The 144,179-nt window shown below is 37.6% G+C and overlaps 1 protein-coding gene and 1 pseudogene across 2 annotated transcripts; both read right to left on the reverse strand.

Annotated features, from left to right (window-relative positions):
- Positions 1-29,249: 29,249 nt before the first annotated feature.
- Positions 29,250-103,253, reverse strand: LEPR (leptin receptor). Of its 2 annotated transcripts, none has more exons than XM_040232661.1 (18): positions 102,809-103,253; positions 97,942-98,271; positions 95,693-95,816; positions 77,421-77,629; positions 72,844-72,989; positions 67,906-68,050; positions 61,262-61,552; positions 60,985-61,102; positions 57,923-58,122; positions 55,141-55,289; positions 53,894-54,053; positions 53,694-53,776; positions 49,736-49,952; positions 47,817-47,999; positions 46,317-46,412; positions 44,430-44,532; positions 43,504-43,579; positions 29,250-30,838 (listed from the first exon to the last, which is right to left on the reverse strand). In XM_040232661.1, the coding sequence occupies exons 1-18, from the start codon at positions 102,915-102,917 to the stop codon at positions 30,011-30,013; spliced, it is 3,567 nt and encodes a 1,188-aa protein (XP_040088595.1). In that variant the 5' UTR covers positions 102,918-103,253; the 3' UTR covers positions 29,250-30,010. The 2 variants fall into 2 exon arrangements, with proteins under 2 accessions (XP_040088595.1, XP_040088594.1); XM_040232660.1 differs by lacking the exon at positions 29,250-30,838 and adding an exon at positions 32,149-34,361.
- Positions 103,254-110,495: 7,242 nt separating this feature from the next.
- Positions 110,496-110,661, reverse strand: LOC120857156 (annotated as a pseudogene).
- Between the last annotated feature and the right edge of the window lie 33,518 nt (positions 110,662-144,179).

The following is a 144,179-nucleotide window of genomic DNA, read 5'->3' on the forward strand; positions in this document are numbered from 1 at the left end:
CCATGAAATGGAGACATACCCAAAGGTGAACTCCACACAAGCATACTCTAGCAGGTACTTCAGTCTTTTTCCGTTGTTCCTTCAGATACAGTCTGAACTGGTGTGTTAAACACTTGGATTGAAAATAAAGGGCTGAGGAAGGAGAGGTTTGGTGCCTTGGGAAAAGCAGGGACAGGAGCAACAAGGAATCTGGCAGAATGTAGGTGTTTGGTTACCATTGGTTTGTTAAGTGAGATATTTAAAAGTACAGGCTGTTTTCAAATGCTGCTTTATTCTTTTTCTTTCACCAAGACACCACCTGGTAGCCACTCGTTGAGATGACAAATGAAACCAGAATATCACTTTGGCATTATGATTCAAGTCTCCTGGCTAGAGTCCTGTGCAGAACTTTAAACCAATTTTAGCCAAGACAATTCATTTGCACTAGAAACCCAGAGCTTAATGGACTTAATGTCCAGTGAGGTGGATGTTAAGATTCAGAGGTGTGAGAAGGAGATTTGCTCCTTGACGCTCCTTGCGGGAGAGGAGGAGTCTTCTGCTCTAGATTACTTCCACTGGTTGCAGAACCGTTTTGAACTCTGACATTAAAACAGTTTGTCTTTCTGAACCCAGGGCTCTGGCTTCCTTCTGAACCTCCTCTACTTCCTTGAGGAGGAAATGGAGGCTCAGAAAGGGGAAGACAGGGTCACACTTAGAGTGGAAGGCAGCAAAGCTCCAGGACGGAGTAAAATCTCACTTAGAGTGTGCTCTGAGGCCAGTCACTGTTCTGATTCGTCAGGGGTTGGAACGGAATCCATGCTGTCTCCAGGGAAATAGGACCCCCAGTGCTTCTGTGTCCTATAAGGCCGTTTTCTAGCCTTTCGAGGCCCTGAGATCTTACTTTTGAAGAGCCCATCTTTCAAATACCAAGCATATTACAATGCACCCACATCCCATATTACATTTAATATATATGTAAGATTTTTCAGTTCAGTGGTGAACTTTTCTTGAGAAGACATTTAATTATTCATTTATTCATTTTAATTTCGCAGTTTTCTTTGTGTATTTTAAAGTCTGTATGTTTGATTCCTCAGGCCTTGATTATTTTCATAAGCTCTGGGAAAGCTAGACCTTTTGGCTTTAGGACGGTCCTACAAAATTGAACAAAGGTGTCTCCCTCTGGGCAAATGAATTTTTTAAAATGTTCACCCTTTTGGGGTTAAATGAAGGCCTTTTAAATTCCAGCCAGGATTGAGCAGGTGATAGAAGGTAAGCAGAGAGGCTTCAGAGTTAAGAAGCTGCCTTGCTAAGCCAAGGAGAACTGATGTTGGGTCTGAGGTTCTGTGTGGGGTAAGTTTAAAGGTTCAAGATGGGGAGGGCTGTGTTTCTCCCCACCTGGACTCCCAATCTCCTTCAGCAGAGAGTCCCTCCAGAGGATATTCAGGGAGGGCTAAACTCCTCAGCCCAGCCCCAACTTTCTAATTAATAGTGGTTTTTTTCACTGCCTTTGCTGGCTTTGAATAATGAATAAGGTTAAAACCTTTAAGGCTAGACTTTCCACAGGATATGTCCTTGAAAAATCCATAGGCCTGGGGGTTTATTATCTTCATCGTGGGTGTTAAAAGCTTAAAAGTCAATACAATACACTAAAAAAAGGGGTGCAGGGGAGGGGACAGGGAACTCTACTCACTACTCTGTGGTGATCTATATGGGAAAGGAATCTAAAAAGGAGTGGATATAAGTAGATGCATAACTGTTTCATTCTGCTGTACATTAGAAACTAACACATCATTGTAAAGCAACTGTACTCCAATAAAAATTAATTTTAAAAAAGATGAGGGACGGGAGGTAAAGTTGAAGACTCTCCCTAATCTAAAGATGACATTATAACAAGAGATAAAACTTTACACAAGAGATGGAACTTCACATGCTAGCTCAGCAAGGACAGATAAAGACTTTATAGATACAAAAGGAGATGTCACAGAATGCTCCAAGCTCAAATGCTTTTAGGGACCAGGCCTGTAAGGTTAATGTTGGAACCAGCCAACTGTAAAACAACTGGATGTCTGGAGTGTGGATCAGAGAAAAGGGTGTATATCCGAGGTTCAAATGGAAAAAAGCAAATGAATGAACATTTTCTTTCCCTAAATTTTTCACTGAGAGACTCAGGGAAGGGGGAAAATATCATTTATCATGCCCTCTTATTACATATTCAGCAGACATACTTTAGCTTCAAAGAAAGATTAAAGAATTCCTTGTGGAAATTATGACTTAGTAGAATAAATTATTTACCCAAAGGCTTAGATTAGAAACCAACTACATTTGGGAAAACTGAGAATGTTGTGTAGTTGAAGAATAGAGCACCTACCATTTTTCTTCACTTGGTGCACACCTAAATAATAATTGTGCAAAGTGACAGGAAATTTGGCATGGAAACATCTTCAACATTTTCACTCAATATAAATTATTTTTGCTGTTTTTTAAAATCTTATGAAAATTTTAATACAGTCGCAAAAGCAGAGAAAATAATATAAAGAAACCTCGGATGTGCATAAACCAGTTTCAACTAATGTCAACATTTTGCCATTATTATTATTTCACCAATACCTAGGCCCTCCCACAGTACACACACACACACACACACACATTTTTCCTTTTCCCTAAAGCAAATCCCAGATGTTGCATTATTTCACTATAAGTACCTCACTATATTGGAGAAGGAAATGGCAACCCACTCCAGTATTCTTGCCTAGAGAATCCTGTGGACAGAGGAGCCTAGTGGGCTGCTGTCCATAGGGTCACATAGAGTCAGACACAACTGAAGCGACTTAGCAGCAGCAGCAGCAGCAGCAGCCTCACTATATATGCCACATATCAATATCAGACCAGTAAAATTTTTTCAATTCTTCAGCATCATGTAATTCCCAACTTATGTTTGATTTTTCCTGATAATCTGAAAAAATATTTTTTTATAATTGAAGTTCCACATATTGAATTTTATTAACATGTTCTTAGATTTTAATATAGAGAGGTTCTTCCTCTTTTGTTTTCATATCATGTATCTGTTGAAGAAAACACGTCATTTGTTTTGTGAAATTGCTCACATTCTGGATTTGGCTGATGCTGACTTCATGGTACCATTTGACATCTTCCTCTGTGCACTCTCATTTTTGGTTGTATGTGTGTGTGAGTCACTCACTTACTTGAGGTTAAATCTAGTAGCAGAAGTCAGCAAACTGTAGGCCAAAACACAGGCCAGCTGCCCATTTTTGTAAATAACTTTGTTTTTTGGAACACAGCCATGCTTGTCTATTTATGACTTGTCTATGACTGCTACATCAGTAGAGTTAAATAGTTGTCTGCAAAGCTGAAAATGTCTACTATCTGGCCCTGCAGGAAAACTTTTTGTTAATTTCTGATCTAGAGGCTTGAATGAATTCAATGAATTCTCTGAATTCAAACATACTCCTTTGTGCCCACAACCCACTGTGTAGCAGCAATACTAGCCCCTCATGGTGATCAGGATCCACTGTGACAACCAACACAGTAAATCTTTTATTTACTGGATGCGTTATGTGCACAAGGAGCCCAAAGTTGCAAGGTGGCAGCCACAGCCTCCAATTCAGAGAACTGTCATGCACAGGCAAGTCACAGAAGAGGAATCTCCCACTCTTGTGGGAATCGGGACCTCTCCCAGCAGAACTTAAGGTTGGGAGGACAAATGCACCATGACCCACTTGAATCACTGGAAGTAACAAAGTCAAACCTAGTTTCATCCATTGCCATCTGGATCCATCTAGTCAAACTATTGAGGAACCATGAGAGTATGACAGGATAGAAGCCAAGATAATGTAACGTTTAAATGAAGGAAAAGTTATCAACAAAGCCGTAGGCCACCAGGCTCCTCTGTCCATGGGATTCTCCAGGCAAGGATGCTGAAGTGGGCTGCCATGCCCTTCTCCAGGGGAATCTTCCCTTCAGGGACCCAGGGATTGAATCTACATCACTGACGTCTCCTGCATTAGCTGGCTGGTTCTTTACCACTAGCGCAACCCGGGAAGCCCATCAACAGAGTCAAATGCTGCCAAAGACAGAATAAAATAAGGTCTGCATCAAAGAGTCCGTTTTCCACCTAAGTGCCTTCAAAGATCCACTTTTCCCTACAGAGAAATGGTCATAAACATGATATAAAAATGGGACACATGAAGTTTCATAAGGAGCAGGAACTTAGTACCAGGAGTGATCACTCAAGCACTGGCAGACTGAGAGTGTAGAGGGGAACAGGACAATAATCAGAAAGTAAGAAATGCAGGAAGCAAACCACAGTTCCTCCTTGAACTGGGGAACCTATGATGTTTCCAGGACCGGAGAGCTTGCAGGAGGAGTTCTGAGAGCCTGGAATTTAGACTTCTTAGAGGAAGCTCTGCAAAGCTGGCACACAGACCACCAAGGAAGGAGAATCCAGCAGCGGCTTGAACTAATTATCAAGGAATTTCAAGGCTCATCTGATGAAGGACTAGTGGGTCTGGTTAACTCACTGTTAAAGCGGTCACTACCCAGCAGCTGCTGGAACCCAAGGGGCATGGAAAGGCTGGAGCCAACTGCCCATGACTCTTGAGAAACAGGGACAACAGGAGACATCAACTTACCGCTTCTCTCACTCTCCAGCTCTTTCTAGTGCCTCCTACTGGTAAAACCTAGTAGCAAAGCAGCTGGGATTCTAATCGGCTTTAGGTTCTAAACCTGCCATGCACTCTTGCCAGGCCATGCATCTGTGTAGCTGCTGCCTCCGCCTGAAATGTCCACGGATTCCCCAGCCCCTTTACCCACTCCAGCTGAGAAGCTAACTCCATTCCTTACTTGCCCCTAGCCTGATGATGTCCATCCTAGCCTTGGGCATCCCTCTACAAAGCTCATCACACTGCGGCTGCTTCTCTAATGGGACTTGATGCTACTGATGCGGGTTCACTGTGTCTCACTCATGTCCACAGACCCAGTGTCAAGTTGAGTGGCTGGAACATAACCATTAAATTTGGCTGCTAAGTTACAAGTCTCTTGGGCAGCAAGGATATCAAACCAGTCAATCCTAAAGGAAATCAACCCTGAATATTCATTGGAAGGACTGAGGCTGAAGCTGAAGTTCCAATACTTTGTCCACCTGATGCAAAGAGATGACTTATTGGAAAAGAACCTGATTCTGGGAAAGATTGAAAGCAGGAAGAGAATGGGACGATGGTGGATGAGACAGTTGGATGGGATCACCAACTCAATGGACATGAGTTTGAGCAAGCTCTGGGAGACAGTGAAGGACAGGGAAGCATAGCATGCTGCAGTCCATGGGGTTGCAAAGAGTCAGCGACTGAACAACAACAAGGTTACAAGGAGGGAAGTGGAGAGGATAAGCCTGAGATTGAGTTGTGGAGGGACTTCTATGCCCAGCTTTGAAATTCAAATTGTATTTGGTTAGTACTGGGTGTCCACTGGAAAAAAAAATTCACAACCTAAAACTTGAGAATTATATTTTATTTGGCAGACTTCTGAGGACTTAAGTCCAGAAGGCATCCTCTCAGATAGCTCTGAGGGGCTGCTATAAAGAGCTAAGGGAAGAGTCAGAATATAAAGGCGATTTTGCAAAAGTGAAAACACAGGAACATAAAAAGGTTACTGTTAATTAAATAAGGCATCTCAAGTTAATGAATATAGTGCATTTCTATGTGTGGGAGGATGCTAGAGACTGGTCTCAGGCTCACTGAAATTATTCCTTTGAGGTACACCTTTAATAGGGCCAGTATCCTGCCTTCCTTCATCTTTCACCCCCTCAGGGTGCAGTCTGGGGTGTCTGAAGTGGCTGATGGCTTGATGGCCGCAGCATCTTTTGTTTACTGGTGTGGCAGGTGACATTCTTCAGTACTCCTACTTGAGAATGCTTTTGGCTGCATGGTGAAAACTGGCCCTCTTCTTAGTCAGATGGAGTGGACCAGGGCAGACTGGGAGCATGAAAGATTTTCAGAGGCCAGTGCTACAGGGTGAGCAGAGGCTTTGGGATGGAGCAGGGAAACCACAGTGGGCAAGAGGGAAGATACAAACATCCTGGAGACAGAATCTTCAAGACTGAATCCTTGTTTAGATGGGGAAAAGAGGCGAATATAGCCCTCAGATTTTACGTTTAGGTTTCTGGAAGGGTGATGGCCCTGTTTTCAGAAAGAAGAGGAGAACAAAAGATCTCATTATGAGTGAGAAGTTGGGTTTGATTTCATTCATGTGGTGTTCCACTTACTATTAGGGAAAGCCTAGATTTTAGCCCCTCTCAGTTCATGGTAAACTGCATAGGTTATTAAGTCTTAAACTCTGATATTCACAACATCTCCAATGGCAAAAAAAAAAAATGAAGTCCTTGTTGTCCGCCCCCCCCCCGCCTCTCTCCCTTCACTTAATATTGAATGAACAATGCCTGTCTCTAGCCACTTGTTCGTGATCATTTTACCGGACAGTGGAAAGAGGTGTCATAGTGAGGACAGAACGATTCTCACAAGCAGGGAGGGCTAGGAACAGAGGAAGTGGTAGGAAGTCATGGGTGAAGCAGGAATGAAAACAGGTGGTGACACAGAGTAGTGCCAACTTGCTGGATTCCAGAACCAGCAACCTGACATCCAAGCCAAACTGGTGGTACCACAAGAAAGGCTGAATCACAGTCTGCTGTCATCAAACTGCTGATGTGAGTGAGCTGCAATCAGCAAAAAGGGTTGCTTTTTTTTTTTTTTCCTTCCTTTTGGTCGCTGCACTGGTTTGCCAGATCTCACTTCCCAGACCAGGAACTGAACCTGAGCCCTGGCAATCCAGAGAAAGCTCAGAATCCTAACCACTAGGCCACCAAGGAACTCCCCAGAAATGCCTTTTCTTTTCTGCTTTCCCATCTCCTGCCTGGGAGACATGTATCCATCCTACCCACAGCAAAATGTCCAAGGTACCTGGGTGGCTGATTAAAAAGTATTCTTTTTTTTTTTTTTGTAGGTTAAAAAATGTTACACCAGTAATAAATGTTCACCTTAGGGGGGGGAAAAACCTATAAAATACAGTAAGGGAAAATAATAATCTCATCACCTTGTCTTGTCAAATAAGTACTGTTGATCTTTGGTCTTTTATTAGACATGTTACATTCTTTGTATATGTGTGAATATATGCATTCACACATTATTTCATAATGTTTCCCAGATTTAGGTGGAAAAAAATAATAGGCAGTCTTCTAAAGTGACTAATGGATGTTTTTCAGTCCTACTGCACAATCTGGAGTCTGAGTCCCCTGCTGACCTCAACAACCCTCCCAGCTGAAGTCTTGGCATAACCAGGTCAGCTGCCTGCAGACTCTCCGGTAGTGCATGTACCTCAAATGGGGTAAGTCTCTCTTCTCTGACAGATATTTTCAGCCAAGGGAGTCCTACATGCCAACCAGAATGCTCCAAATTCTTGGGTCTATTTCAGGCTCTAAGTGTGCTCTAAATGGGGAGGACTACAAGGGCTATCCATTTCTTTTGTTGGGGGGTGGGAGGGGCAGGGTTAAGAAGGAAGAACTCTTATTTGGGAAATGTCCACTATTTTCCAGTGCGCCAGTCCGACACTGCTGGGTGAAGCATCTTGTATATCAAAGATTCAGGGGACCCAGGGGAGAGGCCTGCACCTTGTTTGAAGACTGGAACATCAGACTTTGGGGAGAGGTCCTTCATTAAGAGGGCTTCCCTGGTGGCTCAGTGGTAAAGAATCCACCCACCAATGCAGGAAACGCAGGTTCAGTCCCTGAGTCAGGAAGATCCCCTGAAAAGGGAAATGGCAACCCACTACAGTATTCTTGCTGGGAAATCCCGTGGACAGAGTAGCCTGGCGGGCTACAGTTCAGAGGGTTGCAGAAGAGTCAGACACGACTTAGGGACTAAACAACAAACCCTTCACTCAGAGTTTTTCAGAAACACCTGGTAAATAGAGACAAGCCAAGGATTTCAAAACCATCCCCTTGAGAACAGCTGCAGGTGACGGTGACGCTGCAGTCACTTTGTAATGCTGGGCTGCTAATGACAGCAGAGCGAGAACCACGTGTGGTTTCCTTCTGCCTTCCCATAGATGAGCAGCAGGTGGCAGCAGAGTACAACTCAAATCAGGAGGGCTGTTGGCAGAATCTGGGAAAGTCAGGAGTTGGAACCATCATATATGTATTTTTTTTATTGTTTGCTACTTTTTTCGCCTCATGGATAACTTGATGAAGCCCACTGCAGTTGTCTTGCCCATGACTGTCTCCTAACTCTTTGGAGATTTGGAGTACGGGGATCCTATGTCCTCATCCATCATTATTCTAGTTTTCGCATTCCAAGACAGATCTTTCCTATGAGAATCACATTATTTGACAGTGTTTTCGATCTTTATATATCTTTAGGTCTGGATTCCTTTTTTTTTTAATTCAACCACTTACTAGTTTTTAATTGGAAAAGTTACATTTATTTTCTCACTGGGGATTTTACCATTACAAGGATTAAAATAAGAACAGAGATAAATCACCAGCACACCAACAGCCCCATGGGAAGTTCTCAGTAAGTACCCTGCTATGATGCTCTAGCCAAGACCACAGAGAGGCACGGTAAGTAAAGAGATTATCTATTACAGGGAGAGGTGTCATTTAAAATAGTTTAAAAGAGTTAGAGAAAATGATTCTAAACCAGTATTTTCCTTGTTAAGTTATTTTTAACCCTGCTGTGTAATGCAAGCATGTCAATACATCAAACTGTCTTGTTCAATGACATCCAATGAGAGTTGGCTTCCCTGGTGGCTCACACAGTAAAGAATCTGCTTACAATGCAGGAGACCCAGGTTCTATCCCTGGCTTTGGAAGATCCCCTGGAGAAGGAAATGGAAACCCACTCCAGTATTCTTGCCTGGAGAATTCCATGGACGGAGGAACCCGACAGGCTACAGTCCATACAGTCCATGACGTCACACAGAGTCAGACGTGGCTGATCAACTAACACTAGCACTAGCAATGAGAGTTGGACCGTAAAGAGAGCTGAGCACTCAAGAACTGATGCTTTTGAACTGTGCTGCTGGAGAAGACTCTTGAGAGTCCCTTGGTCAGCAAAGAGATCAAACCAGTCAATCCTAAATGAAATCAACCCTGGATATTCATTGGAAGAACTGACGCCGTAGCTGAAGCTCCAATACTTTGGCCACCTGACGCTAAGAGCCAAGTAATTGGAAAAGACCCTGATGCTGGGAAAGACTGAAGGCAGGAGGAGAAGGGGACACAGGGGATGAGATGGTTGGATGGCATCATCAACTCAACGGACATGAGTTTGAGCAAACTCCAGGAGATAATGAAGGACAGGGAAGCGTGGCATGCTGCAGTCCATGGGGTAGCAAAGAGTTGGACATGACTGAGTGACTGGACAAGTGACATTCAATGAAAAGTTACCAAAGCCTTCCTGGGTAACACATACTATCATAGACCCTGAAGGTACAAACACAAGACATTTGATTTGTTTCTATCTTCTTGAAGATTTTATGTTGATATTTGGGACTGTAGTTTGTTTTGCTTGCAATGTCTTTTGTTTCAGTATTGGGGCATTTTTATCTTCATAAAAATGAGTCAGCAAATATTGCTTCCTGTTTTTAATTTTGGAAGAGATTGTGCAGAATTGGTATTATATCTGTCTTTAAGTTGGCAGAATTCATCAGTGGAAAACATCTGGGCCTAGAGTTTTCTTTTGGGAACACTTTTAATGAAAAATTCCATTCCTTTAATAGATACAGAATGGGTCAGGTTAACTATTTCTTTTTGACTAATTAAGTAATTTGTGTCTTTCAAGGAACTGGTCAAATTTATGTAAGCTGTTCAGTTCAGTTCAGTCATTCAGTTGTGTCCGACTCTTTGCCACCCCAAGGACTGCAGCACGCCAGGCCTCCCTGTCCATCACCAACTCTCGGAGTTTACTCAAACTCATGTCCATTGAATCGGTGATGCCATCCAACCATCTTATCTTCTGTCATCCCCTTCCCCTGCCTTCAATCTTTCCCAGCATCAGGGTCTTTTCCAGTGAATCAGTTATTCCCATCAGGTGGCTAAAGTATTGGAGTTTCAGCTTCAGCATCAGTCCTTCCAATGAATATTCAGGACTGATTTCCTTCAGAATGGACTGGTTGGGTCTCCTTGCTGTCCAAGGGACTCTTAAGAGTCTTCTCCAACACCACAGTTCAAAAGCATCAATTCTTTGGTGCTCAGCTTTCTTTTTGGTCCAACTCTCAACATCCATACATGACTACTGGAAAAATCATAGCTTTGACTAGACAGACCTTCATTGGCAAAGTAATGTCTCTGCTTTTTAATATGCTGTCTAGGTAGATCAAAACTTTTCTTCCAAGGAGCAAGCGTCTTTTAATTTCATGGCTGCAATCACCATCTGCAGTGATTTGGGAGCCCCCCAAAATAAAGTCTGTCACTGTTTCCACTGTTTCCCCATGTATTTGCCATGAAGTGATAGGACCAGATGCTATGATCTTAGTTTTCATAATGTTGAGTTTTAAGCCAGCTTTTTCACTCTCCTCTATCACTTTCATCAAGAGGCTCTTTAGTTCCTCTTCACTTTCTGCCATAAGGGTGGTGTCATCTGCATATCTGAGGTTATTGATATTTCTCCTGACAAGCTTGATTCCAGCTTGTGCTTCATCCAGTCCAGCATTTCTCATGATATACTCTGCATATAAGTTAAATAAGCAGGGTGACAATATACAGCCTTGATGTACTCCTTTCCTGATTTGGAAACAGTCTACTGTTCCATGTCTGTTTGTAACTGTTTCTTCTTGACCTGCATAGATTTCTCAGGAGGCAGGTCAGGTGGTCTGGTATTCCCATCTCTTTCAGAATTGTCCACAGTTTATTGTGACCCACACAGTCAAAGGGTTTGGCATAGTCAATAAAGCATAAGTAAATGTTTTTCTGGAACTCTCTTTTTTGATGATCCAGTGGATGTTGGCAATTTGTTCTCTGGTTCCTCTGCCTTTTCTAAATTAAGCTTGAACATTTGAAAGTTCATGGTTCACGTATTGTTGAGCCTGACTTGGAGAATTTTGAGCATTACTTTGCTATCATGTAAGATGAGTGCAATTTGTGCAGTAGTTTGAGCATTCTTTGGCACTGCTTTTCTTTGGGATTGGAACAAAAACTAACCTTTTCCAGTCCTGTGGCCACTGCTGAGTTTTCCAAATTTGCTGGTATATTGAGTGCAGCACTTTCACAGCATCATCTTTTAGGATTTGAAATAGCTCAACTGGAATTCCATCACCTCTACTAGCTTTATTCATAGTTACTCTCTAAATTTTTTTTTGAGTTGTGCCACTTTGAGCTATTAAGCAGACACCATGATGGGTAGAAAATAACACCAAGAAAAAGACTGACTTAGAAAAGTGCCTGTCTTGATATCTGATGAGGATTCCAATGATGCTAAAATAATGATTAGGCTTCTAGCAGTTCAATATGTATGTACTGAGGGGGAAAAATGATGGGTGTACATTGTTTCATGCACTGTTTTAGGCGTTTTTTAAAAAAATTCTATACCTGTATCAGCTTGTATTTTAATGAAATATCCAGGTTATAGCAAGTAAGCAAAATAAATATTACTAAAATTTAAAGGATGATTTTATTTTTAAAAAGAAAAATGACTTGAAAAGGCATAGCTTAGTGGTTTGGTTTTGGATGGTCTCTCTGAGGAGAGGAAATCAATCTGAGCAGAGACCTTCCTGAAGTGAGGCAGTGACCCCTGAACAGGGTAGAGCATTTCAGGTTGACAGGTCTTAAGTGAGAACCAGATTGTTGATGTTCTGACAGTGTGCCTCTAATGTGTTCTTACCCAGGTTAATTTATCTGACCTCTCGATCTTGATGTATCTTCTTTATTTGTGTTCTTTAGCTTTCAGTTCAATTCAGTCGCTCAGTCGTGTCCGACTCTTTGCGACCCCATGAATCGAAGCACGCCAGGCCTCCCTGTCCATCATTTTGCCTTTTCATACTGTTCATGGGGTTCTCAAGGCAAGAATACTGAAGTGGTTTGCCATTCCCTTCTCCAGTGGACCACATTCTGTCAGACCTCTCCACCATGACCCGCCCATCTTGGGTTGCCCCATGGGCATGGCTTGGTTTCATTGAGTTAGACAAGGCTGTGGTCCTAGTGTGATTAGATTGACTACATTTCTGTGAGTATGGTTTCAGTTAGGAAGAGCAAAAAATACTAGTGCAGCTTGCTTTAACATTTATACATTATTGCCATGCTGGAAGAAATGTAACCTTTTTCTTCAACAAAGACACTAACTACAAAGATACTTCTTTTCTGAAGAGAAGATATAAACATCTCTCTGCCTTTCCTCATCCATGCTCCCCTCTTGTCCACGCTTCACTTTGCTCCAGAAGGCTGAGATGTAGGACTGCAGCAACAGGGCTCCAAGCTCTCTTTCTCAGGTTGGGTTTGGCTGGTTGAAACTCTTGGAGGAAAGTGGAGGGAGGTAAGGAGAGCAATGTTGAGGTGGCTATTCCCCAGCTCCCTCCCTGATGGAGGCTGCAAGGCCTCAGCTTTCTGTGTCCCTCAGTGACCCCACTCTTCCTCTCAAAGCAGCTAATTCTCTGTTTGTCTGTCTCTCTCACACTCATGGTCTCTGGTGAGAACGCCAACCCCTCAGCTCTTGGGACTCAGGATGGTAACAGTTAGGCTGTTACTTTCTTGACATCCTTTTGAAAAAGGAGACCAGCATCTCAGAGGAATGGACGGGTTGGAATGGATCTATTATGGGGACCTGTTCAGCCATCTCTTGTCATACCCTCCGCAGAGGACTTGAGGGTCCTCAGTACACTAACTGAGTCCTCAGGAGGGGCACCTCATCCTTGAAGCACTCAGTGGCGACTGTACTCTGGGAATGAAAATCACCACGCAGTACGATGCCATGGAATTGGTTTCCTGACTTCAGAATAGATACGGGTGTGGAAGAGACCAGCACTTAATAGGAGGCAGCACTTAATACAAGCGGTTTGTGCGAGCATGTGTACTAAGTCGTTCCCGTCATGTTTGCCTCTTTGTGGCCTTATGGACCATGGCCTGCCAGGCTCCTCTGTCCACGGAGATTCTCTAGGCAAGAATACTGGAGTAGATTGCCATTTCCTCCGCCAGGGGATCTTCATGACCCAGGGTTTCCTGGAGATGCTTGGGAATCTAAGAATGGTCCCATTTTGATGTTTGTCTTTTCTCTCCTATTCTTGGAAGGCTGTTTTCTCATGTGCTTCATAATGCTGGACTGTGAATTCATGTTTGGCTGATTTAAATCTATGTGATCCCGTGGAGTCTGTGTTGAAGATGGTATCTCTTAAGCAGTTTAGAATTGGATTCTGGTGAGAATATTACAGGACCACATGTATATTAGGGGCTTCCCAGGTGGTGCTAGTGGTAAAGAACTTGCCTGCCAATACCGGAGATATAAGAGACGTAATTTGATCCACGGTTCAGGAAGATCCCCTGGGGGAGGGCATGGTAACCCACTTCAGCGCTCTTGTCTGGAGAATCCCATAATCAGGGAAGCCTGACAGGTTACAGTCCATAGGGTCGCAAAGGGTCAGACATGATTGAAGCAAATTAGCATGCACACACATGTATATTATTAACATCTTGACTTGTTGGTTCCAGACCTCGCAAAGGGTGGAAATTTATTTCCCAAATTTGCGCGACGACAGAACTCTGGTTATAAATTGTCAGGGAAGATATCTTTTCCACTCAGATCTCAGGACAAATGGATAAGGTTACAGTTATTCTCCCATTGGTGATAGCAAGATTTTATCTAATAATTTGACTAGAGGTGGAGTCCTTCAAGGAATCTGAACTTAATTCTAAATATATACCTCCCAAAGGCCTGGTTGCTGGGGAAGACTGAAAGCAGGAGGAAAAGGAAGTGACAGGATGAGGTGGTTGGATGCCATCACCGACTTGATGGACATGAGTTTAGGCAAGCTCTGGGAGTTGGTGAGGGACAGGGAAGCCTGGCATGCTGCAGTCCATGGGGTTGCTAAGAGTCAGACATGACTGACGACTGAACTGACTGAATAGAAAGAAAGTGAAGTCGCTCAGTCTTGTCCGACTCTTTGCGACCCCATGGACTGTAGCCTACCAGGTTCCTCCATCCAAGGGATTTTCCAGGCAAGAGTACTGGAATGGGTTGCCATTTCCTTCTCCAGGAGATCTTCCTGATGCAGGGGTTGAAACCAGGTCTCCTGCATTGTAGGCAGACACTTTACCATCTTAACCACCAACTGAATAAAGGCCTGGTATCTCATTTGCCCCTAAGAAAGTACTGAAGCCCAAGCTCCTGTGTTACTTCGACCAGCAAATAGTACAGAGAATCAGCAACAGAAGTTTAGGGGCTTATGGCTCTGGTTTTCAGTTCCTATTTGTTTTAAGCCCATGAAAATATGCTTTCATTTTTGTGGGAATAGTCATACATTTTAAAAGATATTTATCATAGTTAATGAGCATTTCTAGTTTTTTTTTTTTAATAAGAGAAACTTCCAACTTATTTCACCCACCCTAAAGATGAGGCAAGACCTCTTTCTGTATGAATTAGAAAATACTCTCTAATATTAACCCTCTGAGCTATGACTCTTTGCATCTAGCACTTTATCCCCACCAACAAAGCATGATTCTCTTGGATGATGCTCAGCTTCCCAGACTCTGGTGTTGGCCACAGTGTGTAAAAATTTATTTTTTATTTAGAAAAAGTCAAAGTTGAAATGTAACCTCTTCATCTGAGCAATATATATCTTTCTGATTCCCTGGACTAATGAACTTTAGACATAACTTAGTTTAATAAGGACATGGCTGTGGAATAAGGAATTCAGGAAATTACTGGGAAGAGGTATATTAGGTTCACAATATGCTGGCTAATAAGGTTATCAGCCAGCATCTTCTGGCTTTAAAAAGCATCTTCTTTTTAAAATATGTTTCTCTTTCAACATTTTATTATAAAAATTTCAAATAGAAAGTTAAAAGAATGATAAAATGCACACAAATCCACCAGTGCTTCCCTGGTGTCTCAGCAGTAAAAATCTGCCTGCAGTGCAGTAAAAGCAGGTCTGTGGGTTCGATCGCTGGGTTGGGAAGATCCCCTGAAGAAGGAAATGGCAACCCACCCCAATATTCTTGCCTGGGAAATTCCATGGACAGAGAAGCCTGGCAGGCTATAGTCCATGGGGTCACAAGAGTAGGACATGACTGAGCAACTAAACCACCACCACCACCACAAATCCACCACCTAGATTCAATAATTGTTTATATTTTTCTACATTTTAAATGATATGTATGCCTAAGGAGACTATATACATGTATGCATGGTTTTAGAAAAGGCAGAGGAACCAGAGATCAAACTGCCAACATCCGCTGGATCATCAAAAAAGCAAGAGAGTTCCAGAAAAACATCTATTTCTGCTTTATTGACTATGCCAAAGCCTTTGACTGTGTGGATCACAATAAACTGTGGAAAATTCTTCAAGAGATGGGAATACCAGGCCACCTGACCTGCCTCTTGAGAAACCTATATGCAGGTCAGGAAGCAACAGTTAGAACTGGACATGGAACAACAGACTGGTTCCAAATAGGAAAGGAGTACGTCAAGGCTGTATATTGTCACCCTGCTTATTTAACTTATATGCAGAGTACATGAGAAACGCTGGACTGGAAGAAGCACAAGCTGGAATCAAGATTGCCGGGAGAAATATCAGTCACCTCATATATGCAGATGACACCACCCTTATGGCAGAAAGTGAAGAGGAACTCAAAAGCCTCTTGATGAAAGTAAAAGAGGAGAGTGAAAAAGTTGGCTTAAAGCTCAGCATTCAGGAAACTAAGATCATGGCATCTGGTCCCATCACTTCATGGCAAATAGATGGGGAAACAGTGGAAACAGTGTCAGACTTTATTTTTTGGGGCTCCAAAATCACTGCAGATGGTGACTGCAGCCATGAAATTAAAAGACGCTTACTCCTCGGAAGGAAAGTTATGACCAACCTAGATAGCATATTGAAAAGCAGAGAGGCATTACTTTGCTAACTAAGGTCCGTCTAGTCAAGGCTATGGTTTTTCCAGTAGTCATGTATGGATGTGAGAGTTGGACTGTGAAGAAAGCTGAGCACCAAAGAATTGATTTTGAACTGTGGTGTTGGAGAAGACTCTTGAGAGTCCCTTGGACTGCAAGGAGATCCAACCAGTCCATTCTAAAGGAGATCAGTCCTGGGTGTTCATTGGAAGGACTGATGCTAAACTCTAATACTCGGCCACCTCATGCGAAGAGTTGCCTCACTGGAAAAGACCCTGATGCTGGGAGGGATTGGGGGCAGGAGGAGAAGGGGACGACAGAGGATGAGATGGCTGGATGGCATCACCGACTTCATGGACATGAGTTTGAGTGAACTCCTGGAGTTGGTGATGGACAGGGAGGCCTGGCATGCTGTGATTCATGGGGTCGCAAAGAGTCAAACACAACTGAGCAACTGAACTGAACTGAACTGATACATATATACGCAATCATTTGAAAGTAAGTTGTAGTCATTTTGACATTTCATCCTGAAATGTCAATATACCTCTTCTGAAAGTGAAGACATTTTCCTACATAACCTAAGAACACTAAACAATAATTCCCAGATATCATCTAATTTCCAGTCCATTTGTAAATGTCCAGGTGTGTATTATAGCTTTATCTCCACCTTTAACAGTTCTAAGTAGAGAGAACACCCTTGGTTGATATTGGATGTTTTTAGTATAGCAAAGCTTTGGAAGAAAGGAATGAGTACATCATTATTTGACTGCAAAAAACCCTTGGAAAAAAGATATAATCTAAATATTTTACATTTTTCAATATCCCGAGAATATTAAAGCTGCAAGAGTCACTTTATCAACCTCAGTTTTCCAAATCTAATACAAAGCTCCCAAGCTCAACAAATTTGTATATGCTATAATCTTTCCTACTTAGAATTTTAGTTCATCCCAACTGTATGTAAACTTTTTAATCTTTGCAGAATTGGTGTTATTATGCAAAATGAATAGTTATACTTTCCATTAAGGATTTAAAAACTACCCGCACCAGTCACTTTACTTCCAGCCATGAGTCATAATACTCACCTAGTTAGCCAGCTCCTAAGGTAGACACAAGAGGTACAAGTGAGTTGTCTAGAAGCTGATGCATACCCCAGCTGGAATAGAGCAGCAACATGAACCTACAAAAACACCATCTTAGCCTAATTCAGATGAAGTCATTCAGAGCTACACTTTAGCTTCAGCTAACATTTTGCCATTACTATAAAGCTAAAGGCTTCATTTTCCAATTTGCAAATTCCTTGGCATATGCCTCCTGGTGGTTAAGATGAAAGCCTTTTGCTGGGTAAGATTTCAAAAGTAATGATCATAATACATAATACAATGATATACAATACATTAGCTATTTGAAGTAAGATTAACATTACATGTCTGTAAGGAATTTTTAGTTTTAGAAAACTAATTTTCTCCTATGGAATTTTTTAGAATCATTTCTGATGAAGTTAAGGGTAAAATGGCTGACCTGCATTTCTATACTTTCAGGTACTACACGGCATGAATGTCTTCCTTCCAGGCCTGATTATTCTCTCTAAATATTCTCTCTCTTCTGCTATGCTATACTCCCTATAACACCTCTGCTAATGCTCTTATTCTCCAGCAGGCCTGGCCTACACACCTGATGGAGCTGTTCAATCCAGCTGTACATCTCAGCTGGGAGCACTTTCTCTGCTCAGCTTTCATGACCAAAGCATGCAGGGCCGAAAGCCTGTACCAGACAGTGCTGAGCACATGTTGTTGAAGTTACTGAAAGGAGACTATTTAGGGAATTTGAGGCTGTCAATTTGCTGCAAGTACTCTAATGGTCCAGTTGCCCTGGAGAAATTAATGGACAGTTGCCCTGAAGAAATTAATGAACATTTCTCACTTCAAGTGCCCCAGACTGCAGACCCACACCTCCCAACTTAGAAAGAATAACTGCCTGCTGTGCACCTCTCTTCCACTTCACCAAGCTTTCATTTCCTTTCAGCGTTTTCTTCTTTAAATAACCTCATTTGTTAGATAGAGTCATCCTTTCACTTGACGTTGCAATGATATTAGGAAGTGTAAAAGGTGTGATAATGTTATGCATAAGTGGGTAGAGAGCTTTAGTGTGCACAGCATTCAAAGTGACCTTCTACTTTTAAGCCTTGTCCTATCCCTGCCCCAGGGAAAAAGCAACAGTTAATTCTTTTCACACCGATACCCAATGATTGTATCAGTGGTGGACACATAACTAAATGCAAAATGCATACAAGCACATAGGACTGCCTAACAGGACTGCTGGAAACTAGCAAACCAGTCAAACTGTCACCCTGTTATTCAGACAGTGGAATACAGAGAAGAGCGTATTCAGAAAGAGAGGTATCTGAAAGACAACCTGCTCCACTGTTGGGACAAAGATGGTGAAATAAGCATCCCCAGGAGCGGCCTTGTCTCTGACGGGCTCCCAGTTTCAGTGCCAGCACCAGTCTCAAGCAGAAGTAGCTGACTGGATAGGTGCTTGCTCCTGGACCATCGGTGGGAAATAAAAAGAGGCAGGCTTAGAGGCCAGGGACTCAGTCCTCAGGCAGCTAAGAATGTAATTTTTCAAAATTAAATCTAAAGTGTCTCCATTCATTCAAACAACACCAATTTTGCAAAGAGGAAAGATTTTACACGCAGTTGGAGAAAACTAAAGAATACATAGGAAAGATTCTTTCTTTTTTAAATTGGAGGATAATTGCTCTACAATGTTATGTTAGTTTCTGCTGGACAACAACGTGAATCAGCTCTATACTTGAATTTATCTCCTCCCTCATGAGCCTCCCTCCCACTGCCACCATCCCGCCTTTCTAGGTAGCTCCCTGTGCTGTACAGCAACTTCCCATTACCTATCTATTTTATTCATGCTAGTGCAAATATGTCAGTGCTACTCTCTGGATCCATCCCACCTTCTCCTTCCCCTCACCTCATGTCCACAAGTCTGTTTTCCATGTCTGCATCTCTATTTCTGCCCTGAAAATAGGTTCATCAGTATCATTTGTCTAGATTCCATATATGCACTAACATAAAATATTTGTTTTTCTCTTTCTGACTTACTTCACTCTGTATGATGGACTCTAGGCTCATCCACCTCACTACAAATGACTCGGAAAGATTCTTACATATAAAAACTTCTTGAGTATGGGAGATTTACATTAGGTCTGAAATAGTAAGGTTTATAAAGTGATTCTTTTGCAGTTCCATTATTCCCAGAATAATTGGAAAACATGCCATAGAAGATATATCTGGCTAAGGTTATTTCCTTTTAAAATGAATACTTGTCTCCTTAAATTCACATAACTATTTTGAAATCAAAGAGCTTCTCCCACTCAGATATAAAACACTTTAAAGTAATCAGATGGGGTCCAAAACCACATAAAATATTATATAAAGTGGAAGTGGGGATTCTGTTTTGAACAGGAGGGCAGACTAGAGAGTCTCGAACAAAGAGACACTCCGCCACCCACAAGACATCTAATGCTGGACAAAAATTAATGAAATCTTCAAGGTATAAAAGGGTTTCCCAGGTGGCACTAGTGGTAAAAAAACCTGCCTGCCACTGCACGAGACATATACATACACGGGCTTCCCTGGTGGCTCAACTAGTAATAAACACACTTGTCAATGCAGGAGACACAAGTTCGATCCCTGGATCAGGAAGATCCACTGGAGAAGAAAATGGCAATCCACTCCAGTATTCTTGCCTGGAAAATTCCATGGACTCAGGAGCCTAGTGGACTTCAGTCCATGGGGTCACAAAGAGTCAGACACAATTGAGCACACATGTGGACGTGCATGCGCGCGCACACACACACACACCCAAACCCTTACACTGAAAAAGCTCAATGAATACCAACCTGGACAAGGCAAAAAGAAAGCACATCTGGACATATAATAGTCAAACTTCTAAAAACAAAAGATAAAGAGAACAATCTTAAAAGCAAGCAAGCAAACAAAAAGACATATTACTTTAAGAGAAATAACAATTTAAATGATGGCTAACTTCTCAACAACACCCATGCATACCAGAAGACAGCAAAATGACAACTTACAAAGATGGAAAATGCTGCCAACTTAGAATTCAATAGTCAGAAAAAATATCTATTAAAATTGAAGATAAAATATAGACCTTCCCAAACAACGCCTTGTCACAATTGATTCACAGTACAATAAAGTTCTTTAGGATGAAGGAAAATTATCCCAGATGGAAACAGAAAGAAGAAAGTCGCTTCAGTCGTGTTTGACTCTGTGCGACCCCATAGATGGCAGCCCACCAGGCTCCCCTGTCCCTGGGATTCTCCAGGCAAGAACACAGGAACTGCCATTTCCTTCTCCAATGCATGAAAATGAAAAGTGAAAGTGAAGTCGCTCAGTCGTGTCCAACCCTCAGCGACCCCATGGACTGCAGCCTACCAGGCTCCTCCACCTATGGGAATTTCCAGGCAAGAGTACTGGAGTGGGGTGCCATTGCCTTCTCCAAACAAACACTACAAAGAGGAAATTTAAAAGATGAGGTATTGCCTAAGGCATCAGTATAACAATATTTTAGATGTTTATGAAATACACAGAAATAAAATATATGACAAAATAGCAAAAACAGTAGGAGAGGGATTTGTAAATCATTACACATTGCAAACTAAAACCATAAGACACCATTACACAACCATCAGAATGACTAAAATTAAAAACTGATGATATCAATGTTGACTAGGAATTGGTATATGAAGCACCAGAAGAGCAATGTAAATTTTTCCAACCATTATTTGGCAGTGTGTTATCTATTTTACTCAGGTATTTACTCAGGGGAAAATGTGTGAAAATTCATTAAGCTTACAGTGAAGATGTGTATTTTACAGTACATAAATCATATTTCAATTATGAAAATTTAGATCACATATATGAAAAAATGATAAAGCAATAAAATTATAACAATAGAAAATTAGGCAATGAATAGGAAGGTAGAGAAAAACAAATGGCTTATAAACATGAAAATATGCTCAATTTCATTCATCAAGTTAAAATTAAAATAGCAAAAAGGTACTTCAGACAGTTACAGTTGGTTTCTTACACTTGTAACCAAGAGTCTTAACAGTATATTTTAAAAAGTATGCCAACATATAATTATGTATAAGAATGCTCACTTCAAGGACTTCGCTGGTGGTCCAGTGATTGAGAGTCTGCCTTGTAATGCAGGGATGCAGGTTCAATCCCTGGTTGGGGAACTAATATCCCATATGCCATGGAGCAACTAAGACCCCCACACAGACAAATAAATAAATCTTTAAAAAAAAAAAAAAAAAGAATGCTCACTTCAATGTTGCCCCCAAAAGTAAAAGAAACAACCTAAATATTCACCAGTTTTGAACTGTTTACTTAAATAACTGTATTTTGATATAATGGAATACTAAACAAACATCAAAATAATGAAGTATGTTTGTATTTATATGGAAATATCTCCAAGAAATATTAAGGAAAAGGGTAATTTTATAACAACAAGCAGAATATGATCCCAATTATATAAAATTTTAGAAGTATGTGGTATAATAATAACAGGTTATTTTGAGGAATAGAAAATAAAGATTGAGAGTGAAAGGAGACAACACTTTTTATTTTATATTTCTTGGTACTGTTTGAAATTTTTTGTATGTGTTTGTTTTATTTACATTTTAAAATTAAGCAAGAAAGAGAACATATATGAATAGTAGCCCAAATACTAGCCCCAAAACTCAAATTGCCAGAAAGATAAGTGATGAAACTAACATTACAAATCACTGTACATTAAGTTTTTTTAAGGAAATAAAGAGCCAAAGTAAAGAGCTCTTGCTGCTTAAAATGAGTAATTTTTCATGTAAGTAGCTATAATACCAGCAAGAATTTGGTGTAGGGGATATATCAAGAATACAGAGAGAATAACCATAAAGAGAAATGCTTGGATCTGAAATGTTTTCAAATCCCTAAAGGCAAAGCATGTTTATAAGAATTTTAAAAACACAAATGCTAACAATGAATAAAAATAATATATTATCTATTCACATAAACTACAAGGATTATTTCTTCATGTTTTCCAGATTTTGCTGAAAGTAGTAATCATGTAATAGATAAAATAATCCTAAAATAACTTAAATCATGAGAATTCTATTTTCACTTTCCATTTTTCATATTTGATCTCACATCAGTTTCAACACTATGATTCATAGTGATGAAAAATTCACAGTCATCATAATTTACACATCTTTTTTTATGAATTTAGGGACAAAAAGGTGAAACAGGACAATTAAATTGTATAGAACAACTGGTGATGCACATCTCAGCACTTATGTTTATAACATTTATTAACATACCAACTGTGAATAAAGAGAAAGTGTTAACCGCATGCCAAATACATAATGACAAATTTTACAATATCTACAATGTAAGTATTACACTATAAAATTAAATATCTCCCAAATTATTTCTCAGTTCAGACATTTTGAATGGACATGTTATTTAAAATATCTTATCAAAGATCCCAACAAAATTGAATTTAATGCCATACATCTTAAGTATATTTAATTTTTAAAAACAGACATCAGCATCTTTCCACAATAAATATTGATTGATAAACTTTGTATAAAAATAATTCATTCACTATAAAACCCATGGAAACCATTTCTTGATGCTCATACAAATGTATGCAACAATATTTCAGTTTTAACTCAGTCTTTTGTGTTCTAAGCTGCTTGCCCAACATCATAATGAGGTGTAGGAACACTTTTTTGTTTTAAACAACTGTTCAAGAAGGAGTAAATCTACTGACTTACCTAGTTTCCTTTTACAAACAGTTCTTCATATTTTTGGTGACTATGTTTAATTTTTTTCTCCAATGTGCTTCTTCTCATCATAATAGAGTGAACAATTTTAATCTTGTGTTTTAAAATTTGGAGAATGTGTTTTCTCAATAACTATCAAGATGACCCTTGAAAGATGACAAGTAGAGCATGTATCTTTTAAAACCTACAGGGGCTAATCTGGAGAGGTCTTTTTTTTCAGCCATGTCTACGTGACATACGGTTGCAATATGTCTCAATTCATATAGCATGTTGCCAAAGCCCACATGAGCCCTGTGGGCATAACTCTTACTGCCTCATCTCTATACTGTGCAACCAAAATAACTTTGGATCTGGTATCAGTTTGTGGAGGAAGTTTACCTTCCCACTCAACTTTTGAGAAGTTAAAATGGATATTCCTAAGAGAATATGACCATATGTTTGATATTTGGAAAGAGGGAGTTGATTTTATTGGAAATGAGTAAGAGGAGGTAGAAGAATGTCATGCTTACTATCATAAAACATTATTTTCGGTCCAGGATCACCGACTGATTTGGGAATTTTATCCAAGTCTTTTTGCTACTGGAGACTAGGTTTAAAAATAAAAGACCTCTGTTCCTATTTCTCTTGCCACCATGTAACCTCTAAATGGGAACAGAGGGCTCCAATAGGATTGGGGCTTCCCAGGTGGTGATAGTAGTAAAGAACCCGCCTGTCAATGCAGGAGACATAAGAGACACAGGGTTGGGAAGATTCCCTGGTGAAGGAAATGGCAACCCACTCCAGTATTCTTGCCTGGATAATCGCATGGACAAAGGAACCTGGCAGGCTACAGTCCATGGGGTCACACAGAGTCAGACACGACTGAAGTGACTTAGCACTCACTCATACTCATTGGGCTTCCCAGGTGGCGCTAGTGATAAAGAACCTGCCTGTCAATGCAGGAGACTCGGGTTTGATCCCTGGGTCAGAAAGAGCCCCTGGAGAAAGAAATGGCAACCTGCTCCAGTATTCTTGCCCAGAGAATTCCATGGACAGAGGAGCTCGGTGGACTACAGTCCATGGGGTCGCAGAGAGTCAGACATGTCAGCACCTGAGCACAGGCACGATTCACACTTGTAAACATACCTCGTCTTTTTCTCTTCTTTGTTTTTAGGGGTTTTAACCTAGGAGATCTATAATCTTATTAACCCTGACAAATGATTTATCTTCAAACAAAACGGCTTAATCTGTTAGCTCAAATTATTAATTTCTGAGTTTATTTTCCTGAAGTTCAGATTTAGAGATGGATTCACAGCTTGTGTTGAAATTTTAGGCCTTTAAATGAAATACTCAAAATTCGAGATCTATCCTAAGTTTAAAAGTCCAAACCTATACTTCAGCTCCTCTCTCCCTTAAAAATTCTTTTTACAGAATGTTTGCAAAGAAATAGAGAATATCTAATCAAACAAATACAAAACGTTAAAAATTTTCATCTGAGTGATAATTTTCATAAAGACCCAGTAATATACAGTAATATGTAGATTGAAATGAACTTTTGAAAATGAAAATTAGAGCCTTGACAATAAATATGATCTAATCTGTAATCTGGGCTTCCCACGTGGCGCTAAAGCAACTAAAGTGACACAGCACAATCTATAGTCTACATATATATAACAGGTTATACATAGCATATATAACATGCTGGGCTTCAGTCATGTCTGACTTTTTGCAACGCCATGGGCCGTAACCTGCCAGGCTCCTCTGTTCATGGAGTTCTCCAGGCAAGAATACTGGAGTGGGTTGCCAGTTCCTTCTCCAGGAGATCTACCTGACCTGGATCAAATCCTCATCCCTTGCAGATCCTGCATTGGTAAGCAGATTGTTTCCCATATGTAAATATGAGCTAATTTAAATCTATATATAACAATAGGCCAAGCTGCACCCATTCAACACTCTCTATTAAGGAGGCTCCCTTGGAATTTCAGTTTCTAAAGTGCTTTTGTTTGGGGAACTGAAGCTGCATCAGAATGGAATCAGTGATCTCAGGTTAATGTGCTGTCACCAAGTTCCTTTAACTCAGACCTACAGCACTACAGTGGTCCTGGGACTTCTGAATTCACTGCAGCGTATATACACACGTGGCAAAACCACAGGCTGAGAACATTTATCAGTTTCTCTTTCTTATTGTTCTGGAGAGAATGAGAGGATGTCATGTCTCAGTAGACTTGATTGGTATTTAATCTCTACTTACACGTAGAATGGGGCAAAATGTAATTTTTAATATATGTATATTTTATGAGAAGTATTAAAAATAATGGTTAATTTTACCAAAATTACCATACATGTAATAATTCTGTTTCTGAAACAGTAAAATGATTAAAAATCATTGAAAAAAATTTTCTCTCTTTATCTTTGTACCAAATTACTCATTCAGTGAGTTGATATAGGCCCTCTACCTTTCTCTCATAAGAGTCATTGGTTGAGTATCTCAACAGTACTTATGACATGAAACAGCTTTATTGATTACAGGTTGGCAAATGATCATGAAATGTGTGAAAAAATATCAACTGGGGTCTGAGATCTTTGTCACCGTTTAGAACCACTCATTTCATATGGCCACAATCGGAATAGAGAAGGGGGTAGAATTTTATTTTTGGTAATAGTAAATCAGCAGAATCCTCTCTCAGTTTAAGTACGAACTAGTGATGTCTGAAAGTGAAAGTTGCTCAGTTGTGTCTCTTTGTGACCCCGTGGACTATACATGGACTACCAGTGCTTCCCTGGTAGCTCAGCTGGTAAACAATCCACCTGCAATGCAGGAGACCCCAGTTCAATTCCTAGGTTGGGAAGATCCACTGGAAAAGGGATAGGCTACCCACTCCAGTATTCTGGACTGGAGAATTCCATGGACTGTATAGTTTACAGGATTGCAAAGAGTCAGACACAACTGAGTGACTTTCACTTATAGTGATGTTTAACAGCCCATGGGGATATTTTTGAGGACTGAAGTATTTATTTTGATGATACTGATAATCTGGAAATTGTTACTGCCATTGAACAACTGTCTCTGCAGGCTTCTTAGTTTATTGCTCAATATGTTTTCTTTGGGAATTTTTTCTTTTTGCCATACCAAGAACTGGAATAAAAAATAAACATTAAAGTCTTTAAAGGCAAAGACAACATCTGTGTAATTTTCACTTAATTTTTATCCAATATTAACAGTTCAGTTCAGTTCAGTTCAGCTGCTCAGCCATGTCTGACTCTGCAATCCCATGGACTGTACCACGCCAGGCTTCCCTGTCTATCACCAACTCCTGGAGCTTGCTCAGATACATGTCCATCAAGTCAGTGAAGCCATCCAACCATCTCATCCTCTGTTGTCCGCTTCTCCTCCTGCCTTCAATCTTCCCCAGCATCAGGGTCTTTTCCAGTGAGTCAGTTCTTTGCATCAGGTGGCCAAATAATTGGAGTTTCAACTTCAACATCAGTCCTTCCAATGAATATTCAGGACTCACTTCCTTTAGGATTGACTGGTTGGATCTCCTTCCAGTCCAAGGGACTCTCAAGAGTCTTCTGCAACACCACAATTCAAAAGCATCAATTCTTTGGCACTCAGCTTTCTTTACAGTCCAACTCTCACATCCATACATGACTACTGGAAAAACCATAGCTTTGACTAGATGGATCTTTAATGGCAAAGTAATGTCTCTGCTTTTTAATATATTGTCTAGGTTAGTCATAGCTTTTCTTCCAAGGAGTAAGAGTCTTTTAATTTCATGGCTGCAGTCACCATCTGCAGTGATTTTGGAGCCCAAGAAAATAAAGTTTGTCACTGTTTCCACTGTTTCCCCATCTATTTGCCATGGAGTGATGGGACCAGATGTCATGATCTTAGTTTTTTGAATATTGAGTTTTAAGCCAGCTTTTTTACTCTCTTTTTTCACTTTCATCAAGAGGTAAGATCTTTAGTTCCTCTTCACTTTCTGCCTTTCCCTTTCTGATAAGGGTGGTATCATCTGCATATCCAAGGTTATAGATATTTCTTTCAGCAATCTTGATCCCAGATTGTGATTCATTCAGCTGGCATTTCACATGATGTACTCTGTATATAAGTTAAATTAGCAGGGTGACAATATACAGCCTTAACATATTCCTTTCCCAATTTAGAACCAGTCTTTTGTCCCATGTCCAGTTCTAACTATTGCTTCTTGACCTGCATACAGATTTCTCAGGAGGGAGGTCAGATGGTCTGGTATTCCCATCTCTTGAAGAATTTTCCACAGTTTATTGTGATCTACACAGTCAAAGGCTTTGGTGTAATCAATAAAACAAAAGTAGATGTTTTTCTGGAACTCTCTTGCTTTTTCAATGATCCAGCGGATGGTGGCAATTTGATCTCTGGTTCCTCTGCCTTTTCTAAAACCAGCTTGAACATCAGGGAGTTCATGGTTCAAGTATTGCTGAAGCCTGGCTTGGGGAATTTTGAGCATTACTTTGCTAGCATGGGAGATAAGTGCAATTGTGAGACAGTTTGAACATTCTTTGGCATTGCCCTTCTTTGGGATTGGTTGAAAACTGACCTTTTCCAGTCCTGTGGCCACTGCTGAGTTTTCCAAATTTGCTGGCATATTGAGTGCAGCACTTTCATAGCATCATCTTTCAGGATATGAAATAGCTCAACTGGAATTCCATCACCTCCACTAGCTTTGTTTGATGCTTCCCAAGGCCCACTTGACTTTGCATTCGAGGATGTCTGGCTCTAGCTGAGTGATCACACCATTGTGGTTATCTGGGTCATGAAGATCTCTTTTGTATAGTTCTTCTGTGTATTCTTGCCACCTCTTCTTAATATCTTCTGCTTCTGTTAGGTCCATACCATTTCTGTCCTTTATTGAGCCCATCTTGCATGATATGTTCCCTTGGTGTCTCTAATTTTCTTGAAGAGATCTCTAGTCCATTCTATTGTTTCCCTCTACTTCTTTGCATTGATCACTGAGGAAGGCTTTCTTATCTCTCCTTGTTCATTCAAATAGGGATATCTTTCCTTTTCTCCTTTGCCTTTTGCATCTCTTCTTTTCACAGCTATTTGTAAGGTCTTTGCAGAAACCATTTTGCCTTTTTGCATTTGTTTTTCTTTGGGTGGTCTTGATCACTGCCTCCTGTATAATGTCATGAACCTCTATCCATAGTTCTTCAGGCAGTCTGTCTATCAGATCTAATCCCTTGAATCTATTTGTCACTTCCATTGTATAATCATAAGGGATTTGATTTAGGTCATACCTGAATGGTCTAATGGTCTTCCCTACTTTCTTCAATTTAAGTCTGAATTCTACTTAAGAAATTTTATTAGATTACAAGTCAGATCTTTTTTTTTTAATGGATGACAATGTAAGGTATGGGTTAAAAGCATAATCACTAGCTTAAAAAGTTCTGGGTTTATAATTGAATTGCACTACCTGTGATCTTGGGAAAAATTACTTAATCTTCTAATCTTTAAAAGTAATGTAATAGTAGGACATGTTTCATACAATTATTTCAATAATTAATTTACCTAAAGTAAGGAAAGTATTGGGGCTTCCCTGTTAGCTCAGCTGGTAAAGAATCTGCCTGCAATGTGGGAGACCTGGGTTTGACCCCTGGTTTGCGAAGATCCCCTGGTGGAAGGTATGGCAACCAACTCCAGTATTCTTGCCTGGAGAATCCCCATGGACAGAAGAGCCTGGTAGGATGCCTTCCATGGGATCACAAAGAGTTGGACATGACTAAGCAACTAAGCACAGCACAGCAGCAAGGAAAGTATTAGCATAGTGGTTGGTTTATATATAGGGAGAATGCTCAGTAAATGAGAAAAAACTAGTGTATATGCAAGTGGGAATGAAGAAGACAAGGACTCCAGAGTCACATACAGTAATATTTAACTATCTAACTGCATGAGAAAGTGAGCATGTCAACATCTTTATAAAGAGGAGTTAGTGAAGTCAAAGTCACTCAGTCATGTCCAACTCTTTGCGACCCCATGGACTATATAGTCCATGAATTCTCCAGGCCAGAATACTGGAGTGGGTAGCCTTTCCCTTCTCCAGGGGATCTTCCCAACCCAGGGATCAAACCCAGGTCACCCACATTGCAGGCGGATTCTTTACTAGCTGAGCCACAAGGGAAACCCAAAAATACTGGAGTGGGTAGCCTATCCCTTCTCAGTGGATCTTTCCAACCCAGGAATCAAACTGGTCTCCTGCATTGCAGGCAGATTCTTTACCCACCAACCTATCAGGGAAGCCAAAGAAAAGTTAAGGCAGACAGTATATTTTCATAAATATGTGTTGCTATCAAAATATTTGTGGGTATCATCATTCTAATAGGTAGTTTCATTCTGTGGTACAGATCTTAGATTTGATACATAAAGACTGATTTCTTATGTATCTTCACAAGTATATCCCCTAGCCCAGGGCAATATCCTCTATTTATCTACAACATTTAGCTGAGTGTGGATCACAGAGTGAGTGCTCAAGGTAAGTCTGTGAAATAAAAACACTTTCAAATCACACAGTCTAACATCACAAAATACAAATACATTACGTACTTTTAAAATGCACAAGGATGCCTATTGGGTATGATTGTGTGTGTGTGTGTGTGTGTGTGTGTGTGTGTGTAAATGAGCACACAGTAAAGACAACTCAAGGTAAAATAACCACACCTTTGAAAATAGTTACATTTTTCACAAGTGTTAGTGTGAAGTCTTTCAGATGTGAATGTAATTCAGATGATTAGCTCCTTCTACATAGGATCGATGTCCCCAAAAATACTACTGTTGGGTTTATGGCTAGCTAGACAAAAGTCTCTGGAGACTGTCCCACTGTAGCTGACTAGCAAAATCATTAGAAGAGTCAGTCTACATTGTTAGGCTCTTGAAGGCTTTCTCACACCCTTTGTCTGTATTACTTGAGTGAGCATAGCTACCATTAGTTCTGGAACAATCATTTTCAAATTTGACTCTGTTTTCTTTTCTACTCTCCTAACCAATGGTGAAATATATTAACCTTCATATGACTCAATTATATCATAAATCTTAGATGTTTCTGGAGTGAAATTAGGCAGTTAGGTCACACATCTTGTTTTCCATTATTTTCTGAGTCTGAGTGGAACAAGTCTGAAATTGAGGCATGTAAGATACAAAAGTCTTCTGACCAGAAGTTCCTAAGTTGAAGTTATTTTCTACAAGGTGTGAGCAACTGTCCTGGAGGATTCTGATGTCAGTGAATAAACAGTGGGCTGGGAATGGGGACAACACTCTTGACTCATTGGTCAAAAACACATCACTCTCTCTCTTTTTGACTGAAGTGACTCCTAAATAATAGACAAGCCTTTCATTATTATTTTCCTCAGGGAAATTTCCCTCAAGTTTCAAAAGTTCATCCAGGCCTTCTGAGAATGGAAGGTGTGGTGAAATTATATTGGGATGCTGATCTGACAATATAAAAAATGCCTGGGTTTCTATTTCCCATGATCTCTTAGAGGAAGACTCCTTTGGTGGAGAATGGTTGCTCAAGAAGCACTTGCTGGCTGAGCTGTTTATAAGCCCTTGCTCCTCCTCGGCTTCACCTGATTTAGAGCTGCCGAGCAGGGTGGCATATTTAACAGAAGGCTGTCTCCTGCTTCCATCCTCACAGGTGATGTCTGTGCTCTCAGCCTCAGAGAACTGAGCACTGCTGCACTGGTCACTAATACAAACAGAACCCTTTCCAAGATCTGGAGTCGTCAAAAGCAGAGCGTCGGTAGTTGTTCGCACCATCTCATCTTTATTTTTCCATGACGTATCAACACTGATATCTTCTGAAATGGTTTCAGGCTCCAAAAGAAGAGGACCAAAGGTCGCTGATTCTGTATGCTTGATAAAAAGATGCTCAAATGTTTCTGGCTAAAAGAAAAGACACATTTTAATCCTCAATTGTATTGATTTCTGTTTTGTTTTGTTTTGCTTCACTATGATATCATGGAAGAAATGGAAGTGTGAAAGTTAATATGAAAGGACATAAATCAACCATAAACTAATTGATTTTGGACTGAAATAAATAGATCAAAAATCGTAAGGGACAGGTAGTATAAGATACTGTTTAAAACAGGCATGAGAAAGACTTAAATTTGAGTCCTTCCATTTCTATGATCATAGACAAGTACGTTAACCTCTCTGCCTTTCAGTTTCCTCATCTGTAAAATTGTGTTCAATATATACCTTGTAGCTTTGTACAAGAAATACATTAGATAGTATCTGAAAGTGCATAGCTCTCGATGGCTTCCCAGGTGGTGCTGGTGGTAAAGAATATGCCTGCCAATGCAGGAGACACAATAGACATGGGTTCGATTCCTGGGTCAGAAAGATCCCCTGGAGAATGGGATCCAGTATTCTTGCCTGAAAAATCCCATGGACACAGGAGCCTGATGGGCTATAGTCCATGAGGTTTCAAAGAGTCAGATGTGACTGAGAACACTGAAATTCAAAAGTGTTATCTCTAGAAGAATTTCTAATATTGTATAGCAAATTACACTTCCACAAACTGAAATCTCTTAAATCACGTTTAAAAGGTAAATTGATACAAAATCGAATGAGCGGGGCTTCCTTGGTGGTGCAGTGGTAAAGAATCCATGTGCCAATTCAGGAGACACAGGTTCCATCCCTGATCCAGAGAGATCCCACGTGCCGTGGAGCAGCTAAGCCCACGGGCCACAACTAGTGAGCCTGCACTCTAGAGCCCGGGAGCCACAACTACTGCAACCACAGAAGCCCGCTCACCCTAGAGCCGCGTGCTCTGCAGTAAGAGAAGCCTCCGCAACGGGAAACCCTGGCGCCACAACTAGAGAGCAGCCTCTGCTCACCACAACTAGAGAAAATCCACACAACAATGAAGACACAGCATAGACAAAAGTGAATGAACAAATTTTTTAAAAAATCAAAGGAGCAATACAACTTGGCTACAGATAGCTAAAATGACTACTACATGACATAATATATGACATGAATGTAAACTGTATGTGATCTTATCTACCTTACATCATACCAAAAATCTATTTATGACTATCAGAAATAAGAACTAAGAATATCTATTTGTTGAAAACAATTAAGGTGAAAGAGATGATCACAGACTTTTAAATAACCATTCCTTATAAATAACTTCACATAAAAATATAAGCTATAGGACATGTGGAATGAAGACAAAGATGCAAAACAAATGCACATCATATTTTTATAAGAACAGTGGTTACATTACAACAAATCCTGCTAAGCAGCTACAAGCAAGCATCTATGTGCAAAAAAGCTCAACTCATACAATGTAAACATATTGAAAAAATAAATGAAAAATAAACAAAACTGTAGACACAGCAGATTGAAAAATTAACACAACTAAATGAAGTACTATAGAAAACATGTTCAATTTTATGCTATACATATAATTAAAAATTTGAATTTTATAATTCTTAACTAATAGAATGAATTCAGATATATTGCTTGAAATAATGATATAATCAACATTCATAATGGCAAATATATCCCATGTAAAAAGACAAGTCATTTAACATAATGTTGAACTCAATGAAATATATGGGTGATTATAACCATAAAGGAATAAATATACCAAATATAATGGAATAGATTTATACAGAGATTAAAATACTACATAATAACAAATACTGTATTAACACAAAGTTTTCTATTTTTCTATGAACATAATGTGTAAAGAGAAAACTATTCCTCTTCCTGTTTTCTTTCTGAGAGAAATATATAATTAAATTTATATAATTTCCTTCAAAATTTTTTTGCTCATTTTATTTTTTCTTAAGGTTACTACTATATATGTATTGATTTTCTTAAAATTTAAATGAACCAAGAAATTAGAATCTACAAATAAAGGAACTACATACTATTAACATTGAACACAAAAATAAGAATAGCACATAACATGCAAACTCACAGATGTTCTTCAAATGACATGTGTGACATATTTCATGCCCTCTAAAACTTCATAATTGGTAATTAATCTGTTATACCAAATAATTTACTTCTTCAAATGCATTTGATGAAAGAGTTCACTAATAGTGGAAGACAACAACAACAAACACATATCCATATATTATTAAAGTATATTTTATCAATGGGTCACAAATACTTATTAAGAGTATGTTTATTTAAAAAATCATTTCAATTACCATATACATCTAATATTTCAAGATTTTAGAACAGTCTGAGAGCATATTAAATATGTACTCAGCTAGAAGGAATTAATATCCTTTCATATTTTCACGCTTCAATTTTACATTCCAACGACATCTCTTAAAAGTCAATGAAGAGGGGAAAGGACACTTTCTTCCTGATTTTTATTTTTATTTTTTTAACATTCAAATCAAACTGTAAATGAAATCTAAAAGTAAGTGATGCATACGTATACTAAATGTAAATATTATTTGGGTTAATCAAGCAGAGGCTTTGGTTTATTTATAATGTGAGCAGCATAGCGCACAAGGCAATTCATGGCATTAGTGGTGGTCTTTTTTTTCAGGGAGGAAAGTCCTGGGTTTGCTTTGAGCTATTACTAAAAGCTCTAGAGAGCCTCCCTTTTTGCATCACCGCCCACTTCCCTGCCTGCTAGAAGCTTTGGGTGGCTCAGTGTAAATAAATTAAATTTAGTAAAGAATTTCACAAAGATGCCGAATTCGAAGTTGATGTGTTTTCTTATCTGGTCAGCCTGACCTGGATATGTCAGGTCATCCCAAAATGAACTGTAACTTCTACTGGCCTTTGAATAGAACAAACTGTCTTTGAACTGAAATGGAAGTTAGCATTTAGGCCATTTTCAAGGCTAAAATGAAAATTCCCATATGGATCAGAGTTAGATATATATAAGATCTCCAAGACATTATAAAGAATACCCAAATGGTTCAATTTATAGGCTGAAGTGTCTATAAAAGGATATAAAATGGAAATTTTTAGACAGAAAATGTAAACTAAAAATTTTTGCTACAGTTTTATATTTAGAGTCATTGTATTTGCAGTTACAGCATTATCTACTATAAATTTGATGATATCTAATAGATATGTGCTGAGAGCAACAGTCATATTTTTTAATGTTTTATAACCAGACAAAGGACAAATCAAAAGCCAAATATCATAAATACTACTTTTGAGATGACCTGAGAAGTAATCATACATCCAAACTGAACTGGACTGAGATCAATGTCTTGAATTCCAAATTTACTCATCTATTTTAAGTTCTAAATCAACATAATCCACCATATTTTAGTTCTCAATAGTTTCACCAATTTTTTTTTAGATTGTCTCCCCTTCTTCAAAATGTAAAAATCTTCTAATACTCTATAGAATGTTGGGAAGCTGGCAGATTGGATTCATCGGAAGTGACCATGATTAGACTTCAAAGAATGTCCGTTCTCTGTTCAGATAAAATAAAACAAAATAAGGAAGCAAAATAAAAACCACTCCGAAAGCAAAAGATAAAAGAAATCAAAAAGATGTTCTGTCAGGCATGGGTAGTGGATCATAAATTCTTGTGTTAAACTACAGTAATGCATGTTTTTAAGAAAAGATAACATTTTGAACTAAGATGGTCTCTATGATTTTCTTAATGCATGCCTTAATATCTAAGGATAGCCTTAGTGATCCCAGAAAAGAAAATCTATAGAGGAATAATAGAATAAATAAAAGCAAAGAAGAACAAAGAGCTGAGAAAATTAAAAGCAAATGGAAGAAAAAGAGCAAATATTGAGAATTTGAAACAAGAAAGAGTAAAGTAACAGATCTCTGAAAATAATTTTTTCAATTAAAATAGAGAAGACTTGAAATAGTAAAGAAGAATAAAATTATCATGGTTTTTTTAATCTAGAAAAAAGTTCTATCTGGTCCACATTTCTCCCTTTTTTATAGAGGAAGCGATCAAGGCTTAAAGTTGCACAGCTAACCAAAGTAGAATGAGGATTCTGAATGTTTCTCTAATCCAACAATGTCTATAATACAGTGGAAGATGAAAAGATATTTTAAACACAATTAGGGAAGAGAACATGTTCTTTCTTTTGCTTTTTCTATTTACTGTGATAGATTTGACCTGATTAATTTATCACCTCTTCTGGTTCATTATGACCCAAGGGCACATGTATAGATATTAAGAAGGACAAGAAAATAGAGAAAATGGAAATCATGTTTTAGGGGACTACATTAGCTCTTTGACACTTCTGCAAGGCTGTTCTAGTAGTTTCAGGGACAATCTGCCTCAGATCCATGAGAACGGTATTAGGAGTTTATGAGTTACTAAGCTTTTTCTTTTGAGAACTAGAACAGGTGGTGTAATCTAGGATAATCTTTGACTCAAAAGAAAAATAATCCATTTGATTTTAGTTTAAACACTCCAAAGTAATTAGGTGGTTAAGTCGGAGTACACTTCGTGGAAATAGACATAAATGTAGACCACAAAGGAGCAGGGTTAGATCACAGGCAGACACCTCAAATGTAGATGGTTTGGATTTAGAGGAAGAAACTAACAGATTAGACAAAATCCTAAAGAAAGAGGTTAAAAAAAGTTTTGAATTAGAAGCAAAATAAGGCTATTGACTTACTGCAATATGTTTTCCTACAAGAATTTCAACCTTTGTTTAAAATTTTTATTTTTAACCTATTTCAGAACTTTAAAAAAGATTTTGGTTTCATTTATTTTATTGAAGTATAATTGATTGCAATGCTGTTAAAGATTCTGGTTTTTAAAGTATTGTGAGAAATGGTGTAGGAAAGTATTGTGGTTCAAGACGGCAGTCTGAGCAGGCATGTTTCTTTCTTATCTCTGTAGAGGCTCTGTTAGAATGAAAGTGCATGAATAAATCAAATGAGACAATCTGAGAAGGTTAAGAGGGAATGAGATTTCAAATTTCTAATAGATGGAAAACAAGTGGAGGAGCAGAGTAGACCAAAGGAGATGAGCTGCAGGCTGGAATACCTCCAGGGTGGGCTATAGCTGAAGAGAAAGACAGTTTGCCCTGCTGCATATAGTGGAGATGGGGGGAGAGTGAAAAGTGAAAGTGAAAGCGGCTCAGTGGTGTCCGACTCTTTGCAACCTCGTGGACTATACAGTCCATGGAATTCTCCAGGCAGGAATACTGTCGTGGTTAGCCTTTCCCTTCTCCAAGGGATCTTCCCAACCCAGGGATTGAACCCAGGTCTCCCACACTGCAGGCGGATTCTTTACCAGCTGAGCCAGCAGGAAAACCCTAGCTGAAGAGAGAGACAGTTCGCCCTGTTGCATATAGTGGAGATCATATATCAATAAGCTCAGATATGCAGACAACACCACCATTATGGTAGAAAGCAAAGAAGAACTAACAAGCCTCCTCTTGATGAAAGAGAAAGAGGAGAGTGAAAAAGCTGGCTTAAAGCACAACATTCAAAAGAACGAAGATCATGGCATCCGGTCCCATCACTTCATGACAAATAGATGGGGAGACCATGGAAACAGTGACAGACTTCATTTTCTTGGGCTCCAAAATCACTGCAGATGGTGACTGCAGCCATGAAATTAAAAGACACTTGCTTCTTGGAAGAAAAGCTATGCCCAATCTAGATAGCACATTAAAAAGCAAAGACATTACTTTGCCAACAAAGGACCTTCTTGTCAAAGCTATGGTTTTTCCAGTAGTCATGTACGGATGTGAGAGTTGGACCATACAGAAAGCTGAGCGCTGAAGAATTGATGTTTTTGATTTGTGGTGTTGGAGAAGACACTTGAGAGTCCCTTGGACTGCAAGGAGATCCAACCAGTCAATCCTAAAGGAAATGAGTCCTGAGTATTCACTGGAAGGACTGATGTTGAAGCTGAAACTCCAATACTTTGGCCACCTGATGCAAAGAACTGATTCATTGGAAAAGACCCTGATGTTGGGAAGGATTGAAAGCAGGAGGAGAAGGGGGTGACAGAGGATGAGGTGGCTGGATGGCATCACTGACTCGATGGACATGAGTTTGAGCAAGCTCCAGGAGTTGGTGACAGACAGGGAAGCCTGGAGTGCTGCAGTCCATGGGGTCACAAAAAGTTGGACACGACCAAGTGACTGAACCGACTGAACTGATATAGTAGAGATGGGGGGAGGGGTGAAGAAAAAGCAGGTAAAAACACAGGAAGAAATGAGACCTTTGCCTGAAAACAGGAAATTCTTTATATGGAATGGGGCTCTTCTACTCCCTCTTCTACACATGGAAAAGGCTTCATATTCCCCACACTCAAATTGAAGATTTGTTCTTAAAAGTAACTGGAAAATTATCTGAGGAGGAATCTAGCAGCTGAGGAGTATTGGTGTCTATGGGCATGTCTTTCCTCATCTAGCAGAGCCCTTTCTAACCCATTCAGAGCAGCAGTCCCTTTCTTAAATATGAAAGAAAAACAAAGGATTACAACATATGTGTGGAAAGTGTGAGATTTTTTTAAAAAGCCAAGATAAACAGGAGGAGAATATGATCCTAGCAGAAACAGAGAGTTCAAGGAATAAAAGAAAAGAGAATTTTTAAAACAAAGAATGATCCTCTGAGTTGTTATTTTTAGTAAGAAAATATTGCATGCATAAAGTCAGAACAGGATACACTGGAAATGAATAGTTGGAAATTTCCAACTATAAAGAGCAAATGTTCAATAGAGGCACTGAAGGAACAGGGTATGGCAAGGTCTCAAACATTAAAAAAAAAAAAAAGACAAAGAAACAGACATATTAGAGAAGAGATAAGAAGTACAGGTCTATGCAGAGGGTTCAACATCCACCTAATATATATTCTAGAATGAGATCCAAAGAAATAAAAGGAGAGGAAGTTATCAAAAAAAATAATATAATTTCTTAGAATTGACAGGAGATTGGAATCAAAAGTGTCTTCAAACAAGAACAAAGTTAAATGAAAAAGAATCTTCCTAAATAGGTTTAGACTTATCACTAAAATTTTAGAACATCAATAACAGGGATAATATATTAAAAGCAAGAAAACTGCATGATACCAATGAGGAGTAAAAATCAGAGTGGCACTAGACTTCTCAGAAGTGATACCAGATGCTAGAGGATAAGGCAGGAATTGTCTCAAAGTTTTATTGGAAAGGCTTGTCAACCTAGAACTTGCTATTCAACCAAAATATCAATAAAGGAAGGCACAAGAAAAAGAATTTCAGGCTTGGAGAGACTTCAACTTACACAATATTTCCTGGCAGATTATATAAGGAGGTAGTTAATCAAAAAAGAGGAAGAAAAAGTGTTTAGAGAACAGTTTTCCACTAGAAACCAGCTTTCCCTTCTCCAGGGGATCTTCCTGACACCAGAATCAAACCAGGGTCTCCTGCATTGCATCCCTCAACTAGAAACCAGTTAAGGGAAAAATCAGAGGGATGGCTTGTAGTAATGTTAGAAAAGGCCTAATTCAGATCACAGTAGGAGGATAGAGGATTTCCTGGACAGAGTGCCCGGGGAACAGGTCTCCGGCGAAGATGCGCGTACAATAACAGCATACAGAAGGTTAAAAAAAAAATTAAGAAGCAATTAGAAGCTCTACAAAAAGCAGAACAAACACAAAACAAAACAGACAAATTAAAAATGAGGCCAACTAAAATTTGACAAAATTCAGATCAACAGGGTGGAGTGTTTCTAAAATATATTTTTTAACTATTTTGTGTCATTGGAACCACAAAGTGTGGTAATATAATCACATTATATTACTTGGTTCTGCAAGGAACAATATTTATAAACTCATAACAATGAAAATACGGTTTATTGGGTTTTTACTTTTTAAAATTAACTCCAGACAAATTATAGCACAGAACATGCTATCGACCCTGAGTTAAGTGAAAATGTAAAGTTAACAGTTGACAAAGGTTGGGAAGTGGAGAGAGACATGGAGGGAAAGGTAAGAGAGCTAATGTCTTTATTTTAATAAAGGGGGGTGTTCTAAGAAACAGTCTCAATTTCATGGAACAACAAATGGAGTTTTAGAAGACTAGACTGAGATTATAGACTGATTACTGAAGGAACTGAAAAAAAAGTGACTAACAATATGATATGGAAATAGCATGGGGAAAGAAGGGGCAAAGAAGTATGTGTGTAAGTAAGTCTCCACTACAGCCAGAAATCGCTAAATATTTACATCTCATAATGGCATAAGTATCTTATTTTTAGAAATATAAAGGTTGACCTGCCAGAAAAATTAAGAGCAAATGGCTGCACCATTTTAACGTTCATGCTGGCAGTACAGGAAAGTTCCAATTTCTCCACATTCTCACCAACACTTATTACCTGTTGTTTTTATTATACCATCGTAGCTAGCATAAAGTGCTATCTTGTGCTTTTGGTTACATTTCCCTAATCTTTGCCTAATCACATTGAACATATATTCATTTTTCCTTATTGGCTATTTGTACATCTTCTTTGCAGAAATGTCTCTTTGGAGTCTTTGGCAACTTTTTTGTGTTAAGATATACATAAAATGTATTATTTCAGCTATTTTTAAGTGCACAGTTTAGTGGCATTAAGTATATTAAGCAATCCATTGTTAATATGGACTCGATGGGAAGGGTGTCAATGGGAGTACAATGAACCTGAGCTTAACCAAGGTTTTCACACCTACAGGCTGTCTGATCAAGACAAGCTGCTGAACTACTCTGTGCCTCAGTTTTGTAATCAGAAAATATAAAGCTATTCGGTCTATGACCAAATTAAATAAAATAATATGAATATGAAAGTTTGGAGCAGATAGTAAATTGTCTTGTCCTCTTTAGAAATATAATGTGAATTATACTGTATTATTTGTCCCCGCAAAAGTACTTTTAGTTAGGAGATTAAAGTGGAAGGTGAGATTTAAGTTTGGAGCAGATAGTAAATTGTCTTGTCCTCTTTAGAAATATAATGTGAGTTATACTGTATTATTTGTCCCCCCAAAAAGTACTTTTAGTTAGGAGATTAAAGTAGAAGGTGAGATTTTAGGAAGTTATTGAATTTTAGAAGATTAGATTTTTCTTATCAATAAAACCTTTGAAATTGCATTCTTCTTTACTCTTCAGATATTCCTGATACATTCCAAAAACTGATTTATTCCTGAGTACCTGTTAAGCCAAGTAATAAACTGAGTATCTTGAGGGCTAGTTATGCTTAAAGAATACCTTACAAGATTTTAAAGTCTAATATTTGCAAAAGTTAAAAAAAACCTCAGTCTTACAAATACTGTCATTCACCCACCCTACTCAGAGATTCTTCACACTTTCTCAGTTTACCAGGACCTGGGGGCATGTGGGATATTCCTGTCTGCGGCACACGTCTGCCAGGCGATCCGCTGCGGCATGACGCTCCTCTTCAGGGAGCTACATGACACAGCGGGGTAGCGTGCAGGCTAGAGTCACTGACTCAGTCTACATTCTTTTGGGTCCAGCATTTTCTGGAAGGTAGAAAAACTCGATGCAGGGTCAAACTACATTTTGCTGATGTCGGCCGGACCATTTCCGTGCCCTGGTAAACACTTAGAAGCCATTATTCCTGGTGGTCCATAGAGATTTCAGAGCTTACCATTTTGAAGACTGAGTGTTTCAGCTTCTCTGAGACAGTAGGATTGTTATTTCCAGAATTTATATATACTGACACAGTGAAGTATTTACATTTTTAGTTAGCTAAGTACTTTGATTTTTGTTTACAAAATTCCTCTCATATTCAAAGAAGGAAAAAACCTCAATATTTAAGAAAATAGTCTCCTTTTTACTCTTTGTCTTTTAACCTCCCTATTTTCAGTTTGTGAATGTGCTAAGGTCCTTCCTACCACAGGGCTTTGTTTTCACGGGTGGTCTTGCCTGGGCTCTCACGCTCCCCCACAAATCCTACTTGATCACTGTTCATCTTCCAGATCTTAGCTCAACTGTCACTTTCTTACCTTCACACACTCACCACCCCCATCCCACATAACACACTCAGCACACTGGGTCCCTTTATTTCACAACACATTTATCATTATTAGTGTTTGTAATATTATCATATATATATTATATATAACACATATAGTCATTTCAGTTATAAACTGATTAATCTTATCTTTCCCATAGACTGTACACTCCAAGAGTTTTTATTTTCCCATCATTTTAACCCCAGGGGCTAGATGAGTGACTGGCATTAGAATAAATATTCAATAAATATCTCTTGAATAAATGCATGGAATGAATTAATGACTGAATTATAAATGAATAAACAATTTTAGAGAGAGAAAAGAAGACAAGCTCATTCTATACTGCTTTTAACCAGTCATTCCTCTATGACTTCCCCTGTCACTGCCTAGATGGTAAGAACGATATCTTAAAAATTGTTTTCCCAGAGCCTAGCAATATCCTAGACTTACATGTAAATACTCATTCTCATTATGTGCTTGTTGACAAAGGAATGAATGAATGACAAATAAATATACATGGCTGAAATTTCACTATCACTACAATAAATGTCACTGTAAGAACTCATAATGGAAGAGAAAGAAGAGGAATAAATATTTTACTAATTGAAAAAATCACCAGGTCTGTTTTAATGAAAGGAGATTCTGTGGCTTATAGTAAGGGCATAGCGGAGAAGTGTATGGGTGTGGGGCTGGTTAGATCCAGGCAAAGTGAAGTTTCTGTAAAGATAATGTATGCATGTAAGTATGTGAAACTACAGTGCTACCATGTCTGAAGATAAAACACCATCTCTTCTGCTGAAAGATGACAATTTAGTTGCTTGCATTCTTTTGCCCACAATATTACTTATTTTGTTCACTCACTTGTTCATTGGTAAACTGTAGAGCAGTGATTTTGTTATTGCAAATCATATTCATTAGTATGTGAATGAAGTTACAGGGTTGTAACCAGTATTTTTTAAATGAAATAAAATTTTGAAGATAGAGGGCACTGCAAATGCATATTATTTATATCTATACATTTACTAGGTTGCAAGGTAAAGCATATTTCTCATCAAGGGTCATGGTCAAAAAAAAAGGAAAGCCAGAGAGAACAATTACTAATAGAATAGGCTTAAAAATTAGACAAATTAGTAAACTAAGTCAGACTCTAAAACAAGTTACCTAACCAGTATAAGCTTTAGGTTTTTTCCGTCTATAAATGGAGATGCTAATACTTATTCCGTGGGGTAACTGAAAGAATAGCAATGTAAAACATGTAAATATGCAATATAATGATAATTTATTGAGACACTACTATTTGGAAGTATCATCTTCTTTACTCCCTGAAACAACTCAATGAGGTAAGTTCTATTAAACCTCATTTTACAGGAGAGGAAACTAAGATACCAAGAATTGAAATAAAAATCTTAATGAATGTAAGAATATGTATCTCAAAGATCTGCACAAAAGTAAATGGACATATGATAAGATATCAGCATTTTGTTAATTCTTTTGTGAATCTTGACTTGAGTATTTTGCATTTAGAAGGAGGAGCTCAATAATACATGTGGTCTTAAAATACAGCCCTAGAACTCAGAACACACTTCACAATAAATAATGAAATGCTCTGGAAACTTAGAGGGGGCAGAATTTCTTCTGAACTACATTTGTTCACAGAAGGTTTGGGGAAAGAAGAGCTTAGAGCAAACTCTTCACTGACGTAGAGGGGTCTGTAGAGGTGAGAGAAATAGTGTCAGCATGACTAAGGCCCATGGACAGGAAAAATGGAATATATAAGTTGATAACAGATTGTAGAGAGAAGTCATTGAGAACCAGCTGAAAAGGACTATACTTGATCTTGTAGCTAAAAAGAAACCACTGAAGACGTGTAACAGTGACTACAATGACACAATTACTGAGACTGAATAAACTCTATATGATTCTTGTTCAAAACATCATTGAGGTACTTTGCAATGAAAACTGAATTCTATCTTCCCAGTTTTATAGGTAGAAAGCCAACCCTGCTTCAAGGAAAACTTGGGAAAGTAATGATATATTTATTAAATTCTAGAGTTTTCTGAGAAAATCTATTACAGACATAAGTGCAAATTATTAGAGTTGACTAATTGTTTCCTAAGTAGCTTGAAAGGAACCCATAAATGTAAGCTTTACTATGATAATTGCATTTTCAGATTGCGGTCTTTCAGGAAAGGATTATGTAGTTTTTAATTGATTTAAGTAATTATGAAGATAATTACAAGGGTTAAAAATATTGATTCCAGCCTTTTCCAAAGGACAATCAACTTATACCCAAAAAGTATATACAAATATTTGTTCTCCATCAGATCTGACCCTAACATTCTAATAATTGTTTTATGATATTCTATGACACAGAAGAAAGGTATGTATATTGTTAATTCAGATGATAAACTTTCTATTGAATTTTGTTTTGTCCTGGTTTCAAATCCCTGCATCTTCCTATCCATGAAAATAAATAACAAATTAGACAGATTCATATTAAGATGAATTGAATAAAATAAAATTTAAACCTTATCCTTAAAAAAAAGTTTTGAAACTTAAAGATGTTTGAAGTTCTAAAAGATATACAGCATCTAAAATGAAATATTATATACTTGGGGTTAAAAAAAAATTGAAAAAAGGACCTTCTGAAAATTAAGTCCTTGTGCCCAGGAACAGTTCTTGGGGTTTGGAACATCTTCCCAAAACAACTTTTTCATTCTACAAAGGATAAACAAGGCATTAGAATTAGAGAACATTCACATTGAAAATGTTAACAGTTAATAAGTGAACAACTAGAAACTAAGTCTACCAGATTGGTTATGCCACAGTAGGATCAAATTTACTTTCATATGCTATCACAGGAAGATTTCTACCAACTTTATGTCTAGACCAAAGTTAATGATCACTATAATATTAATAAAAAATTAGCTAACATTTATTGAAAACTGTATGCCTAGCCCTGTGCTAAATACTTTGCACAGGCCCCATCAGCTCACTTGATTGGAAGATAAATTCAGATTCTAAAACCACTTTTCCCTCTTCACTGCTAGAAGACAAAAATTTCTGTAGAGATTTGCCACATGGGAAATAACCTCAATGGTCTGGACCTCTCAGCACAGAGTGATGGGGCACATAAAGAACCATTCAAGCAGTTCAAATGAGACAGAATGGAGCCACACAGTGCTAAAATTTAAAAAGCAGAATGCCTACTAGCCATAAGTGAATTGACTGTTTCAAATAAATTTTTGCAACTGAAAGTCCTCAACCTAGATTTACAATTCTGAAAGCCATTCCTGTCACCTCTAAGAATACACTGCCTAGGCTTTTCTGTTATAAGCTTGTTATTTCACGAATGTATATACATTTGTTAAAAATCTAATTTCTTCCCTGAGGCTTATGTGTGCTAGCAAAATGCAGTGTGGATTCCTGAAATAAGGAATCGTTTTTCTTCTTATGCCATCTTATTGTATACTGAATACATATGAAATATTTAGCATATTTTAGTGTTTCTGATTTGGGTTTAAAATGGTTTGAATATGCTCGAGATTTTTAACATCACATACAATACCTTTGATGTGATACTGACAATGTTCCAAGCAATAAGATTGAGGAGGAAATTATTATTGGCACGATTACATACAGATCTGCATCATGCTGGTGTTTTTCATCATCTGAAAAAGAAAAAATTCACACAACTCAGAGTCTTGAGGAAGTAATATCTTTCTGTATCAAAAATCATAACAGACATCTTTTCTGATTTCATCATAAACCTGAATGACCTTTAAAGATACCAAAATCAGAAAGACATAAGCATAGCTTTGATCATAAAATAATTACTATTTTGTTCAGAATTATGCTTCTTGTAATGTAGCAAAACATTTTCTCAAAAGTATTTGCCAGCTCTCTCCATCTGATCACTTTTCAATTATATGAATCAAAGTGTCAATTAAAGTTGTTATGATGGCTCTCTGAGTCAGTCATCTGCTTGTAGAGAAGGCATTCTACAAGACCCATCAACTTCTATCTTGCTCACTTCAGACACATTGATTTCTTTGTTGCTTCTTGGACTACCAAGCATGCTCACTCTTCAGGGTCTTTGCACTTGCTGTCCCCTCACTCAAATGTTCCACTTTGTCCTTGCAGGACTTATCACCTTCTTAGAGAAAAAGACCATCATTTTTGGCCATCATTACTGCTCAGAATAAAGAATATGCCTATAGTGTGGGTAGACCTGGATTCAATTCCTGAACTGGGAAGATCCCTTGGAGAAGGAAATGGCAACCTACTCCAGTATTCTTGCCTGGAAAATTCCATGGACAGAGGAGCCTGGTGGGCTAAAGTCCATGGGGTCACAAAGAGTAGGACATGATTGAGTGACTAACACACACACTAATGCACCATATTTTAACTCTATTCCTTCATTTTACTTTTATTTTAATTTCATATACTTATTTCTATATGACACTATATAATTTGTTTATTGTCTGTCATTTGAGTACTAGAGTTTAAGCTCCATTTAGGGTACAGACTGATGTTCAATATTCAATCCCCAATGCTTAGAACAGTGTTCAATATATATTTGTTGAACAGTACATGAATGAAATTATATATAATTATTTTACTTCTAAAACCAAGTAAAATATTTCTCTCTTGAAACTTCATTATTGGGTCGCTTCAATTTTAAAACAACTTGAAAAATAATAGTAAAATCAAAATCTTCCCACTCCAAGTACAGTAAGATGAATCAGAAATATGATACCCAGTGAACTTTTTTCTATACCTGTCTCTCCAGTTTTATTTTCAGAAAAATTTTCCTTTAGAAGATGATGAAAATTTAGACTCCATAAGTATGTCAAAGCTTATTGTTTGGGTTAGGTGTGTTTATATTAATTGGGCAGCAAATTAATATTTTTTCAATTAACCTTTATGATAATATATTTTGTGGCATAGGTGGGTATTTCCATTTTTGTTTCCATCAACTTTCTGATGTGAAGAGCAGACTCATTAGAAAATACTCTGACACTGGGAAAGATTGACAACAAGAGGAGAAAGGGGTAACAGGATGAGATGATTGGATGGCATCACTGACTCAGTGGACATGAGTTTGAGCAAACTCTGGGAGATAGTGAAGGACAGGGAAGCCTGGCGTGATGCAGACCACGGGGTTGCAAAAGGTTGGAGATAACTTAGTGACCAAACAACAATCAACTTTCTACCCAATTTGAGACTGAAAGTGTTACTTACCAATACAGGAACACAATATCATGCCTGATTATTCTTAATGACACCTTGGAACCATATACCCTTAACACAGTCACCCATGACACCTCTACAGAAGACTCTGGGCTCTTCCATGATTCCATCAGAAAGAGAATAATCAGATGGCAGCATTATTGCTAACTAAGGAAGAAACCACATATCTGTGTGGAAGGAAACTAAAAGTAAAAATTTTTACCTTGAGCAAAACTATTAATTATCTTCGGTTTCCCTACTCCTTCCGTAAATATTGGGTAAAGACTGAACTGATACTTCTCAATGGGGATAAAATGATCTGAGGAGAAAAAATATTTTAAAAAGTCATCCCTACTGAGTTAATATTAATGAGTGAAATCTATATAAAAATTTTAAGTGACTCATATTTTCATGCATATAAAATTGATGATTTATGGATTGACACTGGATTGAAAACTGATGACTGCTATCTATGGGCTGAAATATAACTGAGGAGTTTCAAAAACAATCTGAGCACTCTAAACTCTCCTAGTAACACCAATAATTTTCCAAATAATGTTTTAAAAATCCTACCCAGAGATAGAAAATTTCAGTTTTTCAAAGGCATGTTCCAGTGACAGTCAGTTTGTTCAAGTTTGGGCTGCATGAGCTGCTCCGTTTCCCTCTCCTGGACAATCTGCTCTACCTCTTTTCCCACCAGATCAGAGCCAGCAATAGTCCCTTCCCATGGGACTCAGTTTACTCAGCTTCCATGTTCAAGGGAGTTGGGAGATTAAAGACTTAGGGATCCTATGTAAAAAACTTGGGAATGGGGACCAGAAATCTTTGTACATATCCAGGTGTCTAGATCTATGGAAGATGACCATCTCCATAGCAAAGCTCCAAACGGATCTACTGGTGATCTAGCATTTTCACAAATGATAATGATGCACAAATATTACTCCACAAGAGATAAATCCCTTTGAAGCACAGAGTAACCACCTGGACAATAATAGTAATAATGAACTGAATTTAGTTCTCCATCAGTCATTTGTTTCTCTTTACTCTGACGCTCAATTCTAGGGTCTTTGGAATGAAAAGTATGAGCCTTTGGGATGACATTGTAAATAGTACTATGGCAATCCTTAGCTTCCCTGCTTAAAGCTTACTCAGACTTGGAGATTCTGTACTGTGCACTTACATTTTGTACTTTATTCACCTTACAGGGTAATTGGTCTACTTTTGGGAAATTATTAATCAGACCTTAAGCCTGGCCCTCCCACTCATTGCTAGTGACATCATAAGTTGGTATACAATTTGGGAAAACAATTTGGCAGTAGATATCAAAAGCCATTAAAACTCATTTTTTTAAAAAAAGGTTAAACTGGAAGCAACATAAATGTCCTCAAATAAATAAATGGTTAAGTATATTCTGTAGTAAAATGCTATATAATCATTAACAATGGTTACAGGATTGGGGATAAAATAGAAACATGTTTGTGATATATCAAATGAACCAACCAGAAGAAAAGTTATAAATGATACAATATGATTACAACTATAGATATTTAAGTGAAAAACAAATGAAATAGAATTAAATGTTGGTGACAAGGTGACAGAATTAAAGGTAATAAGATGTATTATCTATATTTTTGAAGTTTTCATTAACTGTGTTATTTGAATTAATAATCTGTAGGGTCATATTAACCCATAGGAAAAACTTATCAAAATACAGTAAGCTTACCATGGACATAATACTTCTTAACAGAGGAAGGGATTCTAAGCCATTTAATTTCACTGTCTTCATTAAGAATTTTCCACTCAAGAATAAAATACATCAGATTGTAATCACTGGGTGACAGCATCCAGGAAAGAATTACACAACTGCTGTTTAAAGGGTAAGCACTGAGTGACTGCACGATATTTACTGAGGGGAAAGAAGGAAATTTATTTTTAACTTCAAAATTAATGAAAATCTCCAAGTTGTCTTTAGAAACAGAAAACTTAGTGAAAAAGGAAGAAGGAAGAGAAAGCAGATATTTACACAAATAAATATAAAACATGGCAATTATTTTTGTATCACAGAAGTCATATAAGCAGAGAGATGTGGAAATATATGCTACTGATAAATAAGATTCTACCTAAAATCCAAAAAAGAGAGTTTTGGATATGGTCAAAAGATGTTCTCTTCTGTAGTAATGTACAAACCTATTAATCATCCTAATTCCCCCCAACTCTTCTCTCCCACTGATGGAATCATGCTTTCAAAGCACAAAACTACTCATTTTAACACCCTCTGCACAGAGTCCCACTTCAAAGCCTCCAGACTTCTCCAAGTGAGAGCAAAATTCTCCTCATGCCTACAATGCCCTAAGGGCCATGTCTCAGCACATCTGTCGGCTTTTCTGCACGCGCGCGCGCGCACACACACGCACACACACACACACACACACACACACACACACACACGTCCCTGATGTCCTTCACGTCCTCTCCTGGACCGCAGGATTTTTGGTCAGACTGTTCCTCTCTCAAGGAGCTCTTCTTCCCACCTTTCATGGAAGTTCAATTTCTATACCACATCCTCAAGAAAACTTCTCTGACCCTCAATACTGGTTTAGGCTCCTATTTTTTTTTTCTTTTATAAAATTATATTCTTTTCCTAGGAACATGCATCTCAGTTTGTAAATAGGCATTAACCTATATGATTACTTGATTAAAGTCTGTCTCATCTATTGAACTTTGTGAGACCATTATAATTTTACCCACATTGGAATTTCTACCACCTAGCATACTACAGCATTAAACAAATATTTCTATTAATAGAACATATTGATTGAGAATATTTTTAGTGTAAAATACAGTGCAAATGCTGTGAAACTTACATAGAGTTTACACTATATGTACGCAAGTAATCACAATACAAGGCAGGATATAAAATACCATAGAAAAGGTAGAAAGTATTCTGAGAACTAAAAAAAAGGATAGGCCACATCTAAGTAAAGCAATAAGCAAATATTTCAGGAAGGTACATGATTAGTAGAGGGAAGTGAAATTTGAATTTTTCATTAAAAATTGTACTTTGAATATACTATACAAGCTACAAGCTCCTATATAAAGTTGTTCTTAATTCCTTGGTTAATCAAATATATAAAAATTAATAAAAGAGGGTTCATCACATATTAAATGAAATACAAGTTATTTTCAAATCTAAGCAATTACTTGTACCTATCTAATGTTATACTATCACATATATATATGTAGTATATATGACGCACACATGTGTATTTTACCTATTAATATATATGTGTGTATATATATATGGACACATTATATGCATATGTATATACGTATATAAAGAGAGAGATTCGTTCACCTACAACCCGCACTGGCCCAGAATTTTAAAGTTTTAGATTTATCAGAACATTCACATTTATTGTAGTACTATTTCAACAATGTTCTACCATGTGAAAACCCAAGGACCACATCACATAATCAGGATATACTCTTACATTATTTTTTAGACAAAACAGAGATAAAAGGTAAAAAAGAGACTGATTCAGAGAATCGTAGGCTTCTTGGAAGATCATTTAGAATGGGAGGGGTTTGCAAAGATTAAATATTAAAAGGAGCACAGGTTTAATACCCTATACCTTTTCTTACCTTTGCTGATAGACGGCGAGAATGTTAAATTAAAATTTGCAGAAGAAGCACCAATTGAATTGATGGCCAGAACCATAACAGAATGTACTTGCTCTGTCCAAAGGAAAGTGAGTTTAGTGTGATTTCCCACATCTTCCAGCCACGTTCCATTGTGGGAAGTATGATGTTTTACCACATATCTTCTTACACTGCACAATGAGTCGTTTTTCATCAGGGGCTACAGTAAACACAAAAGTTGATTAGCCGAAGGGCTACAGTGCTTTTTATACCAGCCGAGCTCCTGGAACTCTGATTAAACATTTCCCATTGGTAGGCAGGGGCCAGACCAGAGCAAGCCCTGATAAATTCAAGGCTGAAGTGTGGGCTGTTCTGACAGTCTCCCCGAAGCTGTCTGGGTGACTATGGAACATGGGAAACTTGTTTTCTCCTTATGGCTTTTGTTTTTTCTTTAAGACTCAGAGAATAAATCACTTGAAGATAATGAAGTTTGGATATAAATAGGATACTTTTCTCCCAGGAAGTTTCACTCTAATTTTAGAGAAAAGAAAGACTAATAGGGAGTTGACAGTCTCTTCATCTAAGAAGCAAAAAAAAGGAATAACCCTCTGTTTCTGTAAAGCAGCAATGAGAAAGAGCTGAAAAGAAACTAATCACCACTTCTATCAGTCTTAGTAAGACTGGTCATTTTTTTCCTTCCCATGACATCCTGATACTACAAGTCACAGAGAGCATCAGGACAGTGTACAAGGCACCCCAGAACGTCTGTCCTGTAGTTAAAAAAATCATACCAGGTCACCAAGATACCAGTGTAAAATAAATTCTTAGTACAATTCTATCCTTCCATCCTACAGAGCATTAACAATACATCCCACTTTGCCCATCACCTTCACCTGTTTCAGGTAAGATTTAAGTGCTACTAATACCTTGTCAACCTTTAGAATGCTTGACACTATACAACAGACTAGAGCAGTGCTTCTGATTTTTTTGTCATTGAGATTCTTCTTCTAAGTCAGAAATTGAGAAACATAAATACAAACACACATAACTATATCCCTGCAGGTCTTGGAAGAACCTGGGTAGGTGGTGAGAAGATATTAGCAGCCACTGCAAGAAATAAGGGCTTCCCTGGTGGCTCAGACGGTAAAGTATCCACCTGCAACATGGGAGGCCTGGGTTCAATCCCTGGGTTGGGAAAGTCTCCTGGAGGAAAGCATGGCAAGCCCCTCCTTGCCTGGAGAATCCCCATGGACAGAGGAGCCTGGCAGGCTAGAGTCCATGGGGTCACAAAGAGTTGGACACCACTGAGCGACTAAGCACAGCACAGCAAGAAATAAATGAAAAATCATACAAAAGTTGCGTTTTGTTTTTAAACAATCTGTCAGTTTTCATATACAAATGTTTACTTTTGTAACCCTCAAACAAAATTGATGATAAACTTCCTTACTTTCTAGTCCTGCAAGTTACTCTAGGCTCATCTTGTATACTTCCTGCCTCAGATCTATTACCAAGCATTTTTTCACAGATCCTTAATTTCTTTATTGAAGAAGAGTATTAGAAACAAATCTGAGAGTGTTGCTTACTACCAGAATATGGCTTTCGCAGTTGACAGATTAAAGAAATGCATATGTGTGTGTACTATATCTATATACACACATACCTATGGAAATTTCTCAATCAATAGCCAGACAAAAGATAAAAGAGAACTAAAATTACAAGCTATAATGGAAACATAATTAACCTAACAATATAAAATAATTACATACAATTTAGGGGGTTAAGTAGAGTGATATGGTAAGTGGAAGTGTATGCATGCATATGTTTTCATCCGCCCAGCCAGTTTGTCTTTTGGTTGGTGCGTTTAATCCATTTACATTAAGGTAATTATTGATATGTATGATCTATTACCATTTTCTTAATTGTTTAGGGTTTATTTTGTGTAGGTCTTTTCCTTCACTTGTAATTCCTGCCTAGAGAACTTCTTTTATCATTCGTTATAAAGCTGACTTGATAGTGCTGAATTCTCTTAACTCTTGCTTGCCTGGAAAGGTTTCGATTTCTCCATCAAATCTGAACAAGAGTCGTGCTGGGTATTCTTGGCTGTAGGTTCTTCCCACTGAAAATTTCTAGGTGAATCTATCTGTATCCATATTAAGCTAAACATGAGTTCATACTCTAATCCATTACCACATGGATCATTCTTTGCTTATCTATAATCAACTAAACAGTAACAAATTTGAGTCCTTCTTACCACCCATCATCCAATACTTAATTGTTCAATTCCAATTTATATATCTAATGATATCAAAACTGTTAACCCATACCTTGTGAGAAAAATGACTTTACCAACTAAAATACAGTGATTATGTACAGTTCTTTTTGACTTTATTCTTAAGAATCTACTCATTAAAAAGGTTGCCTGGGCCTGGACCTTTTTTGCCTAACTCCTTCAGTAAGGTTGTTTCATATACTTGTAGTACAGTTAGATTCTCTTGTTGCAGCCTAAACTCCATGCTAGGATTCTCCAACACCCTAATGATTTATCTTTAATTTGCATACATTAAGGTTTTCTCTTTATGCTATAAGGTTTTATGAATTTTGAGAAATACACAAGGCTGCCGTCTATGGGGTCACACAGAGTCGGACATGACTGAAGCGACTTAGCAGCAGCAGCAGCATGTACTCACTAGGACCATATTATACCAAATAGTTTCACCATCATAAAAAATCCCCTGTTCTTCACCCATTCAAACCTTTCCCCATCAACCAAACACCTGGAAACCATTGATCTTTTTGCTGTCTCTATAGTTACATCTATCTTTTCTTGAATGTCATCTAAGTGGAATCATAATGTAGCCCTTTACACAGGCCACTAGCACTTGGCAACATTCATTTAAGACTCATCCATATCTTTCAGGGCTTTATATTCTTTTTATTACTGAATATTATTCCCAGACAGCACTAGTGGTAAAGAACCCGCCTGCCAATGGTAAGAAATACAGGTTTGATCCCTGGGTCAGGAAGATCCCCTGGAGGAGGGCATGGCAACCCACTCAACTCATTCTTTTCCAGAGAATCCCATGAACAGAGGAGCCTGCTGGGCTACAGCCCATAGTGTTACAAAGAGTCAGACAGGACTGTAGAGACAGCACACACACAGATTATTCCATTATATGAAAGTACTAAAGTTTTTTTATAAGAATCTATCAAACTATATTTCAAAGTGGTTGTACAGTTTTGCATCACCACCAGCAAAGAATAAAAGTTCCTGTTGCTTCACATTCTAGTCAGCAATTATTGTGAGTTTTTTGGATTTTAACCATCCTAAAAAGTATGTAGTGTATCTCATTGTTGTTCTAGTATGGATTTCCCTAATGACAAATGATGTTTGTAAGGACTGAATGTTTGTATCCCCTGAAAATTCTAACCAAAAAAATACATTCACTTGGGACAGAAATCAATTCATTTGGGAGAAAGAATGCTTTCAAAATTGCTAAGTTCTATACGCATTGTTTTTAGAAATATCTGTTGTATATTTGCCATCATACAGAAAGAACAATCTCAATGTCCTTGAGGTATGTAGGGAAGGCCATGTTTACTCTGGTTAGGATTAAACACTAATGGAATTTTTTGGACTTGAAGGAATACTAGATATTATCCAGTCCAATCTTATGTTGATAGAGATAAGGAAACTGAGGGTGAAAGGTCTAAGTGACTGTCAAAATAACACTGATTAACTACACCATGTCAAGCCAAAAACAGAATTAAAGTCTCCAAACTCCAGGCCAGTGCTTCCTCCACTCTACATGTCGGCTCTCTGTAATCAACATCTTCAAACGGAAATAAATTTGGGATTGCAGAGTTTACGAAAGATGGTATTATTGAGTAAATCTTTTTACAATGAAGTAAATCTTTCAGGATATAGAAGTAAAATTTTAAATAACATAAAAATCAGGAATACCTTCCAAAGCAAAGTGACATTTCTCTCTTTTTTAGTGGTGTCTTCACTAATTATTCTCCAAAATTCAGGTCCTCTGATAGGAACTGCAAAATAACAAGAAGCCCAAGTTGTACCTATGATCTTAGAAGGATTATCTTTCAGTCATATTTGAAGCACGTGCTTAGGCATTTTTAAGACACATTCACAAAACCTCTACAGACCTTTCACATCCACGACAACTGTGTGGGCTGGAATACTCCAATTACTCCAATATCCCAGTCCATCTAGCCTCTTACAGCGCACCTGGACAGTATAGACTGCACACAGGTCTGGCACTGGGAGACTGGCAGATTTTAATTTTGCATCATATACCTCAAACATCTGTAAAATAAGTCAAATCATTAGATTGATCATTACTAACACATATAGAGCTAAAAGACCCTGAGGTGCATTTTATTTTAAACTCTAACACTATTCCAAAACAAAGAGAGAACTGACTTTGTGTTTTCTGACTTTAGAAATTTACTAGGCTCACAATGTGAGTTCCTTCAAGTTAAGGATTGCCTTAGCCATCCTGTAATTTCCATCTCATGACAAGACTAGGACAAGAGTACTCTTGCAACCTCACTTCCCATTCACCCTCTTACCCTAGTGCTAACCTCTGTCCACAGACTTTTAATAATTTTAACCTAGTGGTTAAAATAGGGCCGACTCTATAGGGCCTGTCTGATACTCAGTCTCTTCGATAAGTAGGTAAACTGTCACATTCAGCTGAAATCACTGTAATTTAGACATAATGGGAGCTCCTGCTATTTCTAGGTTTTGCAGGCTGCTTTCAGAAAGCCAAAACAAAAAGGTATCATATATTCACTTGCCACTGTGGGTGTCATTCTGGTTGTTTGATAAAAGCAGTTTCCAAAATGTGTCCCATCGAATACGTGTGTTAGAGGAAAAAAGATTCCTTGGTAAAATGAGTTTGAGAAACAGGATGAAATAAAGTCACACATGTTTCTTAAATTCAGGACTTCTCCAGACCTTTAACATGCAAAGTATCATGATGCTACACTAGGGACATATAGTGATGCAAGGTTTCCTAAACTTTATTTAATGTGATCTTTGTTCAAGAAACATTTTATGGGATCAATGTTCTATAAAACACACCTTGGGAAATGATCAATCACAGGACATTTCATTCCTTGAAAGGGTTAGCAGCTCAATGGATAGAACTTAGGCAAACTCCAAGAGATAATAGAAGACAGGGAAGCCTGTTGTGCTGCAGTCAGTGGGATCGCAAAGAGTTGGACATGACTGAGCGACTAAACAACAACAAAAATTTAACAAAAAAGAACTACAGAATACAGGAGGATGTATTCTTATGCCAGTAAAATAAATCTTATGCAATTCTTAAACAGTTATAAGAAATAATATTTAGTGAGGCAAGCTGAAAAATTTTCCAGGAAAAAAATACCTTCCATTGTACTTGTTTTCCACTTAAACCATAGCGAATCTGGAACTGAAGATTATTCTCTGGAAAGACTGGCTTTTCCCAAGATATTTTCAATAATCCAATTTTTACAGTAATTTCTGCTTTCACACTGGATGGAGGCAGTGGTTTCACTAGAAAAAAATTTAAAGCATTATATAACAGTAATTAAAACAGTAACAATGTTTTTAAATGTTATTACGATTTTATAATCTTCCATTGCGGTTCCCAGGAGGCTCAGTGGTAAAGAATCCACCTGCCAAGCAGGAGATGCAAGTTCAATCTCTGGGTCAGGAAGATACTCTGGAGAAGGAAATGGCAACCCACTTCAGTATCTTGCCTGGGAAATGCCATGGACAGAGGAGCCTGGCAGGTTATAGTCCATATGGTTATAAAGAGTCAGATACAACTTAGCAACAATAATCTTCCATACCTTGTATTTATAAAGCAACATTTCTTTCTCAGAATTTTCTCATTCATTGTCTCATTTTATTCCCTACAACTTTATGTGATACATAAGAAAAAGATTATGTCTATTTTGCAAATAGAGCTATTGATTGAAAAAAGGTCAATTCATTGTCCATGTCACTCTGCAAATTAATAGTAAGACCTGATTAGAAATGGAGCTATTGTCTCTGCATGCAAAAGACACCATACTGAACACATAAGAAATTTAATAGCAAACTCTTCTATATAGAACTTTAATTAAAAGCAAAAAATATACAGTGCATCCATTTCCACACATGTGGTTTCAAACTTTTCTACTGTTTGTTAAAAGGTATTTCTAGGTTAAGGTCAGAGGTAGTCTTGCAGAGTAAAGCCTTGGTTCTCTACAGTCTGAGGAAAATAAGTTTTTTAAAGGTAGAAACAAAGGCAAAGAGAACCAGACAGCAAGAGCTTTTTAAAAAAATAGTAAAAGACATTACTCAAACTCAATGTATTTGGGGACTAATATCTCAAAGCATAATCACAATAGTGTGAACATCTGAAGCTCCAGACTTCATCAACAATACTTCTTCAGACTGTGGATAACCAAAACTCCTAAGCTTTTTTTTTTATTATTACTCAGCATCTCATGCTTATTCAGTTCCTCATATTCCAAGGAGACATTCTTCACCAACCAGTGAAGTCACTCAGTCATGTCCGACTCTTTGCGACCCCATGGACTGTGGCCTACCAGGCTCCTCCCTCCATGGGATTCTCCAGGCAAGAGTACTGGAGTGGGTTGCCATTTCCTTCTCCAGGGGATCTTCCCGACCCAGAGATCGAACCTGGGTCTCCCGCATTGCAGGCAGACGCTTTAACCTCTGAGCCACCAGGGAGGCCCAACCAGTATGATGACATATTTTTCACCTTTTGAAAAGGTATTAATAATTCCTCCTCAAGAAAAGTATGAGCTTCCAAAAGATCCTAAGGCATTAAATCTGTGATTGCACTTGACCGAATCCTGTGGACATCACATCTATATATCCCATGAATGCCTAGTTTGTACAAGGAATGATCTGAAGTACAATAGTTCATGTGATCCCCAGAATACCGACCTTAGGGAAGTAGGAGTTTTCTACATTTTATAGGTGATTAAATAGTCTCGGAGCATTTAAGCAACTAGCCCAAGTTAACAAAGCTAGTGAAATGAGGAGCTGTCATTCCCAAAGTTGAATTTTCAGTGTCTTCTAGCATATAGTAGGCAATATAAGTCCAACTTGAATGCCTTATATTAGTACTGAAAAGAGCAACATCAAAAATCGTTCAGATATCAAACTGAATCCATGTTGCAGTTGTCACATAATAGGTGCGAGGGTATATCTGTGCCTGTTTGTGGGGAGGGGTGTAGAAGAAGTCTTTGCTACCCTAGGATATTTAGTATCAGAGAAGTACTCCTTACAATAAAATCACTTAAAATAGAACCAAGCTAGTGGGGGACCTGAAGAGGGCAGATCAATTCATTGGGACTTCATATTGAAAGAAAACTTTTTTGATTATGACAGTTTCATTCTATATCTAATAAAATTTAGATTTGAAGTCAGATATGTATTAATTATCTGAAAATACAATGGACCAATATTAATTTTTGATATAATTTCCCAACAAAATAGTATACAGCATCAAAAGATACTCTTCTGTCTTTGCCAGACAACCATAAATGGGCTGTTTTTCAAAGATTTCACAGTGATACTGGGAGCAATATACCAAAATTTCCAAGGGTTCTCTTTGTCCTTTGAAATCAAAATATCTTTTAAAAATACTATGATGGATGTCATCGTCTTGATTATTTTCTCTTTATTTCACTTGAGTTATTTTGAATCCTTCTGCTTCCTACCCAGCCTTACAAATTTAAGCTTTGAGTGATGACTACTCAGATTTCAAAAACCATCAGAATATCCAAATTAAACTTTTATATTAAAAACATCAGATGTTGCCATATGTATATTGAGAAAAAAACATAAAATAGTGTATTATTTAGAATAATATTAGTACCAAATTTTAAACCCAGTAACCAATATAACTCAGCAAATTATGTGCTAAACATATTCCTATTGTTAAAAAATTGTACTATAAGTAAAATAAAAATTGTAAAATTGTCTAAGGCTGATTTTTTTTCAATCCCACTGCAAATAGGAAAATAATTTTTTAATTTAGTGTGATCGGAAAATAATTTTTTAATCTAGTGTGATCAGAAAATAGCAAAATTCAACTGTTACCCTGAATCAGTCTGAATCCAAATCTGCTAATAAAAATGAAGACATACATATAGTTTTTGACGTACCCACAGAATCAGGAATGACACAAACTGGTGGAGAGTCCAGTGATCCCAACGTATGATTAATTCTAATCCACATTGTATAGCCAGATAATAGAAAGATTGGCTGAAATATGCATTCATAAAAACCATCTCTCTGCAAGTGGCAATCTTTGGGTTCAGATACAGGATGAATAGATGGAACATCAGAACAGTACAGGCTGCTCCTTAAAAGATACAAAAACAATCAATAAGTATACAGCAATGATGAAAGCAATAAGATATCTGAGAAGACTTTTTGTTGTTTAAAATAGACAGTTTTTGCTCCATCTAAAAGTAGCTGTTCTTATTGAAAAGGCATTTCTGAATTCCCAGCTATATTACAATCTTTCCATAAAAACAGAAAACACTTATGAAATATTTCACTTGACAGTAAGTGAGTATGCAATTGAAGTAAATGACAATTTTCTAATAAGGAGAGAAGGATCCAATTAGAGATAGGACTTAAATCACTTTGGAAGCTATGCTAATATAGCTCAGTGATCGATTTTTAAAATAAAGATCATAAATGGTAATGGGACATTCCTGAGATGGAAAGGAAGGTAAATTCCTTGCACATTAAATTCTACCACAAATTGAAAACATAATTGATAGTAAATTATCTTAATTGACATTGCCCTAATATATTCTAGTTCAAAGCAATATAATTAAAATAATACCAATTCTTGACTTATATATGGATCATATAGTCAGGTGAGCTTCCCAAGTGACCCAGTGGTAAAGAATTCACCTGGCCATGCAGAGGAGACATGGGTTCAACCCCTGAGTTGGGAAGATACCCTGGAGAAGGAAATGGCACCAACTCCAGTATTCTTGCCTAAAGAATCCCATGGATAGAGGAGCCTGATGGGCTATAGTCCATGAGGTTGCAAAGAGTTGGACACGACTGAGCATGCAGGCATATAGTCAGGTATATCACTTATTTTCTCAGAGAAGAAAATTAAGAAAATATTTTTATCACCACATTCCAATCAACACCATACATTAGAAAATATAAAGCATTTCACCTCTTCTTTCAAATAACTCTTCTGCCATTATTTGCTTTAAATATAGTAGTTAAGTGCTAAAAGTAGCAGTTACTATTTCCTTAGGAATGGGAGTAAGGAGGTTACATGAAAATGGAAAATCTACATTTTTCTGTCCCTTATTTTCCATTTTTTGTGACACCTTTTTCTTCCTATTTCCCCAAAATTACAACCATGTGTGAGTTTATGTATGTGTGTGAGTATGTGAAAGACTGTGATGGGTGAGGTTAGATGAGAAAAGTGGGATGAGGAGTCATCATCTTGTACAAAAGCACATTAACAGTCCACTTGGAACTCAAAGATTAGCATCATTATCATCATGATAGATACAAACATTTATTGAATGTTTACCAGAAGAAATCATATCACTTAATTATAATTAAATATTATTAATTCTCACAGAAATCCTTCAAGTCCTATTATTTGTTCCATTGTACAGATAAGGAAAATGAAGCTTAAAGAGATTAAAAATCTTGACCAAGCATGCAGCTAGTTTCACGGTTCTTCTGAAAATACTAGGAAGATAAATGACTCAAAATGCTTAGAGAACAGTCATCCACAAACACCACTGAAAATGTCATGGAAAGAAAGTAAAGAGATTACAAAAGTAATGTGGTATACAGTGAACATTCTATTCATTTATTTTTAATTTAAATTTATTTATTTTAATTGGAGGCTAATTACTTTACAATATTGTATTGGTTTTGCCATACATCAACATGAATCCACCATGGGTGTACACGTGTTCCCAATCCCGAACCCCGCTCCCACCTCCCTCCCTGTACCATTTTAAAGTACTCATATCAGGTAAGATGAAGACAGCTATTATTCCCACATGAGAGATGAAGAAATTGCCCCGTTTTTTCTAATACTATGTAAGAATAGATTGTTAGCAGTAGGAATAGATCAGAACACATTATTTGAGAAAATGGATTTGTTTTTCAAGTAGAAACTTTAGATTTTAAGAATAAATGAGCACAGGATATAAAATGAAAGTCCTGATACAAATGGAGACAGAGTGTTTAAGAGTAGTACACATTCATGAAAATTACTAAAGAGTATGATAAAAATTAAAATATGTCTATCTTGTCCTAAAACACATTTTAGATAAAAGCATTTATAGAGAGAAGGAGAATACTATAGGAAGATAATAAACTTAAATTCTTTTTAAAACAGAGAAGGGTAAAAAACAAATGAAATTACTCTACTAGAATAGTTTAATCATTGTGAAGTAAACAAAGTTATGGTTACCAAAGGGGAAAGGAAGGAAGAAATAAATAATTTAGGAGTTTGGGATTAACAGATACATACTACTATTTATAAAACATATAAACAACAAGGATTTACTATATAGCACAGAGAACTATATTCAGTATCTGATAATAACCTATAATGAAAAGAATCTGAAAGAATCTGAAAAAGAATAGATATACACACACACACACATATATATACACACATAACTGAATCATTTTGCAGCACACCTGAAAACTCGCACAACATTGTAAATCAACTATAGTTCAATTTAAAAAATAATCTGACCTATATATAAAAACCATTCATATTGTCTCTCACAATCTCTGTGCCACTACCTCTAATTTTTTTCTAAAATCTTAAACTTCAGCAAATGATATGAGGCTTCTATAATCCTTCATAGTTTCCTCTAGTCAATTCTCCAAGTCAAATTAAAAATGTATAGACATTAGTTTTGGGGATTTCATTAACTACATATTAATTGTTTCTCCACATTAAATGCAACTGTGGAGAATTAACTGATCATCAGAAAAAAATAATCTGACATAAAAACAAATTACAACTTTTTGGGTGTGAATTTTTTCAAGGATCACCAATTTATTTAACTCCTCAAAAACTTCCTAATTAAGTATATTCTACTTTCCTCTTTCAGGAATAAACCTACAAGAGTATCACTATCATGACATTTTCGTAAGAAATGTTTATCTCACCATATCCACAGAAAAATAAAATAACAAAAATAATACATACCTATGATACCTCAGCTGCAAATTGCTTCCTGCAAGTGATTGGATTGCATTGGGTGACCATCTGCAAGTCATTTTAGTTAAGTACCCATCAGTTTCACATGATATATTGATATTGACATCTATTTAAAACACATTAAAATATTACTATAAAGCAAAAACACCAAAACATTTTTTAATGAAAATAAAATTTCCTTAGCATCTTCAATGGGACTCTAAGATGGAGTCCATAATAAAAACGTATCTCATGGGAAAAAAGAAGACAAGCCTGGGATTCTTACCAATCACGTATAACTCAGCATAGCGATGGTGGCACTCTTGCTCATTGCAGCAGTACACTGCATCATAGGTGAACTTTCCTCGGGGTTTGGTTGCATTCAAGTTGGGAAATGTAACTTTGCTAATATGGTCATCCACAACATCATACTGGCTTTGAGGAATTTTCTCAGCTAAATTCAACCACCAAACAATCTTTTTTGAGGAAACAATCTTCTTTTCATTTTTATAGATACAGTGAAAAGAAATGTTAGACCCAACTGCTGTCAGAATTTTAGGTGGAAAATATATGACATCTGTAATGGGGGAAGAAAGATATGATATAAGATCAAGAAAGAAAACATCACGTAAGTAATTGATACCACGTAAAAAGGATTCACCAGCATTCAGGATTATACTGCCCCAGATAAAATGAGTGTGCTGAGACTGCAGAACTGTAGCTGTCCATTCATGTATAGTTAGTAAGCATCCCAAGCATTCTCTTTCTCAAATGACTTGAGTGTCCATAAATGTCTTCAGAATTTTCTAAGAACAGAGATTTATTCATATAAAATATGTTTTAGTGAATAACTGCCACTTGCTGATAGGCAGAAAATTAGTGAAAATGAAATATAGGCTAATTCTACCATGGCATGTCTTCTATCAGACTCCTTTCAGAATCAGCGAACCTTAGGCAGGTTCTCAAATCAAATCCCTACAAAGCAAAATCCTGAAATGGTGATAGCCCTTCTCTGATTTGAATACATGAAAATTTCAAGGAAGCAAGTAGAGAAATAAGCTTTAAATAAGAAAACCTGTTAGGAAATGTAAAATCAATGATGCGCCAGTAAACGAGGCAGGCCAAACTGCAAATACTGTTCTGTAACATCATTTTAAGCTATTTAGTGCCAGTGTCGTCTGGCTGAGGACAAGGGGAATCAATATTTCTCCAAAATATCATTCTTGACACCTGTACACTATTCTGTAGTACTATCTCTGTCTCCCATTATTGGAAACATTTTCTTTTTCTTTGTGTACTCAGTCATCTCCGACTCTGTGACCCAGTGGACTGTTGCAGGCTCCTTTATCCAGGGAATTCTCCAGCCAAGAGAACTGGTGTGGGTTGCCACTTATATTCCCGATCCAGGAATCAAACCCATGTCTCCTGCATTGGCAGGTGGATTCTTTACCATTGCGCCACCTGGGAAGTCATACTTAAGTCTCTATTTTTTTTTATTAGAAACAGAATAAAAGCAAATGAATGTTTACACAGAAACAAATTATTTCTGCCATAGTGCATTACGAAAACAGGATATTTCAGTTGTAAAATGTAAGGTAAGCTGTTTTCTGCTGATGGAATATGAATATCTATTTCCATATATATCCTTTGAATTACCCTCAAAACAAATCCAAAAACTTTGATTAGTTCTTATTATTTTTCTCTTTTCTGTAGCATGCTAAACTCCAGTGTCTTAACATTTACAATCCATAGAAGATATTTGCATTTGCTATGTCTACACTCAAGTATAAACAGGAAAAAACTTCATAGCATGAAATTACTGGACAGAAGTTAGCCCTTATATTTATGAATCTCACCTAGGGCGGCACTCAGGTAATTACTTACCACACACCTCATTACCAACTGCCTCAAAAGTCTCAATTCAGTTTTTTTAAAAAAGAGTACAAATAAGATTTCCAAAATTAAATTGAAGCTTTAATTTGAAAGATAATAAAAAGCTCAAAGCATTTCACTTTGAAATTGAAGCCTAAGACTTAATTGAAAAACAGGATTAAAGTCACAGCATTTTCATGTAATTAAATGCTAAAATAGCTTAAAAAACAAGTTATTAAAAACCTGATCTATAAAATTTACATTTAACAAATGTATTGAAATTGATATGTGCTATTTAATTTTCAAAATAATATAAATATATCTATTTTTTATTCTCATGTGAGATACTACTATACAACAGTTTGTAAATTAAGACAACAATAATGATTTTCTTCCCATGACCAAATATCAATACCTTTACAGGATCTGCATTAATGAATTCTATTTAAAAAGGAAATTCTATTGCCAAATATTAGTAAATTACTCAAAAGAACATAAATCATGAATCAAACATTTTAGATAAATTATTTTTAAAATGTGTGTCTTTATCATAGCTCCATTAAACAGATTTTTAAATTCTTGGAGCAGATTACCTATTTTTCTTTAAGAAAAAAGTATTTTCTCTAACCTGGTATAAGAGCTGCACAAGAAATGTAGATATTATCTAACATCTGTTTCTCCTCTTTTTTCACAGCAACAAGAATGCAGTTAATAAAGTTACTACAGGAATTTAGCACTTCTAAAATTGCTTTTAGTATGTAAATTGCAATATTCATAAGTTCTGGGAAGGTCCTGGGTTTTCCTTGAAAAGCATCTCCCAGCAGCTATAGAGAAAGAACCTATTAAATTCACTTTAAAAGGATCAATAAGAATTCCTTGACTAGGAATAGTCAGTGCTTCATTAACTATGGGTACAGCTTAAATGCATTAATGAATAAAATGTAGCAGTTACAAAGGTCCTGAGAATTAGTATTCTGTCTGCAGCAATATTTACATCAAGTAACCTTTGATTTAAGTGTTTGGAAATAATAAAACAGGTGTGATAACACATTCTAAACAAATTAACGCCTCAATCTCATGGAATATTTCTGTTTGCTGGACAGTGAACAATGGTTGTGAACCTAATCCTATTAAGTAACTAGAGTTAAGGGAGAAGGATTCGAATCTCTTCACAGAGGAATAGGAAGTCCCCGAGTTTGGAGACATCCTTTGCTGTTGCACAGCTTTCAGGAAATGAGCCTCACGTATGGTCAGCACTATAGAGTGTAGACATTGGAGCCAGCATAACTCTGCAAACCTAAACCAAGAAACCTAAGCAATGCTAAAACCTCATTTACCAGGAATCATGAAGCAAATGAGGTATTCCAATAAAATGCTCTATATAATTAAATTTACTGCTTACTAGCTTTGAGGGTCAATTTTTAGGGCTACCAGAAATCTTGTATAATTATAAATTATGCACTTAATTGCCTTACTAGTGGTTATAAACATGAACTTTGGAGTTAGGCTATTTTGTAATTACATCAACTGTTACAAGTACTTAACCCTATCTAATTCTCAATTTCTTTGTTTATAAAAGAGGGATAACAGTACTTATCCCACAGGTCATTGAAAGGATAAAATGCTAGTATGTGCAAAGCACACAGTGCCTGAAACACGAGAAGCACCCTATAATTGTCAATATTATTATTATTCAAGGAGTTCTCAATCTACTTCTACCCTTTATTTGTGATTTAATACATATTACATCATTACAGCAGATAATACTGGAATAGAAAAATGTGCTTGGGAGATGCTAAAGTGTATAAGGTCTCCTCCCCTCTACTGGTGTCCTAACCTACTTTCTATTTGACAAGTTTCTGTCTTTCCCTTGATAATCAAATGGTATCACTCATAGCATCTGAACTATCCAAGTTTGTTACATTAGTAAGCTCATACTCACTGCTACATCAACAAATCCTGGCCTTTGAGGTAGCTGTTTACTCACTGTCTGCATTCACTCCTCATTTTCAGATTTTTCTGTTTGGAATGTCTACAGTCACTAAAGGGACACATCTGTGTTGAATAACTAAAAGGCTAGCTATTAATGGTAATATTGTTTTTTGGTCTCCAAAATCACTGCGGATGGTGAATGCAACCAAGAAATTAAAAGACACTTGACTTGGTCCTTGGAAGGTAAACTATGACAACCTAGACGGCATATTAAAAAGCAAAGACATCACTTTGCCGACAAAGGTCCATATAGTCAAAGCTATAATTTTTCCATAGTCACGTACGGATGTGAGAGTTGGACCATCAAGAAGGCTGAGCACCAAAGAATTGATGTTTTTGAACTGTGGTGCTGGAGAAGACTCTTGAGAGTCCCTTGGACAGGAAGAAGATAAAACCAGTAAATCCTTAAGGAAATCACTTAACTCTGAATATGCATTGGAAGGACTGATGTTGAAGTTGAAGCCCCAATACTTTGGGTACCTGATGAGAATAGCTGATTCACTGGAAAAGATGCTGGGAAAGAATGAAAGCAAAAGAAGCGGGTGGCAGAGGATGAGAGGATTGGATAGTATCACTAATTCAATGAACATGAATTTTACCAAACCCTGGGAGATAGTAAAGGACAGGGAAGCCTGGATTGCTGCAGTCCCTGGAGTCACAAAGAGTTGGACATGACTTAGTGATTCAAAGTGAGTCACGCAGCACAAAGTGATTTTGCTCAGTTGTGTCTGACTCTTTGCGATCCCATGGACTGTAGCCTACCAGGCTCCTCTGTCCATGGAATTTTCCAGGCAAGAGTACAGGAGTGGGTTGCCATTTCCTTCTCAAGAGGATCTTCCCGACCCAGGAATCAAACCCAGGTCTCCTACATTGCAGGCAGACGCTTTAACATCTGAGCCACCAGGGAATTTCTTCAGTGACTGAAGAACAACAATTATTGGATACTGCACAAGCAAATAAATTAGCAATGCTTCTTTTCAATAAAACATACCTTTATTACCTTCATGTAAACAAAACACATAATATTTGCCTTTGGAAGGGCATATACATGTGTATGTATGTGTTTTATAGTGTATATTAAAATATCTGGTTTATTATAAAAGCATAAAAATATGATACAACTATTAGTAAACCAAGCAAATATAATCCTACAGATACTGATATGAACTAGGAAAGAAACAGAAGTATAAAAGGGTTTTGCATAAAGCAAAATAAAACTAAAAATATGTCCATCGGAAGGTCTAAGAACCTAAGTTGAACAACCCAAAATAAAATCTTATATGAAATGTAATACAAGTAGTTATTATATTATTCTGGATCAAAGATTTCATTTAATCCAACTGAGTACATAACATTGCTAAGAATCATTATACTAGGAAGGTACAAACGTATAACTTAAACATCAGAAAACTTTAAAACAATCGTGATTCTTTTAGAATTTCCCTTTTCTTCAGCAAGGGTAGGTTCTCAGATCTTATTAAGAAGAAAAACTGCAAAGAATGAAGCCATTTTCTTGTGGAAGAGAAACATTTCACCAGACAGCAAAATAAAGGTACAAGTTATCGGCCATTCAGAATGGGAGCAGGGGCTGCTGCCTCCACCTCCCTTGTCAACTTCCCTACCCCACCACCCAGTTCACCCAGTTGCACTGTATAAAAACCTCCACGGGACATTCATTGAAATTTGATGCTGTTAATTCATTCCACTCTCTGTATTTCACAGCTGGCCATTAAGACCTATTAATCAAAGATATATAGTTCAAGATAGAACAAAAGTTGAATTTTCAGCATCCTATTACACACATTGTGATACTAAATAATTATTTGAGGAATAGAGATGAGAAATTCCTATCTTCTAAGTCTGTTCACTCACAGTTCTTGACTTTTCAAGTGAGAATTAATCCCTTCTAATGTTTAGCACTTACTTTAGCTCTTCTCATAGTGTTATTTTTGCTAAGCAATTAGATATGTATCACATCTGCCTCTAAATTTCATTAGACGCTGAGATTCTGAATATTGAGTTTGTCAATTTACAAGCTTGATATTTATAAACTATGATCCACTATTTCACAAGTGTTTACTAAGAGTCAGGCACTGCAGTAAGCACTTTATGGGCATCATTTCATTCTATCCATATAAAAATACCTTATTCTATAGAGAAGGAAATTGAGGTATAGGGAGGTTAAGAAACTTTCCAAATAAGGAGGGTGGGCAGGACTCCTACAAAATTCTGTCAGACTCCAAAGTCAGTGCTTTTAAACTACTACTGATACTTACTTTTTAACAATCAATGCTTTGTAAATAGTACGCAATTAATAAATAAGCCTGTTTAGTGTTTTACATGTTTCACACGTTTACATGGTTTAGTGTTTTACACGGTACTTGCTTTCCCCATATATCTACTATCAACCAGAGGGAGTTTGAGTGGGAATAATTTTGCACATTTGATAGATTGAAAACTAGTCAAAGAACTATGAACTGCCTTCCTGCATTCACAGCCTGGCTTGTGCCAGGGGTACCACCATTAGACTCCTAGGACTCTATGTAAAACATTGCACCTCAACTCCATGAGGAAGCTGTGAATAAACTGCAGTTTTTCTGATGTTAAAGATTATTTTTAAAACATGAAAACTGAAAAGTAAAAGCTTTGAAAAGCAAGCATCTGGAGTGAAAAGAATTGCTTAATTATATAACATATATAAATTCAAATAAAACTTTAATATTCAAAAAGTATGCCAAATAAATATATCTGATTTTCAAGTGTAAATTCAGGAAACATCAGTACAAGCAGTGTTCTAAATTTGTAAATTTGGAACTTTTATAGCAACTTTGTCTTTTGAGTAAAAAAGAGTAATTCAGCAAGATATTGCTATGGCTGCACATAAATGAGGGTGCTCTCAGACAACTTTTCACTAAAGGATTACCTTGCTTGAAGTTTAAATTAGAAGTTAATACGGTGTTCCTCCTTCTGAATTACCACCACAAAATTTAAGACAAGTATAATATGCCAAAGGCAATTCAGGAATCATACGCCCCTGTGAACAGAAGTGACTCTTACAAAACCTACCTTGTGTAGTAAAGGTAAGAAGAGAGCTCCAGTCACTCCAGATTCCTAGGCCATCCAATCTCTTGCTCCTCACCTGCACATCATATGAAGACCCAGGAAGCACACTGTCTACTAGCAGAGATGTAGCTGAGACAATCTCATCAGCCTGTTAAATATCATTTGAAAACATCAGAGCATCAGGTTGATGTGAAACCTTTAGCAAAATTGATTACAAGCAGGTCTCTACAAATTTCAAAGAATTAAAATCTTACAGAGGAGTTAGCTGGCCACAGTGGAATTTAAGAGAGATCAATAACCCAGTAACAAATGTTTGACTGACATTAGTCAATAGTATTTTTAAAAGCCTGTAAATTCAAGGGAAAAAAATCACAGTGATAATCAGCATATATTTTTAACTGAATGATAATGAATACTGACTTTTCAAACTTTGAGGAACAGCTAAAATCAGTGGGAAGCTTCAAGCCTTTGCTGACATCAATAACATACAAGATATTAATAGACTACAATGCACGGAGGGACATCCTTGATCATCCAGTGGTTAAGAACCTGCCTGCAATGTAGGGGACACAGGTCTGATCCTTGGTGGGGGAACTAAGATCCCACATTCTATGGAGCAACTAAACCCACACAGCACAATGAAAGATCCTGCTGGGAGCCAGCGAGAGGAACTCCGCCCATGGCAAAGGTCATGAGGAAGGAGGCTTCGGCATATGCAAAGGTGAGATCGAGCCTCAGGAAACCCCCTGTTCCCGAGCATCTACCCCCCAAACCAGAGTCTACCTACTTTACTGTTTTATGCTCTCACCTACACCTCTGACTTTACGGGGGGCTGACCCCCACCACCTCTCTAGGAGAAGGAGTTAACTTGCAGCTCCAGTTAATAAAAATTCCTGGGCATGACAAGAGTGTTTCAACTTACAAACTCCTCTGAATGTTCTCTAGCCTGCCTGAGCAGGTTCATCCGGCCACATGTGATTGTTTGCAGCCTCCCAACTGTGATAGGCACGAGATGCTTTAAAACTTTCTAAATACAGACTCTTTTGAGAAGTTACAAAATTATTGGTATAGTATTAGTGGGTTGATTAGAAATTATATTGGTGAAGGGTTTTTCATTTGTTGAGCCAATATTTGCTGCTAAATCTCCATATTCCCTGCCCTTATAATGAATATAACTAGCATATAGGAGAAATAAGTATTAACCTTTAAGATTAATCATGTTAAACCTTAGGCTAAGTAAATTCCTTTCTTGATTGTAACCCACTACACTCTCACCCTACAGAAATGCAACTTTATTTGGAGGGTGGCGCTTGGTTTAAGAAAAAATCACCCCTGGAAAAAATAAGTTTTCTGGTTCACTGACCGTTATCAGAAAGGGCCATAAAATGTCAGCAGGCCTCATAGCCAGAAGATGATGTAAAACCCATAAGACCTTTGTATACATTTATATGAAGCACCTGATTTTGACAAGGGTCAGGTCTGCTGACCCCCACGTAACCTCTGTATACATCCCTATGTATAACAAAAAGTATATAAGCAAACCTGAAAAATAAAGAAATGGGATCAGTTTCTGGAAAGACTGATTCCCCCGTGTCATTCTTTCTTTTCCCTTCTGTCTGAATTCCCATCTGGAATGTGGGTACTCACCAAGCCTGCTAATTTTGCCTGGGCTTCTAAGATCAGACTGGGGAGGCCTCAGTGCCTCCTCTCCTTCGGGAGAATAGAAAGATGTCTGTGGCCTATGTAGGTGATGATTGGTATTCCATGTAAACCAAATTATTCACCCTCTTTTTCTCCACTAATCTTCCTACTACACTATTCCTTTCTAATCTCTCTTTATATCTGTAATTAAATAAGTTTTTTCCTAGGACATCGATTCCGTCTCCCCTTTGAATTACCCTGGATCCACCGGGGCTGGACCCCAGCAAGATCCCATGTGACGCAGCAAAGATCCTGTGTGCTACAGTTAAGACCTGATGCAGCCAAATAAATTAAGTAAATATTTTTAAAACAGATGATGCACAGGGTAGGCACAGAGCTATAAACCTTCCTAGAGCAATGGGTCACAAAAGGAGGGCATGAATAATTTTAAGAACCCTGGTCTGATGATCAGCTGTGTGGGTTAATTGCTCAGTCGTGTCTGACTCTTCACAACTCCATGGCCTGGAGCCTGCCAGGCTCCTCTGTCCATGGAATTCTCTAGGCAAGAATACTGGAGTGGGTTGCCATTTCCTTCTCCATGATGATCAGCTACAGTCAAACAAAATACAGTTTACAAACCAGAGTGAAAACATCTAAAAGATGTAACTTCATAAAACAACCAATGAGGTATTCCAAAATTATTGAACTTCCTGGCCCATTTGACTGTGGGGCAACACAGACTAAAAATGGCAAAAAGCCTCAGCAATACATTAAACAATATCAGATTGCCTATATTTAAAATCCTGAAGTCAAGTGGCATTAGGAAGCATCACTATGAACAAACCTAGTGGAAGTGATGGAATTCTAGTTGAGCTGTTTCAGATCCTAAAAGATGATGCTGTGAAAGTGCTACATTCAATATGCCAGCAAATTTGGAAAACTCAGCAGTGGCCACTGCTGGAAAAGGACTGGAAAAGGTCAATTTTCATTCCAATCCTAAAGAAGGGCAATGCCAAGAATGTTCAAACTATTGTACAACTGCACTCATCTCACACGCTAGCAAAGTAATGCTCAAAATTCTCCAAGCCAGGCTTCAACAGTATGTGAACCGTGAACTCCCAGATGTTCAAGCTGGATTCAGAAAGAGCAGAGGAACCAGTGATCAAATTGCCAACATCTGCTGGATCATCAAAAAAGCAAGAGAGTTTCAAAAAAAAATCTACTTCTGTTTTATTGACTATGCCAGAGCCTTTGACTCTGTGGATCACAACAAACTGTGGAAATTTCTTCAAGAGATGGGAATACCAGGCCACCCTACCTGCCTCCTGAGAAATCTGTATGCAGGTCAAGAAGCAGCAGTTAGAAATGGACATGGGACAACAGACTGGTTCCAAATAGGGCAAAGAGTACGTCAAGGCTGTATACTGTCACACTGCTTATTTAACTTATGTGCAGAGTGCATCATGCAAAATGCAGTGCTGGAAGAAGCACAAGCTGGAATCAAGATGGCCAGGAGAAATATCAATAACCTCAGATATGCAGAGGACACTACCCTTATGGCAGAAGGTGAAGAGAAACTAACAAGCCTCTTGATGAAAGTGAAAGAGAAGAGTGAAACAACGTTGAGAAAACTAAGATCATGACATCTGGTCCCATCACTTCATGGCAAATAGATGGGGAAACAATGGAAACAGTAAGAGACTTTATTTTGGGGGGCTCCAAATCACTGCAGATGGTGACTACAGCCATGAACTTAAAAGACAGCTGCTCCCTGGAAGAAAAGCTATGACCAACCTAGACAGCATATTGAAAAGGAGAGACATTACATTGCAGACGAACGTCCATCTAGTCAAACCTTTGTTTTTCCAGTAGTCATATATGGATGTGAGAGTTGGACTATAAAGAAAGCTAGGTGCTGAAGAATTGATGCTTTTGAACTGTGGTGTTGGAGGAGACTCTTGAGAGTCCCTTGGACTGCAAGGAGATCCAGCCAGTCAATCCTAAAGAAAATCAGTCCTGAATATTCATTGGAAGGACTGATGCTGAAGCTGAAACTCCAATACTTTGGCCACCTGATGCAAAGAACTGACTCACTGGAAAAGACCCTGATGCTGGGAAAGATTGAAGGCAGGAGGAGACAAGGATGACAGAGTATGAGACGGTTGGATGGCACCACCGACTTGATGGACATGTATTTGATCAAGCTCCAGGAGTTGATGATGGACAGGGAGGCCTGGTATGCTGTAGCCCATGGGGTCGCAAAGAGTCAGACACAACTGAGCAACTAAATTGCAAGTCTTAGAAAATTAGCTCAGATATAAAAAGATAAGTTTTAAACTCTAAGTTATAAAATAATTAGTTTTACAAATTAAAATGCCAAAGTTATGACCCATGAGGCTCTTCACGACTCCTCCTTCTCTCCTACCCCTCCACTACTACTCTTAACCTCATTCAACTTCCCATCCAGCTAAGGTCCTCTAAATTGCTATCTCCTCTATTTAGACCCTAATTTCCCTGCATCACCACCTCCTTCAAATCCCTGCTCAAATATCACTTTCTTAAGGAGATCTTCCCCTCCCTCTAATTAATAATACAACCCATCCTCTACCACTTGGTTCTACTAGTGTATCCTGAGTTCTTGGCATCTACTGGGTGCAAAATACTTTCTGAAAAAAAGATCTGACAGACTATACTGTATAAATGCATGGCCTGCATATAAACAAATATATTGAGTAATAAGAAAAAATAAGGATGGCATGTAAAATCAAAAGCCAGAAAAGGTCTTTAAGTGAAAATACTATGATTATGAATTCAATAGTTCTGTATCTGGACTTCTTGTAGTCATTAGTCATGTGTGTGTGTGTGTGTGTGTGTGTGTGTGTCTGTGTCTGTGTCTGTGTCTGTGTCTGTGTGTCTGTGTTAATGAGATGGAGAAGGAGAGTAAGGGGGAGAAAAAAGAGAATTAATCTAATATACTTAGCTTTTGGAAAAAGAACTTTAATTCTAGGAGACATGCGTCATGCTCATCAAAATATAACACAGATCCACATGTAAGAGATATTTAGTAACACTGAACAACTTTTCTAAAATCATTTTATAGAAGATGCAGAAATTTTGCATACATACTCATTTCTTTTGCTGATCTTGAATGAAAGCTTGAATGTATGATATGACCTAATCTCCTCAAAAACAGTATACACACTTGATAGGCAGAGGCATTCTCTATGGGACTTGGAAGGCATCTCACCTTTTCTTTAATTGCTTCTCAACTTTTCTTCTTATTTACTAAAATATACTTACTTTTCTCATATTTTTTGTAGAATTTTCTGAATATTTCACTTGATATTGAAGTTGAAATGGTACCAATGTTGGGCTGGACCAGGAAATCTTTAAACTACCAGTGTCTGTGATTTCCATATGCAAACCTAATGGTGGATCAGGCTTCACTTAAGGAAAAAAAGAGAATACTTTTAAGTCAAGTTATTTTCATGATAATCATAAAATGAAGTCAAAATGAATTTTTAGCATATCTTATTTTTTAAACTAAGGAGTCCTTATCCAAAGGCTAATTACAGAACCAAAATATTCTACTACTATACCTTACCATAGCAATCCATGTATTTTCGTTTCCTTCTCCCTACTTGGTAAAAACTATAAATCAGAAAATGATGTTATTTTGACAAATGTGAATTCCTGCTATAAAAAAAACCCTGCTTAACTTTATTGAACCTAGCTTTTCCCACACTTATTTGAAGCCTCCCTTGATGAAACCCACTGTTTTAGTGAATGACAAGGAGAAAAAACATTTTGCAGAGCACTACTGGAAAATGCATATAAATTTTGTATGCAAAAATCAATGCATATAAGCATGCAGATTCATGTAAATCTGTATATAAAACAGTAAGCATTATTTTTCAAATTCAACAAATCAAGACATACCCACTCAAATAACCCATAGCATATACAATTTACATGCAGTAAACACAATATTAGCAGGACTTGGCTTGTCACCAGAAATGCAGATAGAGTTCGTATCCTAATGGTGTATTTAAACTAAGGAGCATCTATTTCTGAGTTTGTCTATGTGTCTTATGTATGCATATGCATTTATGTATATACATATGTGGAGATTTATGTCTGTGGAGTTTAAAACATACAACAAACTTTAACTCATCTGTAGAAACAACGCAAACATCTTACAATAAAGAACTGATTGAACAAATAATAGTTCATACCCTTAAAAGTAATCTATAGTCATTAAAATCATATTAGAGAAGAATGTTGAAAAAGTTTAATATTGCTAGTTTTGAAAGTTTATTAAGCAATGTGAAAGTGAAAGAGTCGCTCAGTTGTGTCCAACTCTTTGTGACCCCATGGACTATATAGTCCCTGAAATTCTCCAGGCCAGAATACTGGAGTGGGTAGCCATTCCCTGCTCCGTGGGATCTTCCCAACCCAGGGATCGAACCAGGTCTCCCTACACTGCAGATTCTTTACCATTTGAGCCATCTTAATGGGCTTAAAGGGAAGCCCATTAAGCAACGTATTTACTTGAATTCATTAAGATTTGAACAAATAAAAGGATATGTATAAATATACATTAAAATAGAAAAAAATGGCAAAATAGTAGAAAATAAATGATACATTTTTCTTCTGTGTGCATATCTATGCTTTCAAGATTTTTACGATTAACAAGAATTACTCATAAACATAGAAATCATTACACTGAAATATTTACTGACATGTATTTTATTTTCAAAAAATAATGCCACATTAATATTTTCCACATTTCATAATTTCAAGAATTCAGTCATAGTTTTTTCCTTTTCCTCAAGTCAAAATGAATGAAGTTTTACTCTCTGCAACATACTACAACTTTTAGTTACTTTAAAGCAGGAATGGCTAAACTCTAAAGTCTAGAAGTAACAGGTGAAATTCATGACCAAAAAGATAGAAAACTAAACAGACACCAAACAGAAGTGAAATCATAAAATTATAAACTATTTTACATTTCTTATATGCATTCACATATCCCTTTGTATTAGAAATCTAAAAATAAATCTTTCCCTGGATCCCTTAGGTACTCAGTCCCAGACCACACATACTGGCTTCTTTCAGGGGAAAATTCCTCCAAAGAGCTGGCATTACTTACTCTCCATTTTGCATCCCATTTTCCTAACCAATCTATCCTGATCAGGTCTTCCTTCTTGCTAGACCACTGAAACTACTCTTACCAAGGTTACTACTCTTTGCTGAATCCAGTGTCAACTATCTGATTCATTTTGCTCCATCTCTCATTAGTGTCCCAACTGCTTATTCTGTGAGTAGCGGACAAGTAGAAATACTTTGTCCACCTGGTTTCCAGCCATCACATTCCTTTACTCCTCTTCTCTCTAATTGCCTCTCAGTCTTTCTCACTGGACTCTAAAATGCGTGACCTCATACAATCCCATAAACATCTGATGCTAGAGACTCCCAAATATATATCTCCCCTGAACTTTAGAATCACATATCTAACTACCTACTCAACATCTCTTTGATTTCTAATAAGCATCTCAAATATAATTTGTCACACACCTAATTATCTCCAATATCCCCATCTGGTAACACTATTCTGCTACTAACCAGGTCCAACCCTAAGTGTCACCCTTGACTCCTCTCTGTCCTTCACACTCCATACCCAATCCACTTCAGTCTGCACCATCTCCTGAAAAGTGAAAGTCACTCAGTCGTGTCCGACTCTTTGAAACCTCATGGATTATACAGTCCATGGAATTCTCCAGACCACAATATTGGAGTGGCTAGCCTTTCCCTTCTCCAGGGGATCTTCCCAACCCAGGGACTGAACCCAGGTCTCCAGCATTGCAGGCAGATCCTTCACCAGCTGAGCTACAAGGGAAGCCCAAGAACACTGGAGTGGGTAGCCTCTCCCTTCTCCAGTGGATCTTCCCAACCCAGGAATTGAACTGGGGTCTCCTGCATTGCAGGCAGATTCTTTACCAACTGAGTATAAGGGAAGCACCATCTCCTAATAGATCCCAAGCCTGAACATTTCTTTACTTCTCCACTATAACAACCCCAAGCCAACTGGACAACTCTAGCAGCTGCCTATCCGACTCCTCCCATTCTTGCAAGTATCCTTTTCCCTTCCCCATAAGTCTACTTCTTCAATAGAGCATACATTTTAAACATGTGCATGAGCATGTATGTGTGCTTGCGTGTGCCCACACACACACACATACTCACGTCTGATCACATCACTCTCCTGGTACAAAAGCTTACACTGCAATTAGAATAAAATCCAACCTTTGTAACCATAGCCTGTGGTATGACCTGGATACAGATGACTCTCTAACCACATCTCTGAATGTTCTCCTACCTTAATTACTCCAAGCAAAAGGCTCTTTCTTGTCCTTGGTTCTTCCAAATTCTGAGCTCATTCTCTCCCAGGAATTTTGCGAGTACTGTTCTTCCTGCTCAGAGCACCTTTTGTTCTGAATTTTTTGCATAGTTATCTCTTTTTCTTTCAGTTTAAATGCTATTTCCTAAAAGAGGACTTCCATAGCTGAAATAATAGACCCCTACACCTGAAATTCTCTATCATACAATTTATTTTATTTCTTTCAATTTTGAGATCTTAATCACATATACCCAAATACCAAAAAAAGAGACTTTTTTCCCAAAAATTATCTGAAATAAGACAAAATTTTTAAAGTTTCTTATAAAGTCCATCACAGCACCTTGTCTTAACTACTTTATTTTTAAAAACAATTTAATTCTATGTTGTCTCTAAATACTTCTAAAAAATCACTTGATAGAACTGGTTTTAAAAAGAGAAGATGATGACATGTTATAGATTTTTTTGTTTTTTCCTTATGGTATAACATCATGACTGAATTTCTTGGATATCATAGTAATCACGTGGAAATCACAAATATATCCCTAAAAGACAAGTTATTTAAAAGTCCTAATGTTAAATATGATATCATATGTAGATTCAAAAAATGCTATACCCTTAGTACTTAAAAAGAAGTGAGGATGAAGTTGTAAGGAATATGGTGTCAGATATCTGAAAAAGTGGTTCCAGTGATGGCAGAAACAATGATGCAGAGAAGCACATAAAGAATTCGCAATAATTATTTCAGGAAATGTAAAACAGTAACACTATTAAATTATGTATCATATGTAACATATAATTTAACACATACACACACAACTGAGTTAATAAATTAATAATTTAACATTCATCTATATTATTCACATTAAATAATATAACTGAATACACTGAATATTTATAATTATATATTCAAGTTGATCAAAGAAATCTGGGGAATCTTTGCACTAATAATGTGGGGACTTGTCTATTATATAAGTTTTTCTTCTGATCAGATTTGTACAGCCAATTAGTTTGCTTATGTTTTTATTGTTTTTCTCTGCCCAATATTGTCTGCCCCTGCTCTGAGAGGCAGGAACTTTGTCTCACTCACCATTGTTTCCCCCAGCTCCTAGATCAGTGACAAGTCTCTAAAAATTATTTATTGAAGGCATAAAGACAGGTAAAAAAGGGCTTTTAATTATTTTCAGAAATAGTTATCTGAGATGTGAAAAAGTCATAACCAAACAAAACATATCCATTAGACTGACCTAGGATTTAAAGAAATCAAACTGTTTTCAAAATGAACTTGTTACAATTGCAGAAATATCTATGCTGTTGTTAAATCATTCTAGAAGCTGCTTTTAATACCCCTTAGGACTACATTTATCATCCTTACAGTGTCAGTCAAAGTGAGATAAGCTAATGAAACATCTTGTAAACAATTTTCAGCCTGTTTGAATGACTGATGTTTAAAGATATTATCTTCTTAGGCACAACTTACCAACATTAATGGGCTGAGCTGACATTGGAGGTGAGTGAAAAATTACTCCACCAGATGTGATTTTCAAATACATAAGAAGGGTGTTATTGAGTTTGGCTGTTGGCACAGGCACACGACATTCACAACATTCATGAACACTGCAGTTGCACTGAACAATCCGAAAACTGCCTTTCTCAGGGAGCAGAGGTGACTCTTCTAATAGGTCAAGCCTATATGAGGAAAGAAAAGCTAAGTATTAACATAGATGTGAAAGCACTAGATATGTTTAAAATGTAGGACACAAAATCCAAATTGAGGTAAACTGTTCTGCACACCCAGCTTAAAGAGCTTCTGAGGGAAAAAAGCTACATTATAGCAGAGACACAAAGATAAGTGTTAAAGCAAGTTAGCAATCAATATAAGTTAGAATCAATAAAGCAAGTTAGAAATAATACAAGCAAGAAGACAATGAAGCAACAGTGAAGTACTGAAAGAAAAATTGTGATTTTTAAATCCTATATTCAGTAAAAATAACTTTCAAAATAAACATGTAATAAGGGCTGTTTACAGACACACCAAAATAGAAAGAATTTATCATCAATCAAACCTGCAAAAACTTCCTTTAGAAAAAAAAGCGCGGAAGGAAGTCCTTCAGACAAAAAGAAAATGATAGCAAATAGAAGTCTGGTTCCACACAAAGAAATGAAATTTAACTTAAAGAATAAATATTTATTGACTAATTAAAGCAAAAATAATAACCATAAAGTGTGGGGTTTATAACACAGGTAGAAATAAAACGTATGACATTAATACCAAACTTGGGGAAAGGAGAGATGTGTACATATACAACTATAAATTTCTTCCACTATACATGTAGTGGTGAAATGTCAGTTGCAGGTATAACATCAGTTCAGCTATATTAAGTTAAAGACCTATATTCTAAATCCTAAAGCCACCGCTAAATAATAAAACAAGAAGTCACAGCTAATAAGCTACAATAATCAAGCCAAAGGAGTATGAATGTAAAGAGAAAAAAATAGATTAATGGAACAGAAGAAACCAACACCTATATGGACAATCAATTTTCTACAAAGGTGCAAAAGCAATTCTGTGGAGAAAGTAATCTTTTCAATAAATTGTGCTGAAACAGTGGGATATCTATACACCCCCCTCCACACAAAAATACAACTTTAATCCACACATCACATAAGATTCAAATATTAATTCAAAACAGATCATTAATCTAAATGCAGAATTTAAAGCTATGAATCAGAAGAAAATGTGGGAAAAAAATTTATGACCTTGTTTTAAATAATAATTTCTTAGATGCAACACAAAAGCACGAGTCACAAAAATGACAAATTGATAATTTGATTTTTATCAATATTAAAAACTTCTGTTCTTCAAAAGATACTATGAAAGATAAAAAGATAACAAATGGGTCAATCAAAAAATGGGCAGAAGATCCAGACAGACATTTCTCCAATGAAGACAACACATGGCCAAAAAACACATAAAAAGGTGTTCAACATCATTAATTATTAGAGAAATGCAATGTATTTGATTTAGATATTGGTTACATAGGTGAACATACTTCTCAAAATTCATCAACCTTATATTTAAGGTGCATTTTATTATATGCAAACTTTACCTTAAAATAAACATACTGTGCCAAAAAAAGTGTTTTTGAAAACTTCAAAATGCTATACACTCATAAAATTCCATTTTGAATTGAAGGTAGAATGACTTAGCACTTTCAGTGTCACCTAAACCTTTAAACAATTCCAACAAAATGTGATTTTTAAAAATATCACACCATGGCTTTTATGTGTTTTTCAAATATTAAAATAAAAGCTTTTATCAAAAAAGTATGGAACAAATTAAATTGCAGTATTTTATGTCAGAAATATGCTTGCAGCTTGTATTATGCTTTAACTGAAAAAATTCCAAAATTTTAAGGCAAAAAAGAACTGAACAGAAAACATATTTCCCACTAATAATTTTTAAGAGGAAATTCTGGTGATTTTTTTCTTTTTTAAAACAAAAAGAAAAGTTAGAATTATACTCTTACTTTAGATGGTCTCACCAATGCCATTTTTTTCTAAATACAGTGGATATTTATAGAATAGGGCTGATTCCCAAACAGATTAACTCTGTGGTTTCTCTACCACTTCACTTCTGTGTTCTATTTAATCAATCTCATTTTCATTTACTTTATCATTTCAGTATACACAAAAATATGCATAGTATATATTCATAATAATGATATATAATTATTATGTGTTATAGAATACATGTACTATACAATATGTATCATAGTATTTCATAATTTGTAGGGTTTTTAGTAAAAATCTCCACAAAGTAATTTCCCAAATCACTCCAACAGATAACCCCTTCATGAAACTCAGGAGTGAGGAAACTGTATCCCACAAGCCAAATACAATTGCTTTTGTACAACCTATGAGCTAAGAATTATTTCTTACATTATCTACTGGTTTAAAAAAAGAAGGAAGAATGTCCCACAATCATGGAAATTATATAAAATTCACATTTCAGTGTCCATAAACACAGTCATGCTCATTCATTTACTAATTCATTCATTAGTAACTATGACTACAAGGTTGTGATACAAAGAGAATGGAGAGTAAAGCCTACAATATTTATTATCTTCACCTTTAAAAAAAAGATTTTCTATCCCAGCTACAGGCCAAAAACATTTCGTACTCCCTACTGCTAACTACCAGTATACCAGACCACCTGACCTGCCTCTTGAGAAATCTGTATGCAGGTCAGGAAGCAACAGTTAGAACTGGACATGGAACAACAGACTGGTTCCAAATAGGAAAAGGAGCACGTCAAGGATGTACATCGTCACCCTGCTTATTTAACTTATATGCAGAGTACATCATGAGACACGCTGGGCTGGATGAAGCACAAGCTGGAATCAAGACTGCCAGGAGAAATATCAATAACCTCAGATACACAGATGACACCACCCTTATGGCAGAAAGTGAAGAAGAACTAAAAAGCCTCTTGAGGAAAGTGGAAGAGGAGAGTAAAAAAATTGGCTTAAAGCTCAACATTGAGAAAACTAAGATCATGGCATCTGGTCCGACCACATCATGGCAAATAGATGGGGAAACAGTGGAAACAGTGATAGACTTTATTTTGGGGGCTCCAAAATCACTGCAGATGGTGACTACAGCCATGAAGTTAAAAGATGCTTACTCCTTGGAAGAAAAGTTTTGTCCTACCTAGACAGCATCTTAAAAAGCAGAGACATTACTTTGCCAATAAAGGTCTGTTTAGTCAAGGCTATGGTTTTTCCAGTGGTCATGTATGGATGTGAGAATTTGACTATAAAGAAAGCTGAGTGCTGAAGAATGGATGCTTTTGAACTGTGGTGTTGGAGGAGACTCTTGCGAGTCCCTTGGACTGCAAGGAGATCCAACCAGTCCATCCTGAAGGAGATCAGTCCTGAATATTCATTGGAAGGACTGATGTTGAAGCTCCAATACTTTGACCACCTGATTCATTGGAAAAGACCCTGATGCTGGAAAAGATTGGAGGTGTGAGGAGAAGGGGACGACAGAGAATGAGATGGTTGGATGGCATCACCGACTCAATGGGCATGAGTTTGAGTAAACTCCGGCACCTGGTGATGGACAGGGAGGCCTAGTGTGCTGCAGTCCATGGGGTCACAAAGAGTCAGACTTGACTGGGCGACTAAACTGAACTGGTGACTACTTGATGAAAAAAGGACACAAAATATAGAAACCACATTAAATATACCATCAAATTCCACTATTTAGCATATCTATAATGCACACAAGACACCTTGAGGGTAACTATCTGCTTCAATTTTTCAAACCACTTGATGAGGGAACTAATATCACCTATTTTACAAGCAAAAAACTGAGGCTCAGGAAGAACATGGAGTGGAATTCATCTTAAGTCTCACGCTTCCATGTTCAGTACTCAATTCATTACATCCATTATCATTTTACTTAAGGGATTAGTAAAGATTCTAATGGCCACAACTAAAGGATAATTATAATCTGAATTGTTAACATTTCAAAAATTCAGCAAGTTAGAAAATTACAGAATTATTTTGAATTGTTTTTTCCTTGAGGAAAACACTAGATATTTCTCACATTTATCAGAGCAGAAGTTTTTCCAAGTCTGTGTGAAACCTGGACTATACAGCCTTGTTACTTGTCAAAGTAACATAAGAACTTCTTTTACCTTCCAAAAGATTTTTTAAAGTTTTAAGTATTTACATATATCAAATGATACTTCAAGGACTTCCCTGGTAGTCCAGTGGTTAAGAATACAGCTGCCAGTGTAGGGGACGGGTTCAATCCCCAATCTGGGAAGATTCTACATCCCATGGGGCAACTAAGCCCATGTGCTCTAGAGCCCATGATCTACAACAAGAGAGGCCTTCATCACCAGAACTAGAGAAAGCCCACACATCGCAACGGAGACCCAGTACCACCAAAAATAAAATAAATAAAAACCACAACTAGAGAAAGCCCACACATCACAGCGGAGACCCAGTACAGCCAAAAGTAAAATAAATAAATAAATAAAATTATTTCAAAGAAGAAAACCGAGTTTAAAAGGTACTTTAAAATTTTGATAATACTTTTAAATTATCAAAATTTCAAAATAGTGTAAATCAAAATGGTGATCAAATTTTTAAAATAAGAAAGCGATACATTGGCTTAAAATAACCCAAACTTAAGAATTTCTGACATTCTTGAAAAATGTTTATTCAGCAAAATATTTTATGCATTGCCAGTACTCACACACGTAAATTTAGTGCCACTATTTACTTAATCCCTCTATATATGAGTAAACTATACTTGCAAGTGAAAATAATTTTTAAAAAGTTGTCAAATAATTTAAAATTTGATTTCTTTGCAAATTTCACAATTTGGGCAATATTTCTACTCAGAAGCTAGATATATAATTAGTACTAAAATGTCATCTTTTAGTCACAGTGGTTTATAGAAAGCACATTCTATCCTCTGACCTTTGGTCATGTTACTTATTCCCCCAAAAAAATGTTCTATCAATATTTTAAAACTTCTCTAAGAAAGATCTCTATTAAATTATTATAGGAGTAACACCAAATGAGTGCTCTTTACTGTGACATAAACTGAGAGCAAAACATATTTGGTGAACCATTAAATGAACTGGAAAATTTAGCATTATTTCTGTGAATAAATTAATCAAGTCATATTTTAAATCTCAGACTGGTAACCTAAACAAATGTTACTCCCAAAAATCTACTTTACCCATCAAAAGGAATTTTAAAAAACAGGTTAGCATCCCAGGCTAGTTTCATCATAAAAATCAACTGGAGCCTTGTTAAAACTAGATTCCTGGACCCTCCACGGAATTCAGTATATCTGGGGCCAAGGAATCTGTTTTTACTAGGTGTCATAGATCAGAGGTTCTCATAGTATGGTTCCCAAGCCAATAATATCAGTATCATCTGGAACCTGATAGAAATGCAAACCCAGCCCAGACCTCATGAATTAGGTCCAGGTGAGAAGCTGACAAATTTCATCAAGGAGACAAATTTAAGAAGCATTCTGTATAACACAAAGTACTTGTCAGTTGTATGATATTACCAAACAAATGGAAAATCAACAAGGATGAGATGAAGGAAGAAAAAAACAAAAAATGAATACAAACAAAAGCAAAGGGACCTAAATATATATCAACTTAACAACATAATCACATGAAGTGGAAGGGGAGGGGATATCCTAGTTAACTACACAGTATTTGGATCATGCAACCTTTAGCATTAGCAAAGACAAAATGAGTCAACACAAACACTGTACCCTAGCTACCCTCTTTGTTTCCTACAGTAGTATAGCTTAGCTATTCCAAAATTACTTTGTGTGTATTTTAGGACTAAGCAACTAGGTAATATATTGTTGGAAAGGGAAGTAAAATTTCTCACTTCTAGAAAAACTTGTTTGTTGTTGTTCAGTCACTAAGTCATGTCCAGCTCTTTGTGACCCCATGGACTGCAGCACACCAGGCTCCTCTGTCCTTCACTATCTCCTGGAGTTTGTTCAGACTCATGTGCATTAAGTCGGTGATGCCATCCAACCAGCTCATCTTCTGTTGCCCGCCTTCTCTGCCTGCCCTCAATCTTTTCCAGCCTAAGAGTCTTTTCCAATGAGTTGGCTCTTTACATCAGATGGCCAAAGTATTGGAGTTTCAGTTTCAGCATCAGTCCTTTCAGTGAGTATTCAGGGTTGATTTCCTTTAGGATTGACTCATTTGATCTCCTTGCTGTCCAAGGGACTCTCAAGAGATTCTCCAGCAACACAATTCAAAGACATCAATTCTTCAGCACTCAGCCTTGTTTATGGTCCAGCTCTCACATCCATCCATGATTACTGGAAAAATCATAGCTTTGACTACCTGGACCTTTATTGGCAAAGTGATGTCTTTGTTTTTTAATAGGCTGTTTAGGTTTGTCGTGGCTTTCCTTCCAAGGAGCAAGTGTCTTTAATTTCATGGCTGAAGTCACTATTGTTACAAGAAAAGAAAAGCACTGCTAGAATAGATTCTGCAGTTTTGAACTAGAACAAGAGATATCAGTATGAACACACGCTTTTTTGTTATGTATATACAGAGAGATACAAAAATACAGATTTCTGAGTATTACGTGTATTATGCACATTGTGTGTGTACTGTGAGTATGCATACATGTAAGAAACTCTGTAGCTAAGGGGGCCTAGAAACAATGCCACTCAAGTAACAGTGAGCCTCTAGCCCCCAGATACCACTTTGTGAACATCATTCTCCAACAAAATGGAATCAGGGCTCCTTGGAGAAATGGCTGATTCCAGTGTCAGAGCAGGAAAAGCATAAAATCAACCTGAAATTTCTTGTCGTGTTAGAAAGTAAGGAGTCCTATTAAAAAAAAAAAAAAGATAGATGGAAAACATCAAAAGGACACAGAAGCCAGTTTAAATAAGCCCCAACTTGGTAAATGTTGGACAGTGTGAGCAAAAAAATAAATAATAATAGTAACTGAATAGCTCATCAAATAAAATAATAATCTGTGAGTCCATCTTGATGGGAAAGAAGGAAGGAAAAAGGGAAGGGGAAGGAAAGGAAAAAAGGTAAGAGCAAAAGAATGGAAAGTACTTCTCACAGAGCCTAGCATTGTGGCTTGCATACAGCTTCTTGATTAAATAACGCTATGTCTAAAGTTTCTCAATTAACATTGAGCACACTTGTTTACAAATAACACATCTTTCTTCTCTCAAAATTTTAGTTGGTTCTTTTTTATACTGTCAATTTCTCTCATTATATTCATATTTTCTTTGTATCCTTGAGTACATGGAGGATATTAATACTAACCATCTGCTGGTTCTATCATCTTGGCCATTTCTGGATCTGCATCTATTGTCTATTTTTTCTTTTTCTCTGGGTTAGGGTTTACTTTTTCCTGTCCTTCATATATGTAGATTTTTCACAGGATGCCAGACATGGTGAATATTACATTTTTGAGTATTGGATCATGCTGTTTTTTCCTTAGAGAATGTTGAATTTTGTTCTGGAAATTGGTTAAGTTATTTGGGTGACTTAAGTGTGAACTTTTTAAGCTCTTTAGGGGAAAGTGTAGATCAGCCTTGACTCTAGGGCTAATCTGGCCACATTTTTTTTTTTAACTTTTTATTTTGGGTATTGGGGGATAGCCTGTTAATAATGTTGTGATAGTTTCAGATGAATAGTGAAGGGACTCAGTCATACAAAGACGTGTATAAATTCTCCCCCAAATTGGTTTCTCATCCAGGCTGGCTGGACCCATTTTAAACTGTGGATATAATGGGGTTTCTGCTGGTATTCAACAGTTCAGTTCAGTCACTCCGTCATGTCCAACTCTTTGCAAACCTCATGGACTTCATCATGCCAGGCTTCCCTGTCCATTACCAACTCCCTTGAACTTGTTCAAACTCATGTCCATCGAGTCGGTGATGCCATCCAACCATCTCATCCTCTGTCATCCCTTTCTCCTCCTGCCTTCAATCTTTCCCAGCATCAGGGTCTTTTCTAGTGAGTCAGTCCTTCGCATCAGGTGGCCAAAGTATTAGTGTTTCAGCTTCAGCTTCAGTTTTTCCAACGAATATTCAGGACTGATTTCCGTTAGGGTTTTCTGGTTTGATCTTGCAGTCCAAGAGACTCTCAAGAGTCTTCTCCAACATCACAGTTCAAAAGCATCAATTCTTCAGCACTCAGCTTTCTTTATGGTCCAGATCTCACATCCATGCATGACTACTGGAAAAACCATAGCTTTGACTAGACAGACCTTTGTCAGCAAAGTAATGTCTCTCCTTTTTAATATGCTGTCTAGGTTGGTCATAGCTTTTCTTCCAAGGAGAAAGCATCTTTTAATTTCATGGCTGCAGTCACCATCTGCAGTGATTTTGGAGCCCAAGAAAATAAAGTTTGTTTGATGAGGAAGTTTCCATTGCTTCCCCATCAATTTGCTGTGAAGTAATGGCAGCCAGATGCCATGACTTTGGTTTTCTGAATGTTGAGCTTTAAATCAGCTTTTTCACTCTCTTCTTTCACTTTCATCAAGAGGTTCTTTAGTTCTTCTTCACTTTCTGCCATAAGGGTGGTGTCATCTATGTATCTGAGGTTACTGATATTTCTCCTAGCAATCTTGATTCCAGCTTGTGCTTCATCCAGCCTGGCATTTCTCATGATGTACTCTGCATATGAGGTAAATAAGGAGGGTGACAATATACAGCCTTTACATACTCCTTTCCAAATTTGGAACCAGTCTGTTCTTCCATGTTCAGGCCTAACTGTTACTTCTTGACCTGCATACAGATTTCTCAGGAGACAGGTAAGGTGGTCTGGTATTCCCATCTTTTGAAGAATTTGCCACTTTGCTGTGATTAACACAAAGACTTTGGTGTAATCAATGAAGCAGAAATCGATATTTTTCTGGAACTCTCTTGCTTTTTCGATGATCCAATGGATATTGGCAATTTGATCTCTGGTTCCTCTACCTTTTCTAAAACCAGCTTGAACATGTGGAAGTTCATGGTCCACATACTGTTGAAGCCTGGCTTGGAGAATTTTGAGCATTACTTTACTAGCATGTAAGATGAGTACAATTGTGCGGTAGTTTTAACATTCTTTGGCATTGCCCTTTTTTGGGATTGGAATGAAAACTGATCTTTTCCAGTCCTGTGGCCACTGCTGAGTTTTCCAAATTGGCTGACATGTTAAGTGCATCACTTTCACAGCATCATCTTTTAGGATTTGAAACAGCTCAACTGGAATTTCATCACCTCCACTAGCTTTGTGCATAGTGATTCTTCCTAAGGCCCACTTGACTTCACATTCCAGGATGTCTGGCTCGAAATGAGTGATCACGCCATCATGGTTATCTGGGTTATGAAGATCTTTTTTGTATAGTTCTTCTGTGTATTCTTGCCACCTCTTCTTAATATCTTCTGCTTCTGTTAGATTCATACAATTTCTGTTCTTTATTGTACCCATCTTTGCATGAAATGTTCCCTTGGTATCTCTAATTTTCTGGAAGAAATCTCTAGTCTTTCCCATTCTATCATTTTCCTCTATTTCTTTTCATTGATCACTGAGGTAGGCTTTCTTATTTCTCCTTGCTATTCTTTGAAACTCTGCATTCAAGGGGGTATATCTTTCCTTTTCTCCTTTGCCTTTCAATAAGGACTCTCCAAATATCTTTATAAGAAACTAATTATTCCTGGCCCTGTGTGATTTTTGGGAATTTCTTAGCTTACAGTTCTAGTAACTTGTTTTTCAAGAAGTTTTCTTTCCAAAAATCATGGATGGACTGGTATTTAGCCAAAGAATCAAGGCAACCCTAATGCTAATTCCCAAAAAAAGGCAATCCCAAAGAATGCTCAAACTACCACACAATTGCACTTATATCACATGCTAGTAAAGTAATGCTCAAAATTCTTCAAGCCAAGCTTCAACAATATGTGAACCATGAACTTCCAGATGTTCAAGTTGGTTTTAGAAAAGGCAGAGGAACCAGAGATCAAATTGCCAACACCCGTTGGATTATCGAAAAAGCAAGAGAGTTCCAGAGAAACATCTATTTCTGCTTTATTGACTATGCCAAAGCCTTTGACTGTGTGGATCATCACAAACTGTGGGAAATTCTGAAAGAGATGAGCATACCAGATCAGCTGACCTGCTTCTTGAGAAACCTGTATGCAGGTCAGGAAGAAACAGTTAGAACCGGACATAGAACAGCAGACTGGTTCCAAACAGGGAAAGGAGTACATCAAGGCTGTATATTGTCACCCTGCTTAATTAACATAAATGAAGAGTACATCATGAGAAACGTTGGGCTGGATGAAGCACAAGCTGGAATCAAGATTGCCAGGAGAAATATCAATAACCTCAGATATGCAGATGACACCATTCTTATGGCAGAAAGTGAAGAAGAACTAAAGAGCCTCTTGATGAAAGTGAAAGAGGAGAGTGAATAAGTTGGCTTAAAGCTCAACATTCAGAAAATTAAGATCATGGCATCCAGTCCCATGGGGAAACAGTGAGAGACTTTTTTAGGTTCCAAAATCACTGCAGATGGTGACTACAGCCATGAAGTTTTTTGTTTTTTTTTTTAATTTATTAATTTATTTATTTTTTATTTTACTTTACAATTCTGTATTGGCTTACTCCTTGGAAGAAAGGTTATGAGCAACCTAGACAGCATAATAAAAAGCAGAGGCATTACTTTGCCAACAAAGGTCTGTCTAGTCAAGGTTATGGTTTTTCCAGTGGTCATGTATGGATGTGAGAGTTGGACTATAAAGAAAGCTGAGTTATGAAGAATTGATCCTTTTGAACTTGGTGTTGGAGAAGACTCTTGAGACTCCCTTGGACTGCAAGGAGATCCAAACAGTCCATCCTAAAGGAAATCAGTCCTGAATGTTCATTGGAAGGACTGATGTTGAACCTGAAACTCTAATACTTAGGCCACCTAATGTGAAGAACTGACTCATTTAAAAAGACTCTGATGCTGGGAAAGATTGAAGGCAGGAGGAGAAGGGGCTGACAGAAGATGAAATGGTTGAATGGCATCACCAGCTAAATGGAAATGAGTTTGAGTAAACTCTGGGAGTTGGTGATGGACAAGGAGGCCTGGCGTGCTGCAGTCCATGGTTTGCAAAGAGTTAGAGTTGACTGAGCAACTGAACTGAACTGAATGCTAATTCCTCTGTACCTCTCTGCTTTGAGTATTCTGCTCCATTAATCAAGCCCCATTTTACTCTGAACTCTTCACTCTTGTCTCCTCAGTTCAGCAATATTGTAGGGTTCTGTTTGAGTTCCCCCACCTTGTATCATGTCCTGGAAGTTGTCTCTACCCCAGAAAACGTTAATAATATATAACTTGCTTTGTTTCCTTCTCTCAGGAATCACTGTTCTGTTTTGACTTTGTCCATTATCTGAAAACAGATGTTTCTTCTTTTATCAAGTTTTCTAACTGTTTATAGTAGTGGAGTAATTCCAGAATATATTATTCCCTTATGGCCAGAAGCCATTTTTGTTGACCTTTTTATATTAACTTCTGAAGGCTGTATTCATATAGTTCAAAACTTGGTTTTCTTTAAAGGCAGTAGTGAAACTGGGTAATTACTTGGTGGAAATTTCTGATCAAGGAAATCTATGTTTTAAATAGGGGTTATTGATTTGGTGTATATTTCACTTGAATTTTGCTCAGCCATAAAAAGGAATGAAATTGAGTCATTTGATGATTTAGATGATGCTAGAGTCTGTCACTGGAGAAGGAAATGGCAACCCACTCCAGTGTTTTTGCCTGGAGAATCCCAGGGACGGGGGAGCCTGGTGGGCTGCCGTCTATGGGGTCGCACAGAGTCAGACAGACTAAAGCGACTTAGCAGCAGCAGCAGCAGAGTCTGTCATACAGAGTGAAGTATGTCAGAAACAGAAAAATAAATATTGTATATTGTTGCATATGTATGGAATCTAGAAAAATGGTACTGATGAACTTATTTGTAGGGCAGGAATAGAGACAGACATAGAGAATGGACTTGTCGACACAGGAGGGGAAAGAGAGGGAGGGATGAATTGAGAGAACAACATTGACTGAAATACACTATCATGTGTAAAAGAGATAGCTAGTGTAAAGCTTCTATATAGCAGGGAGCTCAGCTCAGTGCTCTGTTACGACCCAAAGGGGTGAGATGGGGAGGTGGGAGGAAGGCTTAAGAGGGAGGAGGTACATTTATAATTAGAGCTTATTCACATCGCTGTAGAGCAGAAACTAACAAAACATTGTAAAGTGATTATACTCCAATTAAAACATAAATTCAAAAGTAAATGAGAGTTATTGCAGCATATGTATTGGCTGAGAGGAAAACTTGACGATGCAGGAACGAGAGGAAATAATTGCAAGAACAAATTCCTTGAGTGACAACAGGGGATGGGACTCAAAACACAGAAGAAAGGGTTCATTTTATATGGGAACATATTAGCAGTTAAAGATGACAAGGAAAACTGCACAGGCACAGATATCAGCAGGCTGATAGATTTTGGTGAGAAAAGCAAAAACATGAACTCATACCCCCCACTCCTATTTTCCCAGTGAAAACCGAAAGCAAGATCATCAGTGAGTTTCTCAGGCTCTCTCTAAGGAAAGCCAGCTGCCATATTGTGATGTGCTCTATGGAGAACCCATGAAACAAAGAACTGAGGGAGGCCTCCTGTCAAAGATAGGGAGAGACAAAGGCTTTCTGACCAGTGGTCAATAAAGAACTTGGAAGCCGAGGGAGTGAGCTTGCAAACAGATCCTCCTAAAATTGAACCTTAAAATAATTGCAGTTCTAGCTGACATCTGCATGGCAGCCTTGTGAAAGACATTGAGGCAGATGTCTCCAGATGTTGGAGCTGGGTTCTGGACCCATAGAAGCTATGAAATGATGAATGATTTTTTGTTTTAGGTCACTAAATTTGGGGTAATTTATTATATGGCATAGATAGCCAAGAAAGATACCAGTACCTGGAAGTGGGGTGCTGCTATAATACCTAAAAATGTGGGTGTGGCTTTCGAACTAGGTGATGGAAGGAAGTATTTGGAGATGCATGTGGAGAAAGCCTGAAATACCTTGAATAGACTGTTGGCAGATATCTACATTTTAAGGACACTGCCAGTGAGGACATGAAAGGAAGTGGGGAACATGTGGTTGGTGACTGGAGGAAATGGGATCTTCCTTATGTTGTGGCTGAAAGCTACGTAACACATCTGCGGTTCCGTGGACAGCATAGAAGGTGCCTACTGAACTGGTGATCTCTCTCCAGGCTATTTCCAAACAAGTGTTGAAAGTGCCTCTTGTTTCTTCTTGCTGCAAGAGGAGAGATATTCCTTGAGAAAGGGCTGTTAGACAAAAGAACTTTTAATAGTACTTGAGAGTTGTGAAATTCTCAGCCTTTCCAGCTGGCAAACAATGTTAGAACTAAGAAATGGCTTCTGAGCAAAAATCAAAGGGAAGGCAGGGAAGAGCTTATTTCTAAGAGCTCTATGGGCTTTAATCTAATGGAGTGAACCCTAGTAAGATTCCCAGACAGCTGTGTGATCTTGTGAGAGAATTATAGTAGAAACACTTTGGCTTAGACTGAAGGAGACTGAGGTAATAAAGGGAGTAGGCCTAATATGAGGGGTTGGTGGAGAGATGGTCAAAAAGTAGGATCCTTCAAACTGAAATTATAAAAAAGATCCAGCTTATCAGCAGTGGCAAGATCCATGAGAATCGGTGAACTAGATGTAGTGAAAACAAGAAGAGTCAAAATAAAGCTTTCAAGAAATTGAAGACCATCCAGGTGGGTGCTGAAATCACTAAGAATGCTGACAGAGTGATTCTGAAGAGACAAAGTAAACGAGGTGTTAGCAGTTACAAAAGTCCAAACTCCCTCGTGAGCCTTGCCTATTTATCCACCTTGATTTCTCATCATTCCCCAGTGTCCCAACCACATATTTGGGAATTTCAAGTTCTCAAATGTCTTTATTTGACTCTGTTTTATTGCAAATGCTCTTCACTCTCTCTGGTTCATTCTTCTCTCCCCTCTTAGAATCTAAACAGATACTTCTAGCATAAGTTTCTGCAAGTCCCCATATGTATTATATCAACAGCATTTTCCAACTTTATGTTCTGTATCTTTACTATTAGGTCCAAGAGGGCAAGGGTTGAGTCTGAATTGCTTAACGCTGTTCCCTATACTCAGTTCCGTGTCTGATGTACTCATAGGCACTTCACAAAGGAAGAAGAGGATTTCTTTCCTAGGTTTAAGAGAAAATTTCAAAATAGCAAATATCTGTGGTAGCTCTACTTTGGATTCTCTGACAAACATTAATATCTGCGTTCAAACAATGCTTTCCCATAAGGGATTTATTTATAAGGCTTTAAATTCCTTTTAAACAATAGATTTTAGTTCCCTTTAAACTTATTTACACACGGAAGAATTTGAAAGAGTTCTCTTGTGAATTCTCTAATGCCTTGGGGAGGTGCTTTTGATGAAAAACTTTTCTACAGTAATCATCATTATAGAGTTCCTATTCCATAGAGGTTTCATCTGTTATATTGGCCAGTTCTTCCTCCTGAGCTGAAGAGTCTTATTTAAATTATTTGGAGATGTATTGTCCAAAGATGTTCACAAAAATAGCATTCAAGACAGAAACAGCATGTGAGAGTTGGTAAAATGGACATATTAACCAAATTATACAGTGAAGAGTACAAATAAAGTGGCAAATGGGAATTCCCTGGCAACCCAGTGGTTAAGACTCCGCACGTTCAGTGCAGGGGACGAGGGTTCAATCCTCAGCTGGCGAATAAAGATCCCACACACCACATGGTATGGCCAAAAATAATAAAAATTATTTCTTTTAATAAGTGGAAAGAAAGAAAACCAAGACATTTCTCAAATGGTATGCAATTAGGACAGGTTTTCCTATATTGATATTTTTAGAAACCTGAGTTCAAAATAAAAGAAGGTTGAAAGAATCTACTAAAGTCATCATATGAGCAAGTTGAAAAATCTATTTAATATTATAATTTTCTCATTTTTCTGGGTCCATTTAGATGAACAGACCAATGACCACTTAGCTGACTAAAGTTCAAATTCTCAGCTATTGCTAATTTACTCTGCAATTTTGAAATGTTCTGATATATTCATATATAATATCCTTCTCATAGAATGCAGACCTCCAGACATAACTATGGCCCACACATTATGAAATATAAATCGTTACACATGGTCATAGAGCTATCAAACTGCGCACATTACCCTACCTCACTGATAATATTTGAAATTCTCTCGAATGGCACCTAGTGAGATTTTGATCACCACCAAAGTACTCAGATCATCACAAAAATGTACTTCATTGTAAAGGAATTAGTTTCTCTGAGCTAAAATGTCTTTTGGTTAAATAAAGCAGGAAACTTTATGCCCCAGAGGTCAAATATATCTTCATCAACCACAATGCTTCCTTTCTTCGCTCAAGACCCAGAAGTTGCGGTGAGTCTCCTTTGCTCTAAGACCAACGCTTCATCTGTGCTCTTTTTCTGGAACCTGCCTATTCAACTATTCACTCTCTGTCACAAATATTCAGTGTGTCCCCTTCTACCATATCTTCAATTTTTCTCTCTCTGGATCATCTTCTATAAACTAGAAGCAAGCTCATTCTGTCCCTTCCTTCAGATGTTCGCCTTTGGCTGTGCATTGCCTGTTACTCCTCCACCTTCCCCATTTCACTACTCAGCTAAGCTTCTTGGGCCTCTTGAGATTTGCAACCCAGTCATTTCTGTTGTGGACATTTACCTACTAGCTGCCCCCAGCATCTGCCTGGAAAAACTACTCTTCTGTTCGACTGAAACACTGGCAGATAGATATAGCACATTCTCACCAATCAGACACTCCCGTTCAAGACACTGGCCCTAATGAGAACTGCACTTATTAAAGCAGCAGGGATTTGCAGGGACTTCTAGACTTATCTAGAGACCAGCATCACAGGTGAAAATTATCACACGCAATGTCCAGATGAGACAGCAGGGGGTGTCTTATCTGTCCTGCTCCTAGGGTGACTTTAAAAATTAGTTCAGGGAATCCCCTGGCAGTCCAGTGGTTAGAGACCAGCACTTCCACTGCAGAGGGCACTGGTCTGATCCCTGGGCAGGGAACTAAGATCCTGCAAGCCACGTGGCAGGACCAAAAGAAAAAGTCAGTCCAGCAGTTTAACGTAAGTTGTAAATATTAACTGCTGCTACTGCTAAGTCTCTTCAGTAGTGTCTGACTCTCTGCGACCCCATAGATGGCAGCCCATCAGGCTCCCCCGTCCCTGGGATTCTCCAGGCAAGAACACTGGAGTGGGTTGCCATTTCCTTCTCCAATGCATGAAAGTGAAAAGTGAAAGTGAAGTCGCTCAGTCCTGTCCGACTCTTAGCAACCCCATGGACCGTAGCCTACCAGGCTCCTCCGTCCATGGGATTTTCCAGGCAAGAGTACTAGAGTGGGGTGCCATTGCCTTCTCCAAAATATTAACTACAGTCTGATAATCAGTAGAAAAATAAGGATGATAGTAGCTTTGCTTCTTCTAAAATTTGTCATTTACCTTTACACAAGAAATCTTTCATATTTTGGTTATTAGCTCACTCATCCTTGAAATCTCAACTCGGCTGTCTCCCTCCTAGGGAAACCTCCTCTCCTCTCTTTTCCCACCAGTACGCTAGACTTCCCCACCTGATGCTCTCACATCAGTCTTGTGCTCCCGCATCAGTAATCACTAAAACTCAAACCCTATTTTGAGACATATTTGTACATATCTGTCCAAATCACTAACCTATGAATGGCTCAAGAGCAGAGACTATAACTATCCTTCTAAAATATAAGACAAAATACATTTTCCAAATTAAAAGCATGAGGCAAAAACCAAGAATGATGTTGTATCAGGTTAATGAGAAAGTATATCAAGAAGATGTTACAGATATGAACATAGATCTACCCAACAATAGAGTCTACAAATACATAGGACAACATATGGCAAAATAGTGAGAAGAAATATATAAACCAACCATTCCAGTTATTTTAAAAAGTTGAAGTAAAACACACATTTAGCAAAGTATCTGAATACATCCTTTTTTTGACATCTGTGTTCTTTAAATTTTTTTACTATGGTAAAATGTACACAATATATACCATTTTAAGTGTACAAAATTCAGTGACACTAAGTACATTCACACTGTTGGGTAACCATCCTTACCATTCAACTTCAGAACTTTTGTCATCTTCCCAAACTGAAACTCTATACCCATTTAAACAAGAATTCTTTATTACCCCTCCTCTAGTCCCCGGCAGCCATCATTCTGCTTTCTGTCTCTATTCATCTTTATATGGACAGTTTCTAGCACATTGTCCCTTTTTTTTTTTTTTTTTAGAATGCACCATTCTGTTTTCTGATCAGGGCTCAAACCCATGCTGCCTGTACTGGGAGCACAGAGTCTTAACTACTAGACCACCAGGGAGGTCCCAATTTACCCCTTATTTATAGCACCTCAGTAACAGCAGAACTGAGGGAGGTGAGTAACAACAGATGAGAAAGAATTTTAAAGAGTTAAAATTCAAGGACTTTCCTGGATGTCCAGTGGTTAAGACTCCATGCTTCCACTGCATGGGCTGAAGGTGCAGTCCCTGGTTGCGGACCTAAGATCCCACATGCCATTCAGCACAGCCAAATAATTTTATTTTAATTCAAATAGGAGTGGTAGGTATTATCACTGGAATTATTAGAAAAACTTGAATGACCTATTTACTGTAAGAATTGTAAGTATGGCTGTTTGAAACCACTGTTGTGGCTCTCTACCGAGCACAAACATATATTAAGCACATACATTTTCAAGACAATAAAAAGATCTATGTGAGAGAAAAATCTACCAGAAAAATAAATATAAACTTTCCCCCTTTCTTCAGTCAAATACCTAAGACTCCTGAATTTGAGTTTACACTTCTTTGCAAATATATGCCCATCCACATCTACAATGTCTTGCTACCTGAACCAATATGAGGAGAAAAGAGAAAACCTAATAGAGAAAGTCATACAAAAAATACAGAAATGTACACTGATATAAAAGGAACTATAGGGATAGGAGAGCTTTCATAATCTACTTCTGTATATGGAAGCTCTTGTATTTCAGAAGTGTCATGGGAATGTCTAAATTTATTTATTTGGTACTTACAGAACATATAAAAGATGGACCTTAAGGTCATAATTCTTGAAAGGATTCTTAAATAATGACTCAATATAACAGATGAATAATTTCAAGTCCTCTTTCATCCAGCACTGTATGTTCCAGTGTGCACCTGAATTAAAAATAAACTAAATTAAATCTGAAAAAAAAAAAAAACCATTCGGAACAGCCCAATGAAAGGGAAGGGCTAAATTAAATTTACCAGTGTTCTGATACAACTACCACTGTCCATTCTGAGAGAAAAAGAACAAGCTCTAATTCGTCATATGTCTGTGCCCATTTAGACCCTTTGGCCTTCAGCTTCCTTCTTCATAAAGTAAGAGAATTAAATTTAATTATTGTTTCTCAAACTTTCTTAAATCTTGAACCACTTCTGTAGGACAGAAAACCCCAAAACTCACCTAGTTCTGTTCATCCCCACTTTCCAAGAGACAAGAGAACATGAGCTATCAAAGTACAGCAAATTTAGTGTAGCGTGTCTGTGTCTGCTTTAGCACTAAAGCATGGTGATTCACACTGGCATCACCAATAAGATGCATATCCTAAATTTTTGTTATTACAATACTATAGGCCCCACATACAAATAATGAGAGTATATTTCACTGTATACTGAAAAATTCACCTGCTAATGATAAACTATTGGTGATTTGTAATTTAGAAAGCAGGCACAGCAACAGCTAAAAATTATGACTAATTTAATACAACACCAAAAGTATCTTAAGCAATACTCACATGTTTCCCCAATTGGAGAATTTCTAGCTAGTAGTGACTTTGCATAGGTTGAGCCTTATGAAGTAAATTGCCCATGTGGCAGAAAATTACATGGAAATCCTCAGTAACCACCACTTAACCTAGTAACTTTAGTTACACAAAGTTAAACTCACTAAACTAACTAGTTAATAGCCCTTATTTATACATAAAATCTGCAGCATCATAATCACTTCACTTGATAACTAAAAAAGTGCTAACATTTTTTGATCATTTCAAGGCTAGTCACAAGGACCTTCACATTTTAAGTCCATTCTTAATATATCCAACAATCATTGGAATGGTAAAGTCAAGCTCCCTTACAAATTAAAAAAAGTGCTTCATTTAAAATTAAATCCCTAAAGACAGAGACACTAGGAAGTATTACTTCTAACTTGTTTTAAAACTCTGATCTTATTGCACAGTTACGCTTTATCCTTACTCCTAACCTGATCTCAACAAACAAACTATTTCTTCCATCTAATCAGTGGTGCTTTGGCACTACAAGGGACATGTGGCAAAGTCTGGAGATCCGTTTTGATTGTCACAGCTGCTGAGTGAGTGTTACAGGCATCAGCTGCGTAGAAGCCAGGGATGCTTCTAAACATCCTGTGCTTGAGCTTAGCAGCTCGGTTATGCCCGACTCTTTGCGACCCCATGGCCTGTAGCCCGCCAGGCTCCTCCATCCATGGGATTCTCCAGGCAAGAACACTGGAGTGGGTTGCCATTTCCTTCTCCAGGGCATCTTCCCCACCCAGGGATCAAATCCACGGCTCCTGTGTCTCCTGCATTGCAGGCGGATTCTTTACCACTGAGTCACTGGTATAACGCACAAACCAGTCCCCATAACCAAGAATTACCTGGCCCACAATGTCAAAAATTTTGAGGTTGAGAAATTATGATGAACCCTACCCAGGAGTACTATATTGATATATGCCTTTATTTTCATATGACAGATGTTTATGGTGCTAAGTCAATTGTCTCTGTTCTGTTTAGCTCTTCCAGAAGGCTTGGAGATTATTTTGTTGTTTATATTTCCAGATGCAAATTAATTACACTAGATACATTCAGTATGCATTACACTTAAACAACAACAAAAAAAGTGATTTAAAATATATGCATTGGCTACTGAGATTCCTTGTTTTAGAATTTAATTAATTCAACAGGATTATCTGCCATTTGATATTTTATCTATTTAAAAAGAATAAGATATACTTTTTTATTTTAAAGCAAATTTAGAAGACTATAAAAATATATTTTAAGGTTAAAAAATTCCCTCATTAAAATTTTTATTTTCATGGGACATAAAATAATTGGGGACTTATTAGTTTGGTCATATGATAATCCTAATTTTATCACTAATATAAAATGGTAATATTTGCTCAGAATCACATCCAGAGACATCTATTTCACACAAGTTTCAGAGAATGAAAATATTTTATCCAATATAGTTAAGTAACAACTAATGCTTGGAATATTAAAATACTTACCTGTTTGTTGAAAAACTAAAGAATTTACTGTTGTAACAAATGCCTTCCCTTCAATGTCATCTGCATATACAGAGCAGTTTTTATCTTCCTCGCTCCAAAAGCAACAGTGGAAAGTTGTTCTTGATGATAAGTTAGATAAGTAGTTACCACTTGAATTAAGCTTAGTTTCAACAACTGCCTCATAACGTCCATTCAAATTTGAAGTGTTCTTTGAGATTCCAGGAGGAAAGAGGAAGTTATATGTTGTATTTGATGGCATGCAAGACAACTTAAATTTCCAGGGAGTAATTGGATATGCCAAGTTAAATGCAGTTGTTACATAAATAAATTCTGTTAGGACATTCAAAAGACACAGAAAAAAGCAATTAATCATTTTGATTAAGATATCAATAGGAAGTATCTAAGATTAAATGATGTAATACTCAATAGTTATTATTAAACTTTCTAAGTGCTCAATCAGTGCCTAATGCATAACTCTGTGCTTCCATTGAACAATGTGTTATACTTAAGAGGATACATTTATTTACGGAGATAACTTAACTCTTTAGCAACCCTTTTTGGAAATTCACACTTAATTTACCCCATTAATCTAACAACTCATAATTATATTTTAATGAAAGTAAATTACAGCTAAATTAAATTTCCTTTTCCAAAAATAAATAAATAAATAAATTACTCTAATGGACTTCCACCATAATGGCATCTGGATGTGCAATTATATAAGCAAATATTAAAGTGATGTTTTAATATTTCTTAAGGAGAATAATGCCAAAATGTTAACACTACTTTCAGTGAACGATTTTAGAAAGGGTTTGTCTTCAACATCAGAACAGCTGGATGGTTTCCTGAATATGTCCATGATTCTCCAGATATACAATATCATATAAGATATGTCCTTAGTATCCTCCAATAATTGATGAACAATTACAGACTTCTTACAGGAAACATTCACTGCTGATTAAAGATAATGTATCACTCACCCATAAAATTAAGAACAATTTTATAAACCTGTACCCTTCCAGAAAACCTTAAAAGTGATACTTGTTTTTTAAATAATTGTTTGAAATAAAATAATTAATTCTCCATAATTCTTTCTTTTACAAGTTATTCTAATCATCCAACAATTGTGTTGCCTCATATACAAAGCAATGCAGAATGAGAATTCTAAGAATTCTGCATGGAGTCTATAGAGTGAGACCTTTGAAGGATTATGGTAAATGTTAAAATGTAAGAAAACAGAAATTATTAAAATCAGTTCACAAAAGTGCTATTCTAAATTACAAAAGTAATACATGTAAAAATATTTAAATACACAAGTAATGATTCTTACTTTGGTTTCTAGAGCATTCTATAAATATTAATAGAAATATGTATCAGATATAAAAATTAAGGCAAAATTGACTATCATGAACTAATTTTATTTTTCCCACACTGAACAATTAGGTATCGTAACATCATCAACAGACTGGTTCCAAATATGAAAAAGAGTACATCAAAGCTGTATATTGTCACCCTGCTTATTTAACTTATATGCAGACTACATCATGAGAAACACTGGGCTGGAAGAAGCATAAGCTAGAATCAAGATTGCCAGGAGAAATATCAATAACTTCAGACACACAGATGACACCACCCTTATGGCAGAAAGTGAAGAAGAACTAAAGAGCCTCTTGATGAAAGTGAAAGAGGAGAGTGAAAAAGTTGGCTTAAAGCTCAACATTCAGAAAACGAAGATCATGGCATGTGGTCCCACCACATCATGGCAAATAGATGGGGAAACAGTGGAAATAGTGTCAGACTTTATTTTGGGGGGCTCTAATCACTGCAGATGGTGACTGCAGCCATGAAATTAAAAGACACTTACTCCTTGGAAGAAAACTTATGACCAACCTAGACAGCATATTGAAAAGCAGAGACATTACTTTGCCAACAAAGGTCCATCTAGTCAAGGCTATGGTTTTTCCAGTAGTCATGTATGGACGTGAGAGTTGGACTGTCAAGAAGGCTGAGCACTGAAGAATTGATGCTTTTGAACTGTGGTGTTGGAGAAGACTCTTGAGAGTCCCTTGGACTGCAAGGAGATCCAACCAGTCCATTCTGAAGGAGATAAACCCTGGGATTTCTTTGGAAGGAATGATGCTAAAGCTGAAACTCCAGTACTTTGGCCACCTCATGCGAAGAGTTGACTCATTGGAAAAAACTCTGATGCTGGGAGGGATTGGAGGCAGGAGGAGAAGGGGACAATAGAGGATGAGATGGCTGGATGGCATCATGGACTCGATGGAAGTGAGTCTGAGTGAGCTCCAGGAGTTGGTGATGAACAGGGAGGCCTGGCGTGCTGTGATTCATGGGGTCGCAAAGAGTCAGACACAACTGAGTGACTGAACTGAACTGAACTGAACTGAACATCATCAAAAGTGAATCGTCACTGCAATTGTGATGCTTTGGACTCAATCCTTCTAAAACGTGTTTTTGAAATTAGAACTTCTCACTTAAAAGAAATTAGGGTGTTTCTTTCATTTTACAAAACAATAAATACTAATTAAAAACATTATATTCTCTAGCTGCACATGGAAGATTCAGTTGACTAAACTGAAATTAGCCTAAAAACCTCAAAGTATTTGAAAATTAAAATGTAATAATGATTGTCACATGGTAACTACTGAATCAGCTTAATTAAAAGATGATTCTATTTTGTTTACATGCTTCCTTTGCAAATGATATTTCTTTCCCCAAAAATGAACCCTAAATGGCAAGGAGTCCAGAATATTCATCTGAAGGCATAAGTTTATGTTATCATATGATATGTATTGTCATATGTTATACATTAAGGCCCCAGACACCTTCTGATTCACAAAACTTGACCAAACCACAAACCTTTTGAAAAACCAATGTAAAACATTACCATGGAACCTAATAAAAATTAGAAAATATAAGAGAGGGTGTTATCTTTCTTTGATAGTCCCTTGTGGTCCAGTCTTTCTGAATTCTGTAACACTGGAATTATCCTGGATATTTTCTGTAGCTATATAGATGAGCTACAATGACAAAAATAGTAATGTGCAAGATAGAAGAGTCATAAGAAAGCTTCTCAGGTTACCTTTAAAGACTAGAGTAACCAAAGAGATGCTCAGAACCAGCTGATACACAGGTAATGGTTGCTAGGGGGAAAAAAGGGGGTTTTCTTAAAGACAGCCTGACTTTAATTTCAAAGACTTGGAACACAATCTAAATTAGATTATTTGAGTTTTAAAAAAATCAAAATATTTCTAGAATGCTGTAAGAAACCATTGAGAATAGTATAATGCACGGGTTCAGGCCATTGACCCTCTAAGCAGTGGAAAATTTGCATATAACTTGTAGTTGTCCCTCCCTATACACAGTTCCTCTGTATACACAACTTCTCTGCATCTGCAGATTCAACTGACCTTGGACCATGCAGTACCATGGTATTCATTGTTTTTAAAAAATCCAAGTATAAGTGGACCTGAGAAAACCATATCTATATACTCAAAAGTTACTGGCATTGTTTGACTACTTTCAAACAGAAGCCTGTTATGCTTCACAGAAAGTCAAAACACAAGATCTTAAAAAAATGCTTTCTGTCCAGGATATTCCTTAATAAGTAAGAGGAAGACTAGTATACATTTAATTTTTGAATATAATCTTCACGTGGTAGTCAAGGTGGGGATTCCCAAGGCATACACAATCCCTTGATAATATCCCCTTATAACAATATCTTGTCATTGTTTACCAGAATCATAATGGGGAATACCATTTAAACGACATTTCTTTTTCATTTTAGAATAAATCTGTTATTCTATATGATAGCCATTTATTTTAAATATTATCAAGTAAACCCGTCCTAGATAGAGAGAATTAAAGTTTTGACGATCATCTGATATATACATATTTGTAATTTAATAATGCTACATTTGCTAAATAAAATCAAAATATTTAAATGTCATTATACCTTATCTCCAAGTAAAGGAATGATAATGCGTATCTTTGGCAGGAATGCAATCAAATGTGTGTTAATCAGTCATGTCCGACTCTGTGACCCCATGGACTGTGGCCCACCAGGCTCCTCTGTCCATGGAATTCCCCAGGCAAAAATATTGGAGTGGGTAGCCATGCCCTTCTCCAGGGATCTTCGCAACCCAGGGATCGAACCTGGGCCTTCTGCATTGCAGGCAGATTCTTTACTGACTGAGCTACCACTTACATACTCATGTTGGACTGCAAAAGGCAAAGAGCTTGGAGGAGATTTCACAGTACCTATCAAATTCAAACTTGTGTTTACTACTCAACATAGAAATTTCCTCTTCAGAAATTAATCTATAGAAATACTCTCCCAAATACACAAAGATGTATGTATATGAATTTCAATGTATCATAATTTATTACAGAAAAAGAAATGTCTAACAACAGGAATTGTTCAAATAAGTTTATAACATAAGATACATTCATAAAGTTTATTGTTATGCAATCATTAAATAAATAAGTATATTAATGAACACTAACAAGAAAAGTTATGAGGATAAACTGGAAAACTGTTAAGCAGGAAAAAGAAAAATACAGAATAGACAGACCAATTCTATTTTTGTGACTGGAGATATGAGTGTGTGTGTTTGTGTGTGGTTGGGGGAGGGTATGTTTCTGGAAGGATACCCATCATATTGTTTCCAGGAGGTTGGGAAGAGTTTTCATTTTCACACTTCCATTTTTGTTTGGTTTGCATTTTTAATCAAGGGCAAGAGAATTCCTAACTGGAAATGGGAAATTTAGTCATCCAATAAATGCAACAACATCTCTAAGGGTAAAATCTCTACCTCATATATGGACATTTTAAAAGCAAATAACTTACCCCAATGTAACAAAGCCACACAGAATTTTTGACAAATCATCTTCAGAGAAGTACACCTAAAAAACAGTAAATCTAAAACCAGTACACACACAAATTTAAAAAATGACATATACACAAGCCATCTATGGGAAAATATAAAAGGAAAAGGATTAAAATTAAGAATTCTTTAAATTGTAATCTGATAATAATACTCTGGATCAGTATCAGCATTTAACATGAATGTAAAACAGTAAGTTACAGATTCATTCTTATGTACATGCTATTTTACAGTTAAAACATAAGCAATACATTCATATATGGCTTAATCAAAAAAATGGCAATGTTCCTTCATGACATGACAAACCAGGACAGGTATCATAGATGAGACTGAATTTTTAACTAAACCAAAAAAGTTTACAATGCCAATTAAATATGTACAGCTGACCTAACATCATAAATATCACACTCTTCATTTGTGTGTGTGTGTGTGTATGTGTGCTCAATTCTTAAATTCCTTTCATTTCCTAAAGTCTTTATCTTTATTATGATACCACAAAGTTGAATGATTACAGCATAGGTAATGAACTGCATATTTATTTCCAATGAAGAGAAATTTTTGCAATATGGTTTTGGAAACCCCTGTTGCAGAGTTGGGCACAACTGAAGTGACTTAGCTCACACACAATATTCACATTAGCAAGATATCGGTAATTGAAGGAGAGTTTGATGGCTTCATATATGCAGATGATAGGGATGATTTCACAGACAGACTTTCCCATGAATTCTATCCAATTTGAAATATACCACGAATACTACTATGTCATGAAATCGAATGAGAGTATAATTTAAACATATTTAGCTTAGATTTATAAGGAAACATTAAAGGCTTTTGGAGTTCCAGTCTTTTTTATTATCTCATATTTGGAATTCAGTTCACTACATGAAAATTAATCTGAGGTAAAAAGCCCTGAATTAGGTATCAGAAGTCTTGGATGCCAATTGAGGCTCTTTTGATTAATCAGGTGTAAGACTTGGGACGTCAGTATTCTTGATCTCAGCTTCCTCATCAGACTGAAGGACCATCCCTACAATCCCTTTCAGAGCTGCTTATGATTCTGAGAGGCTTTAGTTTAAAACAGAAATCACAGCTTGATCACAAAGAATATTAAAAGTATTAAGTGAGAAACATGTCTTATAAGCTGTATCTGAGAACTGGTAGCATGTGACAAGCAAACAGACAAACATGCTTGTTTAGTTCACAACTTAAATGACTCTTAGGAAAAAGATGGGTAAGTATGACCATTTTGTAGTCTGGTAAATCTGTTTGTCAGACTCTGAGTTTTTCACCAGAATTTTGGTTCTTTACACACTTGATCCCACAATGTATCTTAAGGATTTCTAGAAACCAATTCAGTGTGGCATCTTTATTATCTAATGGTATTAAATGTGTGCAAAGTCCTCCCAGCTTTTTTTATGCTACCTCTTTCTGATACAACATTGTCTCACAGAATAAACATAAAGGAAATTTCATAATCAGGGTATGTTGCAAATACACATATCACTAGACTAAGTGTTTTGAGTGAGCTGACTAGTGACTAAGTAATTCAGTCCAATAATTGATTTGACTCACTTTAATTCAACTGATTCAGTGAGTTAAGTGACCAAACAGATCATATTGTTCTTCCTTACATAAGACAGCCATTCTTTTATTTAAACACATTTGCATAATTAATTCCTCCCCAAGGTGGGGAGTGGGGAATAAGATCAAGTGATTCATAACCAACCAATAGCATTTCCAGAAAAACAGACTAAAGAGAAAATAAAAAGTGAAATAATATAAGAAAATTTCCCAGAACTGATATGGGACTTAAGTCTTCAAACTAGAAAAAAAAAAAAAATCTAGCAAATTCCAAGGAAAAAGAATGGAAAACAAACATCCATTCCTAAACATATCATTTGAAAATTGCAGAAGAGAAAAGAAGAGTTTCCAGAGAAGAAAATAATAACCAAAGCAATGAGAACCTAATTAAAACAAATGTTGCATCTCAAAACACTGAATTACAGAAAGCTATCTAGTAATGACTAATGTAAAATTATTTGCAGTTTAAAATTCTATTAGCCAATCAAGATAGTATACAAACAAAACAAATAAATTTTAAATAACACAATGACTTAGAAAATTTACATCCTGTGAATCTCTTTCTCAGAAGTAACTTTATGATGTTTGCCAACAAAATGAGGAGTAAACCAGGAAAGGACTGGGGATTCGGGATCCTGAAAAGCTTGACTACAAGCCAGCTGATGGCTCTGCAGTTTTGAGAATGACCTGTCCAGATAGCAGATGGAGTACAGGTGACCCCTGAAAGGAAAAGGCCAGTATAAAGGAAGGCAACTCAAAACATACTATGATTCTGAAGCTGCAAAAATTTGAAAATAAAACAAGAAATCAGAATTACATAAGGGAAAAAAGAAAGTCATAGTCTAAAATTGAAGCCACTAGTCCAAATAAGAATATGAGTTCAAAATAGACTTCAAAATGAGAATGGAATAGATTCCAAAAAATAAACAGAATGAGTAAAACACTGAAAATCAAGAATTAATAAATAAGACTCATAAATCTTCTAGAAGAAAAAATAAGTTAGCTGGAAAAAAGCTTTATTAAAAGTCCTGATCTAAATATGAACTGAAATAAAATATGGCACAGTTTTAAGCAAATGCTGGAATTAATCCATTTGAAAGAAGGAAGATCCCTTTAACCTTGATTCTAGGAATATTCTCCATTGGGTGGCTTAGGAGTCATACTGAGCAAAATATGATTCTAGGACTCTTCTTGGTTCTGTGATGAATAATATTTACAAAGTTCTAAAAGCATTAATGCTGCTATTTATTGATTTTTCAACTTTTTGGCCTAATCAATAGACACAAATGAAAGACTTAATTTCAAATATTAAACATAAATATCATCAATATTCTCACTGTACAGTTGTCAAAATTGGAGTAGTATAAAAAAATTGGGGTGGTATAATTATAAAAGGAGAGATGGTGAGAAGGCAAATGGTGGAAATAGCCCAACCTCTTGAAGTAAGGAGTCAAGAGAAACTATCTATAGTGAATGAAACAAGAAAAGGTTGTGGAATTTAAATATAACCAATAAAAGATGTCAGAAAATTAATATAATGGAGGAGAGAGAAAGGTGAAATTCTTAAGATAAATAACTTTCTACCATGGAATTATATTCTTTGCCGCCAAAGATGGAGAAGCTCTAAACAGTCAACAAAATCAAGACCAGGAGCCGACTATGGCTCAGATCATGAACTCCTTCAATTCAGACTTAAATCGAAGAAAGTAGGGAAAACCGCTAGACCATTCAAGTATGAACTAAATCAAATCCCTTATGATTATACAGTGGAAGTGAGAAATAGATTTAAGGGCCTAGATCTGATAGATAGAGTGCCTGATGAACTATGGAATGCGGTTCGTGACATTGTACAAGTGACAGGGATCAAGACCATCTCCATGGAAAAGAAATGCAAAAAAGCAAAATGGCTGTCTGGGGAGGCCTTACAAATAGCTGTGAAAAGAAGAGAAGCAAAAAGCAAAGGAGAAAAGGAAAGATATAAGCATTTGAAGGCAGAGTTCCAAAGAATAGCAAGAAGAGATAAGAAAGCCTTCTTTAGCGATCAATGCAAAGAAATAGAGGAAAAGAACAGAATGGGAAAGACTAGAGATCTCTTCAAGAAAATTAGACATACCAAGGGAACATTTCATGCAAAGATGGGCTCGATAAAGGACAGAAATGGTATGGACCTAAGAGAAGCAGAAGATATTAAGAAGAGGTGGCAAGAATACATGGAAGAACTGTACAAAACAGATCTTCATGACCAAGATAATCACGATGGTGTGACCAATCACCTAGAGGCAGACATCCTGGAATGTGAAGTCAAGTGGGCCTTAGAAAGCATCACTATGAACAAAGCTAGTGGAGGTGATGGAATTCCAGTGAAGCTTTTTCAAATCCTGAAAGATGATGCTGTGAAAATGCTGCACTCAATATGCCAGCAAATGTGGAAAACTCAGCAGTGGCCACAGGACTGGAAAAGGTCAGTTTTCATTCCAATTCCAAAGAAAGGCAATGCCAAAGAATGCTCAAACTACTGCACAATTGCACTCATCTCACATGCTAGTAAAGTAATGCTCAAAATGCTCCAAGCCAGACTTCAGCAATACATGAACCGTGAACTTCCTTATGTTCAAGCTGGTTTTAGAAAAGGCAGAGGAACCAGAGATCAAATTGCCACCATCTGCTGGATCATGGAAAAAGCAAGAGAGTTCCAGAAAAACATCTATTTCTGCTTTATTGACTATGCCAAAGCTTTTGACTGTGTGGATCACAATAAACTGTGGAAAATTATGAAAGAGATGGGAATACCAGACCACCTGACCTGCCTCTTGAGCAACCTGTATGCAGGTCAAGAAGCAACAGTTAGAACTGGACACAGAACAACAGACTGGTTCCAAATAGGAAAAGGAGTACGTCAAGGCTGTATATTGTCACCCTGCTTATTTAACTTCTATGCAGAGTACATCATGAGAAACACTGCACTGGAAGAAACACAAGTTGGATTCAAGATTGCCAGAAGAAATATCAATAACCTCAGATATGCAGATGACACCACCCTTATGGCAGAAAGTGAAGAGGAAATAAAAAGCCTCTTGATGAAAGTGAAAGTGGAGAGTGAAAATGTTGGCTTAAAGCTCAACATTCAGAAAATGAAGATCATGGCATCTGGTCCTATCACTTCATGGAAATAGATGGGGAAACAGTGGAAACAGTGTCAGACTTTATTTTGGGGGCTCCAAAATCACTACAGATGGTGATTGCAGCCATGAAATTAAAAGACGCTTACTCCTTAGAAGAAAAGTTACAACCAATCTAGATAGCATATTCAAAAGCAGAGACATTACTTTGCCGACTAAGGTCCATCTAGTCAAGGTTATGGTTTTTCCAGTAGTCATGTATGGATGCGAGAGTTGGACTGTCAAGAAGGCTGAGCGCCGAAGAATTGATGCTTTTGAACTGTGGTGTTGGAGAAGACTCTTGAGAGTCCCTTGGACTGCAAGGAGTTCCAACCAGTCCATTCTGAAGGAGATCAACCCTGGGTGTTCTTTGGAAGGAGTGATGCTAAAGCTGAAACTCCAGTACTTTGGCCATCTCATGCGAAGAGTTGACTCATTGGAAAAGACTCTGATGCTGGGAGGGATTGGGGGCAGGAGGAGAAGGGGACAACAGAGGATGAGATGGCTGGATGGCATCACAGACTCGATGGACGTTAGTCTGAGTGAACTCCAGGAGTTGGTGATGGACAGGGAGGCCTGGCGTGCTGCGATTCTCGTATCGCAAAGAGTCAGACACGACTGAGCAACTGAACTGAACTGAACCATGGTATCTATTTAAAGGTTATTAATGAAAAGAAAAAAAGTCAGTATAAGCATATTATTTAGCCTTACAGAGTTAGTCAAAGGAAAAGATAAAACCAAAAATGGTTCAAGTGAGTTGTTCTCGAAACAAGGAATAACAAAGTCAAGGGAGTGGGGTAAGAGAATGCTGTGCTTTATTACAGTAAGTTTCTGTAACTGTGTGCATGGATTATTTTCATGCAAACTTATTATTTTGTCTTTTTAATTAAATTAAAAGGTGCTATTGGATTTCAAATAAAATAGCTACTAACAAAGTCCTAGGAGCTAATTAAAGGTTCACAGAAGTGGAATATTAGTTGAATTCCAAGAAATACAAAGGGAAAGAGTAGTGTCATATTTCTTGTAAGATTCACAATATTTTAATACCTCTGACAGCAGGATCTTTGCTAAAATCAATGTCATCTTAAAACCACTTATGGCTTGGTAGCAGTTGTGATCTAGTTGTCACTGACTGCATACATACAAACTGGAGCACTTTCCTAATGACAGACTAGACAATTTTTAGCCATCAATATTTCAGTCAACAGACTATTTAAAAACCTTTTGAGGAAGTAAGGAATATGAGCCCTGAGTATTGTCTGAAAACCTTTTGTGGTCATCTTTTACTAGGAGTCAGCATAAAATTTTCAAATGGACAAAGAGAAAATGTCAGAAACCATGGTGAATCACTTTTATGAAGTTCAACATCACAAATAGTCTTGATAATCCAGGAAATGGTACCATTTAAGAAAATATTGACATCAACAACACTGAGTTGAAAAGCGACTCAGAAAAACAAGATTCTGAATATGAAAAAGAATTCTTTAATGGATTTCTTTGACTTTTATTTTCCTTATGAAAGTGGTATGCTATAAACAAAATCTTTATCTAAATAATTGTAAATGAGTTCTTTCAATAGGTATAAAACTAAAATTCTAAATGATAAGAAAGCATTGTAAAATAAATAGGCAGAGTTTTTCCTTTCTTAGCTGTACAAAAATGGTGGTATATCTTAAAAATCCACGATGTCTTAGATTTAAAGAATTACAACCAGAAAGAGTGGTCATTAGTAGAAACTGAAGATTACTCTTAATTGGATAAATCATAACAGATTCCAGAGAGGAGTGAGGATTTAACTGCCCTTTGAAGAATGAGGAGACATATGAAGCATATCATAAGTATCATTTTTTAAAAAGGTTTTCCTATAGAACCTTTGAAAAGTTAAAACAAAGGTCAGCCAAAGGTATGGGTAAGAGACAGTAGGAACTCTTGTGTAAGAACGGATTTGCAAGTTCAGAATAGTATTAGTCAAAAGACCAAGAAACCATTTTCCCAGATGACTACTTTTTATAGAAAGAACATTTTTACATACTGTTTGTCCTGTGTGAAAAGCTTTTCTTCCCCAGAGCAGACCTCTAACCAACAGTGTTACTGTAAAATACAGTCACTAGAGAAATACTCAACTACCTCCTGGGTAGTCATAATCCTAACAGATAACATCTTAACAATATAACTGGGCTTTCCAGGTGGTGCTAGTGCTAAAGAACCCATCTGTCAACGCAGGGATGTGGGTTTGATCCCTGGGTCGAGAAGATACCCTGGAGGAGGACACAGCAGCCCACTCCTAACAGCAACTACAATTATCAGGTGCTTATTATGTATGTGCTTATTATGCTTATTATGTATCAGTATGTCTTCTCTATGTGTTTATGCATAAACACATACACACACGTGTGTGTGTACTATTTTTTCTCTTTCATCTCCTTCATGCTGAAACCAGTTTGGTTCAGAAATATTGTTGGTGCATACAGAAATCCAATTGTTTGATTATCTTCTAGGGTGAGACACCCAAATAACAGCTGCTAGTTAAAGTAAAATGAAAAAGCATAATTCTGAGAAAAACTACGTTGTCCTATGCCTTCACTAAACAGCTATTTGGTAACAGCTGTTCTTAAACATGAGTTCACATTTTTAAAGCCTATTATAATACTATTATAGATGCTCCTGAGAATCTGTACTTGGCTCACATCTTTAGCTATTATCTAGCATAAACAGAGCACTTATATATTTCCATAAACTTTATAGAAATTATTAGCTCAAGAGTAGAGTCAGTCACTCTTTTTCTCTTTCTCTTCTCTTCATTCCCTCCCCTCCTCCTTTTCTCTGTATCTGTCTCACTCACTATTATATATATACACACACACACATATATATATATACAGATTATTAAGTCTGTGCTATTTCTGGATTTTCTAATTGGCAAAGACTAAAATTAATATCAGTGCCACAATGCCCCTTTAGAGTGTCTCCAGCTGGGTCATTTTTATTTACTAGTCCATATTACCCTAGTTTGAATTAAAGAGGTCCATAGGTACCAGATACTACACTTGATCTTAGCCAAAAGGCCAAGAAGCAATCCAGTAGTCATGTATGGATGTAACAGTTGGACTATAAAGAAAGCTGAGTGCCCAAGAATGGATGCTTTTGAACTGTGGTATTGGAGGAGACTCTTGAGAGTCCCTTGGACTGCAAGGAGATCAAACCAGTCCATCCTAAAGGAAATCAGTCCTGAAAATTCATTGAAAGGACTGATGCTGAAGCTGAAATTCCAATACTTTGGCCACCTGATGTGAAGAACTGACTCTTTGGAAAAGACCTTGATGCTGGGAAAGATTGAAGGCAGGAGGAGATGAGGATGAGATGGTTGGATGGCATCACCAACTCGATGGACATGAGTTTGGGCAAGCTCTGGGGGTTGGTGACAGACAGGGAAGCCTGACGTGCTGCAGTCCATGGGGCTGAAAGGAGTCGGACATGACTGAGAGACTGAAGTGATAGGTACCAGAAGGGGTTTCCCTGGTGGCTCAGCGGTAAAGAATCTGCCTGCAATGCAGGAGATGTGGGTTTGATCCCTGGGTCAGGAAGATGCCCTGGAGAAAGAAACAGCAACACATTCCAGTATTCTTGCCTGGGAAATCCCATGGACAGAGAAGGCTGGTGGGCTACAGTTCATGGGGTCACAAAAGAGTCAGACATGACTTAGAGACTAAAACCATCACCACCATAGGTACTAGGAATTTTCACTAAAATAGTTCTCACATGTGTGACTCTCTCCTTAAAGACCATCCATGGCCCACAGACAATGGTTTCCATAACTCTATTCTCTCCTCAGCAAGTTTCCATGCTATGCTAAGCAGAGTCGTAGCTTTAACCCAGTCAACTAGACCTCCTAAAGACACCAAAGCCAAGCAAATACTGTCCCACACTAACTCACAGTGGCCTGTATTCACTTTGAAAGACATTTTATTGGTACCATAAAATTGTATAAGTGGGGTGAATCTGGGCTTCTCTGGTGGCTCAGACGGTAAAGCGTCTGCCTGCAATGCGGGAGACCCGGGTTCGATTCCTGGGTCAGGAAGATCCCCTGGAGAAGGAAATGGCAATCCACCCCAGCACTCTTGCCTGGAAAATCCTATGGATGGAGGAGCCTGATAGGCTACAGTCCATGGGGTCGCAGAGTTGGACACGACTGAGCGACTTCAGTTGGGGTGAATCTAGCCTAGCAGTTCTATGAAATAACAAGTGACTTTCATTCAGTGAGAATCAACATCCACAAAAATTTCACATAGCCTACCTTAGACATATTGAGCATTTGCATTCTGGAAGATTTTAAACTTATGAGCTCATAGCACTTAAATTTGACAGTGATGTTTTACTACAGATTCAGCATTTCTGAGTCTGATATTTCTTACAAACACGAAATCTCACTTTAAAATATTACAATGGCATTAATCACATGTTTAACCTCAGAAATATGGATTTGAGAGTTACAAGAGTGGATATTTCTGGTTTTCATTTTAAAGCCAACAGGAAGCATGAGGATAATCATAAGTCAGAACTACTGAAAAAGGTTGTTAAACACATAAATATGTATTTTAAAACATCTCCTTAATAACACCTTATAGAAACAGAAATATAACTGAAGAGAATCACTCCAAATTAATGAAAGTTTCCATTCAGCAGGAATATATAATAATTTTAAATGCATACATATAGTATAACTTCAAAATAACATATGCTTATTACAATGTAGCTTCAAAGTACATTGATATATGGTGAAAACTCAGAGTACCACAAGGAAAACAACAGATATCCACACATATGGTAGAAATTTTTAATACTTTCTCCTCAAAGAATGAATAGATGGGAAATGAAATGGCAATCCACTCCAGTATTCTTACCTGGGAAATCTTATGTACAGAGGAGTCTGGCAGGCTACAGTCCATGGGGTCACAAAAGACTCAGACAAGACTTAGCGACTAAACAATAAAATGATTGTGTGCTAAAGTTAAGTTTTTAAGTGCATGCATTTGAACTGATAAAACAAATTTATATCAACTGATACATAGAAACAAAAAAATAGAACAGAAAACATAAATACGCGAGGATATTTAAGACTGAAATAGTATTAACAAATGACACTGGAACAAAACATTAACAAATTTGACATACATTGAACTCAGCTCCTCCAAACTGTAGATGGCACATTATTTTTAATTACCAGTGGGGTGTTTACAAAAACTGACCACATACAAAGACATAAGGCAAGTTACAAACAAATCCAAAGACTAAAATCATACAGATACAGACCATATTCTCTGTCCACAGTGTTTTTAAAGGCAGGAAAAAAATAACAAAAATATAACTACACAAAGGCCATATATTAGGACAATAAAAATTGTTTTTGGTAATCTACAGGGCAAAGAAAGATATAATCAAATTTTAAACTTATGATAATGAAAAAACATCTCAAAACTTAATTTCACGCAGATAAAGCAGTATTGAGAGGAAAATTCAATGTCAGAAAGAAACATCATTCTTAATGTGAAATGATTTATTCTGTGAGCACTTCAAAACAACATTATATCTGAGGTCCTAGACAAGGCACAAAGAGAAGTAGGAAAAGATTAAGGATTATAAAGAAAGAAACAAAATTGCCATTATTCAAGAATGACAATAAAAATGGACAATCCCAAAGTATCTATATGTAAGTTGTTAAACTTAGTTACAAAATTTAGCAAGATAGCTGGTGAAAAACATAATACTAAGTATTTTAAACACTTCCCAACTTCTTATATGAGGCCGCTCTGACAACAAAACTAGACAAAGACATCACAATAAAAGAAACTACAGACCAATATCTCTTATGAATATAGATGTAAAAAATACTAGCAAACCAAACCCTCCAATGTATAAAAAGGATTATACACTGTAATCAAATATGATTTACCTCAGGAATGCAAGTTTCATTTAAAATATGAAAATCAATGTTCAATTAATCATAATAATAGAATAAAAGACATGACAAGTCAATAGCAAAAGCATTTGACAAATTCCAATGCTATTTCATGACAAAAACATTCAACAGGGCATAAAACTTCTCCAGCTTGATAAAGCTGCGTATGAATAACCCATAGTTAACATCATTATTGTTGCTGTTGCTTAGTAACTAAGTCATGTTCAACTCTTTGCAACCCAAAGGCTCTTCTGTCCACGGAACTTCCCAGGCAAGAATACTGGAGTGGGTTCCCATTTCTTTCTCTAACGGATCTTCCTGACCCAGGGATAGAATCCACTTCTCCTGCTTGGCAGGCAGATTCTTTACCACTCAACCACCAAGGAAGCCCCGGCTAACATACTTAATGGTAAAAGATTGGTTGCTTCCCTGCTAAGTGAACAGGATCAAATAACGTTATTCGCCTGCACTTTCTATTCAATTCAAGGTTTCAGCTAGGGCAATTGAGCAAGAAAAAGAAATAGAAAACATCTAAATTAGAAAGAGAGAATAAAACTATCTTTATTCTCAAAAGACATGATCTTGTACATAGAAAATACTAAGGAATTCACACAGAAAAAAATATTTCTGTTGTTCAGTCATTAAGTCATGTCTGACTATTTGCAACCCCAGGAATTACAGCATTCTAGGCTTCTTGTCCTTCACTATCTCCTAGAGTTTGTTCAAACTTATGTCCATTGAGTCATCAAACCAACTCATCCTTTGTCGCCCCTTCACCTCCTGCCCTCAATCTATCCCAGCATCAGCGTCTTTTCCAATGAGTTGGCTCTTGGCATCAGGTGGCCAAAGTCCTGCAGCTTCAGAACCAGTCCTTCCAATGAATATTCAGGGTTGATTCCCTTTAGGATTGACTGGTTTGATCTAGCTCCTGTCCAAGGAACTCTCAAGAGTCTTCTCCAGCACCATAATTCAAAAGCATCAATTCTTCAGCGCTCAGTCTTCTTTATGGTCCAACTCTCACATCCATACATGACTACTGGAAAAACCATAGCTTTGACTAGATGGATCTTTGTTAAAAAGTAATGTCTATGCTTATAGTATACTGTCTAGATTTGTCATACCTTTTCTTCCAAAGAGCAACTGTCTTTTAATTTCATAGCTGCAGTTACCATTTGCAGTGATTTTGGAGCCCAAGAAAATAAAATCTGTCACTGAATCTCCTTTTTTTGCCACCTATTTGCCATGAAGTGATGGGACCAGATGCCACAATCCTAGTATTTTGAATGTAGAGTTCCAATACAGAATTGTAAAGTAAAAATAAATAAATAAATAAATAAATTTTTAAAAAATAAATAAATAAATAAACCAGCTTTTTCACTCTCCTCTTTCACCCTCAAGAGGATCTTTAGTTCCTCTTCACTTTCTGCCATTAGAATGGTATCATTTGCATACCTGAGACTGTCACTAGTTCTCCTTCAATCCTAATTTCAGTTTGTGATTCATCCAGCCCAGCATTTCATATGAGGTATTCTTCATATAAGTTAAATAAGCAGGGTGACAATATGCAGCCTTGACATATACCTTTCCCAATTTTGAACCAGTCCATTTTTCCATGTCCAGTTCTGTTTCTTCTTGACCTGCATACAGATTTCTCAGGAGGCAGGTCAGGTGGTGTGGTATTCCCATCCCTTTCAGAATTATCCAGTTTGTTGTGATCCACAGAGTCAAAGGCTATAAGGTAGTTCATGAAGTAGATATAGATGTTTTTCTGGAATTCCCTGGCTTTTTCTATAATCCAACAGATGTTGGCAATTTGATCTCTGGTTCCTTTGTCTTTTCTAAATCCAGCTTGTACATCTGTAAGTTCTTGGTTCATGTACTGCTGAAGCTTAGCTTGAAAGATTTTGAGCATTACCTTGCTAGCATGTGAAATGAGTGCAATTGTGCAACAGTTTGAACATTCTTTGGCATTGCCCTTCTTTGAGACTAGAATGAAAACTGACTTTTTCCAGTTCTGTGGTCTCTGCTAAGTTTTCCAATTTATTAACATACTGAGTGTAGCATTCTAACAGCATCATCTTTTAGAATTTTAAATAGCCCATTTAGAATTCCATCACTTCCACTAGCTTTGTTCACAGTAATGCTTCCTAATGTGCACTTGACTTCAGACTCCAGGATATCTGGTTCTAGGTGAGTGACTACACCATCATGTTGTTCAGATCATTAGGACCTTTTCTGTGTAGTTCTTCTGTGTATTCTTGCCACCTTTTCTTAACTTCTTCTGCTTCCGTTAGATCCTTGCTATTTCTGGATATGTTCAGCAAGGTTGCAGAATACAAAATCAATACACAAAAATCATTTCTATTTTCATGCATTAGCAATGAACAATCTGAGATAAAATTAAAAGACAATTTCATTTCCTATAGCATCAGAAAAAATTAAATACTTAAGAACATTTTCAACAAAAAGAAGTGCAATTATTTATACAATGAATACTATAAAACATCACTGAAATAAATTAAAGAATACCTAAATAAATGAAAAAACACCCCATGTTCATAGACTGAATGGCAATACTTCTGAATTTGATTCAGTATAATCCCTTCAAATTTATAGTGACATTTTGTATCGACATTGACAAGCTGATTCTAAAATCCATACGTATTCACAAATGAATAGCTAAAACAATATTGAAAAAAAAGAATAAAGTTGGAGGATTCACTTCTGATTTCAAAATTTGCTTCAAAGCTACAGTAATCAAGACAATCAAACTAAGATCATGGCATCTGGTCCCACCACTTCATGGCAAATAGATGGGGAAACCATGAAAACAGTGACAGACTTTATATTCCTGGGCTCCAAAATCACTGCAGACAGTGACTGCAGCCACTAAATTTAAAGACCCTTGTTCCTTGAAAGAAAAGCTATGACTAACCTAGATAGCACATAAAAAGCAGAGACATTACTTTGCTGACAAAGATCTGTCTAGTCAAAGCTATGGTTTTTCCAGTAGTCATGTATGGATGTGAGAGTTGGAATATAAGGAAAGCTGAGTGCCGAAGAACTGATGCTCTTTAACTGTGGTGTTGGAGAAGACTCTTGAGAGTCCCTTGGACTGCAAGAAGATCCAACCAGTCCATCCTAAAGGAGATCAGTCCTGAATATTCATTGGAAGGACTGATTCTGAGGCTAAAACTCCAATTCTTTGGCCACCTGATGTGAAGAACTGACTCATTGGAAAAGACCCTGATGCTGGGAAAGATTGAAGGCAGGAGGAGAAGGGGATGACAGAGGATGAGATGGTTGGATGGCATCACTGACTCAATGGACATGAGTTTGAACAAGCTCCAAGAGTTGATGATGAACAGGGAATCCTGGCGTGCTGCAGTCCATGGGGTCACAAAGAGTTGGACACAACTGAGCGACTAAACTGAACTGAACTCAACTGAATCAAGACAATGTGGTACCTCTTAAAAGGACAGAAATAGAGCAATGGAATAAAGCTGAGAGTCCAGAAATAAACCTTTAAAATGGTTTTTAACAAGACATCTAGATATGAGGAAAGAATGGTCTTTCAATAAATGGTGCTGTGACAAGTAGATATCCAGATGCAAAAGAAAGAAATTGGTCCTTTCCTTCATTCTATATATTCAAAGTAATCAAAAACTAAAATATAAAAGCTAAAACTATAATATTCTTATATGTAAAACACAGAAGTAAAACTCTTCAACCCTGAAATAGGTAATGGCTTTTTAGATATGACACCAAAACTAAGTATAAAAATAGATTAACTAGACTTAATTAAAATTTAAAACTTTGGGGCTTCAAAGAATACCTTCAAATAAGTGAAAAATCCACAAGATGGGAGAAAATATTTGAAATTTTGTATCTTAAAAGAGATCATACACTATATAAAGAACTCTCATACCAACCACAAAAATAGACAAGCAATCCAATTAATAAACAAGTAAAGAACATTTCTCAAAAAAGATATATAAATGTCTTTTCATGACCAACAAGCACATGAAAAAAAAATGCTCAAGATCATCAGTCATCAGAAAATGCAACTCAAAACCATAATGAGTATCACTTCACATTCACTATGATATCTTAAAGTTTTGGATGGTAACAAGTGTTGACAAGGAGATGGAGAAACTGAAACCCCTGTTAATACTTTGCTGGTGGGAATATAAAATGTTGAAAACTGCTTTGGAAAACAGGCAGATTTTCAAATGTTAAACATAATGTTGCCATATGACTGAGCAATTCTACCCCTAGGTATACACCCAAGAGATGAAAACATATGTTCACACAAAAACTTATATGCAAATATTAGTAACAGCACTATTCATAATAGTCAAAAAGCGGAAACTACCCAAACACTCATCAACTGATGAGTGAATGAACAAAATGTGGTGTATCCATACAATAAAATATTATTTGGCCATAAGAAGAATGAAGTATTTCCATGGAATCATGTTTTCAATGTACACCCCAAGAAAATGTTCTTTTATGATTAAAAAGAAGAATGAAGTACTGATCCATGATGCAGCATGGATAAATCTTAAAAATAGCATGCTAAGTGAAAGAATCTGTTCACCAAAGCCCCTATGATTTTATTAATATAAAATGTCCAGAATGGGCAACCCATAGACACAGAAAGTAAATCAATAATTTCCAGAGATCAGAGAAGGGAACTTAGGGAGTGACTGCTAAGGGGTATGGGGTCGCTTTTGGGAGTGGTAATAATCCTTTAAAATTCAATAATGGTAATGGTTACATAACTGTGTTCATGTACTGAAAACCAGTGATTTGTACACGATAAAAGGAAAATTTTGTGATATATGAATTATAGTCCAATAAAGCTATTGTTTTAAAAATACTTTTAGAGGTCAAGTTTATTTCTCTATGACAGTAGCAAAACCACAATGAATTTTTTGAAAAGATGTCATTTAAGATAATTTCAAAAACATGCAACTTCTGTAAATAAATAGAACAAATGTTCAAGGACTCCTAAGAGAAAAATTATACTATTACAACATTATTAGAATATTGTCATGTTAGAGAGGATCTAAATATATTGAGAGACAGTCATGTATTCTAAAACTGAATATTTACAGAGTATCAATTTCCTTTTGTTTATAGACTCAAAACAATCTCAATGGAATCTCCATTAAATTCCTAACAAACTTTTTAGAACTTGATAAGCCAATTTGAAAAACATGTATGGAAAGATAAAGGGCCAAAGAATGCTATAGAGCTCCTGAAAAAACTGGACAAAGAGGGAAGATTTACTCCCCCATTTACCAGATAGCAAGACCATTTAAACCTGCGGTAATTACAGAAAGAGACATAAAGAAGAAATACAAAGCTCAGAAACGGACCCACACATATGTTAACACTTCATATTTGAATATATCGATAATAAGTATTTATTGTTTTAAGCCACTAAATTTGGGGGTATCTTATTAACACAAAAATAGATAACCAGTATTCACCTTTATTTTTCCTTTTAGCACACAGGATTAACCTTCCCTGTTTCCTTGAAGTTAGGATTTCTTTTGCATCTAAAATGTGAGTGCAAATCATTCATGTCACTTCTAGATGGAGGCATTTAAAGTTAGTTCACAATTATCCATAATTTTCTCCATACTACATCAAATGGGAAAGTCCTGTGTTCCAGGTTGTACAGAATGATAACAGTTTCCTGAATTTAGACTTCTAAATTTCTGAAAATAATTATGCTGGAGAGATGTCCTAAACCAGAGGAAACTTTACTTGAATGAAAAATAAGTCTTTATTAAATTAAGTCAATGAGATTTGGGGATAATTTGTTACCAAAGCATAACGTAGCCTATTTTTACAGATACTAGGCTCCATCTCACCAGTAATTAAAGAAACAAACGGCAATGAGATAATACATACCCACCAGATGGGCAAAAATTAAAGTTTCTGATAACACTAAATTTTGGCAGAAATGTAGAGGGATGAAAGTAGGAATATAAATGGGTAGAAACACGCTGGAAAAGCATGGCATTGTCTAATAAAGCTGATATCTGCAAACCCTGTGATCTAGAAATTTGACTATGCTCTAAAGTTTTATGCTCTAAAGACACAGAGGACAAGATGGTTGGATGATATCACCAACTCAATGGACATGAATTTGAGCAAACTCCAGGAGATAGTGAAGGACAGGGAAGCCTGGCATGCTGCAGTCCATGGTGTCACAAAGAGTCACTGAGCAACTGAATAACAAAAAAAAATTCCTACATCTAAGCACCATGACATTTGTAGAAGAAGAATCATCAGTGGTTTATTTATGACAGTAAAAGAAAGGAAAGGAGGAAAGGAGAGAGGGAGAAGAGAGGAGGAAGGGGGAGAGAGGGGGAGGGGAGGAAGGACATAGGAGGGAGGAAGGGAGGAAAGAAGGAAAGAAAAAAGAGAGAGAGGGAAGGAGAGGGTAGAAATGATCCAAATACCCTTAATCACAATGAGTAAAAAATAAAATTATTGTTTTCATAAAATAAAATATATCCAATAATAAAAATGAACAAACAGTCACTGTCAGCAACAGCATTCAATCAACAACAACAAAAATGTTACTAAGCTCCCCTTACATGCTTGGCTCTGTTTCAGGTACTAGGGATACAACAGTGAATAAAACAGAAAAAAAAAAAATCCACTATCATGGAGTCTGCATTCTAATAAAAATAAGACAGGAAAAAAAATGATTAATAATAAGTCAGTAAGTATTTTTAAATGTGGTAAGAACATGAGGAAAAGCTAAGGAAGGGGAAAGTGTTTTGCAAGGTAAGATGTGCAATTTAAAATATGATGACCAGAGTAGACCTCATTGAAAAGGAGACAAGTGAACAAAAATTTGAAAGAAGTGAAAGTAATAGATTAAGTCATGTGGATATCTGGGAGAAGAGCATCCCAGTCAGAGCAGAGATGGTCTCTGATATACTCAAAGAATAGCAAGGAGACCAGTGTGGCTGGAGCTGAGTGAATAAGAGAAACAGCAAAGAAAATGAGATCAGAAAGATAAAGGGGAGAGGAAAAATTAGGTAGCACTTTGTAGGCAATTCTAACGAACAACTGAGATTGGAGATTCTGGAGGGAAAAAAGTGACATGATCTGCTACGTGTTGTAAGCAGAGCTCTGATTACAATTTGAGACTGGATTATGGAGGGCAAAGGATGAAAGCAGGGAGCCCAGTTAGGAGGTCCTTACAATAATCCATGTGGGACATGATGGCAGCTCAGGTTTGGATGGCAGCCATGGAGGTGATAAGAGCAACTATATTCAGGAATAATCTTGAAGATAGATCAAAGAGGACTTCCTGACATATTACATCTAAGATATGAGGGAATGGGAGATATCAAAGATGACTCCCAGGTTTTGGCCTGGACAACATGAAGGATGAAGATAGGGAAGGCTGCAGAGAGGGCTTGGGTGAGATGAAGACTCCATTCGGAGCAAGTTGAACTGGAGATCTCTGCTAGACATCCCAGTGGAAATGTTGAGCAAGCAGGTCTTTAGACACAGACGTCTAACGTTCAGGGAGATACCTCAAAGTTTCACCTATCATTTTGGAGTCATCAGTGCACAAATATAGAGATTGCATGAAATCATTAGAGTGTAGACAGAAAAGAACTCCCAAGGACTAGAGCCGAAGACAATCTAAGGTTATAAACCTCTGAGAGCAGAAGAGAGACCAGCAAAGGGGACAGAAAGTAATGGCTAGTGAAGAAGCAGGAAAAATCAAGAATACATGGTATCCTGGAGCCCAGCAAAGTATCACAGAGAGCAAAGGGTGATAACTGACAGTGCTACCAACAGGTGACGTAAGATCAAAGGTGACAACTGACCATTGAATTTGGGAAAGGTGATGTCACCGGTGACAGTGGGCAGAGTACTGGAAATAAGAGTGACAGAAGTAGGTTTAAGAGAGAATGTGAAAAAGGAATCAAATGATAGGGAATATAGACATTTCTTTTTAAAAGTTAATGTTTTAAAAGGGAGAGGAAATGGCTTAGTCTCATAAACATAATGTTAAGCAAGAGAATCTATGAAAGGATGCCTCCTGTGTGCATATAATTTTTTAAATAAAAGGAAAACTGTGATAAGGAAGGAACAATAAAAATGTTTCTGGGTATTGGCATGTTCTCTTATTTGTATGGTGAATAATGAGTATTTGCCTTGAATTACCTGTTACAATTACAAAACAGTTACAATTACAAACCAGTCTATCCTTAAGGAAATCAGTCAATCCTAAAGGAAATCAATCCTGAATAGTCATTGGAAGGACTCATGTTGAAGCTGAAACTCCAATACTTTCGCCACCTGATGCGAAGAACTGACTCACTGGAAAAGACCCTCATGCTGGGAAAAATGGAAGGCAAGAAGAGAAGGGGATGACAGAGGATGAGATGGCTGGATGGCATCACCAACTCAATGGACATGAGTTTGAGCAGGCTCCAGGAGTTGGTGATGGACAGGGAAGCCTGGAGTGCTGCAGTTCATGGGGTCACAAAGAGACACAACTGAGCAACTGAACTCATCGGTTACAGTGATTTGCTATATTATTTGTAAACCAGTACCAACATTTGTTTTATGTACTCTTCTCCCTGTGTATATCATAGTTCAAAATATTTACAGATTAATAAGATCATATGTGTGAAAAGACAACAAGTAATATCACTATGGAGTTACAGAAGTTTTTAAAAATACTTGAGAAGGAATACTTCAAATTATAACCAGACCAAATTTGAATTGAAATGCCAAAAGGTTATATGTACTAGGTCTGTCCAGGAGGTGAACATTTGTAATTTAATTAAAACTGGAATTTGTAAATAACATAAAAATCTTAAAAGAATTAGAGCAGACTATAAGCCCTTTTCTTCATTTTTAACTCCACAGGACATATTTTTTAGTATGCATTTGGCTCTCAGTATGAAAAATGCAGTACAGTATCTGCCAAGGCAATTATTTTCTTTCTCTGGATATTTTTTAAGTTCTAAGACCCTCCTTGGGATACTGCCCTTCACAAACACAAACCTTTTAGTTATATGACAGTGATCTAACTGAAGACATGGCTGTTTTCTCTCGGTAATTTCATTACAAAAGAGAAGTAGAGCTTCTGCCAACTAGAATGGCCCTCCCAAACCATGAATGAGTTGGACGGTGAGCAGATCCATCCACTGTTTTCAATTGACTAGAAAGCCAGGATATTTGAGTTCTTCTACTCTCTGTTCATTCAACAACCAATTTCCTTAACTCTTTGGGTATCTCTTTCAAAGGCGATGAGCATTTACTTCACCAGAGACGATGATGGAAGACAAATGCCTGAATAATTGATGGCACTTCCAGTCCAAAGGTGAAAAGGCAAGGAAAATAAATTTAAATGTGTTTATAAAAGAGTGGGTACATACTAAATCACTTCAGTCAAATCGGACTCTTTGTGAGTCTATGAACTATAGCCCACCAGGCTCCTCTGTCCATGGGATTTTCCAGGCAAGAATAGTGGAGTAGGTTGTCATGCCCCGCTTCAGGGGATCTTCCTGACCGGGGGAACTTCCCATCATCTCATGTCTCTTGCAGTAAAGCAGGTTCTTTACTGCTAGAGCCAGCTGGGAAGCTCTCATAAAAGACGCTTCCAATTTATTCCACTCTCCCAAACAGAATAAAGAGCATGTGCAGGGTGTGAGTACATTATTTTATTTTAGATCAACACCACCAAAAAGAGGCACAATTTATAAACCTATCCTAACTACTGATGACTAAGTCTCAGATAATTTTGAATTACAAGTAACAACCAAGGCTATCCTAACATTCTGTCTGCTAAAACAAGTCAACAGTTGGTTGGTGTCTGCTTTTTATCAAAAGGAAATAAAAATATCAGTGACACTTTATAGTACACACTCCCTGTACAACTTTGAGTGTGTATGTCAATTCCTAATTTCTAGCTTATCTGTTTAGTTAACCTCTGCTATTTTTCTGGGATTCATTCCAAGACAACTAAAATACATTACTAAAATTGGCATCTATGCTATTGAGCTTAATTTCAGACAGGCTCTAAAGTGTTCTGAAGTCAATTTTTAATATTCTGCACACAATATCATGCTAAAAAGTAACACTGTTCAAGAACAGAAATTGACAGGAAAGGTGCAATTTTTGTTTTCCTCCAAAACAATTTTTATTTCCTCCAAATATACCATACTGAAAGTGAACACGTACTATACTAAAGGCACATGTTTTTGTTACAGTGTTGCAAATATTAACTTCAAGTTGAATGTGATTCTTTAAGCTAGACCGAAAGATGATCTAAATATTTACATATAAACTATATATTTCTAAGCTAAAAGAGTGTTTCTCTCTTCAAATTTTGGTTGAAAAGCCTTAAATGCATAAACCATAAGTGCATATTACCAAAAAAAATGCCAAGATCAATACAGATTTTTTTTAATTTCATGAAATTATAAACCTAGTAATGTTTGTTAAAAAGTCAAAGAATTATAAATTTTTAAGCTGGGAAACATCTTAGATATTATCAAGAGGCCCTCAGAATTGTAAACCAACCCTCTAACTTGACAGATGAGGAAACGGAGACCCAAAGAGGTTAAATGAACCACAGCTGTCACGGTAAATACAAATCATATCAAAAGCCAGATTTTCTGACTCCCAGTCCAGAGCTCTGAAAGAGCATTTGTCTCAACATACTTTAATACTTGAGGAAATGAAGGTTAACAGAAGACACTCAGGCAGCCCCTCAATATAATGAACCCCCTCAGGCTTAAAAGAGCCAGTCTCCTCTTGTCCTTGCAAACCCACGTTCTAGAAATAGCACCCCAAATATCGACTTTCTCAAATGGCCTCATCTACCTGGGGTTTCCAAAGTGATTCCTCAGCTAGGTCTCTTTTTCTCACACCTACAATTTCCTTTAAATAAGTGCTTTGGTTGGGATTGGGTTTTGTTGTTTTGTTTTGCTCTATTGATACGCTTGGGGAGAGCTTAGATGGTGGAAACAGAAGCTAAACCACCCCTACAGCACATTTGTTTTTCTTTTATCATCCAAACCAACAAATCTTTCCTCCTCCGGGCCCCAGGGCTTACTGGTTTCCGTCGCAGTCCCTTCAGTTTCCAAAGTAGCGAGGAGACCTGGAAAAGAAGTTGGCCGGATGGCAAGTCCTTTCGGGGGCGCCGGGCAGGGTCGCGCCCAGGCTGGGCCGAATGCCCTCGGCCGCGCGCCCCGATGCTCCTCGCCCAGGGTTACCCCGGAGCGCCTGCCCCGGGGGAACGAGAGTGCCCGCCGACCCTGCGGTGACGCCGCCGGACTCGCCCCGGCCTCCTGGACCCCAGGTGGCTGGCGGGCTCCAGCCGCCCGCGCGCGCCCGAGCGCCTGCCTCCTCGCCTGGCCAGGTGCAGGAGGAGGAGCGGTAGGGGTGGCGGAGAGAGAGTTGGATCCCACCTCGAGGCCCAGGTCCCACCCAGGCGGAGGCGAAGACGACGGCGGCGCGGGGGCTCGGACACCTGCGTCGCTCGCGCTCGGACGGCCTTGGGCTCTGCGGTGGGGCGGCTCCAAACTCGTCGCGGAAGGTGCCGGGAAGCTCTCCAGAGAGAGGAGGCAGCGGAGTGTGGAAGGAGGGGCCGAGGGGGAGCGGAGGGAGAGACGGGAGTCGGAAGAGAGAGGTCGGGGCAGAGCCGGGTGGCCGCCTGCGCGCCCAGCGCCCTCCGCCACCGCTTCCCGGGCCCGAGGAGCGGCCCCCGAGCCGCCAGGGCGGCCGCGTAGGTGACGGGGGTGGCAGCGGGGAGGCGGCTGCCCCTGGTGGCGGGCACGAGGAGGAAAAGCGAGGAGTTTGGAAAGAAGGACCCCCTGCCCGCAGGGAAGCCTAGAGTCCAGGCAAACCCACGAGAAAGGTGGCACCGCTACTTTACCCAACAGTCAGCTACGGTGCCCACACTGAACCGCGGCTCTCAGACCCTGGGCTAGGCATTGGGATTCCCTCTGTCCCGCCTACTTCCAGACTTCAGGCCTTTGTGCATCAGGTGTGCAAAATGCTACAGTGAAGATCTCCATAACTGAAGGGAGTGGGAAAGAAAAGCGAAATGGAAAGATCGGAAGTGGTGAGGTAGTGAGTTTCCCGTCACCAAGAGTGATTCAACCAAGCACTTTGGTCATGCTTGTCAGGAAGGCGTGATTCTTTTCAATCTTGAAATTCAATGGCGTATGACGTAGTAAGTTTAAAAAAATCCGTCCTTGACCAGTCTGATTCTAACCCCAAAGTAATAAGCACTTTTTTGTTCTCCACTCAGAGTGTTCACTCACTGATTTGTTTGTTTATTAATACATTTTTTGTTGAGCCCCTACAGAGTGACGCACAACATGCTAAGTGCGGTTACTATGTTCCTTGAACTTGAAGCTATGACAAGCAAGTATTCATCTAATTACCAATTGTGATGAGTACATGAAGGAAACCAACAGAGTGTGGAAGAAAGAATAAAAGGGAGTACACTACTCTAGACTGAGTGAATGGCTCATTTTCAAAGGTCTCTAGAAATGAACTTGCCTACCACCCTTCCAGGTTAAGGCATCAGAGACACAGAGACAAAGCCCAGAGACGGTAGAGCCAGGAGCAATGCCTCCCTGCTCCCCGACCCAGCCTCTTACTTGGCCAACGCCAGGAGCTTTGTAAATGGAACTTTCCCCAGAGAGGAATATCCTCCTGGGACCAGTGTCACTTTAATGGAGACAAACATTTTCATTGGATGAAAACAAGAATTAGAGTAGAGATACTGACTTCCCCAAATTGTTGCAAAATAAAACAATACAAGAGAATCCTAAATTATTTGATATGAACTAGCATTTTAGTTTTCTAGGATTGCCTTAAATGACCATAGACTCAATGCTTAATATACCAGAAATGTATTCATTCACTGTTCTGGAGGCCAGAAGTCCAAAGTCAGGGTGTTATTAGGTCCATACTCCTCCCCAAGCTTAGGAGAGAATCCTTCCTTTGCTCATTCAGCTTCTGGTGGCTCCAGAACTTTATTGGCTCACAGCTAAATCTTTCCAGTCTCTGTCCATTTTCACATGGCCTTCTCCTCTGTATCTGTGTCTTCTTTTCTGTCTCCTGTAAAGACATTTGTCTTTGGATATGGAAACCATCCAAATGATCAGGATGATCTCAACTCATCTTCAGTTGAGACTTCCCTGGCAATTCAGTGATTAAGAAGCCGCCTTCCAATGCAGGGGATGTGAGTTCCATCCCTGGTCCAGGAACTAAGATCCCACATGTCTCAGAGCAACGAAGCCCTCTTGCAGCAACGAGAAGACCCAGCATAGTCATGCATACACACACACACAAACAAACAAAAGTGTTTACCTATTTGCTCAGCAAAGACCCTTTTCCAAATAAGGTCACATTCACAGGTACTGGAGTTTAGGATGTGGACATATGTTAGGGAGAAGTCACCACTCAACACACTAAAACTAGTTAACTAATAGGTACCAAAATTATTGTCTACCGTGGTATCACAGTGTCATTCCAGGACCACCGTTTAAAATTCTATCAATACTACGTATAATGAATTATTTTACTGTGAAATGCTAAAAATAAGTGTCATTAAGCCTGGGTTCATGAGGAATAACTGTTGTAAGGAAAAGAAGTTCAAAGGCCCAAGCCTTTATTTCGTGTTTGAGTCACAGGCAATATTTGAAGGCCAAGCATAGATTCCCCATTGTTAAATTAATATATAAATACATCCCACATCCATATGTATGGATTTCTGATACTGTGATCCAATACTGAATGTCTACAAGGCAGCAAGCTGAGTCATGAGCTCCTATGGAGCTTACAGTCTAGGTTAGGGGACACGTTTGAATTTCATTTCCTCTGGCACCATGTCTGATGCATATCTGAAGCTTGATAAAGAGTTGTTGAATAAATAGATGAGTAAAAATAAATCACTACCCATCAACTAAGCAATTATCACCACAGTGAAAAACATCTCCATAATAAAAAGATAGGATTACTATTGCAAAACAGATTAACACCCTGACTCATTCAGTATTTTTCTAAGTGAAGGAAAAAAATCCCTAAAAAGAAATCTTTGATTTAAAAAGAACATAATGAGCTCACCTATCTCCTCTTTTCAAAAAAAAAAAAAAAATCATTATACGACTATTTACACAGATACAAATCCTGCTGGGAACAATCATAACTGAAGTCATAGTTAAAATGAATACAATACGTTGTCCAAGTATCTTGGTTGATAGTTTCAACTATTAATTTCATTATACTGATGCATCACTTCCTTTTTTTTTCTTTTTTGATAATATACATGTTTCAATGCCATTCTCCAGAATCATCACACCCTCGCTCTCTCCCACAGAGTCCAAAAGACTGTTCTATACATCTGTGTCTCTTTTGCTGTCACTTCTTGAAACTCTTTACAAACAATGATTTCAATGATGCCACTCTCTCCTGGTTCACCTCGTCCCTCTTTAGGTTTCCTTCTTATTCTTCTATTCTTACAATTATAAACCATCAATCAATGTATTAATATCTGCCAAACTGAGTCTCATTCATGGATTTATGTGGGTCGCAAGCCCATATCTGAACCAGTCATAGTGGCCAATGACTTGGAATATGATGACCAGGTGTGAGTCACCTATGCACTCCTGGAAAACAGGAAATGGGAAGAGGATTGATTTCACCCTAACCAAATAACTTAAGAGTATTCATGCTATTCCATACTGAATATTCTTCCTCCATTCTATATCACCTTTCCCTCAACCATTACCTACTGTCATCATCTGCTGGTTGAAATCTTAACCATACACCAAGATCAACTGACCAATACACCAACTTAATTGACCCATCTTGGGTCAGTTAACTGACCCCCAAATTGGAACTCATCTATTTCTGTCATCTATTTCATTTGGGAATTTATTTTGTCTCTTTTATAATGAAGCACTCTCTGATTTATCACATTATTTTGGATGTAGAAATTACTCAATTAATATGCATTAGACTGAAGAATAAGAAGCAAATCTTGTAGTTTTCCATTTGCATAATTAAAAGAACAAAAACAAAAAAATGCTTGTTTATGAATAAGTACACATATGAATAATATGAATAATTTATGAATAATATCACAATGATATTTACCTATTGCACTGTTTAAAATTCATATACCAAATAGAATTTTTTTCTAACTTTCTATGGCATATATATTATAGGAGTTAAATACATAACACAATCTCAGTGGATTTTAAATTATAGAGGCACAGGAAAAAAGATGAGAAATATACAAAAATGTTTCCAGTAGCTATCTCTAGATTATCTAATTTAGGAGATTGTTTTGTTGGCTATTTGTCCCTTTCTAAGGAATATGTCAAGGCTGTATATTGTCACCCTGCTTATTTAACTTCTATGCAGAGTACATCATGAGAAACACTGAGCTGGAAGAAGCACAAGTTGGAATCAAGATTGCTGGGAGAAATATCAATAACCTCAGATATGCAGATTTTACCACCCTTATGGCAGAAAGTGAAGAGGAACTAAAAAGCCTCTTGATGAAAGTGAAAGTGGAGAGCGAAAAAGTTGGCTTAAAGCTCAACATTCAAGAAACTAAGATCATGACATCTGATCCATCACTTCATGGGAAATAGATGGGGAAACAGTGTCAGACTTTATTCTGGGGGGCTCCAAAATCACTGCAGATGGTGACTGCAGCCATGAAATTAAAAGACGCTTACTCCTTGGAAGAAAAGTTACGACCAACCTAGATAGCATATTCAAAAGCAGAGACTTTACTTTGCTGACTAAGGTCTGTCTAGTCAAGGCTATGGTTTTTCCAGTAGTCATGTATGGATGTGAGAGTTGGACTGTGAAGAAGGCTGAGCAGCGAAGAACTGATGCTTTTGGACTGTGGTGTTGGAGAAGACTCTTGAGAGTCCCTTGGACTGCAAGGAGATCCAACCAGTCCATTCTGAAGGAGATCAGCCCTGGGATTTCTTTGGAAGGAATGATACTAAAGCTAAAACTCCAGTACTTTGGCCACCTCGTGCCAAGAGTTGACTCATTGGAAAAGACCCTGATGCTGGGAGGGATTGGAGGCAGGAGGAGAAGGGGACGACAGAGGATGAGATGGCTGGATGGCATCACTGACTCGATGGACGTGAGTCTGAGTGAACTCCGGGAGTTGATGATGGACAGGGAGGCCTGGCGTGCTGCAATTCATGGGGTTGCAAAGAGTCGGACACAACTGAGCGACTGAACTGAACTGAAGTTATCTAAAATGATCATATGTTACTTTCATAGAGCAAAAAGTTATTAGAAAATATCTATGTAAGATCATCCATTCTTTGAAATCTATTCCTGGAAACTAGAATCATTCAGACCCTCCTTAAGGCCTGCGGCAACCCAGGTACTGTCAGGTACTGTTCATGGCCAGCAGGCCCTGCCTGTAACTCATCTAAATGAGCTCCTAATCTATTGGAACATCTTTTTTTTCCCTCTCTCTCTTTAGAATGCTGCCAACATAAATAAGGGAAAATTGCATTACTCCTGACTGCCTAAAAAGGTATATAATACCAATGGAAGTCATAGCAGCTATTTGGTCTTATTATTTTTTTTTACACAATTTTGAAAGGGTACTTTCCGCTTACAGTTATTACACAATATTGGCTATATTCTCCATGCTGTATAATACATTCTTGAGCCTATCTAAACACCCAGTAGTTTCACAGCAGCCATTTTTGTTTGTTTGTTTTCTGGCCATGAAGTATGGCATGAAGGGTCTTAGTGCACTGGAAGCATGGTATCCTAATCCCTGGACCAGCAAGGAATTTCCTCTCAGTGGCTTTTGAACTATGACCAAGAATCTAATTCTAGTTGAAAGGTAAATCAGTCTGATTATTTGCTTACAATTTACTACCAAGAATAAAACTTCTTTCATTCCAATCTTAAAATATGTAGCAGAACCTGGACTAAAATGTGACTTTTCCTCAAGGAATTTATCTTTTATTGCATTAGTTCAGTATTTCATGCTATATCTTCATATTTATTAGCTATTTACCTCTTTACCAAAAGTGAGCATCAAGGTGTAAGAGAAATTACAAAGTTCTTCAAATATCATGCTTAATCCAAAGTAATTATTATTTCCTTTAAAAAAATTTTTTTTGTTTTTATTTTGTTTTTATTTGTTATTATTATTTTTTTTACTTTACAATATTATATTGGTTTTGCCACACATCAACATGAATCCACCACGGGTGTACACGTGTTCCCAATCCTGAATCCCCCTCCTACCTCCCCCCCACCACACCATCCCTCTGGGTCATCCCAGTGCACCAACCCCAAGCATCCTGCACCCTGCATAGAACCTGGACTGGCGATTTGTTTCTTATATGATATTATACATGTTTCAATGCTTTATGACCCAGCAATCCCACTGCTGGGCATACACACCGAGGAAACCAGAATTGAAAGAGACACGTGTACCCCAATGTTCATTGCAGCTGTTTATAATAGCCAGGACATGGAAGCAACCTAGATGTCCATCAGCAGATGAATGGATAAGAAAGCTATGGTACATATACACAATGGAGTATTACTCAGCCATTAAAAAGATAACATTTGAATCAGTTCTAATGAGGTGGATGAAACTGGAGCCGATTATACAGAGTGAAGTAAGCCAGAAAGAAAAACACCAATACAGTATACTGGCACATATATATGGAATTTAGAAAGATGGTAACGATAACCCTGTATGCGAGACAGCAAAAGAGACACAGATGTATAGAACAGTCTTTTGGACTCTGTGGGAGAGGGAGAAGGTGGGATGATTTGGGAGAATGGCATTGAAACATGTATAATATCAAAGTAATTATTATTTCTTTGATCTGAAAGACTACAAGTAAATTAAGAGAATAAATGTCTGGAAATTACTGCCAGACAGTTGCCTGAAAATGCTGCTCTGAATGAACTAGAATCATTTCAGAATCATGCAGCTGAGTGAAATTTTCATAGAAATGCTTTTCAGATTTAAGTTCCTATGGGTCTTAAGTGGTCAGTATCTCTGATAATCCTGACGATCAGTACAAGCATGTGTGCTCAGCCGCTCAGTCGTATCCGACTCTGCTACCCTGTGAACTGCAGCACACCAGGCTCCTCTGTCCATGGGATTTTTTCCAGGCAAGAATACTGGAGTGGGTTGCCACTTCCTCCTCCAGGGCAATCTTCCTGACCCACGATCAAACCCACATTCCCCTGTGTCCATTGGCAGCCAGGTGCTTTAACACTGAGCCACCTGGGAAGCCTGGTGATTGGTACACATGTGCTACGATTTTCACATAGCACAAAGCACTTTGTTCTCTGCATGAGGGTAATGGGATTTGAGAGCAAAAAGCACCAGGGACTGTTCGCTGGCCTATAAACCAACTCTCATAGTTAAACTGATGCAAAATTTACAAATTTATGATGAAAAGACTAAGTGTTGTGGGAGGTTTTGTCTTTTTTTTTTTTTTTCAGAGACCTGGTTCTAACACTAAACTATTAGGCTGTAAATGATGAAGTATCCTGTTCATTATTTTAGTTACTTTCCTTGATCATACCAATGTGGCATTAAGGAAACCTTTATTAGCATTGTCCTACCAGATTAATAGGGCTTTCCGGGTAGCTCAGTGTTAAAGAAGTCAATGCAGGTGACACAGAGGACATGGGTTCAAACCCTGGGTCGGGAAGATACCCCTGGAGGAGGAAATGGCAACCCACTCCAGTATTCTTACCTGAAAAACCCCATGGACAGAGGAGCCTAGCAGGCTGCAGACCATAGGGTTACAAAGAGTCAGACATATCTGAGCACAGAGCACGCACAGACACAAAACTGGTACCCAAAACAAACAAATTATAGAGGACATGCACTATTTCATCAGCCACCTCCCCTTCTCCTCTTCTTGTCAGAGTCTCCTGTTGGCAGAGGAACGGCTCCTCCCTGACTCCAGGCACGTGGATCCTGTTGGGGCTGCCAGTTACAGCAAACTGGCTTCCAAGGCTACAGAAGCATGTCTTCCAAGCTGGATCTATGGTAGAATCTTACACTCCTGGCTCTCTAATTGGTCACTGAGGTAAGACCATGACTAGAGGATGGCCAGTCACAGTTGTCCTCCTGAGGCTTTGCCAATAAAAGCTGGAATGGGTCCCTGGGGTGGAAGTCGAAGGGAAGATGAAGTGCTTTTTCCTCTCAGATATGACTCTGTGTGGTTGTAAGCTGCACTTGCCAGCAGCCAGACTCTCTACCACAGGAATAAGCACAGTCTGCAGTAGAATACAGAATTTGAATTGCAAGCCATATAAGCAGGTATAGAGAAAGTATGTCAAATTTTTTTTATGCCAATAAGCTTAACTTTTTCAGTGAAATCCTGTTTTACCAATTGATAGAAACTAAACCTCAGTGAATGCCAGGTTCTATTTCTTTTTCTTAACTTCCAGGCAGGGGACAGTGGAGGGGAAGGGAAAGCAGGGCCCAGGATAAACGAAGGTACTGCTTCTTGTCATCTGTTGAACTTGGCATCTGACTCCGTCTTGTCTGTTTTTCAGAAGCTGATCTGCATGGGTTCATGCCAAAGGTCACTTCGGGATTAATGACTCTCCTTATTGGCCCCTGAAGCTTTTCTGCAGTATGCTGAGGTGTTCACCAACAGCTCTCTGGGCTACAGGCACCTTGGTGAGGCTTTCCAGGGCCCAGAACCATGTATATGCTACTCTCAGGAATTATCCTACTGCTCCAATACCTTAAGGGAGTCGAGTTGGAACTTTACAAGGCTGCTGTAGGTTTGACTTCCTTCATCACACAGCCATTCCTATGTACTGTCCCATGCTGCCTCAAGTTGCCAATAGCTCTAGGGCCTTCTCTCCATCCTGATCTCTACCTGGGTGTTAAAGACAGTGGCTATTCCTACTCTGTGATTCTCTCAACTCTTGGAGTTTCCCCTAGATTCATTGGGAGTGTCTGTTACCACTCCCCCATAGGATGATAGAAACTTCACAGGATACTTCAAAATTTTTGTTTCAATTATAGATTGGCTGTACTTGATAGGATGAAAAATATTCAATTAAAATACCAATACACACAAATCATCACTGTGTGCTGCTTAGTGATGGAATCATCTATGGGTGCAGGGCCTCTTTCTCTGTGGGCCTCTCTCTTTCTCTTGCTTCCCTCTGGGCATTCTTCTTCTCTCCCTAACTTGGGAATCAAGATTGCTGGGAGAAATATCAATAACTTCAGATATGCAGATGACACCACCCTTATGGCAGAAAGTGAAGAAGAACTAAAGAGACTCTTGATGAAAGTGAAAGAAGAGAGTGAAAAAGTTGGCTTAAAGCTCAAGATTCAGAAAACTAAGATCATGGCATCCAGTCCCATCACTTCATGGCAAATAGATGGGGAAACAGTGGAAACAGTGGCTGACTTTATTTTGGGGGGGCTCCAAAATCATTGCAGATGGTGATTGCAGCCATGAAATTAAAAGACGCTTATTCCTTGGAAGGAAAATTATGACCAACCTAGACAGCATATTAAAAAGGAGAGACATTACTTTGCCAACAAAGGTCCATCTAGTCAAGGCTATGGTTTTTCCAGTAGTCGTGTATGGATGTGAGAGTTGGACTATAAAGAAATCTGAGCACCAAAGAATTGATGCTTTTGAACTGTGGTGTTGGAGAAGACTCTTGAGAGTCCCTTGGACTGCAAGGAGATCCAACCAGTCCATCCTAAAGGAGATCAGTCCTGGGTATTCATTGGGAGGACTGATGCTGAAGCTGAAACTCCAATACTTTGGCCACCTGATGCAAAGAATTAACTCATTTGAAACGACCCTGATGCTGGGAAAGATTGAGGGCAGGAGGAGAAGGGGACAACAGAGGATGAGATGATTCGATGGCATCACTCAATGGACATGAGTTTAGGTAGACTCTGGCAGTTGGTGATGGACAGAGAGGCCTGGCATGCTGCAGTTTGTGGGGTTGCAAAGAGCTGGACATGACTGAGCAACTGATCTGAACTGAACTTGGAAAAGCTTTCCTAATGCTCAGAACTTGAATTGGCTCCTGGTCTCTGTTTCTTAGACTCAAACACAGTCTGCTATAACATCTCCTTCTGTGACAATGGACATAACAATGTCCATGAATGGAAGAGGGTTAAGGGGTAAATACTGGGGAGAAAACATAGCAGGTAATATATCAAATGATTCCTCCACAGATGCCACATGAGGGAAAAGTGAGTCTTGATGATGGTCCTAGGCTCTGAGTGCCTGCATAAGTGCCTACTCTCATCTTCCGGAAGCCCTACTGATCAATTTTCTAAGTCTGGAGCTACCTTGGGATCTTTCCTTAAGTCCCTCTTTTTACTTGAGCTAATTCAGTTGTAATTAGCTAACCCAACATAATAGCCAAAAGGAGGGATTTTTATTTCACAGAATCAGATAAAATTGAATGGTCAAGTAACGGGAAGAGCAGACACGTTGCTAGTCTTCAAGAGCCCTAAAACCATCAGTAACTTCTCAGTCCCCTCTCTGCTTCCCAGCATGGGTGGGCTTCATTCCCTCTCACCAGCTGCATCTCTCCGCAAGGTAGAAAACATAGTGACTGACATAAGCAGACTTTTCATCAACCAGTCTTTACCACCAGATAAAGGAGAAAATATACTAAGGTTTAAAGTTTCTATATTAATTTGTTTCAGTAGTAGAAATGTAAAGAGAAAGAAAATCCTTGAGTTTACCAATTCTTGTTTCATGCTCTGTAAATAATAGATTATGTTTGGATTCTAGCTGTGTGAGAAAAAAAAAAAAATTTCCTCTCTATGACAAAGCTATTTGACCTTTCTAAAACTCCATTGTCAAAGTATGTAAAGGAAAGAATGAATTTTAAAAGATTGTTTTGTGTCTTTCTTGTGTTAAAAAGAAAGTAATGAGTATAAAAACAAAACCTACAGCTAATTCACGCTGATGTTTGACAGAAAACAACAAAATTCTGTAAAGCAATTATCCTTCAATTAAAAAATAAATTAAAATAAAATTAAAATTCTATTAAAAGAAAAAAAGAATGATTTCAAAAGATGAAAACAAACAAACAAACAAAAAAACCCAAACATGTCAGTGCCTTCGCAGTCCAAATCAAATGTGATAAAAAAAAGCAGAGAAGGATATCTCATAGAATAATAACAGAATAATTTTAAAGTCAAGGAGACTGAACTGTGATAAATATATACCCTATTTCCTCTACGAAGAACAGGGCACTTCAGAGATTTTGTTTCCATTATAAATTGACTGTTCTTAACATTATGAAACACATTTCATTTGAAACACCAGTAAACACAAATGTCTAATGACAGTTATGTGTTGCCTAGCAATGGAGTCATCTATAAATGAGCCTCTGTAATTATTTATAATAAAAAAAGAATTTGAATAGTTCAAATCAGATGTTTCTGGATCTGTGAATTTAGAAGTTCTAGGTCACTCTCACCAAGACTCCACAAATGATGGAAGAGTCTTTTCAACTTCTTGCTAAAACTTCCAGATGCACCCATATCTTTTCCTCTAGCCCTTCCTCAATCAGATCTCCGATGACATGCAATCCTGAAAGATGCAGAAGATAACCGCTTCAATTTTTATAGTTCCTTCTGTTTTCCCCTGATACTAGTTCCCTCTTCACCAGGAGTGAGACCATCAGTTATACAAACAACTGAACCCCAGAACTTGAGTGCCTGCCATGACAACTTTCACATTGGCGTCTTTCGCTAGATTTGTAAGATTCTTGTGGTAAAATGAGTTAACAGCTGAATTCCCTGAACGTTTCAAAGTCAAATACTCATCTAGATCAATGGTTCCCACAGTCTGGATTTCAAAAGTGAAATTTCAAAAATGTGTGGTGAACCAGCGTATGTTCGCCAACTTTTTCTTTGCCAAGTAAAGATTTAGGGCAATAATGTACTCTCCTAGCCACATCCCTTCACAAAATAGAGGACAGTTTAAGGCCAATGGAGTAGGCAGATCATTATCTCAACTTTTTTTTTTTAAAGGGAGTGGTCATCATTTCCAAGTACCCAGAGTAGACAATGATATACTGATTGTTTCCATCATAATTCTGACAGAGAACAGATGGCACTTTCTAAGGGTGAAACTAAAAATATTTCGGCAAAGAGACTATTTATAGAGGTGCAGGCAAATTTTTAAAAATCCAAAAAAAAAAATGGTGAGTTACCCAGAGACTAGCCACAGCAGGAAGCCATTACTTCCTTGGGGCCTGAAAGGCTAAGGAAAGGGAACAGTGTCTCCAGAGTTAAGTGAGAGCTGGAGATGACAGGAACTGGACTGACGACAAATGCAGCCACTGCTAGAACTATGATGAGGAAGGGAAAGAATGGGGCACACAGTACCCTATCCATCTCCTCCATCCTGCATGAACCCAGCTGTAAGTCAGAGGGCAGGGGACCCTGCATATTGCAATTCAGAGAGTCAGCCCCAGGGAGCACAGACTAGGTCAAAAAGGGGTGGGAAATGGATCCACTAGAACATCATGATATACTCTGGTGAGAGGGACTGAGACAAATAGAGGAAGGAGTACACACGTGAATTTTTTTTAATTTCAATTTCAGGAAAATTACAAGAGAAATTTTATTTTAAGATATAATATTGTTTGTAATTATATGCTTGATACATTTGTCAATTAGTGGCTCCATGGTCAATGGTGTAGCATCAAGTGGTGCTCAAATGGGCAACTTGTTCCAGTACTTTATTTTTATCACATTCATTATTAAAAACTCAGCCTCGCAAAACTATAAAATAGAAAGAACACTTTCATTTAGTTTGGATCATTTTAAATGAACTGAGGAATGCCAAAATATAGGCTCCATGCCTAGAGGTTCCCAAACTATGCTGCGTATCGTTATCACTTGGGATCTTAAAAAAATGAAATACCAATGCCTCGCTCACACCCCAGATATTCTGATTTAACACTGTAGGGTGAAACTTGGAATGGGAATTTTTAAATAAATGTTCTCTTTTGGTTTTAGATTTAAAGAAAAGTTATAAAGATAGTAGAGTTCCAATATACCTCATACCCACACTTCCCTATTGACATCTTACATTAGTATGATGCATTTATCACAGTGAATGAATGAATATTGATACACAATTTTTAACTAATGTCCATACTTCATTCAGATTTCATTAGTGTTTAATTCATGTTCTTTCTTGTTCCAGGATTCCATCCAGGGTTTGATGTTACAATTAGTCACCATGTCTCTGTTAGCTCCTCTTGGCTGAAAAACTTCCCAAAGTTTTCTTGTTTTTGGTAACTTTGACAGTAATGAGGAGTATTTGTCAGATATTTTGTATAATATCTCTCAATTCAGATCTGTCTAATATTTTTCTCATGCTTAGACCATGATTATAGGTTATGTGGAGAGGAAGATCCTAAGTAAAAGGCTATTCTCATCACATCATACCAAGAGTATCTACTATCAACATGACTTATCACCATCCTGAGCACCTGGTTGGTCAGATTTCTCCACGATAGAGTTTCTCTTTCGCTCCTTTCCATACTGCATTCTTAGGGAGAAAGTCAACATGCACAACCCACACTTGAGAATTAGAGAACTTTAGAATGGATACATGTATATGTATAGCTGTGTCCCTTTGCTGTCCATCTGAAACTATCAGAACATTGTTAATCAGCTATGCTCCAATGCAAAGTAAAAAGTTAAAAAAAAAAACAAAACTAGAGATTTGTTCTACCACCTTAAGAACAGAGGATCTAAGCAAATTATTTGGAATTCTGCATGGGAGATTTGTCTATTCTCTCACAATTATTTACTTAATCACTGATTTATATTGGCACAGGTTCATGGATGTTTATTTCATATTCTAGATTATAATCCCAATACTACTTTATTTATTTTGTTGCTCAAATTGTTCCAGCTTTGGCCATTAGGAATTCTTCCATTGGCTCTTGTCCCCCTTGATAAGTCCCATTACTATGGGTATTCTTTTTTTAGCACTTCTATACTTTATAGCACTGTAAGATGCTCCCAGTTCATCTTGTAAATTTCCTTATAATCAGCCATTTCTCCAAGGATTCCTGGTTCTTTTAACTGGAAAATTAGTCTTAGAATCAATTATATAGATGATAGATGTGACTCTGCTTCTAGGCCATTTCAGCTGACAAAAAAATAAAATAAATGTGTGTCTGTGTGTGTGTCCCCATATGTATAGGTAAACATCTCTATGTTTACCTATGTTAAGGTAAGCATGAGTTAGTTCATACTTAAGTCTCCAAATCTAATCCATATCCATAGGGATGATTCTTGCCTCCTCCCCTTCCTTGCCTATAAATTCTCACTCCAACAGTAAGAAACCTGGCTCCTACTACTGACATCCAGTTACTTGATTTTTTAATTCCCTTATACAACTACAGTAGTTTCAGAATTGTCAACCCATTCACCCAGGGAAGACTTCATCAACTAGAGTACAGTGTTTATGCACAACTGCTTTTTTTTAACTCCTCTCTTGTCCAAAGTTATTTAGGTTAGCCAACTTTTCCCCTAACCCTTACCCTGAGGTTTTATTCATACATTTATAGCATATATTATTTTGCCAAGATCTGTATTTCACCTGAGAGTCTTCAAACTTGTGAATTTTTTTTAATCTACATACATTAAGGCTCAGTCTTTGTGCTGTAGAGTTCTATGTGTTTTGACAAATGCATAGTGTCAGGAAACACAATTACAGTATCACACAGGATGATTTCGTCACGATTATTCTCTGTACTTCACCTATTCAAGTTTCTTTCCTCCCAAAACTCCAGTAATGACTGATCTGTTTATTGTTTATATAGTTCTGCCCTTCCAGAATGTAAATAGAGTCATGGAGTATATAGCCCTTTCAGATTGGCCTTTTTCACTTAGAAACATGCAGTTAATTTTCATCCATATCTTATTTTCATCCATATCTTATATGACTTGATAGCTCATTCTTTTTTATTGCCAAATAGTACTTCATTGTACATTCGTACACAGTTTGTTTATCCATTTACCTATTGGAGGACATCTTGGTTATTTGCAGGATTTGTTGATTATGTGTAAAACTGCTATACAATTTCACATGCAGGTTTTTGTGAGGGAATGAATTTTCCTTCTTTACTGTGGACCATTTTTAAAGTCTTTATTGAATTTGTTACTTTACTGCTTCTGTTTTATGTTTTGATTATTTGGGCTCAAGGAATGTGGGATCCTAGCTCTCCAACTAGGGATCACACCCACACCCTCTTCACCGGAAGGTGAAGTCTTAACCACTGGACTGCCAGAGAAATCCATGGACTTGAATTTTCAAATTAACTAGGCAAATCCCTAGAAATCCATTTCTGGATCATATGTTTAGGTGTGTAAGAAACACCCCAATACATCCTATAGCTTATGTTTCAAATTTTGAATTCTTCAGACAACTTAGCTACATTTTTCAGTTTTGCACAACCCCTTCCAGAAAGAGAAGAACATTGTGAAAACATAGCTATTCTCTTTGGGAAATATACTGTATTCTTGGATTATAATTCATTTGCTATCTATTCCCTGCCTTACCCCCACCCCCTCCATTTATCCTGTCTCCTAAAATACAATGTTTCACTATCACAAACATTTAATAGCTTTCATTTTCCCACTGGTACCAGAGGACATCAGGTGTGTTTTGACATAGCAAAGGAAAGTACCTTTTTGAACTATCTATGAAGTGCAGCTACTCAATGCACATTGGTTTCCCTTTTAAACTATAGAATCACTTAGTGTTTCTCTGTCACACACTCACAGGTGACCATTTAACCTTGAGACCTATGTGAATGAATCAGGCAATTTTCTAATGATGTTGAACTGGGAAGAAAACGGTACATTGATTCCTGACTGTAAGTTTATTGTATCAAAATAAAGATATGAATCTTTTAAGAAGGCACTCTTCTGTGCCTGACAACATAGGACACAAGCTATTCTTTGATGAGCTTTTAGAGAAATCCTTGATTTATTAATTTTAATAGTAAAATATTAAAATCAAATGTATACCTGCACATCTTGGGTATTTAAGGAAATGATCAATCTTATTGCAAGTAACTGCTCCCATTTTTAAGAATCTAAACTAAACCCCAAATCAGAGAACCACAGGATTAGGAAAGAAAAGCACAGGGACCAAACAATTGCCTTTCCTCCTTCTGTTTATATAATATATGCATTTATTGTTGCCATGGCAAAGGAGCCAGTCTGTTTCCCATTCCTCTGTTTTTTCCCTTTATTATACCCAACACGAGAAAATGTCATATTTCACCATCTTCTTTTTTGGATCATTATGTTTACCCATCTGCTCTACACTTACTACTCTCCCCAGTTTTTTTGGTAGTTAATACTTAGCGAAGAAGTAATTTCAGATGAAGGAAGTGGTTTCAGTAGAGTTAGAGGAATCCGGAAGCGAAGACTGATGGAAAGGAGATAAGGGGAAATACTCAACAGTTTACTTAGTCAGGAGAGCAACCCAAATCTTGAAAAGCCCCTCAGATTCAAAAGGGAAAACTTTAAAAATGCCCTTTAAAGCAAATTCCACCTTGTTGATATTGCTTCCCAGGTGGCGCAGTGGTAAAGAATCTGCCTGCCAAATGTAGGAGGTGCAAGAGATGCAGGTTCAGTTCCTTGGTCAGGAAGAGCTCCTGGAGCAGGAAATGGCAACCCACTCCAGTATTCTTGCCTGGAAAATTCCAGGGACAAAGGAATCTGGTGGGCTACCGTCCAGGGGGGTCTCAAAGAGTCAGACATGACTCGTGTGTGCACCACACACCACCTTGTTGATAAGGTAAATCAACTTTGTCAAGGTTTGTTAGGACTTTCTAATTCTTTTGTCATTATGAGGCTGAGCTCATCAAAGCATTAAAGGAATCAATAATACTGCTACTTTAAAATAATCACACCATATATGGAGTATTCTGCCCAATGCATGATGCCACACCTTGTCACAGAGAATAACACACTCTCTGTGACCGGTAACGTGTTTTCAAAAGAGTAATGTGCTTTTAAAAGATGACAACCAAAGCCTACAATCACATTCATTCCCCCATTCATTAATTAATTTTATATATTAAAAATATTTATTAATAGCATATTATGTGCTGAGCACTGATCTGACTTAAAATTTTAAAATATATATATTGAGTAAGACCTTATTCCCTTCTCTCAAAAAGTTTCCATTCCTTTCCTGTCATACAAAACATAGTTAAATAAACAGGGTGTTTTTAGTTTAGAAAAGAGAAGACTGAGCTTGAAGAAGTATCCCTGAAAAATAACAAATTTAGGAAAATGCCACAATCTGTAGAAAACAATCAGTACTGATGAGAGAAGTGGTTTCATCCTGTTTATGTGCCCTGAAGCTTAAGTGTGTAAATAATCAGCTCAAATGTGCTTTCTTGTTCATTGCATTCTTCCAGTCTTGAGGGCAAAGGGAAGAGGTAGCCTGTGATTCCTTTCATAAATGTTACACTTACAGACCAATATTCTCATTCAAACAATCCTGCAGGACAAAGGTACTTTGAGATAGCTCAGGACAGGAAGAAGGGTCCCAGGTTTCACAGTCTGAGAAGAGTCCAGTCAAAGAACAATTTGGATCCTGCCTTCAAATATTTGAACAGCTGTCACGTGGAATAAAAAAGACTGAATTTATATAAAATTATAAGAAACAAAATTAAGACTAATGAGTGGTTACTATAAAGAATAAACTTTCAGATGGATACTGTAAACAAAAACTTTAGGGCAATAGTTTTCCAATTTTAATGTGCAGATGAATCACCAGGGCATCCGGTTAAATGTAGATTCTGATTCAGGCCTGGTGTGGGACCCAAGATTCTTCATTTCTTACTAGATTCCAAGTTGTTCTGATGCTCCTGGTCCTAAGACCACATCTCATGTATCACTGCTCTAGAGTTCTCGGACAGTGGACCTCATTAAAACAGACTAGGTTGCCAGACACTCAAACTATTTAAGGAGAAGTTGAATAACTATTTGTCGGGAATACAACAGAAGAGATTGCTGTGGCCTAGGTATTTCCTTTCAAATCTAAATAGTTTGATTCAGGTTTTTTATAAAAGAATTAATTTTACATGTGATTATTTCTTCTAAATATTAAAACACTGCACATAGATAATGAAGAAATTAAAATAATTCTTTTCCTCCCACTTCAATAGATGTGGAAACAGAAGATCTTAGACATTAAATGACTTGCCTAAAATTCATTCTGTCATATAATGAATTTATTGAACACTTCAGTTCAGTTCAGTCGCTCAGTCGTGTCCGACTCTTTGCGACCCCATGAATCGCAGCACGCCAGGCCTCCCTGTCCATCACCAACTCCCGGAGTTCACTCAGACTCACGTCCATCGAGTCCGTGATGCCATCCAGCCATCTCATCCTCTAGCGTCCCCTTCTCCTCCTGCCCCCAATCCCTCCCAGCATCAGAATCTTTTCCAATGAGTCAACTCTTCGCATGAGGTGGCCAAAGTACTGGAGTTTCAGCTTTAGCATCATTCCTTCCAAAGAACACCCAGGACTGATCTCCTTTAGAATGGACTGGTTTGGATTTCCCTGCAGTCCAAGGGACTCTCAAGAGTCTTCTCCAACACCACAGTTCAAAAGCATCAATTCGTCGGCACTCAGCCTTCTTCACAGTCCAACTCTCGCACCCATACATGACCACAGGAAAAACCATAGCCTTGACTAGACGGACTTTAGTCAGCAAAGTAATGTCTCTGCTTTTGAATATGCTATCTAGGTTGGTCATAACTTTCCTTCCAAGGAGTAAGCGTCTTTTAATTTCATGGCTGCAATCACCATCTGCAGTGATTTTGGAGCCCCCCCAAAAAGTCTGACACTGTTTCCACTGGTTCATCATCTATTTCCCATGAAGTGATGGGACCGGATGCCATGATCTTCATTTTCTGAATGTTGAGCTTTAAGCCAGCTTTTTCACTCTCCTCTTTCACTTTCATCAAGAGGCTTTTTATTTCCTCTTCACTTTATGCCATAAGGGTGGTGTCATCTGCATATCTGAGGTGATTGATATTTCTTCTGGCAATCTTGATTCCAGCTTGTGTTTCTTCCAGTCCAGTGTTTCTCATGATGTACTCTGCATAGAAGTTAAATAAGCAGGGTGACAATATACAGCCTTGATGTACTCCTTTTCCTATTTGGAACCAGTCTGTTGTTCCATGTCCAGTTCTAACTGTTGCTTCCTGACCTGCATACAGATTTCTCAAGAGGCAGGTCAGGTGGTCTGGGATTCCCATCTCTTTCAGAATTTTCCACAGTTTATTGTGATCCACACAGTCAAAGGCTTTGGCATAGTCAATAAAGCAGAAATAGATGTTTTTCTGGAACTCTCTTGGTTTTTCCACGATCCAGCGGATGGTGGCAATTTGATCTCTGGTTCCTCTGCCTTTTCTAAAACCAGCTTGAACATCAAGAAGTTCACGATTCACATATTGCTGAAGACTGGCTTGGAGAATTTTGAGCATTACTTTGCTAGCGTGGGAGATGAGTGTAATTGTGTGGTA

This window comes from Oryx dammah, unplaced genomic scaffold (assembly GCF_014754425.2).
Source record: "Oryx dammah isolate SB20612 unplaced genomic scaffold, SCBI_Odam_1.1 HiC_scaffold_28, whole genome shotgun sequence".
Lineage (NCBI taxonomy): Eukaryota > Metazoa > Chordata > Mammalia > Artiodactyla > Bovidae > Oryx > Oryx dammah.

Excerpts from the sequence above, each read along its gene's own strand:
- LEPR (XM_040232661.1), bottom strand. The coding sequence starts at position 102,917 with ATGTCATTTTTTAAATTTGTGTGTGTACTGGTTTTAGATTTACTGTTT. Across the intron at positions 98,272-102,808 it reads TGTGGCTTTGTTACATTGGG|AATTTATTTATGTAACAACT; the intron begins GTAAGTTATTTG and ends ATGTCCTAACAG. Across the intron at positions 72,990-77,420 it reads AGCTCAGCCCATTAATGTTG|TGAAGCCTGATCCACCATTA; the intron begins GTAAGTTGTGCC and ends TTTTTCCTTAAG.